At 42.1% G+C, this 116,060-nt stretch overlaps 2 protein-coding genes across 2 annotated transcripts; both read left to right on the top strand.

Moving 5' to 3' along the window:
* Nucleotides 1–1,211: 1,211 nt before the first annotated feature.
* SUSD4 (sushi domain containing 4) lies at nt 1,212–68,994 on the top strand. The gene is made up of 8 exons (XM_056488625.1): nt 1,212–1,357; nt 39,690–39,902; nt 46,684–46,863; nt 50,187–50,375; nt 64,345–64,536; nt 65,054–65,198; nt 66,402–66,784; nt 67,940–68,994. Exons 1-8 carry the CDS (start codon nt 1,237–1,239, stop codon nt 67,966–67,968), a joined length of 1,452 nt encoding a protein of 483 aa, XP_056344600.1. The 5' UTR covers nt 1,212–1,236; the 3' UTR covers nt 67,969–68,994.
* Nucleotides 68,995–84,290: 15,296 nt separating this feature from the next.
* Nucleotides 84,291–95,161, top strand: TLR5 (toll like receptor 5). Its single transcript, XM_056488533.1, has 3 exons — nt 84,291–84,433; nt 88,378–88,487; nt 91,541–95,161. The coding sequence occupies exon 3, from the start codon at nt 91,545–91,547 to the stop codon at nt 94,131–94,133; it is 2,589 nt and encodes an 862-aa protein (XP_056344508.1). The 5' UTR covers nt 84,291–84,433; nt 88,378–88,487; nt 91,541–91,544; the 3' UTR covers nt 94,134–95,161.
* Nucleotides 95,162–116,060: the final 20,899 nt, after the last annotated feature.

The raw sequence follows: 116,060 nt of genomic DNA, 5'->3' as shown, positions 1-116,060 counted from the left end.
CCAAAATCTCTCCTGAAGTTTTAACTTGGAGGAGACAGCATCAGGTAGCTGAGACACTTGAAAAAAACTTCAGCTGTTCCGGTATTTGCTATTAACTTTGAAGCATCAGGATGTGCACACGCTGTTAGTATTATCCCATGTACCTTTGGTCTGTGCTTGTACTGAGCATAGGTATGTTTCATTACAAATGTGTCTTCCCTCGTCCCTGGTTTTGTTCCCATTGCTGTGTCCCAGGAGTGTGCCAAACACCTAAATGTGCTTAGCAGAGTCCTCTTCAGCTACCTCTGAGCAAGGGAAGAGATGCAACGCCCAGCAGCGGGCAAAGGGGCAATACCCCTAACAGCACACTGGGAAGGGCACCAAGAAACACAGAGCTGCCACAGCTGCTGGAGCCACGAGACCACGGCTGTGAATTTCACAGATTCACTAAATTTAGCTGGATGCTGATTCCCAGCAGCAAATTGCTCCAGCCGGCAGGCCCAGGCGTCCTGCCTTTCCCCAAAGGCAGCTGATGGGTGAGCGCGCTCAGGAATACTCCTTCCCACTCCCCAAAACTGTGAAAGACGCAGCGCTGCTAAAGCGCGTCTCCTATCCAGCGCTCTGCCTACGTGACGGAGCGCAGGGCGCTCCGAAGATGCTCCGCCAGAGCTGCGCACGGCGGAGCCCCGTTTGAGGCGGACACCGGCAGAAAGTACCGGGAGCGAAGCCGTGCCTCGCCCTCCGTGCCAGGCTGGGTGCCGGCGGCGCCCGGGCGGAGCGGCGGGGCCGTGCCCGCGGCTGCCATGCGTGCAGGGCGCGCCGGGGCTGCCCGCGCTCCCGCCGCGCTCGGCTCCCCGCGCCTCCCGCGCCCCGCTCCGCGCCGCGCCGCGCCGGGGCCGCCCGGGAGCGCGCTGCGGCTGCCGCTGCCCCGCTCGCAGGTAGGGCCGGCCGTGTGCGTGTGCGGCTCTGTGTGTGCGTGTGCGTGTGTGTGTGTGCGGGGGAGTGCGGGTGCGCTCCGCCCGGCCCCGGCGGGCTGCCGAGCCGCAGCGGCGCAGGCGGCGGCAGCGGCCGCGGAGGGACCGCCGGCGCGGCGGGGGTGCCCAGGTAGCGGCGGCGGGAGCGGCGGGAGCGGCGCGGGGACAGCGGCGGGAGCGCGTCCCGGGGCCGGCGGGGCCGGCGGAGCCCCGGGCAGCGGCGAGGCGGAGCGGCTGTGTCGTTGCAGGTGGCGGCGAACCGGATGCCTCTGGCGGGCAGAAGATGTGTCATGGGAAGCGGGCGAGCGGCGGCGGTGCCCTCCCGGCGGCGCGGCGGCGGGCGCTGGCCGCGGCGCTGTGGCTGCAGCTGGCGCTGAGCCTCGGCCCGGGGCTGGCGGCGGGCGGTGAGTGAGCCAGCGGCCCCGGCCCCGGCCCCGTCCCCTCCTCCGCCCGGCCCCGGCTCTCCCCGGCCGCCCCGGCCCGGGGGCAGCGGGGAAAGTTCCCCCCCTGCGCTCCCCGTCCCCTCCCGCGCAGCCTTTGGGACCCCCGGCCCCGACTAGGGAGCGCCGGCTCTAAGTACTGCTTCATTTTGAAACAGCGTAATTTTTTTTAATTTAAAGGGGGAAAAAAAAAAAAAAAAAAAAAAAAAAAAGCCTTGCCCGGCCGCGGTCCGCTCAGACATCTCTTGGATGACTCTCAGTGCGAAATCCCCGTGCAGCTGGGGAAGGCAGGAATTTGGGGAGGAAGCTGGCGATTCGGGTTTGCAAACGCAGCGTCCTTCAGCACTCTCCTAGTGGAGGAGCGACCCAGCCTCATTTAGCCTTTTTAATTTTAATTACCTTTTTAACGCTATCATTTAAATTATTGAGCCTGTGAGATATTTTCAGCAGGTACTTTTAATTACAAAATTGTTTTAAATTGGTTCCATAATTAGACTTGGATTACTGTAAAAGTCTTAAAGTAAACTGCTTTGCTGTAAAATGAACTTAACTGTGGTAATGAGAGCAGCTTCATATTCCTGCTCCAGCATGGTATTATATATTTGTGTTGGGGAAATAAGCCATTTTATGATTGAATCACATCACTAATGGCAGACAGAGCCCAATATAAAAATTGCTTGGGCTTCTTCTCCTGCCCGAGACTTATGCCAAGATTTTCTGACTTGAATGCCTAAGCCCCAACAGCTCCAGTCCAGATGTGTTTTCTGTCACTGAATATGGACTTAGAGGAATACATCTGAAGAGGACTTCAAAAGGTCATCTTGTCCATCCTCCTCCTGATGTGATTCAGTCCCAGTTTTCTCTCTGGAGATGATAATGCCATTTTCCAACAGAAATCCTGTGACTGCAAATGTGATTCCAGCTAAAAAAGCTTTTAAACTGTTGCAGTCACTACATATCCCTCTTTAGAAATCAATGGCTTTTTTTAAAAAAAATTATTTAATTGCAGCTGTGTAACCCTTGATTTCCTGGGCAGCTCATGTTTCAATGTGCCGGTGCTTTTCAGCCTGTCCTGTGCTTTTCTCAGGATTGGAGTTGTGCATGCTCCTGTCCTTCTCCAACCTCATTCTTATGGCTCCATTCATAAAAATGAAGCTGTTCCAAGGCCCCCTCCTCCCTGAGGCTCTGCATATCCCACAGTTTGATTGTCAGCACTTATTTAGCCGATTAGTGCAAGAGGTTCTTCAAAATACGGTTTATATCTCCCTCGAATGGAGTAGTTTTCGTAGCAGCCTGCAATAAATTGTTGGTGATTCTGATCGTTATTAACACTGCTGCCTTTCACCTCAGTAGTGCAACTAATTATGTATCAAATTTCACTTGTAAATCATTTTAGCATCTTTCAATAATTGGGTTTTTTTTTGGTCCAGCATCTAGGAGAAGGCAATGCACTGAACGATTGTGCATGGGCATAATCACCAGTGAAAAACATTCACTGCTGTTCTGATTATTGCCATTATTTTCCAGAGTGGTTGTGCTCAGAAGGTAGGCACTGTATAAATCCCAGCTGTAAATGTACAGTCCTTTCATGTGGTAGAATGTACGATTGTTGGGTTTCTTTCACCCTGAGTCATTCGAGTGGTAAAAATAATGAGCTTTGTAATTAGAACAGAGGGCTGTGAATTAGCATCCCTCCTATTTTGGGCTCTGTTGTATCTGTGAGCAAGCTCACTGTGCTTACGTAGCTTGCTGTGTTTGCTGTGAGGGCTCAGCTTTTGGCTCCCCAGCCTGTGATCCAGTTTGGAACTTGTAAGCAGCTGTTGACCAAAGTTGTGATTTCCTGGGACCTTTGAAAATTTTGTTTCTGTAGGACTGTCATTTTATGGATTTGTGTATTTAGACACAAGGCACGTGGCATTACTGACTGGTTTGGAAAATGTAGCTGCAGTCTCTTTCTATCTTCTCATTATCTGTTAAATAAGGATAATCATACTTCTCTCAGAGATTTGAAAAGAGCTTTGATGACATTTAATGAAAATACTATGGAGGTGGAAAGAATTTGTTTCAAAAGCTTTAGAAAAACAGCACTGACAATATGCTGAAATAAAAACTACCTCACATATTAAAACATTAAAATGAATAATTTAGGGTTATTTTTTCTAGAAAGCAATCCATTGCTTATATTTTGGATCCCATTTACAGCTTCTTCCCTTCCTTGGCTGATACCAGGATTTGTCTCCTGTAATAATCCTGTCATGACTTGTGTGACTCCTTTTATTTTATATCTGACTAAGCTCTATTGATTGTCACGTTCTACCATTTCACCCCAAATCAATACTACTTATAACTCTTTTTTTTCTTGTCAATAACCCTACAGAGAATAACTTTGTTTATTACACTTTGACTTTCTCAAAAGTGAATCTAGCGAAAAAATTTGCTGTAGAAGTGAACTCAAATGAGCAAACCTTTCAGCTATCAATATCCCTCATTCGTCCCTGATGTATTTAAAACTCTGCTGATACCAAGGATAAAGTATATCTCTCATACTTCAGCCTGTGGCTTTCATTTAATCATTTTTGTTTACAGAATTGCAGAATCCTTTAGGTTGGAAAAGACCTTTGAGAATATCGAGCCCAAGTGCTCACCCAGCACTGCCAAACCCTCCACTAAACCGTGGCACCAAGTGCCACATCTACACATCTTTTAAATAGCCCAGGGGTGCCTAACTCAACCACATCCCTGGGTAGCCTGTTCCAATGCTTGATAACCCTTTTGGTGAAGACATTTTTCCAAATATCCAATCTAAACTTCCGCTGGTGCAACTTGAGGCCATTTCCTCCTGTCCTTTTCTTGTCACCTGGGAGAGGAGACTGTCCCTAACCTGGCTATCCCCTTCTTTCAGGGGGCTGTAGAGTGATAAGGGTCCCCTCAGCCTCCTTTTCTCCAGGCTGAGCCTCCCCAGCTCCCTCAGCTGCTCCTCATCAGGAGGGACAAAAAAAGAGAGAAAGCAGGAGCAGGCTGGCAAGGCTGGGATGAGGAAAAATGAGTAGTGGATGTAGCTGAAGACAACTCACTCTGGAGTTTTAAGGTATTACACAGAGTTTGTTGTGAAAACTGTTGTATGGAGATAATAGCTGTAACCATAAATCTTTAAATATATTTCAAATTCCTGCAACTGTATTAAAATAGGGGAGGATGACAAAATCTAAAAGGAGAGGGATAAAAAAGTACAATAAGCTTCTGTTTTTGAGGTTTGTTATGTGGTCCCTTACCCAGATGTGACTTGGGCACGTGTCTGCTTTGTTGTCACGGCTCAGCTGGGTGAACTCTGTTCTTCTGCAGGGCCCAGTGGGGAGCACAGATGTGCAGCACACATCTCCATAGGCTTGGGGAGGGCCATGAGCTTGTCTTGCCTCCTGCCCTCAGCAGGGTCAGCATTCTGGCTGTCTTCCATGGCCTCTTTCATCTCTCTGAGGCTCCACTGCACGCTCCAGTTCCTCCAAAGCCTGGATGGCTCCAGTTTATCTGAACTTTTCCTGAGTTTTTGTCATATTCTCTGGACTGCTGGTCATTCAGACCATGAGCTTGCTCTCATGGAACCACTTCCCTGTGGAATGTGCCCCACTGGCATTGAACAGAGCTGAGGAATATCCTGTGCCTTGGAGCTCTGCTCCTGCTCAGACATCCTGGGTTCCTTTGTTGACATTATAGGGTGATGCTGGGTTATATTCAGCTTCTGGCTCCCTGTACCTCCCAGGGAAAAAGAAATGCTTTTTTTGGCATTGTAGTCACTTTGTGGTGTTTCCCTGGTTCGTGTTCTGCAGGCAACATCCCTGCACATCAGTAGTGCTTTTAAGCTGGGAAGTACATCCTGCATGATGGCAAAGAAATCTGGCATGTTGTGAAACCTTCAAATGTACTGAATTTTAGTGATTCCATGAAGAATAGTGGTGAGCTTCTTTCTCTAGACCAAGGCTGAGCTGTTACTGCATTGCATTGGATTGAAATTTTGGTAATGCTGTGGTTATGGTAGCTAACCATTGACTTTGGATGTAGTGGCCATCAAAAACAATTCCCTCAGGTTTTTGAGGATGGTGGACTTGTTTGCCTGGGGTAATACAAGATTTTGATGTGTGCTGATGATGCAGGCCTGTGACAGGGCTGACTTTTTGGGTAACCTGCAGTTGTTCCTGGTAAAAAAAGCCAGACAGAGATTTGCTGGAACTGCCTTACATGTGATTTGGGGATTATAAAGAAGGTTTTCTGAAAACTCTGAAAGTTTTCTGATACCCTCTCACTAAGTCTGTAGTTAATGTATTTCAGCCTCAAGTTCCCTGCATGTTTGATGAAACCATCAGTTATTCTGCAGGATTGTTTTTAACCTCCAGCTTACTGGGGAAGCTCAGTGTCTTGGAAGGAAAAGATTTTCCCACCGTGGCAGGATCTCAGTCCCAGTGTGCTTCATGCAGCCCCTGCTCTCAGCATTTAAGCTCCATTCCAGTGCTGCTCTGATTGCAGCTGGCAAGGCCAGGGACATCAGAGGGTGGCAGCTCATCATTTGTCTTGGTGGCACATCCATCTGCCTCCAGCCTTGAGAGAGGTGGGCATATTTGATAGATTACTCTTGAATCTCTTCTTAGCACTCTGCAAGAAGGAGCTTTGTCACTGATGTGCTGTGCCTTGTGGAGACCGAGGTTAACTTCTCTGCTTTGCTCCTTTACTCCCAGGATTGCAATAGAGTATCTTTGATCTTTCTATTAGGGATGATTACAACTTTAGGAGAATTAATTAATTATGCTTTGCTTGATTTTCTCATCTGTAAAGCAGATAAGTGATGTGTTTTGTGGGCGTGTTACGAGGGAGTTCGAGAACCTCCCAAAGAAAATGTTACCAGAATGAGAAGTAGGAATTCTAGCAAAGTATAAAATGAGTTTTATCAAAGTAGAAGGTTCTTTACTATTTATGATTTTTGTTGTTGGTATTTGTGGGATTTAATAATTAAATATTCTTACCAGAATTAGAAAAATGCTGCATTTTTAAACTTTTACAGATTCTTGCAGATTTTTTTCTACAGCATTGATCATATACTCAACTTTTTTTTTCAGATATTGTCTAACTGTTTACAATTAATTTATTTTTATAACAAAATACACATTATTAGAAGCAGGAAACCTTGCACTTGTGCTGTGCATTTTCATGAGGTTTTAGGCAGGAAAAGGACAACAAAGTGTGGCCTGATTTCATATTTGCTGTGTGCTGGTGCAAATGTGATTGAAGGCTGGGCTACTCTTACTGGTGAGCAATTCTTAGTCAGAAAATGAGCTCGAGGGATAAAGTGGTGTAGTGTGTACAATTTGATTCACTAAGTGGAAAAATTTGCTTTGCTAACATATTAAGGGACTGAAAGGACAAGGATCCTACCAAATTCAGCAATTTAACTGTGAAACTGGCATTCCTCACTTGGTTTTAGTTTCCTCAGCTACTTCCTTTGAGGTGGCACAAGCAGACCTACCTACTTTTGTTGGACATATCTCATTAAACCCATAATTTGACAAATATTCTTGCTTGTGGTAGCTTAATAGTAACAACAGTAATAAAAATGTGACTTTTTTTTTTTTCATATAGCTCTTCTCATCCATGGAGTTTAAAGCACTTTATAAAGGAACATAAGTTTTATTATGCTCCTTTGTAGATGGAGAAATGACTGGAGAAAGATTAAATGTCTTGGAGACACATTTCACGTCAGAAACAGATGTTGGCATATACAAGGAAGAGACCCTTTGGATCTTCATCCGGCACTTTCTTCTGTAAATAGAATTTAGGGAAATTCCTAATCCACATTTTTATGATATGGTCTCTATAACAGGATTTTTTAGCTGTAACTATCTTCTAATTGAGATGAGCAGCTGATTTCCTATTCACTCAAATTGCTACTTAAGCAAATCACAGAGAGTTTTTCCAAGTGTGGTTTATTTGCCTGACTCCTTCATGTCTAAGATAGCAAATGGCATTTTTCCAGACATCAAAAACATCTTCAAAATAACAACCAAAAAAAAGTGTTATGAGTTAGGGTAGAGCCCTGAAAAATGGTATTTTGCAGGTTTCCCATGGTGTAAAGCCCAGATGAACAGGAAGGGCATTTCTGCCTTGCTCAGTCATGTGGTTTATGAGCACAGTTTGCATGAAAGGGCAACATTAGAGAAGTACTGCATGTGTTTTAAATTAATTCTAATATACTTGAACAGTTAGAAAGGAGATCATTTCAGCTCCATGAGGGCTGTGGCATGAGTGCCATTGCCTTGTACTGCCTGTCCTGCTTTAGAAATCAGTGGATGTGCAATATGCTCCCATAAAAATATGGGTTTAGCTTACAAATGTTTGCCCATGAAAACATGAGATGTAATGCAGAGGACACAGAAGGATGAAACAGGTCTGGTCTCTTGATCCTGCACATGGTGAAGCATGGCTAAGGGTGCAGCAGAGTTTCTGTGTAAAGCCAAATTCTGCAACTAGAAATTTTACAAAATCTGGGAAAAAAAACCTGGAAACTGAAAAGAGGAAACAGCTTACAATAGACTGAGGAAAAAAATAGGTTGTGTTACTAAGGGTTAGATTATGTAGAAGTTGGGTTATCAAGGGTATCATGAGACAATATCCTAAAAATACACTTTCTTGTACACTGCTAAAGAAAAAAAAGGGATATGGCATGCACATGAATCACAGGAATCATTGTATCACTGGTCTCCGAGACCGAGAGAACACACTAAAAAGGAGAGGTTGTCTTTGAAAATGCAAAGCCTTCAGATCTTTTCTGGTACTGCAGAAAGGCAGCAGAACTCATAGCTGTTTATCTGCCAGGAGGCTGGAGAAACACCATACAGATTCAAGAGACAAGGTGCCACACATGCTGGGAGGGAGGAGAAGATGCTCAGGAAGAGCAGCCTGTAAACATGAGGTCCTTTCTCACTTCTGTCATTAGCACCAGTGAGTGTGTACAGTAAAAAACTATGGAAGAGAAGTTTCATTTCCATCTCTCAAGGCATGGGACAGCACACTTGAGAGCAGAGTCATAGGAATAAGACTGGAAAAGAGTTCAGAAGTGCCTGTAAATTTTTCTCTTGCCCAGGGCACGGGAGTCACACATTTACCTCTGGCTTGTTACCATTTGAGACTTTAGGTTGGAAACTCCACTTTCTATCCAGATGATTCATTCTCTAACCTTTATAAATGTTTTTGTCAAGTCTAACTCAAATTGTCATTGCTGTAACATTGGACTCTGAGGATTTCCATCTCTAGTGTGGGATTCCCAAGTGTTACTTCCTCCACTGTGCTGCTTGTCGGTGCCAATCCATCAGTGCTGTGTCTTGGGCATCCTGACTGCTGCTGTCACTTTCCTGGGTCAGGCTGGAAGAATGCAGACTGCCCCAGAAAAGAGCCTTTCAAAAGTTATGGGTTAATTAACAGCCCGGGAGCTGAAGTTTAGCTGGAGCTGCCCAATGTTCATGTGCTGCTGCCAGCACAGAGGGAGCTGTGGTGATTCTCAGTGGTAGAACTTCCATTTTTCTGGTCAAGCAAAGGTCACAGCTAAGTTTGTGCTTAGCACAAGATCAGATATTTTACCAGCAGCTGTCAGAAAGGGCAGCTTTACCTTGCTCTTTCTGGGGGGCTTGCAAGGATTTTCCAAAGTCACAATTGGAAAGCATCAGGAATAAATCTCAGAGCCCTCCCATAAAAGATGCTTATTTACAGTCTGTTCTCCTTGGGGATATTAGACCAACTCTTTGTACTTGATCATGATGTAAACAGTATGGTTATTGCCACAGTAAATTGCACCCAAGTGAATTTATATTTTACTTCTGCAGGCTGAGTGAAGTTGTATATACTGAACAGCCCTGTGGTAATAGATTAGATTCACACAAAAGCCAGTCAATAGCTTAAGACTTCCATGTGTGTTTGCAAATAAACAATTTTAACTGGAATTTTGATAAGCAGCTGCTTAACAGCTGTCACCCCCAGTGCCTGGGTTCCCATTTCCAGTGAAATGGTTGCTGTTTGTGGGTATCCAGAAAGATTTTGTCATTCAGGAATGGCAGGGGGAGAGGTGGGGATATTGGAAAGTGCCTGGGGAGGAGCTGCTTGGCTAGGCTAAAATGGAATTTAGGTTTAGAGCAGCACTAAGAGCTGAATTAGCACAAGGAGATCTGTGGTGATGTGGGGACTGAAGTCAACAGCACTACTTGCTTGGGTAAATCTTTTAACTGTAAGAATTTCATGGCATATAATGGGTATTTTAATGTATTTCTAATACTCTGTGGAAGCCTACCACACTATTGCTGTGTTTGTGTAAGAATGATTTGTATTCTGAAGGCAATGGGTACTTATGAAACAGAGAGGCATTTTTCTGTATCTCTCCACTTAGTTGACATTTTTAGAGATATTTTGTACACATCATCTTACTCAGAGAAAACACAAATGATCCACTTAGAACTGAAAATAAATAATAAATAATTTGGTCTCCTGTAAATTGGACTTCTAAAATAGCTTGATTGCAATTACCAGCTTTGCAGTAATCTTGAAGGAATTAAGATAAAATGGTGTTATCATGAGCAATAGTAAAAATGAAAATACACAGACATTTGTCTTGATCTTGTAAAAGTGCAGAACATTCTTCTCTCCTCTGAAGGGGGACCATGAGCCCCCAAAAGGACAGTCACAGCCATTCTGGGGGAGCACCAAGCTGCTGCAGCCACAATCCTGGGTCCTGCTCTATCCCTCCTTGGGGTCAGAGATAATCATCCTGGGCAGTTCTTTCCATTGCTAGCTCATAACATCACATGCTCTTTTCTCTGCACTCCTGGTTCTCTTCTCCAAGGCCTGAGGTTCTTCTGTGGGGCCAGGGAAGAAGCATGGAGGATACAGACTCTTTAGACATAATTCCAGGTGAATACCACCTGTACTTACATGGGTCAGCTGGAGGGTGTGACATGGCTGGGACAGCACATTTGAAAACTCCTCCTCTGCGTGGTGGGATTCAGATCCCAGCAAGCAAGGCTGTTGTTTCAGCCTTGCCCCCTTCTCTTCTGACACTCAGAAATGTTTGCCCAGATGGAAGAATCCACCTTTGAAGTCTAGCAGAGCCCTTCCCTGCTGGCAGCCTGTGCATCATCTGTCACTGCTGCCCTTATCCAGTGTGTGTATCTCAGAGACCAGCACAAGAAAGGTACAGCCTGGGACTGATTTGGTCAAGAGTAAGCTGGTCTGTATGGGCTGGGATATTTTAGTTCATAGGGAAAATCCCAGTGAAATATTCACCAGATAAAATACATGAATGGCTGCACAATGTGTGTAGATGAAGCCCAACTCCATTATCCCTGTGATCTCTTGGAAATTAGGTCATGATGGGACACACCTCTGCACAGTGGCTGTAAGAGATGCCAGAGGAAGAATGTCCTGGTTTGGAGTACAGGTGTCTGCCAATAAAGGCAGAAGCTTCTCTTTGAAATGGAGAATGTAAACCCCCTCCCTCCAAATTATTATTATAATTTTGAAATTAAGGGGCTCCCAGGCAAAGATATGGGAATTAGGAATAACAGTTCTTTACTAGGAAAATGAAAATACAAATACAGTATTACAAAGAAACCCAAAACACTGACAGAGTCAGAATACAACCTGACACCCTGTCAGTCAGTCAGGGTGTTGGTAACAGTCCCATTAAATGGTGGCTGCATCCTCCTGCAGTGGCAGATGTGGTTCAGCTGAAGCAGTGCTCCTGTAGAAGGTGCAGTTTTCCTCTGAAGGTCCAGTGATGATGTGGAAAGGTCTGGCTTTCCTCTGGAATCCAGTGGAAAAAGCTGCTTTGGTGTACAAAATCTCAGGTTTTATCTAGGTAGGAAAGGTTTGGTTCCTCCCCCTGGCTGGAGCATCTCCCAGTGGGATGATGTAATTTTATCAGTCACACAGTGGGACTGAATGGGCCAGTAGCAGATGATATCTTCCTGGAGGGGGGATGGGCTGTGGAAAAGATAAAGATGATTGCCCCAGCTGGTTTGAAGATGGCCCATTAGCAGATGGTATGTGCCATGGAGATAAGGAATCACTGCCCCACCTGGCTTCAACAGATGGTGATAGAATAGACATTTCTGGCCACATTCTGTGCTGCAACCCAAGAAAAAGAAATTGCAGGAAGGAACATCTGTATATAAAGGAGGGGTATCTATGTGTCTTTGTGTGCAGCCATGCACTAATGCACTTGACATGCCCCTCATTAATCTCATGGATAGGTGGATGGGTAGGGAGGAAGATAAATAGAGAGACATATGCATATATGCTGAATAAGAGTAAGAAATAAAAAAAACCAAAATGTACAACCCAGGAATGAAATGGCAAAAAATATATTCTCATTGACAGTCTCTCCAAGGTTCTTATGCTGGTTCTTAGCATTTACAACGTTGCTTTTTACACTGAAAAATGGATGAGCGCTGCCTCTAATGCTTCTGTTTAGGTGCAAGAGTGATGCTGGATTCATGTGAGGGATGGAGAGCGGGATAGTGTTGGGTATATTTAGATTCTATTTCATTTTTATTTCATATTCAGCAGCGTTACAGATGGACTTCATTCCTCATTTCCAAGAGAAATCCATCAGATAAATTGCGTTCGCTGCGGGGAGAGGAATTTTGTCAAGACCAAGATGAGAGATCCCTTTCTGCAGTAGCCTTGATGCACTAGGAGGTGTGTTTCCTAGATGCTACTAATAAATGCATTTTTTAACCCTGGGTTCTGCATGTTGAAGAGTTTTCTTGGTTCTTCCAAGAGGCTGTCTGAGAAACCTTGTACTTAGAGCAGGTAGATCTGTGCTGCTCAGGAAGTCAGTATGTCAGCCAGGAGTGAAAAAAGAGTATTTTCAACTTTTTTTTTAGAATGGTAATGTTATTAGAATATTAATAAATGTGAAGGGGCACTCATTTGGAGTAGCTCAGAATTATGTCGACTAGAGATTTGCTGCAGTGCATTAGTATCACAGGTAAATGATTCATGACATTTGCCATCCTGGCCTGCTTAAAGCTGTGATTTCAAAATGCAGACTTTCAGGGAAAACAGTTACAAATCTGGTCTGATTTTTATATATTTTATAAATCTGATCTGATAATTATCTTTTTCCAAAGGAACAATGTAGCAGCTGCCAGCTGCAACTCTGTAGTCATTTTAGCATTTGCTGTTTATGATCCCTTTTTGCCATACTTAATGTCAGTTTAATTCTTTGGTTGTTTTATTGGGGAGGGAAAAGTCCTTTGGAAGTGCATATATATCTATAGTGTCAGAAAAAATAATTTCCATATGCTGATATTTTCTGTCCTTGCAGTCAAGTAATCCTGTTATCATAAAATCTCCTCTGAAGTATAAACCCAAGGCAGAGCAGGGAGCTGCAGCAGAGTTTTGGGAGCCAGTGGGACTGGCAGCTTACTGTGAATGTTAACATGAGACTGCTGTTTGCTAGCTTGGAAATCCATTTGCCAGTTTTTCCCTGATCTGAACGTGTTTGGAAATAGGATGATGCAGGGATTTTCCTACTCATCAGCTTTCCATTTCTGCTGTGAATTTCCTGTCTTGCTCCCAGGCAGTCATTCAGGCCATGGGGACTCACAGCAGCACAGCCAAATTTCCTACAAGAGCAAACCTGGATCCTGTGTATTGCCTCCTACACTTGACCTTGGGAATGAAGGAGGTAGGGGTGAGAGGAGTTTATATGAGATGGAGAGATTTGACCTCATGAAACAGTTCTAAAACGATGCCCCCCTCATTTTACAAGCAGGGATGAGGAAAATCTGCTTTTCCTACAACACAAGACAATACTGGTCCTTCTGGTTGGATGTACAGCCTCTCCTTTCAGTGTCTGAACACCACTCATTCTTTCTCCCTCACATCCTTGTCAGCCCATACTTATCTCTTCCTCTGACTTATTTTTAAAAGCACTTACCTGAAAATAAAATGAGCAGGTGGACTAGTGCCTTTTCTGGGAGATTCTCTGGGAAGCTACAAGGCAATTAAGAGAATGTTGGGGTTTTTTTTTGTAATTTGGCTCCCATTCAGCCTTCTCCAGATCATCTGGTCTCTGTGCTGTCTAGATCAACTAGCTTTTAAAAAAATGTCTTCAGGCACACTTTTTAACCATTTGCCTTGATCAGAAATACAAAGGAAGAGTCAGAAAAACAAGGCAGGGATGTGCTAGATGGGGGAAAAAAGGCAGTCAAGGGATGTATTGTTCAGAGCTTTATGTAAAGCTTCCTTTTTCTTCCTAGCTGTAATTGTAGTTTCACTCTTGACTCTCTTATTGAACTTGGCTGCATTAATTTGGTTTGTTCTTGTCTATTTTAGTTTTGGAAGCAGGGGCTGGTCAGTGTCCAGTCCTGAGTGTTCCTCACTATAAATTCAGATGATCTGTGGTAGGGAGACAATGATTCTGTACATCCAAGCCTAATGGCCTGAATTTGTAAAGCTAAATGGTAAAACTGCTACTGGCATGACTCACTATTATTTTTAGCTCTGAAGAGGAGACAGTGGAGCAAAGGTTCATCTTTCCATACCAGCAGTGCCTTTTGTTGAACAATCTGATATTGCTGAGAGGTTTAATGTTCATCTTTCTGTTTTTAACCAGGTTTCTGCAATATGCCAAGCATTCTGTTTGGCTTCTATTCATGATAGGCTCATTCCTTGAAAGAATGGCTCTCTGCTCATCTGGTACTGCACAGGGCCCTTGCACAGGACAGAGACTTTGCTACTTGAATTGTTGCTGGAAACAGCCAAAGTAGAAAATGGGACTGATTTAACTGAAACAGCAACACAAAAGTCTGTGGATTTGGTTTTGTGCTATTTAAAGTATAAATATTTTCTCCATTTTCCTTCAGAGTGCTATTATTTATATTTAAAGAATGATTTTCTTTGGTGAGACCTTTGGTGGCACTGGTATAATAAAGGAAAAGTCACATTTTCCCATGGAATAACTGATCCAGATTCAGTTTGGAAAAGTGTACTGATTTCTGAAAGCTTTTTCTCCTAATCTCATGGAGAGCTGCAAAGCCTAGCAAGCTGCCTGGCCTCTGCTCCTGCCAGGGTTACCTGGGGAATACCTGGTCATTAAAATCCTCTGTTGCACCCAAGCACTTCCAGTTTCTACCACTGAATTTCTAAGTAAAAGTGAGTGGTGATACTGTCAGATTTGAAGGAAAAAAAAAACATGTTTACACCTTAAAAAAAGCAGTGAAGTGACTTTGGAGTTTAAGAACTGCTTTAGAATTAGATTAAGACTGAAATAAGCTTGAAATCCCTGAATTTTCAGTGGAACCAAAGGTCTGAGCTGCTGTGAAGGTACAGGGCAGAGCAGAGAGGTGCTATAGCCTTTGGGACACTTGCTAAGACTGTCACCAAAGCAAAAACCTGCATTCAGATGACTGAATAGTGGGGTTTAGGACATAGTTTGTGCCTCATAATGGTGATGCAGCATGCTTGATAAGAAGATTACTGGTTTTATGGTGAGTTGAAAAAAAAAAAAAAAATCATTTTAAGAAACTGCACATACAGCAACCTTTTAATGGAAAAAACCCACCTTACCAGGATATAAATCTAATTTGAATTATCTCTTAAGGGGGACATATGATGGTGAATGTCAACTGAGTGATGCTAGTATGTTCTCTGTGGTCTGCTCCATATGGAAGACCTATCTGAGCCAAAAAGGGAAATAAGGGCAGAGAATAAGGAGCACAGGAAGAAGAATGTGCCTTGCATTATCAGGGGATTGCACATTTAGATAAAGTAAGACACAGACATTTTGTCAAAGAAGTTGGGTTTGTGAGTTTAAAGCTTGCTCTAGGCAGTTTAACTCAGCCAGCACATCCAACAGCTGATAACCCAAAGTGACACTGACCTTGGCTGACTTACAGGGCAAGACTTGCACAGGGATGAACCATTTCTTGATCAGTTGCTCAAGTGTATGAGACCCAGTGCAGCATTCCTTCAGGATTGATTATGGATGTTTGTTCTATCCCAGAACAAACATACTGATTGCAGATAGTGGAAGTAGAAGTGTCTCTGTATATCTGAGCTCTTTCCTCTCAATTTTATTACTGGGTTTGTCTCCTCTTGCCTTCTTGACTCATCTGTTTCCAAAGCTGCAGTGCACAGAGTAGGAAGTAGTGGTTTTGTTCAGTAACTGTACAGTCAGGATTTTGGGCCAGATTGTCTTTTTTCTGGCCTTATTGCCTTCATGACCCTGGTGTGTGGACACACAATTCCAACAGCACAGGTAGTTTCCAGGTGTCCTAAGTGGCTTTGGGGCTGTCAGTGCTCAGAGACACACTGGAGGCAACTTAGCCACAACGTCACTATTTTTAATCCACCCTCTGTGTACTGAATCACTGCACCTCCTGCTAAATCTGTCAGGGTCTGTGGGTGGTAAATGCTGCTAGGATGTAATTCCTTTTGCTTGTGAGGAGCTACCCAGACTCAGGAAATAAAATGCCATGGTGGGAACAGAGCTCAGCTGTACTCTCCCCATGCTCATTGTAGTGATTTCTGTACAGCAGAATTGGGCAGATTTGGAGTCATTGCCCTTTCCTGGAAGGTCATAATTTGTGGCCCAGTGGACAGAGCCTGTTGTTTTCTTGGGCTAACTGATTGCTGTCAATGCAAAAAATCCCACAGATATTCTTATTTTCAGCTTAATATATTAAAATGCCTGTGATAGAAAAAAAAACCCCAATAAACCAGAAAACCCAGCCCCAGAAATGTTGTGTGATATCTCTGGGAAAGTGACAGCTGAAGGGTCCCTCCTGGGTCTCTTGCTGAGTGACCTGCTGGGTTCAGAGATGCTCTTGCACATTCTGCTCTGCCCACCTGTTCTCCCTGCTTCCTCAGATCCCCTGAGCAGATAGAAGCACAGCTCAGAAGATTTCTTTTCTCTCTGCTCTTCAGAGAGAAGAACTTGTGTCAACTGCAATACACTATTTGGATGCAAAAAGCCCTGAGCTGGCAGGTAGAAAAACTCCAGACAGTATCCCTGATGTGTGTGAGTTGCCCAAAGTCCCCTTGGTTTAGCAGTGGTCGCTGAATGACAGACCTGGCATTTTTGGAAAGCTGTGTTTCTTGTTTACTTTCCTCTCTGTCAGAGGCATTTAAATGAAGGATATAATACTGTGGTGAGAAATGGCTTCATTTATACCATTTTCTTTACCAGCATGGCCTTTAAGTCAGTAACATGTTGTAAGGCTCTTTGTGAGCTAAATCTCTGCTGACAGCACATGATTGATTCAGTTTTGCAGATGGGACAGATTTCTGTGTTGTGTCTCAACCTGTCTTATGATCAGTTGCACACAGACCCAGCCACTGACAGCCCAGAAATGTTAATGTGGGTGAATGCTCACACATATGCTTTACACGTATGTGAACACCCACTCCTTTATGCATTGCTGGGGGAAAAAATATACTTGGACACAAGGATCTGTTCTTTATACATGGGGAATACAGGATGCAAAATTATGCAGCCAGAAATAGGAGCAGGGGGTTGAAATGTCAGCTTGTAAAAAAAAAAAAAAAAAAAAAAAAAAGGAAAATTAATATTGAATGGCTGTATATTCAGGAGGGCTGAGCATGACAGGGATTTGTACTTGATCACCAGCACTTCTTCCTTCCATAGGTCAGCACTTGTTAGCTCCAAATCTGGAGCTCCTTTCACCTGGAAGCCTTCCCTTACCATACTATTGTGGGATACCTGTCTGTCCCACAGCCCTGGGCCACTTGACACTAATTCCCAGTAATTGCTGTCAATGTTGAGAAGGAAAAGCTGGGACTGAGTCAGCAAAGAAAGGGAATTGTTCTGCTGTCCCTGGAAGTTTTACATTTAGCACCAGTTGTCACACAAGGCTGCTGTGGCCTCCCCTGTGTGTTTTCTGGGTGTTGCCTGGTTTAGTGAAGACCACAGGAGTTCTGCATCAGAAGTAAAATGTCACAATCAAGTAGAGAAATTCAGTTTCCAAATTTCATATAGTGAATGATATCAGTTAGGATTATACTTCTAGACATACATTGAAAGCATTTGGAAATATAAAATTTAGCTCATTTTTCCATTTTTTTACCTTAGTGCCAATTTAGAAATTGATATTTCTGTTCAATAGACTTCAGCTGTAGCAGGCTGATGCCTGCACAGCAGAACTTTTCTGCCCTACTTGATCCTGTAACTTAAAAAACTCAGCAAGGGAGACCCTGTGTCTCTCTGAAGGCTGGATTATGACTCCAGTTTATTTGCACAAATGATGGCTTGGATTTCTTTTATATTTCAGAGTTTGTCCTCTAAGCATTTGTTTTCCCATTTAATGAAAAATCTTTGCCTGGGGCTGAGCCCTGACACATGAGGTGGCATTTCAAGATCAAATTTTATTAATGTAAAAAAAAAAAAAGACCCATGGGAGACCAGATTTAATTGAAGGGCTTCATTTTCAGAGGTGATTTATCCCAAATTTCTAGTGAGAGTCCATGGAAGTTGTGATTTTTGTACCATTTTTTGAAACTGGATCCTGACCTAAGACACCTCAATCATATGGCACCATTAATGAGGAAGGACTCCTGGCCACTGTACTGAAATCTCTTTAAAATGTGACCATCTGCCCAGTGTTCTGCAAAGGCAGGAAATACTAATTACAGAATGTTCTGACATCTCTGGACTTGTAACACAGCTGAAGCTGACCCAGTATATTCACAAGATTAAATTGATGTATGTTGAAAACTGCACAGCTCAGTAACACTCTGTTTTCTGAACTGCTTTACCTTTGTCTAAGTATATTAGAAAAAAGGAATATATTTTTAAAAAGCATTCAGTTCAAATTTGCATGAAAACGGTGCTGTTGCTACAGCATTCATTATGAACTGTTACATAAATAATCTGCTTTTAAACAGCCTCTAAATACCTATTTATGCAATGTAGCAGTTGAAAAGCTAGTATGTATTTTAGGACTGACAGTAGCTTACTGTGTTCAGCATCTTTGGCTTGTACAGCAGAACATTTTTCACTTAACAACATATTTGAAAAACCAAAGCAAATACCAAGCGACATGCTGTGCACACACACACTGGATTTAAATATAAAGTTCAAGTCACATAATGAGTCAGCTGCAAGCAGGAAAATATTAAATCTGACTTTTTTTAAGTAGATGTGCTCCTGTGCTTAAATGTTCTAAAGGTTATTTGTCAATAGATAATGCTGTATGGGTTGAATGACCTGAGCTGAAAAGGTTTCTGAATGGATAAATGCTAAGAACTGGAATTGCACAGTCTGATCCCTTAGCCAAGCCCATGAGAGGGCTCCTCTTCAGCCATGCTGTTCAGTTCTGCTTTATTCTGTCTGCACAACTGCTCACAGACCTGCTGCCTGCTTAACAAGGCAGCACTGCCTGCCCTTTGAATAGCAGGGGCTCTTAGGGATGTCTCCCTGCTCTTGAATTCAGCTTCTGACTCTGGATTGGGAACCTCTCCACGGCCTCTGGGTGAGGACATGTGTCCCCTGCTACCAAAACTGTGCTCTGTGAGTGGTTTCACCTCATGCTAGACCATTAATGAATCTTGCTCCAAACATCAAGCTTAACAGCAAAATTGCAGGTTTTTAGTAGGCAGTGAAATAATCTTGACATTGCTCCAGGCTTGTATTTATGGGATTTTTATGCAATGTGCTTCTGGAATCGAGTGGAATATTGTATTCTGCCTACTCATTCTTCTGTTCTTCATGTAAATATATACTCAAGTGTTTGCTGGAGGGAGTGATTTTTTAAATCAAACAGGTTAAATTTATTTAAGCACACATCTTCTATGCGCTTCACCCGAGCAGGTGACAGTTCCTGAGATTGATTATTCAGGATGAACACCTCTCCTTATTCATGAATATGTCTTCTGCATGTGCAGGAGGGCTCTTGTCCCATTCTGAAGTGCTCACCACTTCTTCTCACAGATGCTGTCCCTGCTTAGCCCTCACCATGTGAATTCTCCAGGGGGAATTCTGCCTGTGCCTCCAGGTACCCCTGGAACCAGTGCAGGATGTGTCTTGCTCTCAGGTTTGTATTGCCACACCAAGCAGCTGCTGTGTGAAATGAAGGCAGTGCCCATCCCTGGTCTGCCCCAGAGTTGCTGATCCACTGTGATTCCACTGCATGAGGGACTTACTGTCAGGAGCAGCTGAGATGTCCCTGTGCACCTTGGTTCCCTGGGATACAGTGGTGGGAATCCTGCTAATTCCCTGTCTAAAAGGTGAGTTTGTTTTGGGAGTGCAAAGCTGTGGCTTTATATTTGAAATCTGGAGGAAGAAGTAGCTGAAGTAATTGTTAGTAAATTGTGTTTCTATTCAATTTTTTAATGAATGTATGATTTTTTTTCAGGGATATATTAGCAGTGCCAAGTGGGAAGACTCCTTGGGCGAAAGATCTGACTACTTAGAAATTAAAATGCTGCAGAATAGATATAATATCTAGAAGATGATAGTTTTATCCTTTGGGCATGTGTCTGTGTAGGCTGAAGAAATTAGTGGAGCTGGTCTCCTACCTCAGTTTCCTTAATGCCCTGCACGTGTTTTATACAACATTTTGGTTTTATAAGCAATCATGCACATGTGGTTTCTGATTGCTCTTTCTCAGGCTCTGGGAGTTCTGACTTGTATAATGGGTCTGGAGTTATAAAGATTTAAATAGTGAAATATGTTAAATAAATAATATCTTTCTTTAGAATCATCCTCAAACTGGAATGCTCTTGAAGGCTAGCACTTTCTAAATCACTGTCTTCTCAATCTCCTGAAAGGAGGATGTGATCACTTGTGGCTTACAGTCTGTCCTTGCACTGGGTACAGTCCTTTGAGATGCAGAGGCCATAGGTAATCAATCCTGCATTCATTTTTCAACAAAAGAGTTAATCTGACTGTTAGTAGAATTTTGCATTCAGTAGAATTTTTGAGATAGAATTGCAGAAATATTGTGAACCATGCACTTACACTCTCACATTTTTAACCTGTTTGCCCTTGTGCATCTGTCTGATATGTGCAGATGTCTAAGGCTGGAGCTTTCTGTGGAAAAAAAGGTCAGAAAAGGAAACACTGACCATATATATTCCCCCTTTCCTCTGCAGTGCATGAAGCAAGAGTGCAACATGGCAAAATTTTTATTGGTGCTCTTCCCATTTATTCTCACTGGGAAAATTCCTGTAGAATCATGAGCTATTGTGATGTGAGCCTTTTGTTTCATTCTGCTAATAGTAAGTTTTGAGATCACATTCATATTCCATAGGTGAGATCTCAGCAGAAGAGGTGGAGTTCTGCCACCCTTTGTCACTGCATCTGTCGTATTGCAGGTCTTGTCTTTGGAACCTTGATCCTGAGAACACTGCTGTGGCCATGAAGGGGCAATTTCAGGAGAGGGTGCAACCTGCTCACTGCATGATTTGGAAGATGAGTTTGATTTTGGCTGCTGGCATACTGGGTCATTGGGAATGTGCTCTTCCTGCCCTTAGTTATCAACTCTGTAGCTTCCATCTGCTGCCATGTATAGTGGGATGGGATAGTTGATCCAGAAGATCCAGAGGTGATCCAGAGAAAGATGTAGTGTGCTTTGGTCATGTCTTCAAGTCATGGAAGAAGCCTCTAACCATGGAAGGAGGTTTTATAGTTACAGAAGCCACGTGGATATTGAATTAAGAATCCAGAAGATACTTTGGACTGCAACAGGCTACTGACCACTTGCCTTTGATTGGAAGCAGTCTTCATGATGTAGCAAATTGTGTAGGGTATTTTCCTTTTCAAGGATTTGCCTTTTCCTTGGCCTGACCTGGGAATTGAGATGACACAGAAAAAGTTCATCTCTGTGTTTGAAATGATGGATGTGGAAGGTTGAAGATGAGTTATGTTTCATAGGAGGCATAAAACTGATGTTCAGGGGTGTTTATCTTTTTTTGTTGTACAGGAGAGAGAGGAATCCTATCAGACTACACCAAGGAGATGTTTTCAAAGCAGAAGACTGTAGCTGTCTGTTCTGGTCCTATGTGAATATCTGAGAGGAGTGTTTTAAGTCAGGGTAGCTGCAAGCTGAGCACTCCACTTTAAGTCTCATGTTTGACTCATCAACACTTCACAGTTGGCTGTAACAAATTCCACTGCCTGGTCTAGTCTAAAGGATCTCTTTTTTTTTTCTTTGCCATTTGTGCATCAACATTCAAGTCTGGTGTTATGCAGAAACACATTTTAAAGGGTAGTTAATTTTCAAATGAACTTTACAAATGTTATTAGTCAGTCTGGGGCTGAGCAGACAGCAAGCAGCTTGGGGTCCTGGTGGACCAGAAGCTGACCATGAGCCAGCAGTGTGCCCTTGCAGCAAAGGCAGACAGCAGCATCCTGGGCTGAGAGAGGCACTGGAGCTTGTTTCCTGTGAGGAGAGGCCAGGAGAGCTGAGGCTGTTCAGCCTGGAGGTGAGGAAGCTCAGGGAAGCTCTTACTGATGTGTAAAAATAACCTGGATGGGGAGGATGAAGAAGATGGAGCCAGGATTTCCATTTTCAATTGTGCACAGTGGCAGCACGGGAGGTTTCCTCTGAACATCTGGAAGCAGTTTTTCATTGTGGGGGTGACCAAGCACTGGTTTCCCAGAGAGGTGGGGGAGTGTCCATCTGAGGAGATATCCAAAGCCTTACTGGACATTGGACACTGGACACAGCCCACTCCATCTCTCCCTGGTTGAGCTGGGACTGTGCACCAGATGATCAGCAGGTCCCTTCCAGCCTCAGCAGTTCTGTGATGCATCACATATCAACACACATCACAGGAAACCTCTCTGTCCATCAGTCCTGTCAGAGAAACAGGAAGTGTGGGACACACACTCCACTATACAGACATTGTAAAATTATGGAATGGCTGAATGTGTTGTGCAGGTCATGGACAAAGTACATGGAATTATGGCAAGTTGGGTGTGAGGCTGTGGTACTCAGCACAAAGAAGCAGATGAAGATCTCAGACTTCCTACTTGAAATTTTAAGTGTATCCAGCAAGATTTGTATACACACATGAGGACATTTTTGCTCATGTTCCAGAGCCTGGCTAATTACAGCCTGGAAATATGGCCTAAGAAAGACTTAATTTTGGCCACATGTAGCTACCCTTTTTACCCCTTTCATATCTTTTCTAGCTTAAGTCCAGATAAATGGAGCACTGAGTCAGGGTGAAACGATTTGGCAACCCTTTCAAACACAGAGTTAAAGATCTGTATTGCAATGTAAGTGAAATGACAGAAAATTAAAACTGCAGAGACATCAGGCACGGCAGTGCTGTTGTGGTTTGCTGTCACTGTTACTACCCTTGCTATTGCTGTTCTGAGGGACATAGTTGTTTTTAGCATAGCCTGCCTACCTTCCCCAGCTGAAATTAGGAAGTTTGTTGGACTGGTGTCTTGATGAACACACAACATGACCGTATGCTGCCTTGGCTCAAGTAGGACCGACCTGCTAAGGCACAGCTCAGTGTCCTTGTGCTGCTGCTTCCATGGTAGGAACAGATGGCATAGCAGGAGTGTTCCCAGCTTGGTTAAAACAAGATGCAGGAGGTCAAATGAGCTGGCTTTAATTGGAATATGCTGGCTATTACAGTTAGGTGTTGTCTAGCAATCAGTCCTAGATGTAATTCTCCATTGCACAGATTATACCAAACATATCTCAGATATGGCAAGCACATACCACACAGAAATTAAGGTTTTTAGAAGTTGCAAAGTGACTTGTTTCACAGACATACGTGCATTTTGAGACATCTCTTCCCATATTTGATTCTGAATGTGTGGATATGTTTTTGTTGTGTAGCAATGAAATGACTGCTCTGTTGGCAGCATCTCATAGTTGGTTACATAAAAGCCATGATGGCCTTGAATCTGGACAGAGGGATGAAGAATGTTGTATTTTCAGCCCATGATTCAGTGACCTTAGTTCAGCAGTGACAAGAAATTCCTGCCATCTAAGTGGATAGTTAAATGAACTCACACATGTAAAATGGATTTTCTGGTTGCTCAGATGTCTGTATCCCACATGGTCTCCTCATGACCCTTCACAGTCTCATCAGAGGTGCCAGTTTGGGATGAGATTGTGGAAGCTGAACTGTGCTTGATTGTAGAATTTAACTCCTTGGGGTCAGAGAATGCTGCTTGGACAATGGGAGAAATTTGCAATCACCCTCTACTAAGGGTTCTGTTATTCTATTTCATAGTATCTGTGCCAGAAGAAAGATAATTTTTACACTTTTTAGACTATATTCAGTGATGTTTGCTCACTGGTTTTTGGCCTTGTGTGTATGTTATTAGAGGTGGGCTAATTTATGGTGGCCTGTGATTGCTTGTTGTACTCATTCCTGAAACTGGGGAGGGAAAATGAACAGATCTGCAAAGGGATTTTACCTCATTTTCTCCTTGATTGCTTTAGCATTAGATTGATCTACATTCTCTTCTTTGCTCTGGCATGCATTCCTTGGCCTCTTAATTTTCAGGATAAGATGTAAATAGTTACTCACTGATCCACATGTATGTGCAAAGGTGAAAGAGGTCAATGAAGAGTCTAATGATGAGAGGGAGAGGAAAAGTGCTTTTGAAAATATGTTTCTAGTTTGATTAGATTTGGCCCTGGTTTGAAATGTAAAATCTTTGCAAGCTTACAGCTTCTGTAACGAGGTTAGGTTATATTCCCAATCAATTCTATCATCTGGCCAGCACTCCATTAAGCAGGCATTTTCTAGTTCATAACTGCAGGAGAGAGAATACAGCAGACTTTGTGAGGAAGGCCTTGTGTGACTGCAAGATGCTCTGTTGTTTTATAATTATCTTAATTGGTCTAGTAAAATATATTTCTTTCCCTGACAAATGTTGCCTTGATGTATCCTGGAGGCAATCACAGCTACAGCAGCATTACTGCTGCTCTGAGAGTCACAGCTGAGCATGTCAGTGGGAGTCAAAGTAAAAGGTGCAATAGAAATGTTATGAATTATTATTAAGATACAGGAGAAAGCTCTGCAGGGAAGGACTGGAACATCTTGGGAAATGGTCTGCAGTCAGCCAGCTGGGAAGGCTGAAGACAGAATGCTAATAGAAATGTTGTTTTTAAAAATCACCATGACACCAACGTTTATATCAAGTGCCTTGTGCTGGAGCTGCTTATATAACTGAGATTATATTAGGTGTGATGAACAGATGTGTAGTTGAGAGGGGATGTGCTGTGCTGGGGAAGGTGCAGTTGGCAGCCAGGCTTGTAGCTAAAGCTGCTTCAGTTGGAATCCTTGTTTTCAGTGCCTTGTAACTTTGTACTGAAGAATTCAAATGAAATAATCTGTTACTGTTTTTTTCCTCTTGTTTAATAGCTTTGGATTTCAGGAAATATTAGGACAAGATTTTTTAAATACCTTGTTGTGCCCACTGTGTTTGCTGTGCACAGTTATTTTGGATATGAGAATGAAAGAGAGCTTTGACTGCTCAGTGTTACTGGTGAGGGTTCCAGTAGCATATTTGTGTCAGTTTTGGGAAAGAAAAGGCCAGAACTGAGTCCCCTAGCATGCAGAGAAGCATCTTGAAGCAGTATGGTAAGTGCCATACATCAGAGAAATCAGTCTGGTATTTCCCTGCCAGTATTTTCCTCCATTAGTAGGAAGAGAAAGGGAAGTGTCACAGTTCCAGACCAAACCGAAGCATAAGCTTTTGTAGTTGTGAAGTAAAGCCCCTCTGGCAAAATTTCTTGGTTAGAAGGATGATGGTTAAGAAATACCAACATAAAAAGTCTTTGTATGGTGAGTATCTTCAAAAAAATGACATAAGGAATTCAGAAGTAGTTCAGGGACCAGAACAAATGATGAATATTTCACTAAATGTACTGTTGAAGATACTAGTTGCAAACATACTGTATCCTCTTCTTATCCTTTAAGCAAAATATGCTTTAAGGCAGATTTCTTCTGAAGAGCCATGGCAGGAATAGGATATAAAGCACAGATGCCACTCTGTAGAAGTGTACTTTTAATATTGCCTAGTTTTGTGGCATTTTGAAGGTCAGCTGTCTAGGAAACATGATATGGTTATGCAAGATGTCTTTTCTGGAGAGCTCTGGTTTCATCCCCCTTCTTGCCAGGGCAGTGACATATATAAAACCTGTGTTCATGCAGACATCACACAGAGGAAAATAAGCAGCATGTTTTCTTTTTCAAAATCCATCAAAAAGTTTATGTCTAGATAATTAAAATTTGGTGCTATTCTACTACCCCTCTGTATTTATATATTAATATCTCCTTGCAAAGGGCTGGCTCTCTTGAGTAGCCTGAATTGCTTCTGCTGCAGCTCACCAGGACTGAAGAGTTGCTGCATTTTTAGATTAAGCAGGTGTTAATCAAAGTTGTTTTCATCCCAGTCAGATTTTTTGTCCTTCCTCTTAATACTTTCCATATTGAAAGGAGGCAGTTACGCCATAAATTACATCTTTTCACAAAACTTTACACTGAAATAGAATTTGGTCTTAAGGCAAAGTCACTGCTTCTTGGAATTCAATTTCTCAACTATAATTATTTTCATTAATTTCTTTGTCACTGTCAATAGCTTTTTCTTCACTACAAAGACATCAGAGGCTCCCTCTCGTGGTTGAGTTAATTTCATTTGGATTTTGTTGTTTTTTCTTTTTTAAAAAAAGCTGGAAGAGGCAGATCATCTCCCAAACCAAAACAAAAAGTAGTAGTAGTAATAATGATAATAATAATTGTTGTACAGAAGCAGCAATGTAGATGCACAGTGAAGAGGGAAAAGGGGATTTCTTGCAGGCAAAGCTGAAGCAGATTTGCAGCACAATATGAGCTTTAACACATTTGTACACCGTTGCTAATGAACAGGTACTCAGACAGGAACAGGATTCATATTTCTACTGGGTGAAAATTAGACCTGTTATCTCACTTAGAGTGGGGAACTGCTTTGATTTTTGACTTTTTTTTAATGGAATTGTAATGCACGGAGGTTTTTTGAAATGACGATGGGGCCCGTTGCGCTCAAAAGTGCATCGCTCAACTCCCATTAGTAATTTATTTTGTGTTTATTTTCCTCACAGGCTTCCCAAGCATATGTAGAATAATTCAGCACTTGGGTTCTGCTGTTTGTTAGGAATCCATCTGGTAAACAGTGTGGCTGCAGGAAGCTGAATTTCATCTCATGGGCAAAGAGAGTTCCCAGGCTGCTGCTGCAGCTCAGCTGCCACCCACTCCCTGTGCAAGGGGGAAGGGACAGACACCAGCTCCAGGCAGCCTCTGCCAGCCCTGGAACTGACCCTGACCCTCCCAGCTGCCAAAGCAAGGACTGCTTTTTAAGTGGGACTCTTCCCTTTTGTGCACCAGGAGTTTGTGCTACCCAGTACATTCACTTTCTGTAGAGCCTGAACAAGCTGTGCTCCCTCCTTGTCCCCTTTCACTCTAAAAGCTGCCCACAAACACAGCAGCCATAATCTACAGCTAAAGCCCTTTAAATGGCCCAATGGATTGTAAAACTGGCAAATTTTCCATGAAAGTTTGATGGAGCTTACACAACAGAAAAACACAACCAAAGTGCAGAGAAGCTCGTGGGTTATAACTGGGTTTTTATACAGTTGTGACTCTCATGAGGATTTCACAGTTTCTCTGGAGTCTGTGATGGTAGATGAGACAGCTTAAAACACTTCAGAACTTTTCTTCCCAAAGAGAAAATGTATCATACAATGTCATTACCAAAAAGAATATAACTCTTTTTAATAAAGGGTTTTGTAAGGTGACACCCAGCAGAGCCACAGAAGAAAGTTAAGTAAGGATAGAGGAAATATGGAAACAAAGGGGTATTTTTGTTCTCAGGAGGACTGTAAGATGGGTAATGATGAAGAGAAAAGGGTCAACATGATGTGGTGGTCAGGGAGCTGGTGCAGGAACCATATCAGTATTCTTTTTCACCAGCAATATCAACAACCAAGCTCAGGGTTTTATTGTGAAACTGGTTTTGAGTTATTGGATGCAAAAAACACCCATGTATTTCAAAGACAATAGTCTTGCCTAATCCAGCAAGGCCCCCATGAATTTTGCAAGAATTGGGTGGTGTGACATTGGCACAGGCTGCCCTGGGAAGCTGTGGGTGCCCCATCCCTGGGAGTGTTCAAGGCCAGATTGGAGGAGGCTCTAAACAACCTGCTCCAGTGGAAGGGTATCCCTGATACAGGGGCTGGAACTAGATTGTCTTTAAAATTCCTTCCAACCCAAACCATTTTATGATTTGATAATATCCAACCTTCCTAAAATCTCTGGTCTCAAACAAGGTTCAAGATATTGTCAGATCATGTACAAAAATAAATCTTTCAAGGTGGTCAGAAAGTGGAAGTGGGAGTATATTTAGTCATGCTCAGCTCACTTTTAGCCATTGTGTTGGATGACACATTGGACTGGGCACTGACTGACTGGAGCTTGGCTTTCTGCTCACCCACCAGCCTGTACAGTTTATGACCTCTGTTTGTCTCAGTGCCCCTCATGGACACTGGCAATCTGTAAGTCTGTCTTCATCACAAGGTGATCTGCAGCCTGGTTTAGGAGTGGAAAAGTCATGTGTGATCCTTAGTTAGGACTGGCATGCTGTAGTCACCACAGCTGCTGGAAGGCCATGCCTGCTTAATCAGCTGCTCAACTAACTCAGTTATTCAGAGAATGTTTGTTGAAAGAGGTGGTAAATGTAAAGTGTAGATATAATAATTAGGAAGAACAAGATTGTATAAATAACCCAACTGCTCTTGCAAGCCAGGAGGCTTGATGTGCTGCTCCTGTCAGGGAGACTGCAATTCAGCAAAGGCTGGAAGGGAGGGCTGGGAAAGCTGTGCACAGAAAGAAATGGTTGAGCCAAATATTTTGTAAAAACAAAGTAAGATTTGAAGAGAGAGACCCTGAATTAAATCAGGCAACCTATTATGTGTGTGGCTGGAGTCTGGTGTAAGGAAGGAGCCAGACTCCTGCATTTATTTAACTCTGCTTACTATATAATTCAGGGTAGTGAGGTGAACTAAGGATGAAGCATTAGCTTCAGCATAGAATTTTTTATTCTGATCACTGGAGCCTAAAGTTATTAAAAGAACAAACACAATTATGATATCCTAGGGGATTGGCACACATATAAATCTGGAAATGCTGCCTGTTCCTTGCAAAGCATATGTATGGATCTGTGTGCTGCCTGCTCTTGATTTTAACTAGCTCTGCTGCAGCTGTTGCTCTGAAAAGAACCATCTAGCACTCTGGGGAAAGAGAGGCTGCAGAAATCCTCAAATGAATGCCTATTAAGAAAAATAAGTTTTAAATAAATTGCTTGTGTATATGGTTAAAACTCCTGTCCCTTGAATAAGAACAAAGAACTATCACTCTCCTAGCTCTAGACCTTTCTTAGTTCTTAGTTAATCAACTTACAGTACCATAACAATTTAATAACAGCTTATTCTTCCTCTGTTTCTTCAAAATGATGAGAACCTATTTTCATGAAAGGTAGGGATGTGAATGCTTTCTGAAGAACAAAAGCCCATAATCTTTAAATTTAACTAGCATATGTGATTTTCAGATTGGCTTTTATGAAAATATTTTGAGCATCAGGTAGCTCAGCAATACCTATTATCTGTGCACAAGAATACCCTAACTCTCAATCTTTCAGCTGACTAATAGTGATGCATATATGTTATATAAATTGTACAAGACTTTATCTGACAGTCTCAACTTCAGTGTTGTCAATGCCAAGTACATTACACAGTCTGTAGGTTTTAGAGGTGTCATCAGAAAAAGAATGGATCAGGTTTTTCTGGTCCAGAAGGATGGGCCATTAACCCAGGAGGATCTCACAGTGTCTTACCAGCCTCCAGAGCTGTCCTGTGAGGCACTGCCCATCTCTGCTGCCTGTGGCTGAGAGTCTCTCCCTCTCTTCCCTCTTGTCCCTCTCCAATTCCATGTTTTTCCTCTTAGGAACCCTATTGAGCTGCATCTCCTCCTCTCTGACCTGCTAGTGGTGTCACCATCCAAACAGCTGTCACCTTCCAGGCTGATGTATTTTTTATGTCCCTACATCCCAGTTCTGTACCTTTGCCAAGTCTCTCCTGCTGTTCCTGCTCCAGTTCCTTTGGTTTCTCTTCTGTCCTCAGCTTCCTCCTCTTCTGCCTGAGTTTGCTGCCATAGGACTGAAATGCAGCAACTTCCAGTATTTCCCTGAAACACTCTGTAGTATTCTCAGATTAAAGGGGGGAAAAAAAGGAAAGCCCCAGGATGTATCAGGCACTTGGTTCTCTCCCCTCAAAAATTTGAGATTTTAGAGTTGTTTTAAGGTAGTGAGGTTAAAAATCTTGGAGCTATGATATAAAATAAAACATAGCTGTATTAAAAGAAAGGTTGTGTCAGAATAATCTGTTAATCTCTGGAGAAAACAGATGGTTTCCCGAGGATGGAAAATATAGCAGACATTGTCCAACTTGACTTTTGTAAACTGCCACTAGGGAAAGCATTTGTGAAGATTTGGAATCATGGAAGAATTGGAGAATTGATAGAAAGCTGACTAGAGGGTAAACAGACTGCATTGAAAGGGGAAGTTCTGGACTTAAGGGGACTTTGTACACCAGTGATCCTTTTGTGATACCACAAAAATTGAGTATGCCAGTGGAATTTGTCATTGACATTTTTCTGGAATATTTTTAAGGGGGTTAAACATGGTGGCTGTGTAGTTGGACAGCATTTTAATTACAGATGTTTCCATCTTGGTCACTGGCTCTTGTGTGACTTTGCTCTGAGTTGCTTGTTCTGATGCTGTGAGCAGCCTCCCTGTCTGCTGGGAGCTCCTTGGAAGGACTCTCTGAGGAAAATGGGCACACAAGGATTAAGGGTAACACAATTATGAATCAAAAACAAAGGGAAGAAAATGTGTCTGCTTCATCTTAACCTCCCACTGATTTTTCCAGTCTTGTCAGTATGGACAGAATAGCTCACAGGACAGAGCACTTTGAATGAGTAATTTAAGTTAAAAGTGTTTGGAAATGATGACAATACTCCATTATCAGTGCTCATCCAGACTCCTGCTGTCTTTCTATACAGTTTTGGGGTTTATCACATACTTGGAAAACAGCAAGATGATTATGATCCATTTTTCTTCAGAAAATGCATTCTCATGAAGAGAAACAGAGTAAAACCTGTGTTTTGTGCTAACAGTACTAGCAGAGCACAGAAGCATACAGGAGCTTTTCAATATAGAAAGAAAATCAGTTCTCCTTGGGTACAGATTAGGACCAAAATCAATAAGGGTATTTTTTCTTCCCAGTGGATATTATCTGCTTGCTTTCTGAAAGCTTTACTTGAGTAGAAATGCTTTGCAGGATGATCTGAAGCAAATGTGGAAGGTGCAATGCCAGTCCTCATGTGGGAAATACCTGGTGAGCCCACAAGGCCACCTTGTTTTCCTTTGCATCTCCTGGACCTGTAGGTAAATAAAATCCCAACTGTGCTAGGCTAAGCAAATAAGTATCAGCAAGTAAAATATGCACAGAGGAAAAGATGAGTAAGAAATAGATGGCTGTGATGAGGTCCCCATTTATGAGGAAAGGCTGTGGTTTCATGGGTAGGTGCATATAGGGAAAAATCACTGCAGGGCATAAGAGTGCCCAGAAGCATCAGAGGACTGGGATAAGGAATCAGTGCAAAAGCTGGAAACAGTGTCTGTCTGCTCTTCTGTTTTAGTATGTACCAGCTTTTTCAATCCCCTTCTCTAGTGTGCACTTCATTTAAAAGTTTAATATTACAATATTCCACATTAATCCTGATTGTCCCCATATCCAGCTCTGCCTGGTCTTGGGAAAGTATAAAATCGATTTATACAGCACAGCTGAAAAGCAAAAAAATTGTTGGATTACCATACTCTGGTATACAATAAAAATATAGTGTTATCTAGGGAAGCCTGTAGCTGATGAGAGCATAAATATCAACCCCCCAACTCATACCCCTGAGTATCTGACTCCTGCATCTTATAGAAACAAGGATCTCTGCTGAATAGTGTGACATTTCATCACTTTGGATTTGCTGTGATGAATAATATTATATGCTATTGGTCTAGGAGAAGTATTACTATAGTAACTAGCTCATGATTCATTTTTTATGGTTTTTTTTGCTATATTTCCTAAGGGTTGCCTGTCTAGACTAAGATTGTTTAAACCAACTCATGGTAATTAATTTTTTCCAGAGTGCTATAAATATGGGACAGATAAACAACAATACTTAGATACTGCTTTTTTGAAAAACACAGCAGGCCCATTGCATTCTTGAAATTATGGGAATACTGTTTTATTTTATTTGTCACATTTTTATTAGTAGCTTTCTGTGTTGTTATTAATCCAGTTTAGTGACCTAAGGCTGGATTCCCTCATTGACAGTATTGCAACTCTAATGAAATCCTTAGGCAGCTAATATATAAAATGTTACATCTGAGGATGAAAACAGAAATGGGGTTGGTTGGTTTAAATCCAAGTAATGAGCTCACTTATTCATTTAAATCAGTAAAAAGAAAATCTTGGCATAAGTGGTGTACTAATACTTTATATTCTGGATTTGTACATGTTTAATTCCTTATGATGATGCTTAAGGGTCACCAGTCCACAAGCACACATTGGCAAATATCACCTTTATTACAGTGCCTTATCAGCAGAATGAATAGGAGGATGTGCTAGGTATTTGCCCATTTACTGAAGCATATAGAGAGCTTAGCCTGCATTTACTGCATTCTTGTTTTTATTATGGTAAAAGGTGGTGCTTGATTATTTTTTAAAACTGGGTTGTTTCAAAAATCAGTCATCCTTGTCAAACCACATTTAGAGTTTTTTATAGATAGAGATTAGAATAAGTAAATTAAATAGAAACTAGAATGAATAAAATAAAAATTAGAATTCATAGATGTTCAAGGTTCTGATAAGAAATGTGGAACTACCAATTCCAAGAAGAACCATTTTAAAGTAGTCTAAATTACCTTAAGGATAATAAATATGCACACAGAAAAGCTTATCTAAGCACATTTTGTATTTTAAATTAACTTAGAAACATGAAATATTATTGGAAATTAAAGAAGTCATTTATTCTCACATGCTTCTTTTTCACAGAATAGGAAAAAACCTCTCTGTTCTTACACTTTTTAAAATTTCTGATTGAGTTTGCAGCTTGAATAGAATTAGTCATTAAACTGAACTAGCTGAATAAATGGAGATTCAGAAAATATTCACCTTCTATTTGCAGAAAGCTGACCAAACTTTGTCTTCAGGTTTTGATTATTTCTGCCTAATACTTGATTTGAGCTCACCCCAGTCTAGACCTCAGAGTACCAGCTGAATAATTTTCAAGGGCTTTGTTGGAAAAATAAATATCCAGTTTAAAAATTTAGGAGCTGGGATGAGGTTGTGGGATTTATTGTGTGGCAAATTGGCTTTTATTCACCCTGAATCATATCCCAGGAGAGCCATGGTAACTTTCTGCAACAAAAACACAGAAGTGAGTTCTGTCAGCAGAACCAGCAGCAAATTTGCTTTCTGTCTTTTGTTTTTCATTTAAGTGATGGCAAGTTCAGGGGATCACAGAGCAGCATATGACATTTCATAAGGGTTCATAAATTATGCAGTCAGACTTGTTGGATTACAAAAGCCTGGGAGTAACAAGTGCTTCTTGCATTATAAATGAAATGGATTATTTACAAAGATGACATAGCTATATTAATTGTGAGAAGTTGTGATTAAAGGGATAGGCCTGTGCTGTTTAAGATGGTAATTAGAAGAAACTCTTTTTCCAGAAGAAACAAATGAATCTTTTTAGTTTGCTGTGGGTTTACTGGAGTGCTTTGCTGATTGTATTCTGAACTGCCTTCCTTCTCCAGAAATTTGTTGTGTTTTTTCCTCCTGTATTAGCCTAATGTCAAGGCAATAAAAGAATCCTGCATCAAGGTTCACATCCAAAATTAAAACTGGTGATGGTGTCCATGGGTAGGAAATTCAGCTTGTAGTGTGCTGTATGCACTGGCCAGGCTGTGCTGTCAGCTGTGAGCGTTAATGGGAATTGGAGGCATGACCCCTGAAATAAAGATGCTGCTATTACATCTGCAGCCAGCCATGCAGGGCCCAGGAACCTGCCCTGCTGACACTGCAGCTTGTGCTTCTTTCTCCCTGGTGGTATTCCCAGGCAGTAGCAGTTCCTGGGTGGTTCCTAGAAAACCCATTTTGTCCTCTGAGGATGCTTTATCCTGCTTGTGGCTCCTCACTTTCCTTCCCCTGTACCCACTCTGGAGGGAGCAGCAATTCTTGGGCTTTCCAGGGAGATGCCAGCTTGTTTTAGCACAGAAATGCCCAGGGACTTGTCATACCTGAGTAGGGATTTCAAGGTTGAGCTGATCATCACCCTGAGGAGCATCTCTGAGTGACTGCCCCTTCCCCAGGGCTCACTGAGAGGAGGAGAAGGGAGGTGCTGAGCAGGATTTGGGAGCACAGCAGGATTTGGGAGCACAGCAGGATTTGGGAGCACAGCAGGATTTGAGGAGAGTGCAAGGGCAGGTGATGGGCTGGCTGATGGTGGGCTGTGGTGAAGGAGGATAGAGAACACAGATGGGAGGGGAGTTGTGGGAGAACTTGAAAGATCAGAAAAGTGAGGAATTGCAAATGAGTCAACCTTTCAGCCTTTTGAATGACCAATTGCCTCTCTTGGAGTCTCTGCCCTTCATGGAGGACTTGCATGTTCATTTTTACTGCAGGTGGGTCAGTTTGGTGCTTATGAGATGCATTACACACTGATTTTCTTTTTTCTGCTATGATGCTCTTGTGTTATAAGAGGGATAAAGAAGCTTAATGGTGTTCTTGATTTGGTATATCAGCTTGTGACTTAAGCATAATACCTGCCCTTGGAGGTTTTTTTGTTCTTCTGTTTCTCCTACAAAGTAATTTGAACTTCTCAGGTACTTCCAGTGGCTTGTTAGGCTGCCCTGGGTGTGAGGAGGGATATCCAGCCCTGCTGGGAGCTGGGAGCGTGCTCTGCAAGGAGAGCAAGGCAGGCTGTGATTCACATCTTAAACAGGGCAGGGTTTTACAAAGCTGCTGGAGTCTCAGGGAAGCTTAAGTGCTAGTGACCCTTCAGGGATTAAGGAGAGTTTGGATTTTAGGAGGCATTTCGCTAATGAAATCATAGCTTTGTAATTAAATTTCACTTCTAGATGCTAATCGAAGCACATCCTTCCTTTTCTCGCTCCTGGGGTACATGGATAGTTCAATTAACATCATCAACAGCAAGGAGGCATAAACAGCCAGAGGCACAGAGCTCTGTGCCTGCATGGCTTTCACAGGAACTGGGCAGAAACTCCTAAAGGGATGAAAACAACTTTTCCTTTGTACAAGACAGCAAGCCCTTGGCATGCTTGCACTCGTGGCCCTTTTGTTTTAGTCCCAGAATGGCTTTTGAGTGAGAGCTGGCCTGAGATAACCTGCTCCTGCAGTGTTTACAGACTCCTAAAATGTGCATGCAGGCAATCTGGTCCTGCCACAGCCTGTGAAGCCTCTGCCTCCCTCTGCTTCTGGTGGAGACAGATTTAGTGAACCCAAAGGCAGGTGCTGATGCACAAGAAGCCCATTCTCCATCCTGCTGAAGACTAACACTGAAAATACTATCTTGAATATTATTGCACATTACATGTCACTTCTCATTCACTGGGTGTATGAAATGAGAGTGATGCCTCTGTTTAAGAGTGAGTGCAGCCAGTTCTGAGCTCACATGCATCATCAGTGTGTCAGTGAAATGTTTTATAGCAGCTCTAGAGGCAAAGAAGTCCATCAAATCTAGATTAGAAATCACCTTGCCAGCACCATGAATTTACAAGGAGCTGTAAGATATGGAGGGAGGGAAGAGGGAAACAAGGAAAACAAAACATGAAACTGAGAAAAAGAAACAGAAAAACAGATATATGGGATGAACTGAGGGATTCTTCCTCCTGCCTTTTTTTAGGCATGTCTGAAGCTCAGTTGTGGCTATCATGATTTCTTGTCATCTCACATATGTAATTTTCCCCTGGAGTCCAACATTTCAGGCTTTTCATGGGGGATGAAATGAATCATTTTATGTTTGAGAATGTACAATGCAGAATTCTAGGAGAAATCTGATCAAGTTATTTCCAATAGTTCATTTTATACCCCAAGGAGGGCATTGCTTATTTTTCAATCTTACCATTAATTTTACATTATTTTACCTGACTGACAATTGCAAGCAATTTAGGTAAAGTAAGCTCCCATATAATCTGCTTGAGGGTTATCCAAATTAAGAGCATTGCTATTTTCTGTTTGGCCCAACAGTAGAAATGTGATAAATTGGAAAATACCAAACCCAAAATACACTTTGTATCAACTGCATGCTTTGTTGGTGATGATGACCTTATGTGCTTAATTAACCTTGCCAAAAAGACATTATTGTCCATATTTTACACAGTATCCCTTAAAGATACTGTGATACAGAAAGTCTGCAGTTTGGACCAAATATTAACCTATTTTGATGACTGAAATAGTCAGTTCCAGCAGTAATTGTGTAGTCTTTACTTCAGGGATTTAAAGTCATTCCATAGCATCCCATAAAGTTGCTGCTAATGATGTAGTATTGATTATGATGGCTGCTGGCCTCACTAAATTTTTACTGTATAGGTAACATGAAAGTTTACTACTTTATTTAACAGGTGTGTTGTATAATTTTTATTAGTAGGTGGTGATGGTGATTTCCCCTTCCCTCCTTTTAACCATGAGAAAAAGTCCAGTAATCTTCTTTTCCCCAGTGACTCATTGAAGGGTTTGTCAAGAAACACTGTAGTTTTAAGTTGCTTTTTATCTTATTAGGTACACCTTTTTTCCTGAAGGATAAGAGCTTTTTATTATAGCCAAAAGATTGGCTTTTTTTTCCCAAGGACTTATATTGTGGCTCTGGCTGAGAAGTTTTTTGGCTTTTTTCATCAGGTTCTAAAGGGATCAGAGCATAAGATGTCTATAGCATCTCATCCATTAATGTAGGATTACTCCTACCACTAGAAAGTTACTGTATCACAGCTTGGAGTAGCTGCTCTTAAATTCATAGTTTTGAAAAAGAAAAGAAAACAAAGATTGTGAGGAAAAAAAAGTACCAAGATGTATCTCATTGAAGACATGCATTTACAAATTTTTGATAGGGTGGAGCTTAACCAGATGAAATTACATGGAAAGGGTTATTATGTAAAGGGTCCAAGTTTGCTATCATTAAGAAGAACAGGAAGATGGCAATTCTCAGAGATGTTTGAGCACTAATGTTCTTGAATAAAATTTTATACTTAAATTGAAAAAGACTGATGGACTAAAAAAGCTGAATGAAACATCAGGACAGCTCTTGTGCAAGAGAGGAGCAGCCCTGGTGAAAATCAGATCAGTTCCTGGCTTCTCTGGGTGGTGTCAATTGTCCCTTTGAGCACCTGCAGTGCCTGCTGTGCCCTGGAGATCTCAGCTGCACAGGGGCAGCCTCTCCACACCTTCCTCACACCTATCCTTCCTCCTTCCAGCCAAACCCAGCCCTGGCTTCCCTGCTTTCTGCCTGGATCATCCACACCTTCATAAAGAAGCTTGGCTTCTTCCACTGATTCCAGATGGATTTTGATTTGTCTACTGTTGCTATTTATGGACCAAAAAAGGGTTTAGGGTTTTGTTTGCTTTGCCTTCATGGCTTCAGCATGAGATGGTTCCATGTTGTGTGGGCAGTCTGCCTAACTGGCTCTTCCCTGAGGCTGATCCTGTGCCTAGTCCATGTGTCATCCCTTATGCAGTAGCTGAGTATCAGCTGGCCACTGGCTCTGCAGAAACTAGAGGGTGCCTAATCCCATTTTCCACTCGTGTTCCAGCTTCTACTTGGGAATTCCCCTTGGGGATGGATTTGTCTGCTCACTAGCTGCACTGGAGGAAAAGAACCTGAGACACCAACACCCTGCAAAAGGATCCCTAGGAGCAATGGAAAACTTTGCTTGTGGAGGGTCACCAGAAAAGTGGCAGTAGGGTCATGGAATTAGCCTGCACCAGGGAAGAAAACATTCTTGCCTTCCATGTCTGGTTTTCTGCTGACCAGCACAAAATCTCTAACTTTGCATATTTGACTTAATGAAAACTGAGAAATGAGTTTGCCTCATTTTTTTTTCTTTACCAGGCAAACTGTGTGTGACCTCAGCACCTTTCCTTTTCCTGTGTGGTTGCAGAGGCAAAGTAGTAGGCAGTAGTGTACTACCAGGCAGTAGGCAGTAGTGTACTTTTCCCTGATGTAGCTAGTCAGAAAGGACACATATCTCAAGGTGGTTATAATATTCCTTGCCTGACTGCAAATTCTGAGATTACTGAAGTAACAAAATTGATCTAAATGTCATGTTATCCCTTGGTTTAATGGGAAATAATTAAGATCTTCGCTGACATTATTAAAGGATGTGGGCTTGCTGTCTGAAGCATAAGAAGCTTCTTTTTAATCTCCAGTAAAAATGGACAGCCTTTCTCTGCTAATAAGTATTGCCTACAGCGTGTAGTCCCGTGGTCATAATGACTGTGCTTCTCCTTGTTCATCCCATTGGCAAATGACAGAGTCTGGGGTGGTTTGCACTGCAAGACTTGGGCTGTGTGGTGGATGAGCAGGCGTGGGGGGAATTCAGGGATGTGTTTGACTTGGTCACTGCACTGACCCTCCAGTTCCCAGGATGAACTGTGCTGGGTGGAGAAGCTGCACAGGAGCAGCTGCTCTGCTGCCCTTGTGCTGTTTCAGCCAGGAGAGGAGGTGCTGGGGAAGTGGAGAAGGGAGGTCCAGGGGTGTTGGAGCACTGCAGAGGGGCACAGGCTGGCTGCTGGTCATGGAATTCCAGCTGGGCTCTGTCCATCATGTCACCTCGTGGGAATTGTAGCCTGGTTGGGGAGTTCAGTGCAGGACCTGGAAATCAGGGATGCCCTGGTGACCCCCCCGTGTGCCCTGCCTGCTCACAGGAGCAGTGATGAGCACAGGACACTGTGCCTTGGTGTGGATCTCCTGCTCCTGCACTAGCAGCTGTCAGCCAGGGGACTGAGCAGAGACATTCAGTGCTGGAATGCAAGAGCTCTTCATCACCTCCAGTGCTCTCCATTTGGCTGCCACAGCATCACAACGAGCCCTTGGCAGAGGGAATGATTTAGCCTCGGGAAACGGAGATTTATTTCAGAAAGTCCTTTACTGTAATATCTTCCTTCTCTCTGACTGCACCGTGGAGGCACCTCATTCTTATCATGCAGGAAGTAGCTGAGGCTCTCTGATACTATTCTTTTAAAATCAAAACATTAAAACTACCATGCAATGATTTTCACATTTTCCAGGCATCCCTCCCGCCGGCATTAATTGCCCCCCTGCTGTTCCTGTTCCAAAGCCATTTTCTCTTTCTGTATGCAGCCCTTGTTCAGTGCTGCACTAAACCTTTGCTGCTTTGCAGTAAAAAAAGCTTCCACTTATGCAAATGGCATTGAAATGAGTTTGATAAAATGATAAACAGTCACATTTATTGATTGCAACTGTTGGGGTTCAGTTTGCTATTTTACAGTCAATTTTGGACAGGTAAAGGACTTTACAAACACCCTCCTGGTGTCAATGAAGTAATACAGCACTCCTGTAACAGTGTTTGGAAAGTGTGGTAGGGCCACCAAGCCAAAGGGATAAGGGAGTGGGGGTCATATTCACCCAGTGTCACAGTGTCCCTTTCCCCTGGCAGACCTCCCTCCCATCTCAAAATCTCCCTGCACTTAGCAGTTCTCCTATTTCAATTACTGTGTCTTTGGATGGCAGTTAACTTTCATGCCCCTTTATTTCCTCTCCCTCTCTGCTTCTGACACATTATTATTCTTACCAGTGACTGCACGAGACCTCCAAAATCCCACAGTCCCCAGAAGTAATTACAGATACATTACTGAGCAATCCCCACTGGTGGGCTGGGTCAAGTGCTTTATTTTTATCCAGGGCAGCTCCCGAGGAGTGTGGTTGACTTTTGCCTCCCCAGTAGTGCAAGAAGAGACACTTCTGCCACCTGAGCATTTCAGCTGTAGCTGGGGGTGGGTCCTGTCCCAGCTCTGGAGTACCTGGTACCCAGGTACTGCCAGTATGGAAGGTGCAGGGTCCTCGTGGAGATAATGGATAGAGACAGAAAAAGCATGAGGGGCAACTGGGCACGGCTGGACTGTATGTTTGTCTGTCCCAGGGTTTGATGAGCTGCAGGCGTGTGCTGATCCTGGAGCTCCTGAGCACGGCTACAGGACGCCCAGCGCCGGCGTCTTCTTTGAGAGCGTGGTGGTCCGCTTCCACTGCCAGGAGGGATACAGGCTCAATGGCACTTCCAAAAAACTCTGTGTGAGACACTTCAATGGCTCCCTGAGCTGGAAACCCGCTGAGAAACCTGTGTGCCTACAAGAAGGTAAGTCAGTTTTCTTCAAGCTGTTCCCCAGTCAGTTCTTCTCCCTTGTCCATGTGCCAGGTCTGTGTGTCTCTGGGCAAAACACAACAGGCTGGTGTCCATTTCACTGTGTCTTATTGGATGCATACTTCAATTTTCCATCCATGATCCTCGTTTGTCAGTGAAATCTGTACCATGAGAGGCTGTGTGGGTTGAAAGGGACATAAAGAAATGTGAAAACAGAATTTAACCTCCCCTTTTAAGTAGTTACAAATCGATTCAGAGAGGAAAAACCTCCATTGTAAGTTAACTGTAACTATTTATTGAAGCTGCCCACTTAATATTCCTTTCTGCAATATTTTACTAGGAAAATACAATCAATTTCCAGTGCTATTACTCCTGCTAATCAGGAATTTTAAACAATAGTATTTTATGATACACATAGACTGCAACAGTTTAAAGTCAGAGTAGAAGTTTACTCTGAGATGATTCATGGCATAAACCAATTTATTTTTATTGTATATTTGAAATTGTATTTGGTTTTAAATACTTAGGATGTTACATCCTAAATAAGACCTCTAGGTCTTAGAGGCAGGATCAATGTGCATTTCATAACTGTAAATTTTGGCCAAAGTACAACCAAGCAGCACAAATTATTTATTTCAACAAGTATATTAAAGATATAACCTGTCCATGTTGTTGATTTATTTTTGGTCAACAGATCTATTAAAGTCAACAGACATGAGAAGTGTTAGTTAAAACATTTTAGTGTTCTGACTTCTCCACTGAAGACATTAGCCATTGCCTCATTGTCTTCATGCTGGAGCCAGATATATTCTACTTCAGGTTACCTTTCACCATTTAAAATCAAATAAATACATGGACTTTATTCAGAGGTAGTTGAAGACTTATGTGGCTCACTGAAACACTTACTCTGCATAGGGTCATACATCACTTAGCCTTTATAAAAACTGCAGGGACTTGTTTGTGCTCCTGGGGACATGGGTGTGAGAATCCTGTGCCAGGACAGGGATGTGCTACCACAGGGACAAGCAGGGCCTGGGAAGAACAAGCTCAGGAGGTGCATGTGAAGGGAACAACCCTAAACAGTGGCCAGTGTGGAAGTGGTGCAGGAGATATTGGAGAGAGTAGCCAGGGGCAGCTCGTAAGGAGTGCATGGGCTTTCAGGCAGCTGGCCTGTTGGCAGGAGAAATTTTGGTAAAATATGTTCTCCTGGACATGTGTGAGGCCATGGGCTACAGAGCCATGAGAGCAGTGAGCTGTCCCATGGGGTGACAGCTGATGTCTAGAAATAAAGGCAAAGGGGTGCCAATAGCACCTCATCATGTGGCCACATGGGTCAGCTTCAAAGAAACAACCTGATGCCTTTAAAAATAACAGTGTATGAAAATCGTGCCCTCTTCTGTGACAGCCACTTTTCATAAATGACCTTGTCTCTCATCTCATGGTTATTTAAGAAAAAATACATATAGAGTGACAGCAGCCTCTTTCTAAACTAGCTATTGGAACTACCAGAAAAAGCTTTAATGCTTGGAAATTCTGTTTCCTTAAGCACAGCAGGGAGCTTGGAATGTTGATGTGCATCTTTGAAATGTTGCCTGTATCATCCACTGCAGTTGTTAAAATAAGCATTAATGTGTTTTATTAAATATTCAAACCTCTTCCCAGGTCTTCCTGCCTAATATAAATCTGTGGAGGAAGTTTCTGATCACAATACCATCAACAACAAAACTGCCACTGATGTCAGTGTGATCAACACTTGGGCCAGGTGTTTTCAAAAAACAAAAAAATTGGAAGATGAGAATGTGATGGATGATGTGACAACAGTTGCTTTAGAGATAATAATTACTTTCCAGTACAGAATGCGTAAAAAAGATTGCTAGCCAATGCTCTGATCAAGCAAAGCACTTAAGCTGGAGCATAACTGTAATTATGTGATTAGTCCTGTTAAAGTTCTGTGCTCAAAATTAGGCAGATGCAAAAATGCTTCTTATTATTTGGACAAAGAGTAGGACCCTGATTTAGGATTTAGTGAAGCAAGTGCTTAAGTACTTCCCTGATTAACATTATAATAATACCTCAGGTATTAGATTACGGCATTAATTCTTCTTTCCAATGCAGGATAGCACCACTGATTCAGAAGAAATACTAAGCAAAGGCTCTGTGGCAGTCCATGAGACCTAAGCATTTTTTAGCATTAAAAAAGTGATTTTTTAGACTGATCCTTTTGCACACTGGGAGCAGAATGTTGAGAGAGGGCCATGGTGGGGAGGTGGGCAGTGTAGGGACGTGGCACATCTGGAGACCAGTTAAGAGAGAATTACAACAGGGTTTGTGATACTCAGCAATCTAATGACATACATAAAAGACTTCACTGCAGAAATTCTGTAATGATATATAGAAAGAAATTTGAAATTTCTAGCAGCTGCTGGAGAAGGGAGAACCTAATGTTTTCCCATTCATCATTACCTATCACAAGGTGAAATCAACTTTATGCAGCATTTCCCATTTACAGCAGGGGCTGGCTGCTCTGTGGGCTGTGATATGCTCTACACGCCTCTCATCCCAGCATATATAAATGTCAGGCAGTGCCAGCTGAGCTTGAGCAGTAAAAACACTCCCTACTTTGGAGTTCATTTATTCTCAGGAGTTTGGATTCAGTGAAAGATAATTTTATGTCTGTATGTTATGTACGTTTAATTGTTGTTATGTGTTTACTAGGACAATCTCTAATCACAAATGGATGCTATTTACCAAAGGAAGCAAAGCAACCTGTTTCAGAATGTAATTGATTTTAGAACTAATACGTTTGCCTGGAGCTCTTCACCCAATCAATTTGATTTTATAGGTCTGTCATTTCTTGTTAAGAGGCAGGAGATTTTAAGTGTCAGGACAAGAATGAAGTTGCTTGACTTGGTGCCCAATAAATATTCTGTCAAAAATCTGTATGCTTAGAGTTATGTTCTTATGTTGATCTACAGCATGTTGTGACTGTACCTTTCATCAGCTCTAATACAGTTATGCACATAAATACCAAACCTCTGAGGTAGGAATTTTGTATTTACTGTTTAAGAGCAGTATGTCATGTTGTTCACACTTTAATCTAATCTTCTCCCACTGTGATAATGTGGCTGCTAAGGCTGTTGCCCTAGTTGGAACAAATGCTAGCTCTTTCCTATGAGATTGAATCTAAATTTACAGTCTGAATGGAGATGGCAAATGAAGCAAGGAGCTGTGCCCTCTTCTCCCTGTGCTTCTTCAGGCATACACCTTGGAGATGTTCTCAGTGCCTCATTCTCCCACTGGCAGGGATGATAAACCTGCAGTGAAAGTAGTGGACTAGTATATGGTTTGGCTACAGCTTTCCTGTAGGGCATTTAGCCCTCCATTTGCTTTGCTTTTGTCCCTGAGTCTGTGAGATGACAGAAATATTTTTATATCCCCATCTCTTATCTGTCTTGCCCAGTGTTTGCTGATTCTTAAGCCTGGTTATGAGCACTCTGTGTTATTTGTAACCAGGTCACAGCTCAATGGCCACAGATCTTAGGCAAAGTCTCTCTGCATTGTTGTAATACAAGCAAAGACAATAAAGAGAAAGTGTTATTTAATATGCACTAAAATACTGTGTGTGCCATACACAGAACAATCCTAATAACACAGCACTGTGGGTTTAACACTAGTGAAAAAAAACCAAGAGGCAATATTGCTCTTAAATGTTTACTTTTAAGAGCACTGGGTGTAGATGAGCTGTCCCTGCATCAAACCAATTCTTCATGATATTCCTTTCATCCTCCCTCTCTGTTTCTCTCTGTTCCAGCCTGCCAGTAGTGTGGCTGGATGTAGTCAAGGCTAATTCAGAGACTGGTCCACAGTGAGATACACAGTGCACCAGACCTCTGCATTTGAATTTACACATAGATAGTAAACAAAATAATACCAGAGCAGGAATTGGGACACTGTTCTTCAATTGTAGACACTCTTACAGTGTTGGAAAGGTTTTGGCCAAGATCCAGCAGTACTCCCAAGTAAATCCTACAATCACCTTCTTGGATTAGCATGGGCCAGGGACCATTTTTGGATGGTAAGGGCTGCCTCTACCCCACTTCTTTCTGCCCCTGCAAGATAAGAAATGTGTCCTTTTGGCTGGCCCATTTTAATACTCACTCAGGAGATACAAGCAGATCATGTAAAACTGCCAGGAAGGAGTGTAAGTCGTAGCCTTTGCTGTTCGAGGCTGGTTAAAGACTGTATATTCCCTTAAATGGTTTAGCAGCTTCCACAGATTTACTGAGAAGGACTTAGAATAAAGTAGTTTATTTTCTAGGACAGGACATTTTAAAATTCAGACACTTCCTTCTAGCTTTTCCAAGCAGAACTGGTGCCAGCTAATCCAGTTGTTTGTGGAGAGGTGGCTACTGCAGTTTATGCCTGACTAAGTGCTAAACAATGTGAATTCAGCCAGTGGGAAAGCATTTGCTTGCAAGGCATCAGGAAAAAGAGCTGTAATATTGTGGTCCATTGGTCTGGCATTGAGCTGGGGCTTGTAATAAGCCTGTTATCAAAGTCAGCCAGGATGTGGCAGGTGGAGATCTGCAGTGAACAACTTATCACTGTTCTCTGCCAACATCTACCCAGTTAAAATCATCCCATCTACAGCTGCTCCTTGGAATAATGGGAATGGGGTCACTGTGATAGCTCATTGTTACAGAATCAATTTCCCCCATTTGAAAGTGAAATCTCATGTGTTACTGGGCTGTGTGTACACACACCTCCTTTGTTTGTATAGCAACAGAAAGATGTTGTAGCAAGAGAGGAGCTGTTCGCTGACGTTATCTTCTGCCGTCCATCTCCAGCCTCCTGCTGTGTGGCTGCCAAGCAGGTTCTCCATCTCTCTCATCCCATCCTCGTGGGGTGCCCAGGACAGCATCTATGGCTTAGTGTAAGGCATTTCTCCTGGGGCATCCTGATGCCTTAAGATGCCTGCTGTCTTCTCTGCTGATCAGCTTTACAGAGAGAGACAGAACTGTTCCATCTTTGAAAGTAATGTCTGCACCCTCGCTGGTGTACTTTGCAACCTCCAGTTAGGGCATGGATCCTCACTTATAAATGAATAAACTCTAAGAAAACTTCTTGCTGCAGTTTCTCAGCCTGCCTGGCAGGCTGCCAGCCCTTCCTGCTACCAGCAGCAGGAGCCACCTGCAGCAGCTGCCAAGAAGCTAAAAAGTAAGAAGAGAAATGGAAGAATTTTAAACTAATGGTGTGCTCAGGCCCATACCAAAAAGATAGCTAAGTAAAGTGTATTTTAGAAACATCATCCCTGGGATGGGAAGGTACAAAGTGTGTTTTAAGGGGGAGAAGCAACACTGTCCCCCTTCAGGTTAGTAAAATTTAGTGATGGAGTCTCAGACACCCCCTAGTTTGCCTAACTAAATAAAAACATTATGCAATACATTTGCCCTTAGTAGTTTGTGAGTGCTGTGCTGAATGACAGTTTATCTTCCTTCTGCTTGTGCTTTTAAACAAACAAGCTATCACTATCACTTTGCTTAGTGCATACTAACAATTAATTCCTAAATGCAAATTTAGCTTTGCCTCTTCCTCTTTAGAAAGAATTACCCATGAAAATGGAAGAAACTTTCTCTTCTATGCAAGTATCAAGGGATTTTTTTTCTTGATAAATACAGTATTCCTAAATTAATATAACTGTCTCTCATGGTAGAAGTGTTGGGGGAATAAAACAGCATAACACAGGCTTACAATATTTTTTCTGTCTTTCTTCTGTTTGAAATACTTCTTGGGTTTGGATGCCTTGAAACTTTTATTACCAGCTCTGTCATGGATTCACTGCTGGCAGACAAACAAAATTTCCCTCCCCATATTTAATCTTTCCCCGTCTTCTGTTTCATCTCACTTTGCCTTTGTGATGAGGATGAACTTTGAGTCACCCAGACTATTCCCTCATACCCTCTTGGCTTGTTTCTCAATTATTCAGTATTACTAGGGGATTTTTCCCCTGTGTCCACTTTCTACATCTTTCAGTGTTCTGAGTTTCATGCTGTATTTTGGTGTCTTTGGCACTGGTACCCAGAGTGAGATATGTGACTGATGCACAGTGTCTCAGACAGGTACTAGATCCCATCCCTGTATATCACTTCACTTCTTTAAAGTCTTCTACAAGCACTCAAGATGCTGCTCAGGACCCTAAAAATCATGTCCTCTAAAGGCATATGAATGCAGGCACACAAAACCATCTGGTTTAAAACACAATCAAGGAGATTAAACTGAAGGCATTCTCATAATGAACTCTGTGGAATGGAGCTGGGTAAACTCTGGTTAATGTACCTGATTTTCATCTGTCTCTCTGCTAAAACTGCAGCTTTTCTGTGTTCCTCGTGCCATATCTGTATTTTATCTTTTCTTTCATCCTGTCCTTAGTGCTGTCAGAGTCTGCCTTCTCATGGAACCTTGAATTTGGGGTGTAATTTGCACACATGATGGAGGGCCAGAATTAACCGCAGTCTCCCTAAAGCCTCCTAACTTTGTTGGTTTTTAAAAGGCTGAGGGAATGATCCATTATTGCAGCACCTCAGCTTCTCCTGCCATGTTATAGACTTTGTAAAATTGTGGTTTACTAGGGAAAGGGCACTTTCACTGAAATGCATGTATTTTCCAAACAGTTTAAGCAAACTTATATAGATTGCTAACTTCTGTTTTAGAGCTTGATTACTGAATAGCTAGCCATGTTTTTTTAATGAAGTTACTATTTCTTTTTCTCATGAAGTCACAGATTGCCTTGTTCCACATGTTGAAGATGCAGAGGTTCATAACAAGACTTACAGGACTGGCGATAAGTTAATAATCAGCTGTCATGAAGGATTCCAGATCCGTTACCCTGACTTAGACAACATGGTTTCCATATGTCAAGACGATGGAACATGGGATAATCTACCCATATGTCAAGGTTTAGTACTCCAGCACATCCTGTTTTATAGCTCATGCATCTTGTGATAGTTTGCCAATATTTTTTTCCTACGGTTGTAAGAATGTCAGTGATCTGATAAGCTCCACAGTGCAGTGTTTGAGTAGTGCTGCTGCTAAGATTTTTTTGATTTCTCTTCCCCTTTGCTCGCTGCAGGAAAGATGTTGCTTCTTGAACATTCCCATGCTTATAATACTCCTATAAATACTGCTTTTTTGTTTGCAAAGCTCAACTCTGACACAGATACACTGCATCAAAAAGTAAAAAACAACCAAGGTAATCAGTCAGAAGTCCTGATAGGTATCTTGCATTTTTTCACCAATTAATTTGTGGGAAAATTTAAGCTTCTAACTGCACTCTATCTTCCTTTACCTTGTGCAGAAGGCAGGGGTAGAGGAGAGAAGCTGGAGCCTGTTCTGTCAGAGTTTTCAGCAGAGCTGTTGATTAGATTCACAGTCCATTAAACTGACTGAAAATTCAAGGTGTGCTCAGGGATGATTTTGGCCAGAAAAGCCATTAGCCGTAGAACTAGAAACATCAACAGCATGGGATCCCAGCTCAGCTTAGACTGTGAGAAATGGCTGGGGGTAAGCCAGCTTTAGTGAATGGAAGTTCAATAACCCTGGGCTCCCTTTCCCTTCACATTTCTAATAAGCACATCTGAGTACCACTGACTCTGTTTTAACCAGCTCACGTCTTGGTAACAAGCTTGGCCCACTGAACAGCAGCCAGAGATTTTAACAGAGGAGCAGACTGGGCTAATCCCAACTTTCCTCAAACCCATCTGTCGCCTCCTAGAGCTAACATTTCTCTGCAGGCACTGAATTACACTGTCACATCAATTTGCAGAGTCAGGGCAGGCAGGCATGGGAGCTGGGACACTTGGAAGGAGCAATAGTGCATCAGACTGTCCCCCAAGATCTTGCCTTTGACTGTGGCAGAAACTCAGGCATATTACCAGGCTAGCTCAGCATTTTTATCTGGCCTCACAGCAAAGGGGAGGTTTTGCAAAACCATGGCAAAGAGGATGCCAGTTTTGGGGTTTCTTATCAGAGATGGCATCACCTGTGGCAGTATGAAGTGTACAGCCCCTTTCTGTGGGGATGCACCTCACATCTAATTTAGGTAAATTTAGGCTCTTGCAGTAGGGAGAGATGAATGCTTAAAAGTTTGATTTGCAGATGCTGTATTTGCCAAAGATACAGGTGCAAACTTCGTGGCAGACAATATTTACTGAGTGAGCAGAAGTACCCCAAATACCCCTTAGCTTGTTACTTCTGTTACTGTGCTTATACTGTGAAACACAATCAATTGCTCCTACTCAACAGTCAATATTAACAGCTTTTCAAAAGAAAAGCAGCAGTAATAAAGGTTAAGAAATCAATTGCACAAGACCCAATTGCTGTGATTACCTGACAGGCAGAGAATAGGAAACTCAGATTCAAGACCCTGCCATATTTTGCCAAATTCCATAAAGTTATTGCAGAATTCTATAATTTTCTTTTTGCCATGGCAGGCACTGGGAAGATCAAAGCCACTTGCCTACTTTCTCTAGGTAGGCTGTCAGTTACATTTCTACATGCCTCTCATTACAACAGGCAGGGAAGTTTTATGATGCTCAGATGCCTTTTTTTCCTGCCAGAGCTCTGGGGAAGGATTGTAGAGTGCATAAGAATCTAGCCTCCATGTTTCCATGAGATATTAATATTAATTACTGGTCTGGAATGATGTTACTTAGCCAAAAAATGTCAAAATGAAATTTTTCAAGCAGCTTGGCTTGTTTGGAGACCTAGGAATTTTCACAAACACTTGGCTGTCATACAAATTCAAATAAATCTCTGTTCTGCATGACCAGGAACATAATGATCATTAATATTCTGAGCCAGCAGGACCAAATTTTCCCTAATACAGTTCAGAAAAGAGTAAGTTTGGTCTTGCTTGGGCAGTCTGTGTTCTTTCTGTCCCACTGGGGGCTGCTTATGTCGTTCTGCTTGATGGGCTGCTCAGTTTGCAGGAATTAGTGTGTTGTGTGTGAGGCATTTTTGATCAGGGTAGAAGCAGCAGCCAGCAGATAGGATGCTTGAAGCTTTATTTGGGCAGGGACACAACCAGCTGCTTAAACAGCTATCAGAATTGTTGCTCTAGTGGTACAGCATGCTGCAAAAAGCTTTTAAGCTTTTTCTTTAATTTTCTTTTGGGTTTGTTCCTCTCCCTCAAAAGACCTTTGCAAGGAAATGGCTGCTTGAAACACTGCTGAGGCTTTCTGTTTTAAATGCCAGTATCTTACAAGTTCTCAGACTGATTTCTGTTTCCTCCTCTAGCTTAAAATCATGGGAGTCCTATGAACATCCTTCACAAATTCCTAGTATTGGCAAGAGAACTATTTATGGACTGCCATAATGCAGCTTCCATTAGTCACATAATTCTAAAATATAATTTTTCATTCCATGATTGCTAGTCATCTTTTCTCCACATAATTGCAAATTAAAAAGTTAAACAGTACCAAGTATTACCCAGAGGGTCATTTCTAGGGCCATGAGGAATGGCATGTAACAAAGTCATGCCATCTGTTAATTCACTGCTCTTTGTTGCCCCAAATTTGGTTGGTGACCATTTAACTGTCACTGCTCAGTACCAGCCTGATACAAATCCCTCAGGAATAATTCCAGATGTAGAACTGGAACATAGTCTCTGATTCTGATTACATTTACAATTTCTGATGATAACAGGTACCTTAACTTTTTGATAACCTAGTCTGAGACCTCGCTCAATGTTTATCATGGGACTGCTCCTAGGGAGTCATGTCCCTTTAGACTTTCTCAGACTAGAATTTCAGTCATTAATTCTGCCTGCAAATCTTTTCCAGTTGTGTGCACTTTGTCACAGGAGTGGTTTTAATATTGAAGACGGTTTACATGCCTGTCATTTTTAGGAGGAGGACTAAAACTCACCGTTTATATAAATGACAATCTTTATCTATAAAAGATTCTACCTCAAAAAGAAATTGCCATCTGCTGAAAGGGTGAATGTTTGTTAAACAAAATGCTGTCAGTTTTGGAAAACCTTTCCTGGATTTGTTGGGAGTGAAGCCCACGCTAGCAAAGCGTGTGGGCTAAACAACAAAAGGGTTTGAAACAGGAAAATGAGGCAGATATATCTGAGGGAGATCATGCAGACTTGCCATTCATAGTGGAGAGGATGAAAAATATCACACTCCTCAATTTAGAAACTGTAACTGAGATGTGTGAAGATGACTGAGATAAGCACTTGATAATAAAAGAAACTTCCCTCTTCTTAATTTGCAGGTTGCCTGAGGCCATTGGTTCTTCCTCATAGTTACATTAACATATCTGAGTTCGGGGCCTCCTTCCCTGTAGGAACAGTGGTGTATTATCAGTGCTTTCCTGGATATAAACTAGAAGGGCCAGAAATCCTTGAGTGCATGTATAACCTTATCTGGTCAGATAGCCCACCTAGGTGCCTTGACGTGGAAGGTAAATGTCTTACTGTTTGTTTATCTTTCCAGTTTGCAAGACCTGCATGCTCTCTGTGATTTTAACCCAGGGCTGCAGCCATGGCTCACTCTGGGTGATGTTTCTGCTGGCTGTGCAGAGCCTGTGTGGGTTCTGCAGTGTGCAGCCTGCTGTGCTTCCCTGCACCTTTGGCTCTCAGTGCTCCCCAGGCAGTGTTTGCTCTCACAGTGTCCCAAGTGCAAGAGGGAAAGCTCCTAATGCTTGCTTTGCCTTTAAAACATGAACTCCCTGCTGCCTTTCTGATCAAAACACTGAAGAAGTGACATAACTCGCCTTCCTGTGCAGATGGTCAGAGCTCCTACACACAGGGACAGATTTCCATGGTCAGCTAAAAAGCACCCCACAGAAACTCCTGGTTTGGGCTGTGCCAGCTGCAGTCATTACTCAGCACCACAGGGTAATACAGTGTTGTAGTGTTAACCTGAAAGAAGGATTGACAGCTAAAACGACTGAGCTACCTTATTGATGAGGAACATAAAAACCATTCAGGGTGAAACAAGCAGATCCTTCCAAGCCAGAGGGAATAACCTGTGACTAGAGCTGGGATGGATGGTGTTTTAGTCCATTTGTGTTTGCATCCCAGACATTTAGAACAGTGATACCGGATGGATTGCTCCATACATTATGAAAACTGCATGAAATACCCTCCTCCATCTTCACATCTTGACTGAAACATCCCAGGGAGTCATGAGAATCCTAATACATCCTCTGCATTTAATTCTTCTAAAAGAACTATACTTTTTGTTCTATTTCAAGCCTTTAAGGAAGCTCTCTATATGTAGAATTCAGCTAAAAGCAATTATAGGAATTCATATGTGATGTTTATGTCACTGAACTAAGCATTCTGGAAGTGCAAACATTTGCCAAAAGCATCAACAAAGTGATAAACTGCACAAAAACAATTGAATTATCCTTATTTTTAGCTGACAATTCAAGTTCCAGAATTCAAAAATGCTTTTGCGATTTTGGAATGACAAAACAAGATGATTTTTTTTTTGCTTATTTATTTAGCTCACCATGAAAGATTAATCCTCAATCAGCTCTGTGTAAGCCATTTTTGGAAGGCTTGTTTGTTGTTGTTTATAGCATGAAAAACACATTAAAAAATCAGAAGGGCCCTGTTAGGCTTAATCCACATAATAGAACTGATTTGGTAAAAGTGACACTGCTTTAGTTAGAAAGATAAGAGCATGAAACTCTGGTGTGTGAAGCAGAAAAAGTTGTGTCTTACTTGACACAGGTGAGCATCCCAGCTGCTATCAAAATACCTCATGTGCTCATTGTTTCTTGCTGGTATTATAAAGTCAGAGAGAGGCTCTTTTTCTTGATAATTTAAAACATGAGGCAAGAACTTCTGCCCTGACAGTTCTACATTTTAAATCTCACATCAAAAGTTATCATCCTCACTCAATGATGATGATCTGTGATGGGGGCATCAGTGTGTGCCAGATGCTGGGCCAAGCCATCAAGGAGGCTTCCTGAGTTCTGATTTTGATTCTGCCTCCCTTTGAATCACTTTCTTACTGCTCTCTTTAAATGCCAAAACTTTCCATGGTGGTTTCATATGGGCATCCCCTCAGTGCATTCCTTAAGTGAACCACAGGAGACCAAACCTGGAGCACAACGCTTGCAAGAGCTGGTTCTGCTCATCTTTGGGGGAGCAGGGAGAGCTTCCAGCAGCACTGAAAGGTCACTCCTGACAGCTCCCCTTGTCAGCTCTGCTGTAGGGCTGCTTCAGCAAGTGTGCAGTGATCTTCAAAATCAATCCAGATAGGGTAAATCAACTCGAGATGCCCTTGTTTGAAAGAGCTTGTTCAAGTGATTTATGCAAGGAGTGCCAATCTCCAGGAATCTTGTTACAATCCACTACCCTTAATTAGTGGACAAAATCCCTTTCCTGCATATTTTTTTATTCTCCACCTTGCATTCCAATGCCAAGCTCATTTTTCAGTGTTCCTTTTATGTGTGCAGTGTAATCTTGCCAAGCAGTATTTTTCGCAGAGGAAATCTGCAAATAACAAATTAATTCCATTAATTTTTTTCCATGTTCAATTAAAAATGTATTGTAGTGATATTTCCTGCTCAGTATTTTAATATGGTAATGATTAAGAGCAAATGACTGCTAGGAAGCTGTAGCAAACCATTTGAGAGCTTTTATTCTCCTATAAACAATGCTGCTTACAGCTTCCTAATTTAGATGTATGTTCTTGTTGAAGCCTCCACAGAAAGGATTTCCTAAATTTGTTTGTAGTCACAAAAGTACTGTACATCAACGTGGTGAATTATTTTCCTTTTTGTTATGGCAAATAAATTCTGAAAGAAGGGTTTGTAGCTCTATTTAAGGAGAAGGTCACACCAGGGACTGCACAGCTCCTATTGCACATCAGGCTTTCTAATGCTTCCCAGCCTTACCCTCAGTATTGGTGAGCACAGAGCTTCCACCAGCTTGGGTGAGAGACTAGTTTTTGCTGATAGGAAAGGAAGTTTTCTTTCTGATAAGTGAAATCAGTGCTGCTTTAGTCAGAGCAGAGCATAGAAACTGTCACCTGGCACTGAAGTGCAGCCAGCAGTGCAGAGCTGAGCAGCGACTGCTCAGAACCAGCTGTTTGCATCTGGCCAGGGCAGTGCTTGTGGCTCTGGCAAAAAAAGGATGCCTCTAGCTCAGATTGCCAAGTGTTTGCTGGTATGAGATCCTCTTCTTAAATGCTTGTACCTTTGCCAGATTTAAAACATTTGGATTGATTTTTGAGTGTCTGCTTCAAGCTGAATCATTTGGGTGGCTTCAGTTGAAATGGTTGAGTGATATCAGAGAAGGGCAGTAAAGGAAATGGTGTTGCTTTACCAGTTCTGGAAAATTTTACAGTCATTTAGAGGATAAGATGAAGCATCTTCACACTGAATTTTCTTCTTCTTTAACTTCCTTAATTTCCCTTTTTTCTAGTGGACTTGCACAATTATGCAGAAACTTCTAAAACCTTCTTTTGTACTGAAACTCAATAGACACTTCCAAGAAAATTGAGGGAAAATGGGCTTTGGGTTTTTAAATATAACTTTAAAATTACCAATTTGGGGTTAATTATCCATCTGTAGAAACTGATGTAAGTTAGTGATTGCCTTCTGTAAAGTCTGGTATGCAAGACATGGGTGCAGAATTAATGAGTGAAGAATACCACATGGAGTATAAATATTAATTATAAAATAAATCAAACAGCTTCCAAAAACATCAGAGCAGAACCAGCACTTGAAAACTTACCTGTATGGAACTCTGTGAAATGAAACATTTAAAACTAGGAAATGTTTATGATATGGTACTTTAAAGTGAATTAAGATATTACACAGGATTTTGAGGGAAAAAAGGGAAAAACAACAACCCAGAAAAAATCCCTGAACCCAAGAAACCCCAAACCAAACTGAAAAAAAACTCGTGGCCATGAGTACTTTGGGAACGTGATCTGTATAGGATTACATTCCTTGCCATCTGGAGTCTGTATTTAATTTTTCATGCCCTCTGGAAATCTTCCAAGGAGATGTAAGGAATAGTTCTTATAAAGAACTGGGTGAGGAGTGGCAAGGGAAGCACATAAAAAGAGGAAGGGCTAGGACAGTTTGATTATAGTGCCAGAAAATAAAGCAGTTGTATGGATAGTGTCATTGGGAATTCCCAGATTTGTGTTTAAGAGTAAAAGGGAAAACAGGTTGATTCAATTTGCAAACAGTAGACATGATCCTGTTATCTAGAATGTCTTGTTTCAGCATCATCCCAGCTGAACAGAAAAGCTGGTCTTGCAAGAAATCAAATATATTGCAATATCAAAACTTCATTCGGCTTTCTGGGACCAGCAGATTCTCTAGCTGAGGTTAAATTTGAAAGAATGTAAATAAGAAAATTTCAAAGTTTTGTAGGTAGATTGAAAATTAAAATGAAACAATCATGAGTAATAGACTTTGAAAGGGAGATCCAATAAACAGAAGAGAGTAAAAACACAGAAAAAACCTGAAGGTATTTCCAAACTGGAATATAAAATCACTTCATTGTGAAGGCAGATGAAAAGATACAAAGCTAAGCAACCATAAAGGTACTGTCAGGATTCTGAAAATTATAGAAACTGTGCAAGAAAGGTAGGAGAAGGAAGGAATTAAGAAATTTTACAATAAAGCCAGAAGTGCAAGGGAACCCAACCCCCCTTACCTGGGCAACAGGAGATTTCTGAGAATAAAAAGGAGTTAGTCAGATGAAAATCAAAACCAACAAAGTATGCTGCAGAGAAAAAAATACTCTGGAAAGAAAGGTAAGAATACAGAATAGAGCTTTAAAATTTTTCTTCTCATGAGCCTGGGAATAGACACAGAGAGAGGGGTTGACTTAGCAGCCAGAAAGTAAAGGATATGACAGAAGAGGGTGATATTACAGATTAAATGCCACAGCCTTGTAATAGTTCAAAACAAAATAGCTGAAACTTTACAGATCTACATTCTTCCATAACAATTCCTAATGTCACAAACAGTGATTGACACTGAGCTGTCTATCTGATAAACCAGGCACTTAAAATCTTTTAAATTCTTGAAGGAACATAGAGCAACACTGAGAAAAAAAGGATAGAAGTCAGCCTGTAATCAGTTATGTTCAGGAGACAGGATGAAGTAAGCAATCCTAAGCCTGAGATGTTATACATTGGGACAAATGGACTTCTCTCTGTGTTTCTCTGCTGACTTTGAGAAGGCTTTAGATAAATTCCAACATGACAGCCTGATTTATCCTCAGAGATGGTAATGTTGATGCAGCACATCTCCAACAGATACAAGTCCTGTAGAGGGAGCAGAGGGCAGCAATACAAGCAAGTTATGAGACACTGTGATATTGAGAAATTAAGTGAGGTAGATACCAGGATTCAGTTTTAGGTTTGCACCTACTCAGTTTGCAGGCAGGAGGGAGAATAAATTAAATATTGCTCAACAGCCAAAGAGGTCATCCAGGTTAACTGAGTTAATGTTAACATAGGATGTATTGATAGCCTGGTTTTTAATAGCTCTGACTACAGTGGTATTTCACTGCCTACAGCAAAATGTGTGACTCAGGAACTACAACCAGCAGTAAATGCTCAAATAGCAGCAGACAACCATATATCCAAGGACCTTTACTAGGGCAACACCTTTATGTCAGTGACACCTTTAGCCTGATACCTGAGGGATGAAATAGACAGTGTGTCACCCTGGGGGTGCTTGTCATGGAAGGCAAGTGTGATGAAGAAGTTTAAGAGTATATTTTTCTTTAGAAAAAGTCATTCAATAATTCAGCTTGTTTCTGCACTGTAGACAGATGACTCATTCATCACCCAGGAGTGAGAAATTATATGCATCCATGTATGAGTGTGGAAGGTGAACACTTTGAGTATCTGGATTTTTGTGCTGCTGGAAAATGCTGAACTTGATCTGTTACCCACAGCTGAAGAGGTGTGGAAAGGAATTGAATTCAGAAGGAGCTCAGAGGCATGAAATGCTAGACAGAGAAGTGAAATTATGCTGCTAAATAGTATTCCAATCTCTTGACTCCAGCAGCTGTATTGCAAAGTGAAACATGAAGAAAAATAGTCCAAATCCAAGACAGAATGGATATGCAACAAAGTGGGCTTTCTGCAGCTCTTGTTGTGAGGGATGGAGGGTTTGGAGAACAAGCTCCAAGTTGAGGACATTGAAGAACATAATTAGCATTATATTCCTAAGTGACTGCTCCTTTTTTGCATTGCAGAAAGCTTCTTTGATTTTGGTTGGGATTGAAATAGATGCCTTCTTCAGTGCTTATTGTTTTTCAAGAAAGCAACAGAATAACATGTTGTAATCTTGTCTTTGGTATTGCTTGTTGCACAGGACTGCCAGAATAAATAATTGTTTTACACCTGCTCTATCACCTCTATACCTTTTAGAAACTCCTTAGCATTTCCAGAAAGAGCAGACATCCCAACTTGTTCATGGAGCCATAATTCCTACCCTGGAGTTTCATATTACCTGCCAGATACATGTAGTGTTTTATCCATAGTGCTTTAAATATACTGTGGGTTAGGTGGGGGAAAACTGACAAAAATTCTTCCTGAGGGCTATTTTATAATGTTACTCTCTAACTGTATCTGACAAGGCTGCTTGGAAGGGAAAATAACACATTGCCTACCTTGAAATCAAACTTTTCTGTGCTTTATGGACATGTTCATTAAATTTGGCCACACAGTGTATTCACAGAACATCTTCCACAGATGGAGGGAAGTGTAGCTATGGATTCTGTGCATCAGGAAGTCCACTCACTTATTCACTTGTTCATTTCCAGAGATAAAACCCAATATTTAAAGGGTGGCACTTTCACCAGTCTGTGTAGGCAGGCACTTGTGAACTGAACATAAATGACAGAAACCAACACTCCTCCATGCCTTCCTGGTCTTGGAAGATGGTTTGTGAAATTACACTGCTAAGATCATCTGCTGGCTTTCCTCCCCACTCTTTTTTTTTTTTTTTTTTTTCCTTGTAGCTCTCCATTGGGAATGGACCTTGTGCTTTTTCCTTCCTTATGTGGTATAGCTTGATTTCCTCAGCCTTCAGCTAAGCCCTGGATTACATCTTGGCCATTCTAGTATTCTGTGTCTCCATCAGTCCCTGATGACTGGTGTAGGTAATCACACACAAGCTCAAGGGATTCTTTCTTATAACAATGAAGAAAAAGCAATGCTAAAAAGGGGGATTAAAGTAACATAAAAACCCACTGATACATCCAGCCTTCAGTGAGCACTGGCTTTTTCAGACATTGCTGACAGGAGCCTTTGGCTGCCTGGTTTTCTTAGCCAGCTTTCTGACTGCTCTCTGTCTCCCTCCACCTCCATGGTACTCCTAAGCACTTTGACCTTTTACAGTCCTCAGGTTATCCTGGTATGCTTTAGTTTGCTAATTTGAGATTTTTCAGTTAATGCACTAATTATTGTGGTGGGTTTAGCATTGGTTAAATGGTTAGTGCACTTACTCAAATTTATTATTCATATTTTCTTGGGAGATAGGATTAGGAGGAGGAGCAAAATAGGTTCAAACTGTCAAATACCTAAACCTTGATTTATTTTGGAATTTTCTAATTCCTTCCTGAAAAGTGTCTGTGTAGTCCCCAGCATCTGCATCTCAGAGTCCTGAAAAGACCATTGCTGATCATAAAGCCATTCACTCATGAGGGAAGGAAGAAACAAAACTGGAAGTAAGTGATGAAGAAAGCCAAAATTATCTGCTGTAAATGAGACCAAAGTGCTCCAACCACTCACATGTAAATAATGAATATAAATATTTCCTTAAATATAATTGCAAGCCATTTGCTAAAAGAAGTCCTAGCTCTCTATCTGCAAATTTGTCATCAATTTTTTGTAGTTTAAATGAAACTTTCACTGTTTAACTTATAATTTATAGGAAAAAGATCACTTGGGGTATGCTTCATCTTGTATTTGCTGAGAAATGCATTTGAAACTAAAGACTTCAGCATTGATATCAATGTTTCACAGGATACTGTGCTGGGAAGGGCAGAGTTGTTGAGGTTGAGTGTGAATTTGGCATGATGATTCTGTAGGAGCTCAGCTGACTGGAACTGCAAAACCTGCTGGGTAATTTGCAGTTCCAGGAAGGAACTGTGTACCATAAGTGACTGTAAAACACTGGCTGTTTCCATTTTGGAATCAGTTAATATTAAGTTATGATTAAAATATGTTTGAAACTAGTTTTATACTGTTTCATGCAATTCTCAGCATGATGTTCATCAAAGCTAGACCAGAGAAGCAGCCTTTCTTTAAAAACTTAATTATTCATATAATTTAACATTCTGTAGAAGGTGAGAAGTTCTTCTCACTCTGTGCACATTGACAGTCTTACCTCACTGTCAAAGCAGGATCAGAATTTCCCAGGGGTGATTTTCTAGGGGTACAGCCAGCAGCCTGCATCCAGGAGACCTGCAGTATGTTCCTGGCTGCTTGAGCATTGACTTGCTCAGTGGTTGAGAAGAAATTACTTACCTGTTAGGTGTCTTTTCAGTAGAAAACATCTAATTGGCATGGTGAAGGTTAAGTAATCAGGAAAGGTCAAGATTGAAAAGAATTTGTATACTATTGTAAGAATACAATATTATTAATAATTCTTGCTCTAGGCTTTCAAGAAATAAATTCTCTGGCAACTTGAGAGTCCAAAGTGAGTGTCTTGTATCTTCATTACTTTACATCTTCAGTCAGGCTTAAGTAGGATTTACTTTATATATGAGGGCTCAGTTGTTTCCACCAAGCTTTCTATTCTGTTATTACTCTTGGTGCTGTTGTTTTGCTGTGGGAATGAGTAATCAGATAAGTTCCTGAAAGCATGGCATCACTTTCAGAACACAACTTCTGTGGCCTCCAAGTTTGTTCCAGTACAGCTGTAATAGGCAGCAAGTCTCCCTTCACAGTGCCAGCAGCATTTGTTCTAGGAATGCTCCAATAGGGTATTGTTAAGTGGATGTTCACAATAAATGAAAATTTACTCCAGTAATGCTTCCTGTTCTGCTTACATTCCTGAAGAGTGCATTTTAAAAAGTCATATTAGGCAGACATTCTTAGAATGAGATGATTTGACAGGGCTTATTTTAAAGCAACTGGATTTGTTATTTCCTTCCTTTTACAAAGCTCTAAATTTCTTCTTCAAGCTTTTGATTGTATATAAGTGCTTAAGTACAGTAGTTTTTCCTCCATCCTACTTAGAATACTGGACATTTTAATGGGAATTTTTGTTTTGCTATTTTAGAATTAAAATACATTGGGTTTTGTACATTCTGTAAATTGAAATTTAAGTATAGAATAGAAAAATCCCTTTTTTGGTATTCAAAGTGCAGAATTAATTTCCTCAGGCTCTGTACTGTGCAGTGCACGTGTGATTCATTTATTGGTAATACCTGTGGAAATGGACAGGTCTGTCAGGTGAGCTGGACAGGAATTTTTATGAATATGAAAGAAAAATGGCTGATGATGATGTTTTATTTTTGTTTTATTCTGAAGGCTTGAAGGGTGATGACACTGAGGGAACCAAGAAACCAAGTTTATTAGCACAGTGCTCATAAAGAAGCAGGAAAAAGAACAAACATAATCTTCATCTTCTATGTTTCTGTAAAAAATATAATTTTCAGATCTTGCATCCCTAAGCATGTGCTTGTATGGAGGCAGTGTATGGAAAAGGATCTCTCCTTAGACCCCAGAAACCAACCAGTAAAGCTTCAGGTGGGGACCTGGCCACCCTGGATGGGAAGGGTCAGACCTGCTGGGAGATACACAGCTGTGGTCTCTTGGAGACAGCTTGAATTGGTTGGGATGCAGTAGCCAGGTGACAGGTGTCCAGATTCCTGATGATTCCTGTCCTGATGTGTACAAAAATGACAAGTGAGGGTCAGGAGAAACTCTTGTTCTCTTCCAGTTTGTGAGCAGAGCAGACAGTGTCTCCCCCTCTCAGGTGGTTCTCTGAGGCACACCAGCATTTTCCTGCACAGTGGAACTGGCAGGTTTTTATCTGTGTCTTTCTCATCTCAGAGTTTCATCTTATATGTTCTCACTCTTTGCATAATGAGCAGATATTCACAATGTGTTTGGAAGAAGTGTTATTCTTTATAAGGTGCAAATGTCTCTAATCCTCTCCATCCCTGTGTAAAACAGAAATGGCTGGCCTTACACTGGGGTTTTCTGCTAACCCAGATAACCAAGAGATTAATATCCTTCACAAAAGGTGAGCTAGTAGCTTGAGACAAATAATCACAGGTGGAAAATAAGCTGGCATGTTCCTACCCCTTATTTTTTTAATATGTAAGTGTCCTGTACTTCAAGACATTTTTATTTTTAGTTTTTGGCTCACATAAAAAATGCTGGGCAAAACCTGAGTGATTTACCACCACCAAGGTTAAAACCACTAGCCTTTGAACATTGACTAAAAAGTGGGTTTTGAGCAGTGTAAATATCTGTAGCTCCACTGTTATCTCTCTACCAGTGGCTTTTAAAAAGTCATGCAATGTCTTTAGCTGCACCATTGATGTTAACTGAGAATATGCTAATGCCAAAGAATCTTCCCTCCCTCCTCCAATTCCAGTGTCAGCGTTGCAGAATTACTGCAGCATCCTCCAGGCAGAGTTTAAAAAGCTTCTTGACCATAATGGGTAGGAAAAATCACTGGGTGAACGTCATTAATTCCTCCAGTGCCCTCAGCCTGTCCTCCCTCCCCTGGCCCTGCTCCAAGGGATGCAGCTCTGCAGGGGCTGTGATGGAGAGGACACTCCATGGGGCAGACCAGCCCTTGCCTCTGCTCCAGGCCCCTGTGTCACACTGCTGGTAACACAAGGCCCAGCTCCCCAGGTTTCACTCTTCTTGATAGTGTTAGTCCTTCATTAAAATCAGCCAGAGCAGAAAGCTGATATCAGAGGAGAGCCCTCAGCTCTCCAGCAGCTCCTAGGAGCAGGCAGGGAACTCCACTAAATCGAATCAGGAATTCTTCACTTCAACTTCCTTGAGTAACAGGACTCTTGAGCATCCAGCAAGGGATTTGTTTGCCATATAAACACAATTGCTCTTTCTTTTTGATGAATGATTCAACTTTTCAGCTGAGAATGCTGAGCTATAAAGTTCCTGTAAATCCCTTTACAGTCTGTGGCCAATTGCTGTACAAAGACAGATCCAGAGACCTGGGATCATCTGCTGCTGAACCACCAGCAGACACTGTTTAAATTATGTCTGTCCCTCTGCCAAGCTCCAAAGTTAGGGACACAGGCATGTGGTCTTTTAATGCTGGTCGTCAGAAAATACTACTGGATTATCCATGCTGGATGCTGTAATTAGAGCATTAAAGTCTCCAAAGCCTTATAAAGTGAAGATGCTGAAAGCTACTGGTAGTAAAGGTTTAGTATCATATTTAAGAATAGCACTTAGGGCTTTTTTTGATCTGTGAGAACCTTCTGAAGTAGAATTCCCTTGTTTCTATGATGATTGTGCATACTGCTCTTGGTTTTGGTAGTGAAAATGTACTTGTCAGATATGCTTTTATTGTAATCAGTTTATGGCTATTTTTATTCTGTGAGTTTGATGCATTTGCCTGAAGTCCATGGCCTGTAATTTCCAAATACAATTAGGGTTCATCACTGGGAATGATAGAATTTTAACTTTCCTAAAAAACTTCAGTTTTGTCACCTAAATTTACCTCCGTATTTGATCTGACACTTTCCTTTAATCCTTTATCTGGCATAAATATGGGTTCAGACCCTATAATATGACCAGCTCTGCATTAAAAAAATTCTGTCCAAAGTGCCAAGACAGTTCAGCATCCCTCCAGACTTTCATAATCTTTCTTTTCCACAATCAAAACCAAGGCCACTTGCTGGCTATCCTTCCACTGGCTTTAAAGGATCTTGGACCAGGATGACCATGGGAATAAAGGGAGTTGAGAAAAGGACTGAGTGTATGACTAACTGCCCAGAGCTCAAAGTGAGTTCATTTAGGGTTGTTTGTGATGTATCTTTGACTTGATTTGTGAAAAGAGGCTTTGAACCTGAATGCTACAGACTGCACGTGGGGGCCAGTTTGCCCATGGAAGTGTTAAAGGGATCCTGAAACTGGTTGAACATAAAGTTCATGGGAGGTGGTAGGTGATACTCTGAGTTAGAATCCCTCATTCCTGCAGTCCAGTTGACATAAGAATGAAGAGTTATTTCAGCTGAGCTAAAAGCCCTCAGATCCAAACCTGTTCCATTGCATCTGTTGGTTCCCAGTGTTTCATGCAGGAGCTGTTGGCAGCTGTGACCCCATAAACCTCGATTGGTTGATGACTAATACTTGGCAGGGCAATAAAAAATTGTTTGCATGAATTTCCAGGCAGCACCAATACACAATCATTTCCCTTGAAATATGGATGTGTCCCTGGAAGGGATGGCACTCTTCTCAGTACTGGGGACATATCCAACACAAAGAGTGATACTGTGGTTTTTGGGTGTTACAAAACACACCTCCATCTGTAAACAGAGTGACATCTCCATACCTGGGTTATCCCCACAGTGTATAGCTTTAAATCTGCCTGGGAATGTGTCATTCCTGAGCTGACCCACATTGCTGGGATGCCAGCTTTGAGGGATTTTTCTATTCAGCAGGCTGCTTTGGCTCTCAATGACATTAAGAGGTTAGGGATGATGTAGCAGCTACATTGCTGGAGGGCAAAATTAGTTTCTCTGAGTGTTGCTCTTTGTGATAAGGTGTTCTCTAGTTTCTCATTGCTAGAAAGGTTGTGGGCATCTACACATCTCTTGCACAGTGCCAGAGCTTGGCAAAATTCAGTTGCAGAGGAGCTTAAATTGTTCTTTTCCTTTGTTCTCATGCTCTAAGCATAGGTAATAAAAACATCTCAGGTTTCCTTATGGTAGGCTAGGATTGTGGCTTTCACTGATCATTTTCTTTTTAATACAAGAATTATTAATAGGTTCTTTCCTACTATTTCAGTCTGACAACCTCGTCCTCATCTTAAGAAAATTGTTTTCAATCTTGAGTTGACTTCCCAATAAAGTATTCCTCTTTCTTGTTGGCCCAGAGACTTTGGAAAGTGTGCAGAGCATTGAGGATGTGAATTTTTATGTGAATTACTTACTCTGATTTCAAGTTATTATTAAACCTTGCCAGTGAAAATGCAAACAAAACTGTGTCTCCAGAGGATGGGGAATAGACACTGCTGCACATTGTAATCAGCCTCTCTTGAAGATTCATTTAATATCTTGTGTATTTTTTTATGAAATGCATTATTCATGTAACAAGATTCACAGGGAGAAGCAGCTGAATTGTAATTTCTGGGAAGATTCTTCTTCCAAGAGATGTCATTTTCATTATTTAAATCAATGCAGTAGGTCTTGCCTGCATGAGAGAGGCATGAAGTGAAGGGAAGGGCCTGTAGATGGGGCACTGAGCCAGCTGGGAGCTGCCTCTGAAGGGAAATAAAAGCAGCCAGCCAGTGACTGAAGCCCCTTTTGGGTCAGTATGCAGTCATTTGAAACATCATTACACCTTGTAGGGGTTTTTTTGCCCTGTGCTAAAAGAACTTAAGAAAACAGTAATCAATCAACACTTACACAGTGGAAAAGTTTCCTCTCTTGTAAAAATACTGCTTGTGAGCTGCTTTCCCCACTGCTGTTTTCCCGAGTGTTCCCTCAGTTCTCCATGGAGTTCATCTGTCTGGGCTGTCGTTCCAGGGCCTACAGGAAAAGTCCCACATGTTTATATTGCAATTCTCTCTTATTTACCTAACCCTAAGTAAACCACTCTACTTAATTAACATGGGCTCAGCCTCTGCTATATTTAAGACCACACTCCACCAGTGGTCCCACTGAGATCAGTTGGGCTGTTCAGAAATAACAAAACACAAATACCAGTGGACTTTAAGCTCAATTTAATAAAATTACAGTGATACAGACTGCATGCTTAAGCAACACTAGGTGCTTTGCATCTCTTGCTGCACTGATGATGGCAAACTTATTTTTAAAAGGAATTTAGGTAGTGCATATAACCATTTAATTATGTTAATGAAACAAAAAATAGCATGTTACAGCTGAATTATACATGCTTCATGAAAAGCATGTTTGTCCTTGTTTTGACTGTCCCACTCCATCCCCATGCTGCCACCTGATGGGCACGTGTCCCCTTTTGTCTTCCTCTCCTCCCACAAAGGATTGGAAGCTTCCCAGATCCCATCTCAGTGACCCCCTGGCATGTGCACCCCTCCACTGGCGTGGATGGGCACTGGTGCCACTGAGACATCCCAGAACCGCAGGGAGCTGAGGGGGAGCCTGGAGTGTGCCTGCTGCATTTTGACACTCTGAAGCTGCCCAGTGGCAGCTTGCTGGCATTGATGTCTTTCTCCTTTTCTCTTTGTTTGCTTGCCCAAGTTTGTCCACTACCTCCAATGGTGAGTCATGGAGACTACATCTGCCACCCGCGGCCGTGCGAGCGCTACAACCACGGGACGGTGGTGGAGTTCTACTGTGACCCTGGCTACACCCTCACCAACGACTACAAGTACATCACCTGCCAGTATGGAGAGTGGTTCCCCTCCTACCAAGTGTACTGTGTCAAAACAGGTGAAGGATAGTCCTATCCTGATAGTCCTGTCTTTTTACAGCTCCTCATTTTGGAGCAGATCTGTAGGTTGGTAGTGCCTGGTGAGCTTCAGATGTTTCATGGTTAAGTGGTGAGCATCTGTTTTAAGATGCTCCTGTTTTCAAACTGATTTTCAAGAGTCTTAGGTTTTGAAGAAGGCTAAATAGAATGCATTCCCAAGATCCTGAATGAGTCTAAACCATTTTGATCATTAACCTCTTAAATTGTGTTTATCAACATCTGGATATTTTTATATGTGTTCAAGCTAAGGTCATGATTGCATGTATATAAAAGACCAGTCAAGGGGAAACAGCAAGATCCAGCCTCTGTGACAGCTTAACGTTAAGACTGCTTTTGGTCCATGGCAAAGGGTTTATGTGTGTTTTTGCAAGTTGCATATAAAAGTTGTCTGGTCCTAACTAGCACTTCTGAGTAGTGTTGAATATAAAATAACAATGGGAATATACAAACAACTCTTGTATTGTCTTTCTGTTACAGAACAAACCTGGCCAAATACACAGGAGACCCTCCTGACTACATGGAAAATAGTGGCATTTACTGCTACCAGCGTTTTATTAGTACTGCTACTGGTTATTTTAGCCAGGATGTTCCAGACCAAATTTAAGACACATTTCCTTCCACGGTTTGTACTGGTTTCTTTCTTATTTTGAAGGTTGAGGGCCCTGATTCAGTTTTCACACTCAGCACTCCTTGCTGGAGAGATGGAACAGCTCATGAGCTGACCAGATATTTGGTTCTGCTCTGAGCAGAAGTCCCTGAACCACTGGTGTGGAAGGGCACACCCAAAAACCTGCAGTAGTCCTTCATGCAGCTAAAAGGCAAAATTTGCCAGATTCACTCTGGGAGTAATTACTGCTCTTCTATTGAGAGCTGCTGCTTCTGCCTGTAAAAATAGCTGACAATACTTTTAAATACTCATTTTCAGGTGCTGGGGGAATTAATTTTTTAACTACTGTAGACTTAGTAAGTTTTAAAAAAGAATATAGTTTTTCTCTATGGACAAATTTATATTATGGCTTTTCTTTACCTTCATTAGTGTAATTTTCATCACAATTCATAAACATTGCCTGCATCTTCCTTTATTTCCATAAAATATCACAGAGCTGGGAGCATTTGTCATTGATTGTCATAGTGCTCTTCATGAGGAAGGCCTATAGCTGGACTTGTCTAGTTTACTAAAATGGCTTTCAGTCCTCTCCTTTTCAGAGACTTTTCATGTCTTAAAGGTACCTGGGACCAATTCCCTCCTGCCTGGACTATACTGTATTTAACAGGCTACTAAGCAGATACTTTAGGGTTTAATGGATCTTTCCAACTGATAGAAATGTTTTGCTGGAAAAAGAGAGCAGCTTAATACTGGTTAAGGAAGCCTCCATCCTTTGAAAGCAAGGCTTGAAGGAGGCCACAAGCCTTGTCATCCAGCAGTAGTGCCCATTTACTTGGGCTGTAAACACTTTTGTGCTCTAGCACGCGTTTTGCCAGGGGTTCAGACACTTTTGCCTGATGAACTACATTTGTGATCTTATATCTATGATACCTACTGTGCACAGCACAGGAAATGGTGCTCCTTTTATCTTCCACATACTTGTTTACCTTCCCTTCTTGGAACTCTTCTTCCTGTTACTGGTTTCATTTATTCCGATTGTATAAGATCCCACTTGTCAACCCAAACATAGTTTGGCAAACATTTCTGGGAATGTTAATGGCCCTGTAGCCTCATTTGGCATGACTAGGAAGTGCTGTGTTTACTGAAGTTCAGCAGCTGCTCCGAGCTGCTGCTGACTCGCTCCTGCTCTCTGCGATAACCTTTCTGTGTTTGACGTAGAGGGACCCAGGAGGGCTCCATGGGCGACCCCGACTTCGTGGTGGTGGATGGTGTTCCTGTCATGCTGCCTTCCTACGATGAAGCTGTCAGCAGTGGCTTGAATGCCCTGGCACCCAGATACTCAGCTGCCACAGACCAGGGGCATATTTTGCAGACAGAAGATCAGAACCCTCCTGCTTACCCCGGTCCCAGGATTCCAGACACGCAGCCCAGTGAATTTGAGACCTGTGACAGTAGGTCAGGTTCCTCTGAACTGCTCCAGAGTTTGTACCCATCCCTGACGTGCCAAGCAGCAGCACTTCCCGGCTCAGATCGGACTGACGTATCCCACAGCCCCGAGGGGGATGCTGCATCCACGAGTCCCCGGATCGATATCACAGATGGTGAGTCTTGCATAGGGGCAGTAGGTGAGTCCAGGGACAGGGGACATCATTTGTTTGTGCTGGCAGAGCAGGAATTCACCCAGCTGACTTGCTTGTACTTTATCCATCTTGCTCGTACTTTCTACACCTTTATTTGGAACTTTTTAAAAATCATAAAACTTAATGGTTATAGAATTTCATGTCTGTGATAGGTCCTTGCTAGCTGTGGTACATGTTGTTTGAATGCCAGGCCAGAAAGGGATGTAGCAAACACAGTGTACAGCAGTAAAGCCAACCCTCATCTTGCCTGTGCTGGTCTGTTCACCTGCTCCTCAACTCCTACGTTCACTGCTCCCCCACATACCCTGGCTTTCCCAGCAAATAGCAGGGTTTTCTCCTTGAAAGAGAAAATAAATAATATTTTCATACTGGGCCAAAACTAGCAGCCTTTATTAACAAACTCATCTTGTTTGTGCATCCAGCAAAATGTTCCTTCCATCTGAAACATGTGAGCCTTAAGCCATGGACATGGAGGTCACAGCATGAGGAGAATGTGCCTACAGGTCCATGTGCCAGGAGAGAGCTTGCCATTTTTATTGCCTGCCTTTAAATTGAACATAAGCATGTACTGACAGGATTTCATGGAGTTCTGATTGGTGCTGCTCAGCATGTTAAGGAAACTAGATGGCTTTCCTTGGAGAAATTTAGAGGGAGAGGCTCAATCCCACTTTCCATTGCCACTGAGCTGAAGCCCAGTGTCCTAAATTCAGTGTGGGTGAAGGTCTGAGTGGAGAGAGTCTTCTTCAGAGAGGTTTGGATAGTTTTACTGGTATCACAAGGGGAACAGGACACCCAGGAGGAGAGGAAGAAATTATGGGGCTACCAGTTAAAGTCCTTGCCATCTCTGAATGCTGCTTCAGTGGTTAATGTAGTAGCAAGGATGTTTGCATTTGGGTTTTGTGGTCCTAAGTTTTTGGAGAAAAACTGTGTAGTTTCAGTTATTTTTATAGAGGTGTCAGAGTCTGAGTGGGTCTAGAATTGGCAATATCCCATGTCTTGTTCAGATACTTGCAATGTCCATTTCTGGTTTTTGTAGAATTGGTAACAATAACACACTGCAATAGCGAAAAGGGAAATTGCAATCAGCTGCCAATGCTATTTCTTTGTTTCTCCTAGAGATTCCTTTGATGGATGAAGACCCTTAGCCTGCACTGAGTCGTGTCTTCGCCACATTGCACTGTTGGGTGACATGAATCATGAGGATTCAGAGATAGAAAAGACTCTCTGTGGATTTGGGGAGGGTGTTTTCCTACTTATCAATCTTCCACGTGATGATGTCACCAGGTTGGGTGTATGTCTAATCCACAGCAGGGATATCAGCATTTGGAACAGCAGCAGTTTTATGAATGAATCCTGGGGATTTGATGAGAGCAGATGTAGAAAAAGAACTGTGGCTTTTTAGAAATGAAATGTATATCTGCATCGCAGAAAGTCATATGGCTCTGTAAGAAATGCTATTGGATTTTGATACTAACTGCCTCACAAAAGCATGTCAAAATATGTAAATTTGCTTATAAAGACTGCTTTAAATGATCTATGGACCTCTAGTTTATGAAGAATCCTTTCAAGTTTAAAAAATATCAGTACTGAAACACACAAAAAAGAGGAAAGATCCTCTTTGGCTTTCCTATGATAACAAGGAAGTTTTTGATTTAGTTGTTGGTGATTTTGCTTCAGACCATGTCTGCAGAAAAATATAACAGAAATGATGGGATTCATATATACTTTGATGTACAATAGCAAATATATGAAAAATATATATATATATTTAAAAACTCTTAAAGAGAAAGAAAAAGAAAGACTCTCAGGTCACATAATGATCTGGAGATTTTTTTTAAAGGTAAGGCAGAATTTATATCATAGACAATATTCAAAGTAAAGTATCAATATTTCTATTTATGCAAGACTTCTGTGACTACACTGCATTTGATAAATCCTGCTGTAATATGAGAGACCTAGAAGATGTTAAAATTATTAAATACATGCTTAAGAAATGTCGAACTGCTGTGCTTCAACCTTTCTTAAGCTCTTAAATATATATATATATATATGAGAGTAATCTACAGTCATAGCCCAGAGCACTGCCTTGTCCCTGTACATTGTGGTAGTATTCTGAGCCATTATTGTAGAATACTTTTTAAAAAATATACAATAAAGCTGAGTTTTAGTTCTTTTGACTTATCTGACTATTGTGTAGTTGGCCTTTTTTTCCCTTCCTCATTTCTTTCACCAGCTCTTACCCGAAGGTAGGAGACAGCAGAGCACCTGTCCTGTGGCATTTTCAGCTTTACATCCATTATCCAGCTGGAAACAGAGAGAGTGGCTTTGGTTAAGCAGAGCACATGTACATCAGGGGCACAGCTTCTGCAGATGCAGTGTGGGGGTTTTGTTAAAGGTTTTCTCTGCTCTGCAGGCTGTGCCTGTATGAGGGGCTCACTCCGTGGTGTTACAGGCTGTTTGTTCTTTGTCAGGAAAATTCCTGGCTGTTTCATGTAATTACTGAAATCCAAGCAGATTTTCTTGTCTTATTTTTGGTATTGTGCAGATTAAACATCTTAAACTGGCAGTGTTTGGAGGAATAACTTACTGTGTATTAATGACAGAGATTGCCATGATGTGGGCTAATCCAAACCAAAGGGGAAAAAAACGACTGAGTTCCGATTTTATGTTCAAAGTAAATTAATAATATATCTATGGCCATAAATAGTGGATCACCACAAGCTGCTCTGTTATTTTTTCATGATTGTTTAATGATTTATTTGTATTGTGGTAGCATTTAGTGGCCCTACTCATGAGTCAGGCTAGTGGAATAATAGATGTGCTGCAACCATTCAAGAAAAGAGTTTATTAGCATCCTGTCAGCAACTGTGCATGACAGCAAGAAGCAAAAGCAGACCAAAAACTGTGGTGAGCAGAAGTAATTCTGCCAATTATCCTACGGTAAGATTGATGAAAACGGCGACTGGTAAATGAGACATATTCCATATTATCCTCCATTCTTGCTTATGCAATATTTGTATTTTTCTTCTCCTGAGTCATCTCAGTTGCAGCTGTATGTTCAGGTTTATACCAGAGTTGTATCTATCAGGTGTTTGTACTTTCTTGGCTACCCCTTCCTTTTTAGATCTCAAGTTTTTCAGAGGTATTTGCATGACCAACTGACACTCGGAATTATTGCTCCAGCAAACAAGAGTCCTGCAAAACCAGCCCTGAACTGAAGCACACCCCAAGCCTCCAGTCAGTTATGTGATTTCAGCTTCATAATGCCATTGAAAAGTATTGAATTTAGTTTAAATGCCTTATAAAATATTATAAAATCCATCTTTGCTGGTCTTTTAGCGGCTCGTGAAATTTCATTCCTTATTAAATTTTTTTGCTTCCATTTATTAATTTCTGTTATGAAAGCTTCTTGATTTATATTTGGAGCTCTGAGGTTTTAGAGATTTACACTGCTGTGTGAATTGTATTGCAGTAATTTCATTAAGGGAGCCAGACAGGGTAACTTAAGAAATGTAAATTTATGACTTACCAGACCATTTTTATTTTAAGAAGTGCAGAACTGCAAATACACCAGGAAACAAGAATGTATTAATTTTGCTTGATAGCCTTTTGATAGCACTGTGCTACATACAGCTTGTAAAGTGAAGAGAGTTTTACCATTTTTTGCTTATGTTGGATAAAACTTCCTGAAAGACTGTTTTGGGGGGGGGATTATTTGTGTGGTGGAGTTTGGGGGTTTTGCATGCTTGAATATTTGGGGGGAAAGAGAGGTTTTTTCCTCATGCTATTCTTTTTTCCACATAGTGCATGAATTCTCGTGAGAGGACTGCCTGCCTCTGGATCCGCACCTGTGTCCCAACCCACAAGGTGACAGCCTGGGCTGGGGCTGTCCCAGGTGCCTGGACACCCTGCAGAACTCCACTGCTCCCTGGCCTAGGACCTCAGGATGTTTTCAGAGCCTCAAGAGACAAGAGGGCTGCTGTGATCATGGCAGGATGTTCACTGTGTGAAGGAGACCAGATGGGAGGAAGGGCACATCTTATGCAGATCATAAGCTGTTTTCCCTTGGGCCAGCTGGATGTGAATTAAAACAGATCCAGGAAAGCCCTTGTTGGTGAGGGGAGAAGCAGCACGTTAGTGAAGATGGGCAGCCCATGTGCCTTCAGCAGAGAGAAAAAGGGTGTGTACTGAGAACTCCAGGAAAGAAAAACAACAACTGGCTTCACCCTGCCAATATTTCCAAAAATGAGAAAAGAGGAGCAGAAGTGAGCAATGTGTCAGTCTCCAACACTGACTTATGAACTGGGGCTTGACCTGCAGAGTGCTGGGTGAAGGGTGGAGATCCAAGGTCTCACAGGAGCTCTGCAGGGAGTGAATCACAACACGAGCATGAGTCAACAGAACCTGGCTGCTGTGAGAATGTTAAATGTCAACACAGCAGTGTTTACACAGAGCTGTAACTTATAAAATGCATGAAGCAACCCTTCAGCTGCACTCAGTGCTAGTAAGGCCTCAGCTAAAGCAGGATGTCAAATGTTGAGCAATTTTTTTCCTCTTCAAGGGAAACATGGTGTAGCTGGACAGCAGCCAAGCAGAGAGAATCAAGCAGAGAGAATTGGAAGAACCTGTCCTATCCTCACAGGTCACAGATTATGTAACATTCAATGTGAACAATAGAAGACCAAAGAGAACATAGAAATTCAGTTTTCTCTAAGAAGCATATTTTGCAAAGAAGAAGGAATTTATCCATACAAGTAGGACAAGAATAATAGACTTAATTGAAGCTTGAGAGAATTAGGTTAGATATTAGGAAAAACATTCTAGTCACAGGGATGGCTACTAGGAGAGAGAGATGGTCTGAAGAAGCTGTAAAAACCTCTGAGTTTTTTATAGAATTTTAAAAATAAATGGAGGCCAGGAAAATACTGGGGGAGATGCACAATGTGAGTTTTAGGGCCCCGCCTCATTCTGTCTCTGCATGATTTCCAGCTTGTGAGAACTAAACTTGGCTGATGCTCAGTTTTGCCCACACACTAATCCCAAACTTATGGTACTGGGCACACTGGTCAGTGCTCATCAAAACCACAGCCAGAAACACTCTCTGTTCCACCAACAGAAGCTTTCATGTAGCGTGGGCTGAACTCCAATAAAATCCTGTGAATTAAACCCTGTTGCATTGAAGTGACATTGATTTCAAAATTTTGTTCTGTGACAAATCCAAACTTGGGATTTTCTGGTCTTCATGTCTGTCTTAGGCAGCTGAATGAATGCAGCCCCTCTAATACTCCCTGTGCATTAGGTGAAGTAAATCCTCTCTTGGCAATTATCTGAAGACACCTATTGAGTCCAATGAGAAACAGCAGCTCAGGCAACTGGAGCATAGGGCCCATTGTCATGTATATGCAAAACTTGCTTCCCATGCCCAAAAGCTGTTTGTTCCTCCCTGCTCTGTGCTGTGGATGGTAGCTCAGCTTAGCACATGAGCTGTCAGATGGGGAGCAGCACAGGTGAGAGAAGCACATCTCAGGCTCCTGTTCTTGACCTCCTGTGGATGCCCAGGCATGACTTGGGGACAGAAAGAATTACAAAGCAAGTAAACACCTGCCCCAAACCCAGGGGGATCTCCCATAGGCGAGGACACATCCAGCCCCTTTGACACAGTTCCCAAAGGAATTGTACTGCACTGGAGGGGCAGCCCTGTGGTGGAGGGGAGACAGGCCCTGCTTTGCCTGTCACTCTCCCAGGCCAAGGTGTGCAGCCAGGAGAGACAGACAAATCCTTCTCTCCCTATATAATGTACATAACTCACTCCATGCATTCAGATTTCTCTCCTCACTGCTGTTACAATAGTGGCACACAGCCTGTTCTTCCAGCCCTGTATTTCCCAGGACAGGAAGATAGGTTATTTAACAGCAACAGAAAGGGCTGAGATTGAATTATCTTCTGTCTAGGTGTCAGAGCAGACTTTTAATAATTCACAGAGACCCCATAAAGAAATTGGATGGATGAGGCTGACTTGGATTCAAGGCAACTTTCCTCAGCAAGGCAGAGGGGCTGCCCTGCAGGGCAGGGGCAGCTGCTATGTGAGGACATTTTACAACCCAGGAAAAATTCATTCACCTTCTAAATTATATTAAGCAGAAACTTGGAGAAGGAAAAAAAAGATTTAAATTTTAATAAAGTCCAGGGGACATGAATAAATTCCCCATGCTCTCCAGTAAGAACAGAAGGTGCTGTTTGTTTAGTACAACTGATTCAAAAGAAAGTCAAGAGGCAAGCTCAAGCTTCCAAGTTTTGGGGCTCCAGCAGCTCTTTTCCTTCACCTCTGCATTTCTGTCAGCAGACTGGTTCCACTTGCAGTAAGTGCCTTGGTTTTCATTTGGATTCACTTTTTCCACTTTGTGTGTTTGCCTCCATTTCTCTTCTGCTTATCCTATTCACTCAGGATTTTTTTGGTAACTAATACTGTTGTTCCAGTTTCATTTTGCCACCCCAGTCATGCTGGGAAGCAAAACAGGCTGGTTAATTGCAGTGCAGTACCCAGCAGGATACTTTCCTTCCTGTATAAGAGGGAAATTTGCCTCTTATTTGCCTTGCTCATTTAAGTTCTCAGCAGAGAGAACAAGAAGGGACATGGAGCTCCTCACTCTGCTGGCAAATTGTCCATGAAAATGGTTAGAGAGGGGCACTGAGGGGAGCCCACATTGCTCCATGAGTGCTGTGTCAATGCCTCAGTCCCAGGACCATCAGCTCACAAGCTTTCATCAGCCCAGTATTCACAGGTGCATGTGAATGCTCCTATAAAAACACAGTAGCCAAGGGTCTTAAGGATCTGCTAATATTTTAGGGTGTTGTTAAGGCAAGACCTTTTAAAGACCCACTCCTTTCTGAAACTGGTGAGCTCACATCTTCAGAAAATTGGCACTGACATGGTCCAGTTAGGAAGCACAGGGTGCACTGCAGGTCACTTCATCTGCCTGCTTCCTGGTGCTCTAGTATGAATTTCTTATCCCCTGGATAGCTGCTTGAACTAAAGAGTTTCCAATTGCTGATTTGTCAAGTTCACATATTTTCTTTTTTCTTCTTCTTTTTTTTTAACCTAATGAGGCTGAATTTATTTTTAACGTTCCTTATTACCATCCACTTCTGACTTCCATCCATCTACTGCTGAGTACATGCTGCTCTTGCCAAAGCAAGTGTCTTTGAGCAGCTCAGTGAGCCCCTGGAACTGTACTGCCCTGCAGGGGATCACATTTGCCACCGTTGTCCCTTCTATTAATTCCATGGCAGCACATGCTGCTCGCCTGCCTTGCTCAGTGCTCTCATGCTAATAACTGTGCAACCAGTTGTTATTTCTTTCATAACCATTACCATAGCTGCCTGTTGTTAATAATTCAGGGTTAATTACTTAAAAGTTTAGCAGAACGATTTAGCTTCACTTAGCCTGTTCATTGATGAGGACTATAAATGTCTGCAGTCTATCACTGATAGAGCCATTACTGGAGCTCAGTATAATTGGCTTTTACTGAAGTGCTGCAGCAAAAATGAGAGTTAGTCCAACTGGCAAAAGGAGCTGTCTGCTTGTACAGCTCCTGCTTGGTTTCCCATTGGATTTTGGGCAACCACTTGGGAAGAGAAGTTCCACAGGAACTTAGCAGGTTTTCTTATATGTCCATTCACATTGCAGCAGTGTGCAGCACAGACAGAGCTGCAGAAGTGCTGAAGCTTGGCATTAAAAAAGACATCATGACAGCTGTAAAGTGTCCAGCTTCTCAATTAGGCTTAGGGTGCTGGGCTGATCTGTCACAAATACATCTTAGTGGGGATAGGCACACCTACAACAAGGCTTAGATGATAGTGTTCTCTTTGGTTTGTGGGAAAAGTGGGAGGAAAAATCACCAAGAAGAAGCATCATTAAAGATAATGATGCCTCTTCAGTCAGTTTTCTCTGGTCTGGGAGGCTCCTGCTCCCTGAATTTCTGAATCTAGGAGCTGTTACAGACAGAAGGCTCTGGATATACACACTGCTGTCAGTTTCCAGTGAAATGAATGAGAACTGGGACCCCTTTCAGTAACGAGCTCTTTCTGACCGAGCAGTCAGGGGTCCCCATCTGATCCCCAGAAGCAGAAGGAAAGCCACGTGCTGCATTGCAAGGGAAGGCAGAGTTTATCATCACACTTCTTTAGAGCAAAACTGGACTCTGGAAAATCTACCCAGACTTCTGATTTTGCTTGCATTTTTACATTATTTACATCATTTGCAGTGACTTGAGGCTGACTGGGTGCATTGTGGTACTGTGGATTCATTTGAGTCTTCACAACACAGGGCAGTGCAATAGATCATCAACAGCCTTTGGCTGCTCTAGGCAAAGACAAGCAAGTGAAACTAAGACAGTTTCCCTTTAGATACTTATAAATCCAGAATAGCACTGCCTTCACCTTTGGATGCCCAAGTCTCCTAAATATACCTACATATTTTCATATTAAATTATGGGCAAGAATGTGATGAATTGTCCCGTGACCTTCAGTTTCATCATTGAGGCTGTGTCACCAAACCACATTTTATGTCACTAGGAGACAGCAGACGTAAATCAAATATCTTCTTCCTCTAGAATATATAAAAAGAGAGGAAATGAAATGAGAATTCAAGGAATGACATGAAATGAAAAGACAGGAAAGGAAATAGAATAAAATGAAATGAAATTAAAAAAAAAAAAGCCTTAGGAGCAGTTAATTGTTGAAATGGACTGGAATGAACTGCAGTGCAGTGGAATGAACTGAAACTTACTGAAATGATACTCCTTGAAATATCGAGATTTCATTTCATGAAAGGAAATGAAATGAGAAATCAAGGCATGAAGTGAAATGAAAACACAGGAAAGGTAATAGAATTAAAATAATTTGGAAAAAAATTGTGAAATGAAGTAAAAATTGATGGAATGGAATGGAATGGAATGGAATGGAATGGAATGGAATGGAATGGAATGGAATGGAATGGAATGGAATGGACCTTGCTGAAATGGTACTCCTTGAAATCTCGAGATTTCATTTCATCAAAGGAAATTAAATGAGAAATCAAGGAATGAATTGAAATGAAAAGACAGAAAAGGAAAAAGAATGAAATGTAATGAAATGCAAATAAAAGATAGAAAATGGTGAAATTATGTGAAAACAATGAAATAGAATGGAATGGAATGAAGTGCAGTGAAATGAACCAAACCTTATTGAAATTATACTCATTGAGATCTTGAGATTTTATTTCAATGAAAATGAAAATGAAATGAGAAATCAACAAATGAAGCATAATGGATAGAAAGGGAAGGAAATACAATTAAATGAAATTATATTTAATTGATATATAAAATTCAGAAAGAAATTGAAAGCAATGAAATGGAATAGAATGAAATGAAGTGCAGTGAAATTGTATTGGTTTAGCATTGCCTGGTTTTGGTAGCTGATGGGACTACAGGAGTTGCTTCTGTGAGAGGTTGATTGAAGCTTCTTCCATGTTTAGCAGACCCAGTTCTTGTGACTCCAAAGGTGGACAAGCCACTGGTCAAGGCTGAGCCAATTAGAAATGATTGCAAATCCTCTTAAATTTTTGCCTCAGCAGTATTCAGCACTTTGATCAGATCTTTGTATCAGGATGTCTATCAGGCCTGGCTCTGTGAGGCAGTGAATATTTTCAACTCCCATCAATTCCAAAGTGAGTATCACTGAAAACTAAACAAATGTTTTTTTTATAAATAAAGAAATAAATCAAGCTTAGGAGTAGCCACATTGTTGTGTTGTCCCCATGCATTTATTTTTCTCTTCAGATTAGTCATGCACTTGTAGAACAGGAAGTTCACAATAGAGAAGCCAAATCTCATGTTCATAATTTGGACCCTGGAAAGAAATCCAGCCTGTAAAGCAGAAAAATAATAGCCCAAGATTACACTGAAATCTCAACACTTAGTGCAAGATGTGTTCATAAGTGCTTTTCCTAGGAAGCAACAGCCTCTGCCCTGCAATTACATATTTAAGCTCTGTGGAAAAGGTTTGTTTACTGAGTGAGAAAGGCACAAATCCCAGGTTGCTGGTCAGAAAGAGTCCTATGTAATCATTAAGATGTCAACAATACAACAGTTCAAAGACCTCTGACATTTGACGAATATTTTTCTCTTTTACAGAGTGAAGAGAATTTGGACCTTAAAAGGAAAGTGAGCTGAGGCTTTGATTAGCAGAGCCACAGAAAAATAAATGAAGAATGACTGTGGAGAGCCATAAGTATATGCTGAAAACTTACAGGGAAACTGCTGCCAAGCAGGTTGTGATACATTTTAAATTCCAAATGAAGATGGATTTGCATGTGCAGATGCCAAACACAACTGTTTCTACATAACTTGAAGAAGGTAGGAAATGCAAGAAACCCTCAAAAGCACAAATTTGTAATAACTGGAAATGGTCATAGAGAATTGATTCTGATCTCTTAAAAACAACAGCTGTTCACTGCTGAAAGCCATTTCTGGATTTGCACCATCTACATTAGGTCAAAAGAGGCACAAGTTCACTCTGTTTAGCCCATCTGTACTGGGCCTTGTCCCACACAGCCCCATCTGTACTGGAGCACTGGCCACAAAAGCCAGGAGCGAAGGTGAGCAGGCACCAGATTTTCTCAAATGTACAAAGAAAACAATATCAGCAATGGGTGGGGTTACTTAAAATGGCAAGCATGCTCTTTTCAGGAAAATATTACTTGTGAGGTGATGGTTGCTTCACAGGCAGTGAGTCACAGAAGCTTCTTGGCATCTGCAGCATCTCTCTTTTCTTTAGGCAGTGACATTCCATGGCAGGAACAGGTGTAGATAAGAGCAGTGTTTTAGGGCTTTTGCTGATAGCACAAAATGAACAGAAACTGCTGTCACATCAAAAGAGGCAGAAAATGGAAGAGGCCATACAAAAAGTGAAACACATTTCATGCCTGAAAGGTTCGACTTTCAGGTGAGAATGAAGCCAGAAGTGATGTGACATCCCACTCCAAGCACTTTCTCCAGTTACTCCTGGCTGGTAGGTGCTGTCAACATAAGATCAGGAGTGCAAAGCACCACTTAGGGGAGTTTGGCTGAACCAAGCACTGGGTGAGGTGGAAGGAACTGCAGAGCAACTGCTGTATTTTCCTACTCTGCATTCATGTGGTTCCCTGCTGTGGATGGGCTATGGGCTCTGCTGGCCACTGGGAAGCACAGCCTTCAGCACAGCTCTCTGGTGGGCAGGTCCTGCTTGTCTGCACCACTCTGGGGCCTCCTGGACATAGGAACCAGAGGCTGCCACCCAGCTTGGGAATTCATGGGTCACCCAGCAGTCCTCCCTCACAAAGAGAAGATTATTTCCACCTGCTTCTTGGTAAAAATGTGATCAAGTATTGAGACTTCAGGTTATTATTTTAATGCCTGCAGGACTCTTGCCATGTGGAAAAAAAAAATAGTGAAAGACTTCTCCAGGATGCCACATGCTTTGCTACTAAACCATTCTTAAAAGAATAACATTCTGGGAGTGGAAGAAATGCTGCAGCAGTTTTACACCCTCCTCATCCGCTGTGATTTTGAGTGGCACAAACTCAAACTCACGTGTCATTTTTACATTTGGAGAAGTGGCCAGGATGGAGCAAGCCATCCTGGCTGAGTATGCTGCTGTTAACTGACATGTGTCTTGAGTGCCACAGGAGCCACAAGGATAACAAGGCTGTTGTGGATGTGCTGGCTTTTAAATCCCAGCTGTGTGCACAGCCCTGGCAAATTGTCAGCATGTGGAGTTTTCAGTTTCGTGGGACATTTCTTCTGGTGCTACCAGTGGATTTTGCTTTACCTTCATCCCCCCTTTTTGTTAACACTGCAGAAACTTGTCTTGAGGCTCTCTCCTGTCTCTCCCAATCCCATGTGCACTGTTGATTCCCAGGAGGTTTCCGTGGCAGAACCTGAGTTTGCACAAGTACACTCACATGCCAGACAACTGGGTAGCATGAAAGCTGTCACAGGTCATTTTGCTACAGCCCCAATGTTTGAAAGGTATTTAGGTTACAGTAAAAGCAGATTCCAGCTCCAGCCAGCCTGTTTTTGCAGGATACAGGGAACAGCTGGCTGGTGGATGTTGTCTGAACAAAGGTCTCCTTCTACTCTGAGTGGCCTCGGGGGGCAGCTGCTGCTGCTGCTGTGTCTGGCCCAAAACAGGGATTTACCCTGCACAGCTGTAGAGGTCAGACAATCCAGGGCTGTATTTGATCCATAATAAACTGTGGGAGTACATTTTTCTCCTACAACCTACTCAGATCTGGGAGAGAAGCAAAGTGAGCTGAGCTGGTTCCTCCATCACTACCCTTTTGCATACTTTTACCTTGGGTTTAAGAATCTAAAACAGGGTAAGCACAGCTCTGAGAGTTTTTTTTTGCCAAGATCTGACCATGTTCAACAGAAAAACTTGGATTTCAGTGTGTGCTAAAATGAAAATATCATTATTTTCAAGCTAAAATGTAATATATCAAATTATTCTTATGTTGAGATAGATAGAGCACTTTATTCAATTGATCAAGCTTTGCTCTGTCACCCTTTAGAACTTGCTCTTCTCTTTGCTCAAATTAACACAGTCATATTTGTAACTGAAGTCAGTGGTAGCCAAGGCTCTAAAGGCAGATAAATGCAAAAACCTGCCTCTCCAAAGTCTTTAGTCTCACTAAGAAAAAAGCTCACAGAAGGAGATTGAGATCAAAATCAATACTACCTAACCCAGGAAAAAACTAATTTGCAGAAGTTAATTTTGGATTCTTCTATATACATAAAGAGGGAATAATTAAGTTTGTACATGTAGAATTTTATCTTTTCTTATTCTCTCCATTATGTGGACAAACTATTGAGTTCACTGCTTTTGATAAAAATCTTTCTAGAATACTTTAATTATTCCCAAAATGTTTTTCCCCCATGTCCTTTTTTTTTTTTTTTTTTTAATTAGATGTTTATTAAATGAGATCATAGATTTTCCTATGTTAGTTGTGAAACCCATATGGGAAAAAATCAAATCATTCTTGGCATTTATTATGATAATTTTAACTGGGACTCATAAGGTAAAGGAACTTAATGGCATTTCCTATGCAAGATCTGAGAATGTGCACCTCCAGAAATAATGACCTTATTACAGTGTTGATCTTGTGTGGGTGGAAGCCTGCTTTAGAAGGAGCCTGGGGAAAATGCTCATGTATTTCACCTGCCTATTGTACATTATAGGTGAGCTCAGAGTACTATAAGATCCCCATTTGGTGTCTTACATGTAAGAAATGGGTAATTTAATGCATTAATCACTGGAGTGCAATTACAGGCCTTAATTTAGAAGGTATTAGTCACTCGCCATAGATAACCTTCTGTGGTTATTAAAATTTCATAGGCTGAGTACATTACAACTGGCAAATGTCATTTGCACAAGCAGCACACACAAGGGGCTGATTTTGGCTGGAAGCACTTTTTTTTTTCCCTGTATTAAATCCACTCCATTAAATACAGGAGAGAGCACCTGTTTGGGTCTTATTTCAATAAAGACTATATCCTGGCTGCATTTTAAGGAGGCTTATAAAGAATGCATGTTATTCATGTATTAACATGTTTAAATGGGGTGGGATACACTGGAAATGTTATGAGCACATCAATGGATGACACCATGGCAATAAACAGCCTATTAACCTGTTGTAGTCTTTATCAAAATGTGAGACAAATAACTATAAAACCTGTTCCAGCATTTGCTGATCTATTATAAATGAACCTTCATAGATGCTATTTTCTTGAAATTAGTAACATGCTTAAAATTAGGTCTATCAGTGCTTAATTTCAAGAAGCTGCATAAATCTAGGAGACAGGAAAATTCTGTAAGAAATTGTTCCTGGGTTTTGGTGTTTTCCCGTGCATATTGGAGAGGAAATCTTTATCCCCTCCATCCTAATCCCTTTTGGTGCCTGCTAGGTGTCTAGCTCACTGTGTGTATGTGACTTGCATAAGACAAGGGAGGAGCAAGAAACATGTCTGTGCTTAACAGAGGCACCTTGGCAGGGAGACAACTTTTGTTTTTGTTTCCATCATTTCTTTCAAATGAACAGCATGAGGGGGCTGTGTAGGTGTGCCTTTTGTGGTCAAAATATAACATGCAGGACATGCTCATCTGCATCATTTAGAATTGCATTATTTCCTCTGTGCTAGAAGGCACTGAAAGATGTCAGCACACTGCTACAGAAAATACAGCTGCATTAACAAACCACTTAGCTGTTTCTTTTCTCTCTGAGAGAGAGAGCAACCACAGTAGCTGAATATTTTGGTATCTTTATTATAGAATCCTGTGATTTATGCATGTGAAGCCTGGAGATTTTTAATAACTGGATCAAAAATACTTAATCCAGAAACTAGTCTTCAGTCGTAATTATGGTGTGCAAGCATTCTTCAATCATCCAATCATCCAATGCACCAACCCTAAAAAAGTTCCAGGCTGGATTTAAACCATAACTTAGTAAGAACTTTTGCAAAGAAACACATGTATAAATTCATGACCATTTGTTAGCAGCAGGTGACTGTACAACAAGCAGCAGTGAATACATTGCTTCCATGCTGAAATCTACATTATGTATTAAACAAAAAGGTTCTCAAAAACTATAGCCATGAAAAGATAACAGTACTACTTACCTGCTGCTTCAGCCCCTTCTGAAGTTTTCACAAACTGGAACGGCCTTCACTGGCACCTAAAATGTCACAGCATTTCAGACCTTGTTTTAGTAAGGCCAATATGAAATATCTCAGCCTTTTAGGGACATGGGCAAACAGCTGGAGGCCCAGGCTGACAGGACCTACAAAAACTGAGGTGCTTCCCACCTGCAATAACAGGATTATAAGTGAAGTATCTACATCAGACAGATGTTTGTGGCCTGTGAACTGGGGGCAAGCATGGCAAATCATGATGTTCTTATTGTCATCACATAAAAAGAGGTGCTGTGGTGGTAGACTCAGTAGAAAAGATATTTACTACAGGCTTACTATCTTTTCCTATGATTTACAGCTAAGAGTAATCCTGAAAATATTCAGAACTTAAAGTAGCCAGTTTCCTCTATTCAATTATAAAAGGGAGAAGCAGGACCAAAAAGAAAATAAGTTATATTTTTAAGCATAAGTATCACAACCATTTCCTCACACTGTAAATTTGCACAAAACAATTTGCTTCCAGATACTTCTCTAACATCCCATGGGTCCTCGAAGAATTGTATACGACTTTTCCTACATTTAACTTTCTACAATTCTCTGTGTTTTGTTTAAACACACTATTCCAAATTTGGCAAAATTACTTGCCTTCAAGGTCCCATTTTCTGTGGCCTTAGGACTGTTTCAGTACCAGATCTGTCTCTTGATTTAATGTAAATATAATATATCCCAGGCATCAGAGAGGTTGTGCATTAATACAATTTCATGTTATCAGTTACTAATCCTGTTTTTTCAATTCACTTCATTCCCTGATTTCAAGATTTCAGTGAGTACAGTTTTTGCAAGATTCTATCCTTTTCTCTGCACCATGTTTCATCCCAACCCATGCCATTGGTGCTTTCAAAAGGGACCTAGGCAGGTGGCTCCCTTTCCCTCTGTTAGCCACTCAGGCTCAGGAAGGGGCTGTCAGAGATGCTTTAAAGAAAGCTCTAGGGTGCTTCATTCAGGCAAGGTAAGCAGTCTGGGTTGCAGTCATCCTCCTGGTTGTGAGGTTTTTGTTGGTTTTGGGGTGTTTGTTTGTTTTTTCCCAGCAATGGTCTCTAAACAATTAAAAGCTGTAGCTAGTAAAAGTGTACCAACCAAAACAGGATATGTCTGTCCAGACCCTTCCTGTAAGGATTGTTTGAGGCTGTGAGTAGTACCAGGGGACAGTGCAAAAGACACGTGGGTGTGGTGTGAACAATCTCCTCTGTCTGGTGGCAAGCTTAAGGAGAAAGGAGAAAGACTAAGGAGTATTAGGGAAAGTGAAAGGGAAGTAGGCTGGTGGAGTGGAGGATCACCTGCTCACAATTATCTTGGGTTGGATTAAGTGCAGATCAGAGTCAGCTGTACTGGAGGTAAGAGACAGATGTGCTGGCTCTTTCCACCTAAAAAAAGACCAGAAGAAACAGCTCAAGCATCAAGCAAACACAAAATTTCACATTTCTTAGACTGAGATGAGTCAATCTGATCATCTCCTGTAGAATAAAATGCAGCAAAGCCCATAAAAGCTTCCTCCTGTGCTCTGGCTGCACCCCCTCAGTCTGGTTTTCCTTGGCCTGACCCTTTCCCACGGAATCATTAATAGTTTGGGTTGCAAGGGACCGTGAAGATCATCCAGTTCCAAGCCCCTGCCATGGACAGGGACACCTTCCACAGGACCAGGTTGCTCAGAGCCCCATCCAACCTGACCATGAACATTCCAGGGATGGGGCATCCACAGCCTCTTTGAGAAACCTGTTCCAGTGCCTCACCACCCTGACAGTGAAGAATATCTTCCAACACCTAATCCAGATCTAATCTAATTCTGTCAGATTAAAGCCATTCACCCTTGTCCTTTCGCTGCATGCCTTTGTAAAAATTCCTTCTCCTGCCCTCTTGTGGGCACCCTTCAGGTACTGGAAGGTGCTCTAAGATATCCCTGGAGCCTTTTCCAGGCTGAACAACTCCAGCTGTCTCAGCCTGTGCTCATAGGAGAGATGCTCCAGCCCCCTCAGAATCTTCGTGCCCTCCTCTGGACCTGCTCCAACACTTTACTTCCCTCTTTTATTGGGACCCTAGAGCTCGGTATGCACCAGCCGATGTTTGAAAGCTGGGCAGGATTTCCATTCTGCTGGGGAATTTACCTTCCAGTGCCTCTTCACTGGTGATTCTACCGTTAAGGTATTTTTTTTTCCTCCCTCCATGTCCACATAATCACCACTTCCTTGTGCACCTTAGGGGTAAGGTGCGGCCCCCAGCGCTCTGGCGCTGCCCTCTGTTTGCTCCCGCCCTGCGTGAGGGAGCAGCCCGGCTGCACAGCTCAGCTCCACAGCCCGGCTCCGGAGCTTGGCTCCACAGCCCGGCTGCACAGCTCAGCTCCACAGCCCGGCTGCACAGCCCGGCTCCACAGCTCAGCTCCACAGCCCGGCTCCGGAGCTTGGCTCCACAGCCCGGCTGCACAGCTCGGCTCCACAGCCCGGCTGCACAGCCCGGCTCCACAGCCCAGCTCCGGAGCTTGGCTCCACAGCTCAGCTCCGCCGCCTGATTCCATAGCTCAGCTCCGCAGCTCAAGCTCCACAGCTCGCTCCCGCCTTGCGTGAGGGAGCAGCCCGTCTCCACTGCCCGACTCCACAGCTCAGCTCCGCAGCTCGGCTCCAGAGACGGCTCCACAGCCCGGCTGCACAGCCCGGCTCCAGAGACGGCTCCACAGCCCGGCTCTGGAGCTCGGCTCCACAGCTCGCTCCCGCCCTGCGTGAGGGAGCAGCCCGGCTCCGCAGCCCGGCTCCGCAGCTGGTTCCCGCTCTTCGTGGGGCGGCGCTCGCCCCGCCGGATCCGCGGCTCGCTCATTCCCGGCAGGTGGAGGAGGCTGTCCCGCTCCGGCCGGCCGGTGTGTATGCGGGAACAAGGCGGGGATCAAGGCGGCCCTTCCCGGCCGCGTTGCTGTGCGGTGGCGCCGGGACTCGGGGCCGGGGGAGAGCGGCATCCGTCCCTGCTCGGGTCCCTCACAGCCCACGGCTCTCCAAAGGTCGCTCTTCACCCTCCCTTCCCACCCTCGAGCCCCTCTTTCCGCTGTCCCTCTAAGCCGCCGAGAAATAAGGTTCTCCACCCTGACGAGAATGTTTTGGCAGCAGGGTTGCACTTCGCTTTTTTCAAAACACTTGTGACTTAGGACTCACTCCCCCCCGAGGCGGACAAGGATTTCTACACTCCTTTTTTTGGGGTAGGAGGTAGATCTGTGGGGTACAAAGCCCCTAAGAGGCACAGAGGCGTTGGAGGTGGGACTTGGTGAGACTTGCTTTGAAGAGCCCAGTCTGTGGGATTGCAGCAGTCCCACCCTGGACCTCACTGCTCGAGAACCTGAGCACGAAGTGTTTTGTTTTTGCAGTGCCCAGGGCTGCATGGCAGAGGTGTTAGGTAGGCAGGCTTCTGTCTCAGACCTAGCATAAAACACGGCAGAGTTGTAAAATGGGGCAGTGAATTGTTGCTGTGTTTCCTTAATTCCGTGGTTTGCCGCTGGGAGCGTTCACCCAGGTCATGGGTTCATCAGATCTCTGCCCGCGGCTGAATGAGACATGTGCCTTCCTCTAAACAGGCAACAGGCTGGTTTTGGCTTCCTCTGGCTTCCTTGTGAAGCTTGTGTTATGCAAGAGCTTTCAGAAGCTGAGAAAGGTGGTGAAAGACAGGAACCAGAGGGCAGGTCACAGGGGACCTCCACAGTGCTCTCTAAGGATGGTTTCTGGGTTGGACACATGCATGATCAGAATATGGAAGCAGCCCAGAACAGATCTTCTCCCTTCCCTCCCCTGACCCCATATAAAGCATGCCCCAACCCCTCATTAGGCTGAAACATGTATTTGATTTAGGGAATCTTGAACATTATTCTCTCAGTTGGAAGAGCTGTAATGGAAGAGGAGAGTGCCTCCTGTCCAAAATAAGCAATGCTTCCACAGTTAGTGGGTATGAGTGTGAAAAAAGGGTTTGGTGTTACATTGTGAAGAAAATAGAGCTGACTGTAGCTGTTTTACTTGGCAAATTATTGTGCTAAATAAAGACATAGCTGGCTTTCTATCTGGAAGGAGCTGGGTTGTGAGAGAATTTGAAATATAACCTGCCTGGGGATTTCTGTTTTGGCAGTTCCTTGGTGTCTGACTGCAGGTCTTTATGGATTCAGAAATCAGGTGCATGTTTTTCTAGATGTGCTGCATGGAGTGTGTAATTCAGCCTCCTGCTCCCACTCTAAATGCAGCTTAGCCTGTGTGACAGCTGTTTTTCCTGGTTGGGTTGGGTCTATGGGGTGTAAGGATAAATGGTAGATAAGCAATTGCTCTGGGATCTCTGTGCAGGTGAGCCCTGGGATGCTCCTGCCAAGCTGGGAGTTGATGGAAGAGTTCCCTCACCAAGAGCCTCCCACAGGAATGGTTTCAGGAGGGCTACCAGCTACTTTTCTACCTTCTTCACTTGATAGTACAGAGTTTTGTCAGCCATACTAGTGAATGAAGTGTTCACATTTTTCTCTACCACCAAGAGCAAGCTCAAATTCATTCAGATCTAAAGCCTATTTCAAATAAATTCAAACATCTCAATTCCAGGAAAGTCTGGAGCAGGTCTCTATATTCATCTAAAAGCTGGGCAGATTTTATCTCTCTTTGTATTATATTTATGGTCCTTTTGTCACTGGACATTTGCAGCTTGTTATCCTTTGGTTGTTTTTTAAAATTGCATGTGCAAAAAAAAAATATTTGCAAAAGCAAGCATCTCTTATAATTTGTTCCATTTGGCTCCACACATTCAGGAATCTGTTTCCATACTCTTTTAATAGTTTTTTTAATAAATAGTGTGCCCAGATTTGGTCCCAGAAGTGCAGGAGTGATAACCATGCCATTCCCTTTTGGCTGGTTCCTCATCTTTGCTGACTTCAGGCTACCAAACCATTACCACTGTTTTATGCCTGACAGCTGTTTCACAGCCATGACAGCACTGATGAGCTTTATAAGAAGGCAAGAACTTTATAAAGAACTCTACAGAGCTCTGCTCATGCCCCCAGGATCTACAGTGTGAATGCTGCTTTTCCATTTTGTCAAGAATTCACTGCTTCCTGAAGAATTTCTGTCTCATCTGTGAAAGCTGGCTTCCTGTAACTTAAAAACTTGACTGGCATTCCTAAGACTCCTTTCCTATTATCACTTTGATCTTTTCCAGGTGAGAGCTTAAATCCTGGCTGCTTCTAATTATCCTGCAAGCACAAAAAAAGAACATTGTGTCCCTGGGCTAAATCCACTTTGTGAAAAACACAGTCCAAAGTTATAGCAAAGAGGGAAGGGAAACTAAGAGGAAGGAAACTTTTTCTTTCCCAGGGTGGCTTCTAGTGAGAACAGGCAGTTCTCACATGACAGCTTTCAAAGAACAAGGAAAACATGGGCTCAAGATGTGAGGTAGGAATACCTGAGTGGCAACTGTGACTGCACACAGGTGGTTTGTGCAGCTTTGAATGAGTGTCACTGCTGGAAAACAACATTAGCAAAAACTTTGGAAAAACATAAAAGCCCCACTGAAGGGAAAACTCCCAAACTTCCAAATGAATCTTTGCTGTCATCACTGAAGCCCTGTTCCCTTAGGACCTGAAAGCCTGGTTGTTGGTCCTGTTCTGAGGCCCAGCTGAGGCTCTTTCTGCTTTCCTGATGTCCTGTGACATGCAGGCAGAGCTGGGCTGGCTCATGGACCAGTGTCCAGTGCTGGGGCCTTGCTGGAGCAAACCCAGCTGGCTGCTGGGCAGGGAGAGGAGCAGGCTGGCCCTGCTCAGCAGTGCTAGAGGCTAAAAACAGCTGAGCTAGGGCCAAAAGCTGAGGTCTGGGGCTAGAGCACTCTCTCTACCTATCCAATTTACTCCTGTCCTCCACAGAATAGCCCACAGCCTGTTTAATCTTTATTTTCAAGTTTATTTTTCTATCCTTCTGGGGACTGCTGTCTTGTAAAGAACTGTTACACTATAATTAGTGGAATCACATCTGTCTTTGTGTATTTGTATCTCATCATATGATCTGATGGGATATCAAAACAAACAAATAAATACAAACAGGAAGTAGAGCATTACACCCAAACCTTAGTGGCTTTTATGGTCCTTCTGCTCTGTCAGGTTGTTAAATGCTTATTGCCTTATGCTTTTCTCCATCAATGATAGGAACTGTCACAGTGCTCAATTACCTTGTAAGATGCTTCCTGATTTTAAGAGGAAATATGCTATATTTTATTTAAGCATCCTGGCAACTTAAGGGAGGGGCTGAGGGGGTGGGATGGGGCACAATAATTAATCATCTGATGAAGGAAATAGTTTCTTCTTTAGATCTTAATTGGCTAGAGGGGCCCTGTGACAAAGAGTTTGTTTACACTGCACAACTTTTTATGAGCACAGATGCATATATTATGATGGCCTAAAGCCCAGGTGAAAGCTTGGAGCTTTATTTTTGTTTCAGTAAGCAGATTTGATCTAATCAGATAACAGCTGTGATACAAATTTTCAAAATAGCCTTTATCTGACCAATCCAAGAACAAAGGCTTACTCTTTTTTATGGCCTAAATAGATAATACAAACACCTTGTCAGTGGGCCTTCTAAGAAAAAGGATGCTCTTTGGTTTTTTTATTTCTGAGAAATTTTACCAAGAACCAAATACAAATAGTCCTTCACTGTCAGTGAATATCACCAGCATCTGGGAAAGATAATCATAATTTTTGCCATGAGTGAGGAAAATATAAGTGATACTAGGGCATCAGACAATGATATTTTGTTCTGTACTTTCTCCAAGAAGAAGGAATGATTTCTCATTTCCCTACAGAATTGTGACCCGGGAATATAAAGAGAAGACTGCACGAGAGAGACTCCTTTGGATGGTTGGAAGGTGCCCAAGATCTGAAGAAGAAGATTGAGACTCATTTGTCTATTCAGGTGAATTCTTACGAGGTTTAGGCTGCAATTGCACAGCAACTTTTCCAGTGAATTTTTGTTGGGGGTGTGGAAAGGGGGGCAAGTGCTTTCTAAATCTCCATGAGAGAGCTGCTATTCTGGCATGAATAACAAAAAGAGACAGTCTGAGCTCTTCTTTCAGCTTTGCTCTAGGCCCTGCTTACTGACAGGGTCTCTGGGGGCAAACACATCTGTGCTGAGATAGACAGGCACTGCTACAGCATCCACTCTCAGTACTGCCAGTTCCCATCCTCTCTTGCTGTGGTTTGAATCCAGGTTAGCAAAATCAGCTTTTAAAACAATGAGTACCATAAGGAAGGTTAGTTCCAGATGACTCCTAAGCCTTCCCACTTTTCCCCTTCCTTTTACTGCTGACCCTTTCCAACATCAGTGCAGTAGAAGGAAACAAAAATCTCACATGCTGGGCTCTGGTTCTCTGAACTTCAATGCTCCAATTTTCAATAATGAAAATTTTCAGTAATTGTCAGGACAAGAGGATATAGACTCAAGCTCCACCAGGGAGGTTCAGGAAGAATTTTTTCACTGAAAGGGTGTTTAAACACTGGAAGAGGCAGCCCAGGGAGATAGTGGAGTCACCATCTCTGGAAGTATTCAAGAAAGAACTTGGCAATTATGCTACAGTTTAATTGGCATGGTGGTGTTTGGTCAAAGGTTGGACTCAGTGACCTTGGTGGTTTTTTTCAACCTTAAAGATTCCATGACTCTGTGATTCTGAATAACCTACAATATTTTGTAGTCACAACAAACATTGTATAGTTTACTGCTTACAAAGTCTCCTTTCAAGGTGACAGGTCTAGGCTAGGTCAAAAAGAGGTTAGTGAGTGCAGTTATTTTTTAGTACTTGGAATTATTCCTCATAGAAGAAGTTAATATTTCTTCATGGTTTTTTTAAAGTACAGTACACAGGCAACAGTGCACAGCCTTTATGACTAATAAATTGCTTTGTTCTTTACTATGCTCAATAAAGGAGAATTTTGATACTCACTGCCTGCAATTTGATTTCCTTTGCAGCACATGCTAAATTTCTTACTGAGACAAAACATGAATGAAGTTTGAATGCCAGGACTTCAGAAATCAACTCTTATTGTATATCCCTAATCTCTTTTACTTTCAAGGATCAGAGCTTGTCTCAAGTACATGAGATTGTCTTAAAAATGACAGGATCACTGTTTTAAGTTGTGAGCTATGTGAGTTTCCCACTTAGTGTTTGAGCCTCTAGGGTGAAAATTTGCAGACTCACTCAAGCAGTCAAAGCTGCTGCAAGTTAAGGTTTTAATATAATCAGATGGCTTGGAGAACATCACCAAAAATGTTTGATACAGTGGGATCATACCAGGTATGAGACTGGATTGTACTGTAGTATCCTTGTACTTTCTGTGGAGCAGATAGTCTCTAAAAACTGGCTGGATCTTTCCTTCGGTAATTGCAGTGGGAACATCATAGTGGCTTCTACTGACATACTTTCTGATTTCCCAGGAATGCCATTGTATGGCAGCAATAAGCATAATTTAAATTTAATTTAATAGTGCTATAATCTGCATAGAGGTTTTTACTTGTCCTTTAAAGAGGGAGGCGTGCTCAAATCACAACAGTAATCATTCAAAGCCCCACTTTTTTGATCTCTGAAGTAGATCTACTTTGCAGACATTAGATGGCTGCTGGGGGTTTGGTTCTACAAGAATTCACACTTACCAATCTTTAAGCAGATTGTGCTGGAGGACACAAAAATTCATCCATTGGGTCATCATTTCATTTCAATAAATGCTTGGCTAGAAGCAGAAGCAGATGGTTGCAATCTTAGTTAGAAGGTTGGAAGTTATTTTAATCTACACCACACAAAATACCACTTTAGGGCTAATAATTTGCTCTGTTCTTTACCATGCTCAACGAATAGACCTTCCTTGCTTTGAAGAGGTTTTTGTCTCAGATAAAAAGGGTGACAAGCAGACAGATGGCATAATGCAAGGAAAATAAAGAATGGGAATAAATGGATTCATTAGCAAGCTGCATACATTGCTCTGTGTGCCTGTCTTGGTTTAGGGCAAATGTGGGAGGAAACTTTTGATGGGATCCCTCTAGAAAGCAAACTCAAACAGACCTTTTCCCTACCAGTTCAGGAGACATAAGTTTCCTCCGAGAAAAGTGGAAAAAACCTGTTTATTTAACAAGCAAATTATTCACAAACATGAGAAAATGAATAATATTAAACAATGGAACCTTCCATTGTTTTGAAGAGATGGCAAATTTAGAGAGAGTTTTTTTTGTGGGGTGTAGCTTGGCTCATTCAGTGTCTTCTCAGTCCTTAACAGAAAAAGGAGAGCCACAGTTTTTGTATAACTTAGGAATTTACAGTTTGGGAAATGTAGTTTTTCATAAAACATGAAATCTTGCAGCACAATTTCAGGCTACTGCTTTTTTGTTCTTTTTGCAGGGGGAGTTGTGGGGGTTTTTTTTGTTTTTTGTTTGTTGTTTTTTGTTGTTATTTTTGTTGTTGTTCTATCACTGTTAGTCTTGTTCCTGCCTATACTTTCAAAACTAATTTCAGCTATTTCCAGTTTCCAGAACAATTTCACATTGTCAGGTTAATCTGAAGGAAATAGAGGCGTTTGCCTGCTCTGTTGAGATGTCTGAGTGGCTGCACTTTACTTGAACAACACAAACTCTTTTAGTCTTTTTGGAAAGACTAATTAAGGAGTTAAGCTAATATACCAATATTACCAGTTCTGTGGTGCAGATTAAGTAGCTAGGCCAAGATTTTTACTCTTACCTGGCGGGGTTTTAAAGAACGTAATGGAGACTTACTTATTAGGTCCTCACATCTTTTTGGGATGCATGTTCTGAGCAAACAGCCTATCAGGTTATGCTTGTCAGACTTCAGAGAAATGATAAATCCCAAATCACAAGCCACTTTTAGGGTGACATTAGTCCTCTATTCTACAGGTGTTAGAAATATGCTCTGAAACTCACTGCACAGACAGCCAACTGCAGAACTAATTCTTACTATTGTCTCATAGGTTTATGATGTTGTGTCACCAGCTCCTACTTGTCTTTGGCCTGTCACTAGCTAGCGGGGTATGTGCATCTAGAAGTTGCTACTCAGAAAACAAAGTCTCCATATATTTTTACTGCAACCTCAGAGATGTTCCAAAGGATGTGCCAAAGGATACAGTGAAGCTTTTCCTGACTTTCAACTATATCAGACAAGTGACTGAGACTTCGTTTCCACTGCTGGAGCACTTGTTCCTGTTGGAAATGGGAGCACAGCTTGTCTTTCCTGTTACCATAGGAAAAGGAGCGTTCAGGAACCTGCCAAATCTTCGTATCTTAGACTTGGGAAACAATAAGATTCTTCAACTGGATCTTGATGCTTTTGTGGGCTTGCCAAGTGTGACTGTCCTCCGTCTGTTTAACAACAGCCTTGGAGATTCCATCCTGGGAGACCGTTACTTGCAAGATTTGAGGTCATTGGAAGAACTGGATCTTGCATACAATGAAATCACAAAACTTCACCCCCATCCCTTATTTTATAATCTAACAGCCTTGAAAAGTGTGAACCTGAAATTAAACAAGATATCCAGCTTTTGTCAAATCAATCTTACCAGCTTCCAAGGAAAACACTTTTCATTTTTTAACCTTGATTCTAATCCTTTGTACAAGACAGAAGATGTGGCCTGGGCCAAGTGCCCCAATCCTTTCAAAAATATTACATTTCACACACTAGACCTTAGTAGCAATGGCTGGAGCACAGAGAAGGTCCAGTATTTCTGTACAGCCATTAAAGGAACTCAAATAAACTCATTACAATTTAGCCCTCATATAATGGGTTCAGGATTTGGCTTTGATAACTTAAAAAATCCAGATGATTCTACTTTTGCAGGACTAGGAAGAAGTAATCTTAGGTCCTTTGATATTTCAAAGGGTTTCATTTTCTCTCTCAATCCCTTAGTCTTTCAAAGTCTTGGTAACTTGGAATCACTGAACCTTTTCAAAAACAAGATAAATCAAATCCAAAGGCAAGCATTTTTTGGCTTGGGCAACCTAAAAATTCTCAATCTCTCAAGTAACCTTTTGGGTGAATTGTATGATCATACTTTTGAGGGTCTACGTAGTGTAGTGTATATTGATTTACAGCAAAATCATATTGGGGCAATGGGTGACAAATCATTCAAGCAACTAGTAAACCTGAAAATAATTGATCTCCGAGATAATGCCATTAAAAGACTCCCTTCCTTTCCACATGTGACCCTTGCCTTTTTAGGTGACAATAAGCTAATGTCTGTAGCTGACAGAAGACTAACTGCAACACACCTTGATTTAGAAAGAAATTGGTTGGAAGACCTAGGTGACCTGTATATTCTTTTCCAAATTCGAGATCTGCAGTATGTCTTCTTAAAACAGAACCGGTTCTCTTACTGTAGGAAAAGTGCTAATGTTATAGAAAACAGTCAGTTAATATTCATAGACCTAGGTGAAAATATGTTACAACTGGTGTGGGAGAGAGATTTATGTTTGGATGTGTTTGGGGCATTGCCCAAACTTCAGATTCTATATCTGAATAACAACTACCTTAGTGCTCTTCCACAGGAGATTTTTAGAGGTCTAACATCTCTTAAAGTACTTAACCTGGCTTCCAACCTGTTGTCTCATCTTTCTCCTGGGCTTTTCCCACAAAGCCTAACAGGCCTTAACTTATCTGGAAACCAGCTGTTTTCCCCTGAGCCTGAAGTCTTTATGACTTTGAGTATTCTGGATATAACACATAATAGTTTTGTCTGTGACTGTGCTTTAAAGAGCCTGCTGGTGTGGCTGAACGAAACCAATGTAACCCTGGCTGGCTCCCAGTCTGACATGTACTGTGTGTACCCCCCTGCCTTTGCAGGGGTACCCCTGTCACTTCTGACATATGATGACTGTGATGAAGATGAACTCCAGGAGGCACTCAGACTCTCACTATCCATCATCTCCTCTGTCATTTGTCTCATGTTTCTGGTGGCAGTCATCATTTTTACTCGCTGCCGGGGGACTTGTTTCATCTGGTATAAAACCATCACCAAAAGACTGATAGACAACCAGCCACAGGTAGCAGATAAAAGTGAATACAAATATGATGCTTATCTGTGCTACAGCAAAAATGACTTTGAATGGGTCCAGAATTCTTTGCTAAAGCATCTGGATTCGCAGTATTTTGATAAAAACAGATTTACCTTGTGTTTTGAGGAAAGAGATTTCTTGCCTGGGGAAGAACATATCAACAATATTCGTGATGCCATTTGGAACAGCAGGAAAACAATTTGCATTGTGACCAGGCAGTTTCTCAAAGATGGGTGGTGTGTGGAAGCCTTTAATTTTGCCCAGAGCAGGTACTTCTGTGATCTGAAGGATGTCCTCATTATGGTAGTGGTTGGGTCACTTTCTCAGTATCAACTGAAGAAACACAAACCAATTCGAAACTTCTTACAAAGGAGTCAGTACTTGCGGTGGCCTGAAGATTATCAAGATGTAGATTGGTTTTTAGATAACCTTTCTTGCCAAATACTGAAGGAAAACAAAGTGCAAAGGAAAAGCAGTGGTATAGAGCTGCCGCCTATAGCGACTGTCTCACGTTGACTGTATGAGCTCCTGGCAAATATCCCATTTCCAACTGTGCCATGGCAGGAATAAACAGAAGCTGGCTTCATCTTGCCTTGAAAAGACATGCAGAATGATAACTGTTTCAGTATAAATCCTTCAGAACACAGAGACAAAGCTACCAGCAGATTTATGAAAGTGCAATTGTTTTTATGGACTAAAACGTGCATTTTCGGAAGAATTGAATGAATTGGAGATGCTTCACATTTTGGATGCATCTTCAGGCACTTTAGTCCTGACTTTTGGAGTACTGCTTAATGGTTTGTTTCAGCTAGAGAAGGATGGTTGTTTTTTCAAAGAGAGCCCACGGTACTGTCCAGAAGTGACAAAAGTGCTCTCAGGCACTGCCAAGCCTGATCGCTGTGGTTCCTGGACTACTTAATCCTGTGCTTGCTGCACTGTAAATTTTCATGTTCTGTTTCACAGTACAATCATTGTTTCCTTTATTCTTTGTATTGGTGTAACACAGATTTCATTTGGTTATTTTCTTCTCAATTAACCTCAGCTCAGCTGGAGCATAGAAACTTTAGACTCCATTCATGCCTTTCCCCTCCACCAACTTCTGTGCTTGGTGATCAAACTACAGTTGTTGGTCTACATCATTTGCTACTTGTTCAGCTTTTTCACTTGACCTGCCTCCTGCCCTCCAGAGAGGAATTGGTTTTCCATTTGGATCTAAGCAGGCTTGAGCTTGGAAAGGGAAAAAGAAACTACCTCAGCAGCTGTGCAGGCTGTACCCTGGTGACAGGGCTTTTGCATTCTGGGAGTGGGAAATACACTTGTACTTTGTAATTGTCCTGTGCAATTTGGGTTGTCCTCAGCACACCCTTTGTCTCTGATCAATTCTAAGGTGTTTTCTTGCTTCTATTGAAATGTTTTTCTAGAGGCATTAATGCCTGGCTCTCTCTTACTTCTCTAATTATTTTACCACTGTCTGCTCAGGTGTGTGTCTTCAAGGGGTTGTTTAGGGTCATTTTAATAAAAGTCTGACTCAATGTTCACTGTTACAGAGCCTCTACCTATTATTTCAATGGTGACATACTCCTTGAGTGTACTGTTCACCTCTGTTTGTGCATTTATTCAGCAAAAGCTTACAGAAATAATTTCGGTGTGATCTCAGTGAAATTTTTTGCAGTAGTGAGGAAGCAGGAATGGGAGGTTTTATAAGTTGTCTGCCTCAACCTTAGCTGCAAGCAAATAACATAATCTTTACTCTTTTGATAGAGATGAAAGAATGTAATCCACTTTGTGTGAATGCTCATTGGAATATAGATGTGGCTGATCTAATTTACTCTCAGCACAGTATACACGATTTCTATTGATAAAATTACTACAGCAAAATATCTCTTCCTTCTCAATAAGTGCAGTCAGTCAGGAAGGCAGAAAGGGCTAAACCTTGGAATACTTTCCAGGGACATGGGGTTGCAGATGAAAGGAGGGATTGACTGTGCTGGTGGAGCCCTGGGTGTCGCTGTTGGCTCAGGTAACAGCCCGGCTTTCCTCAGCCCCTCCTGTCTCCTGCCACTGCAGCTGCTGGCAGGAGGGGAAAATCCTGCTGCAAGGAGAGGGCTGGGAAAGCACCAGCAGCTTTGGCTTCCCAGAGCCCCCCATGAGCTGTCAGAAAAGCCACCATGGGCATTTCAGCTCTCTGGACTTCTTACATGTCTCTAAAAATGTCCAAATCTTTCTCCTTTGTCCCGTCAACCACTGCAGATATTTACAGGCATCCTTTAAATGCAGAGGCTATACCAAGGAGAATTTCCATAAAACCCACTGGCACATAGCCAGAGCAGGAATGAATCTGTACAATGAAGATCATCTGCAGATCCAGGTGCTTAGCCTGTGGATCTGTGCCTGGTGTAAGAGTTGGGGACTTAAAAGCACCCTTAAGAAATTATATTTGAATGAGTATCACAAAATATTTTGGTCAAGTGTTAATTTAGAGCCCTTTCCACTTAGGACCTTACTGTATATTTACGAAATACTCTTGTCACTTCAGATACTTAAAACTTTCTCCTGCTAACCTGTGTATGCAGGATTGACAAGTAGATACAGGAGGTGGCTTAAACCAAGTGGAGATGGCTTTTCCATTCCATCTGAAAAGCTTCTGTCTATTTTATGCTTATGCCACTGTTGGGGGGGGGCTACATAACGTTTGCATTTATTTCAGGCTTTGGAAAGATCTGACTTTTTATATGGAGGTTTTGATAAAACCCTTGGATGAAATTTCATCGTCTGCCTCTGTTGTTAAAAACCAATTTCAAAACTTAAAGAGATCACACCTGTGCTGGAAGCAGATGGGAAAACCTCTTCCACAGAGGCAGCTTAGAAATGTAGAATTAGTCCAGCCTCCCTCTTGAAAATCCTATTGCAAGGAGTCTACAAAAAGCATTTACAAAGTATTTTTGGAGAACATGCTACTGAACCATTCCTGGCTGTGGAATGCTTTGCAGGAAAATGAATAACTGCAGTGTCAAATTTTAAAGAGATTCAAAATAACTTTGTTTTTTTACTCTTTGTGGAACCATTCCAAGCCTGAGACTCTCAGAACACATATAGTTGGTACAGCCTGTCCTATATGATGAAAAATTGCCTTCAAATTGATCATAGGACCCTGATCATCACCTCTGTAGAGTCAGCTATCTTAAATGACAAAGCCTGGGGAATTGTTGAGAAAGGGCTTTTGCTGACTTTATACTCCTCTGCTCAGCAGGAACCACAAAAGCATCCTGTACAAAAATGGAGAATGACTATGCTTGATTAATTCAGGCCATAAATTGAGCCTCAACCTCATAACTATTGATCGGATTTCCTTCAGGCTCACCGGGAACATAACTGCTCTATCAGAATTTTATGGCTCCTTAGTTAAGGATACTCTCATCATTTTTACTCACCTTCCTCAGTAAAAAACATTAACTTGTTGGAGAGGGTCCAGAATAGGGCGTGAAGTGTGGCACTGGCTCTAAAGAAAGCTATTAAGATGGAAGCTGGTGAATTTATTTGCAGTAGCAGCACAGGGGAGGACAGTGAGTCAGTGCCCCGGGGTATCAGCTCAGATATTCAATAGCAAAGCCCAGTCCTACCATTGCAACAGTGACATCTAGGCAGCCTCTCAGAGTCCAAGGATTGCATGGGCTCCTCCTTGAAATCCAGGCACTCAAGACCAGAATCCAGATTCTACAAACATATCCCTATGGAAACTAACAGAAGCAAGCAATTATATGACCACATATTATTTCACATTTTACATTATTATTACTACTTCCCACACAGTGAAATCAGGCATCCTCTCCCACCTGACATTCCTAGAATTCTCAGTGAAGTCCAATCCTACTTGTTAATCCCAATCAGAGAGACTGTTCCACATGCTGCTAGAGTACCATGTTGTTAATTAACAAGGTGATAGATTTACTACTGACAGTTAGTATCCAGCACTGCTCCCACCCCAATGCCTGTGTGAAGAACACGAGCATAGATAAGACTACAAAGAGCTCTATCTCAAGAGGGACACTCCTGCATGTATTGCCCAGAAACACTCTGCCTTTAATTTTCTTGTGCCACATCATTAATTCAGCTCATTTGCTGACTTCTGGGTCTTTGTTCAGCATGACAGCTCTCCTTCTCCCTGCCAGTGACCATCTGCATTTCAGATCATTGGACACCACTTCTTGATTTCTTGTGCTGCCCATTATTTTACAATGGCTTTAACATGTTCTCCTCTTGCTGGAGCTGCAGTCCAGTTAAATCACAAAGCAAGGCCATACCTGGGAAAATACAGATGGAGAGCAGGACACAACTGAATGGCAGGAGTGAGTGGTTGCAAATGGAGCTGAAGCTTCAGATGCCAATCTCTGGAAAAGCACAAAGTTGGGAAAGGTGCACACTTTGGTTCCATGAAGCAAGCAAGGACAGACAAGGAACAAGATATGTCTTTAGGTTCTGACTCTACAAACATGAGCAAGCATAATGCCCTAATGTAGCAAGAAGATCCACCTGGAAATGGCCCAAGAAAATACTGGTGGAGTTTCTTTACACTTATACAGTAATGCCAGCAGTAAGCAGGCAGTTTTGTAAATTAAGGCTTCCAAAATCAGAGATTGGTGTGAAAAAACCCCAAGGAATAGAAAACAATTATAAATGTCTGGTATTTGACCCTGTAAGACCACACACTTTCTACATGATCAAAAGATGGTAGATATTCATACAGTCTGTAAATACAAGACCCAAGAAATTGCCCAAGTATTTCAGGACTTCTGCTTAGCTGTGAAGAACATCTAAATTAGTCAGGCCTGGAATAAAGAACTTTAGGAAGATGATGCACCATTGCACCATTCATGCAAGGTGTTTCAGTAGCTGCTGTTAAATAGGATCAGCAAGACTACAGCCTTGACTGAAATGAAATAACATGAAGGAGAAGTGACAATATGAGCACTTCCCACACAGACAGACTGACATCAGCAGCCCTCACAAGGCCTCTCCTGGTGGTCATTCCATTGGGCTGCCTGTCAGACTCTGGGAAGGTATGAAACACTTTTGGAATGCCAAACAGCTTGTTCTGCCCTTGGTACAAGCACTTTTTCATACTCAGCTTTCAGCTGCCTGTTTTCTGATTTCTGCCTCCCAAAGATGAGCTGAATGTCTCAGTCTTCAGTGTCACTGTGCTGCTCCTGGCAACTCCACACACCCCTGGAACAGAGCTGCAGTGCTGCTCCACCAGTATTTCCCTTAACCAAACAAAAATTGCAAAAGCAAAGTTTAGGGGGTGAGATTTACCCAAAAGGCCATGTCAGCACTGGCTTGAGCCAGAGAACACTGTATGCCAAGCAGGTACCTAAAGTTTTAAATTCAGCCTGGCATCACATCTAGAAATTACTGTTGGGCCAAGCCAACTGCCTACATGATTCCTCCTCTCTTACAGATTGACAGGAGGCTTCTCTTCCCTCTCTAACCTTAACTTTGTTTTCCATATTTTGTATATACACTGCAGTGAGCGCCAAAAATAAGTCTACATTTCCTTTCCCAATATGCAAAAGTCAAAATGTAGGTATGACATGAGTTATTTCATAGTGCAAAGATTATCTATTCATAGCAGACTCTGTTTGTTTCAGACATGTGGTTTTCCTTCCTTTTAGATAGTCTATTGTTTGTCTTTTTCATTTGTATTAAAAATAAAATCTTTGAGAACTGCAAGCAAGAGAGAGGAAAAAAAATATATATTTCTTCTGAAACTAACAATTCTCCAAACAGGAAGGTTAGCTTTTTCCTGTTTAGACATTATGTTCAAAGAGAGGAAGTTGGGATTTTCAATGATAATAATAATTACATGGTATGTAAACATCAGTAAGTATCAAAGAAGACTTCACTCTTTATTTAGTGTGTCCCAAATGCTGTTTAGAGTATTTTTACCAGTTCACCAGTCTCTTGCAAAGCTGGATTTATGAGCAGTCATTGTGCTGGGTCGATCACCATATACAAGATTCCACAGTGTAAGAAGTCAGGCTGCCTCAAGCCTGCATGGAGGGCAGTGAAAGATAGGAGTGGAGCAAATGGGGAATCCTCCTGCAAAACAACAGTTTGAGATATCAGATTTGCAGATTTGGGGGAGAGTGTTGGATCAGAATTATACCTGCCAGGCTGTTCATGCTTCCAGCTAAAGCTGAGTACTTCAAGTCGTGAGGTCTATTGACACTGTTCCTAAAAATTGGATTGGCAATGTAATTTCAGCATTGAGATCAGGTGCAGTATCAAAACACATATTTGGCATATGTGGGACTTTGTAGCAGTAAACCTAGAAGAGTTTTATGAAGATGAGTGCATGTTATTTTCTCCTCTTTAAAGATGGAGGAATTGAGGCAGAGAGAATCAAGTTATGTTCCTTTGGGCACTGGCAGCACTGGGAAGAGAGCTCAGGCTTGTCAGAGCTCTTAGATCTGTTTGCTTGCTTTAGCAGGAGTTTTACAATGGGCATTTTTGTTACCATCCAACTAAAGTCTTCTGTTTATCAGCAGAACTGATTGACAGTGTAAGGCCTCCACTTAATGGCTACCAGTCTGCCCAGGGTCAGAACTGGTTTTACTGGGAGGAGAAGGCAGCTCAAGAGTCATTGAGCATCACCAGATTGATCTGAGCTTGTTCAGGATGGGAGCAAGAACCCACTGGGCATTTCACTGGGAGATGCTAACACCTTTCAGCTACTCACATGGTCTAGTATTTCTGATGAGGGCTTGCAAATTAAGAATGATAGGAAAAACCATGAAAAACATATGACCCAAATAAGGACACTGTCCTCATGAAGATGGACCTGTGGGAAAGTCAGCAGTGGAGTGGGGAGAATAGGGAGAAGGCAATATAATTTGAAATGCATGAACTCTATTTTGAGAACTCTCAGATGCTAAGATTCATCAGTAATCATGAAAAATCTTTGAAATGGGCCATTTGGCTATGTTGCCTCAAAACAATGAACCCTAAGGATGTAATGTCAATAAGAAAAAAAAAAGGTGAAACAATAAATTGCACAGAGCACAAGAAATGAACAAAACTATACTATAACCTCCTTTTATCCAAAGATCTGGTGTTCTGGAATTTATTCACTTCAGCTCATCAGAAAGGAAAACCCCAGGCCCATACACCCAGCTTTTCCTTTGGGATGGTGAGAAATGCCAGGGTGAATCAATTACTTTGTAAAAGAGTGCTAGCACCTGCATCCCTCCTGACATAAACATTCAGCACTCCCAAAAAGCAGGCCATGAATTTCTCACTCTCTTCCTAGGGAGAACAGCCTTCAAGCTGCATTCCAACTGCCTGTTGGAAGCAATCTTGCAGTTTTCAGTGTCAGCTGCCTTAATTTCAAGCTTTAACTGCTTTTCAACTCTTTTCTTCAACCTCCCTTATTCTGCACCATCAAGCATGCCTGCACCATCTTTTGTTATAAATAGATTTGCAGCCACCCAGGAAAAGCCCATCCTGTGCTGCAAGGGAGAACTGAGGCAGCTGACAAGTGCCATGAATGTCTGTGTGATTAAACAGAAGTTAGGAAAGATCTGCAAACCATTTACCCACGTAGATCCACCATACTCTACCAGGGGTTTAGAGAAAAGCCAGGGTTAATCACAGCCCTTCCTCTGAAGTCTGAGCTGCACTTTTCCTGCCAGAGGCAAGACCTTTAATGAAGATGCACATCAGTCTTCAGCTGCAGCCAGTGGTGCCCTTGACAGACCTCATGGCACAAGGGAAATTACAGGCTGGTGTGGAACAAAGAGAAATTCAGAACACACTTCACCTTTGCCACATCCCTTGACACCCTTCAGGGACACATCCAGCAAGAGGAAAAATGCAGGTTGTTGGTTAGTACAAAGCCAGTGGTATTTCACTCCATTCTGTCTTTACAATTCTTTATCAGGAGCAATTTTGGAATGTGACTTGATGGAGAACAGACCAGAGCTGGGAATGACAGAGCACGGTTAGTTTAAATAAAGAAGGAATTTCTTCCTTTTTGTTCCTAAACTTGAGACTTTCTTTAGAAAAGCCCTGTTTTCCATTTTTGTGCAATTCTCCTTGCTGATGATGGAAACAAATCACTCAAGACAGAGGTTAAGAAAGATCTTTAGTCTGATTTGAAAGAGCTGAAGAACCCAGAGAAGCAGAACTACCAACAACAGCTGCAGGAAAATGATATCTGAAGCCAACAGAAGTTTTCAGTGTGAATAAAGAGGAGCTGCACTACTACAGAGAGCACTGTCCCTGTCAACTCACTGTCTATTCATATTGTAGATGACCAAATGGAAGATAAAGAATGGTAGACAAATTTGACTTTTAAAAAACCTTGTGCAAATAGCTCTCTCTGTGCCTCACTTTTTCATCTTTTTTTTGTGAGAAGACAGGAGATGCCCTGTGTGATGAGGGTGCTGTAATTGTAAAGATATTAAATCTGAAAGACAATTAAACAACATGCTCATGAAGCAATGTTAACACAGAAGACAGATAAGAGCTTAGGCTTTTTAAACTTAACTCCTCTTAAGAGATGAATCCATAGGCTTATCCTGTGGAAGTACACTGGGACTTGTCTTCACACCCAGGAGAACTTACACTAAGGACAGACATTATTTCAGTTTTTTTGCTAAAACTGGAAAATCTTTCCTATTTAGCATGACTTCTGAAAAGAAAATAATGTAGTTCACTAGAAAGTGGCAACCCACTCCCCCTGGGTGTTCTTCCTTTCGAGTATTTGCTCATACTTCTGTGGTCGTTTTTGCTAACAGTGTCCTTTTCATCAGTGTTCTTCTCTGAAGAGACTCATTCATAATATTCTCATTTGGGTACACACACATTCGCCCCCTTGGCACTTCAGAAATCCACACTTCCATTCATACCCCAGCACACACATCAGAGGGCTGTTTAAAAAGCCCCAGGAAGTTTGCTCAGACATGCTATTTTAGGAGACCTGGACTGGGTCTTGGAATTTTACAGTATTTAGAGGATTTGGCACCATGGCTGTTTCCACAGCAGCCACGTGTGTGTGCCATCAGAACACAGAGTGCCTCGTGAGGGAGCAGTGAGCTACCTGCAAGCTGGGCAATAAAGGAAGGCCTATAAAATGCTTAAGAGTGGCTCTAGTAAAGGATCTGGGGAAGACTGACCCAGTCAGCCAAGAGCCTGACCCCAAAGAGAGAGGCAGGCCAGGCTGCAGGTGCCCAACCACAGAGCACAGGCAGGGGACACATCCCTGCCCTGCCAGGAGGAAGGGCACACAGGAAAGTTTGTCCTGGCTGTAACACAGTTTGGAGTTAGCTGAAGGGACAGAACTGAACTGCCTTGCTCATGTCACAGCACTATGGTGCACACAGCTACAAAGCCTGACATCTCTGCACAGCTCCACTAAACCAACACGTGTGTTACAGTCCTAAAACCACTGGGAGATAAAAGAGGTGCCCAGCTGTATCAAGCCTGAGGAAAAAAACAGTAACTGCAGTTTTCCACAGAGCTCCAACACACTTGGGAGCTGCTGGAGGCACCTTTTTAGTCCATCCTGCTGATCCTGTGGGGAGGAGGCAGCAGTGGCACTCCACAAGCTTGATCCTTCCCATCCAGCAGGGAGCCTGGGACACCTGCACAGACACCACTGACTGACCTCAGAGAGCTGCACCAGGGACAGTCTCATCAATAAACAATCATTTCTGCCACTCAAGTTACTCTCCTTGCAGGGTCCAAGATTTAGGAAGGGTCCACGACTCAGCTCAGGTTTGCATGTACACAGTATTTCCCTTAGGGAAAAGGCCTGATGCTATAAATCAGGGGTCATCAGGAATATCTGGAGAAAAAAATATTTTACAAAGTAGGTTGCTGCAGGTAATCATTATGGCTGGGCTGTTCCACCTTCTCAATTTTCAGAGAAATTTATTTCTCAGCTGTCTGTTCTCCCATGGGAGCAGGACATTTCTCCAGAAACTGGCTTATGCCTCACATTCATGAGACAGAGCAATGGGTGATGAACTTCACTGAACAGACCTGCATCAACAGCAGCACAACAGCAGCTCTTCTCAGCAGAGCCTCACCTTTTCTACTGCCATGCTGTAGACTTCCCAGAATTCTGGCCTCAGAATCCAGGGTCTTTAACTCAATAATTCACTGCTCCCTGACCTTGGTTTTACCCCTCTGAAGGAGAAGCTTAGCAGAAGACACTCTGAAGGGGTACACTCGTACTTCACAAGCAGCAGCTTTTCTCCCAGTGACCCTTTGGTAGCCCTTGCTGAGGTTGGAGGTCTCCCCACATCCTGTTGTCTGTTTCACTGACATGACAAAGCAGCACATCCTGCCTAAACCTGTGAACCTGAGGCCAGACCTCATCTTGAGAGCTGCAGGATACAAACATTAATAATGCCTGATCATCCACCCCAATGTGTTTGGTGCCTTAGTCACTGAAATGTGGCCTTGCAAAATTCTGTTCTGGAATGTGCATCTGGAGCCAGAATCTTCACTTAGAGCTGCTACACCCCCAAAACACCCTCCACAGCAAAACCAGCACAGATTTCAGACAGGAGCTGCTGGGTTTATTCTGACTTCCTGCAAAGACTAGAGATGTATCGAGCCTCAGTTTTCAAAGTAGCATCTGGGATCAATGCAAACCTTTGTCACAAGGGGCTCAAGGTGCAGGGCTCAGGCTGCCTCCCACCGAGATCCAGCAGCTGCATACATCCCTGACAGACTGATAGCTGTTTACACAGCAGTAAATATTTTCTTACCCCATCTATTTTTACTTCCGTGTCACTTCAGAATTATTTATGTTTTTATTTTAAATCAAAGATACCAAGAAGGCTATATAATTCTGTGTGTTATTTCACAGTTTGATAGAGAAAACATGACCTAGAAGGGTAAGAGTCTGAGAAGTGAGATGTGATTACTTTAGCAGAAAGATTAATTAAATAAAATTCCTCAGGATCTAATCCCTCCTGCCCAGCTCCCACTTGGCTTTTGTGACCACTCTGCATGTTTCAGTCTACCCACTGTGAAGTCATTGAATGGGATAAAGGTTGCATACCCACTGACTTTGAGGAGGATGGGAAAAGCATCTTTTTCCAGACTTAGGAGAAATAAATGCAATCAGTAAGCTGGTTACTGGTTAATGGATATTCATGAGTCACCTGAGATGTGAACCTAAGAAATATGTGGATGGTTGTAAGCTACATGAAAAGGGAAGGGTAAGTCTTACACAATTATGTTGTGGTAAAAAGAGAACCAGTGACCACAAGTCAGAAGATAACAAAAGGGCTTGAAAATCAGAGAAAACTAGAGGAATACAAAAAGTGCAGAGAAAAACAAATAGACCTTTTGCATTTTAAGCAATCTAAGCTCTGACCCTGCTTCATCAATAGAAAGATACCCAGGGAGTTCCACAGATATTTTAGGGATTTTTTTTAAATGCATTTTTACTACATCTTGAGTAGATTAATCCTGCAGCAAGAAGTAAAATTTTTTGTTTTCCAAAATCTTAGCCCTTCTTGAGAAAGTTTTAAAAACAGTATTAGATCTTGATGGGGCAAATCAGATGATCTCAGAGCTGGGCAGCTCACAGCATCCAAAACTGTCAAGATTATTCTTCTGCAGATGTGGCCTTAAGGATTTTTAAAATATACAGCTGTCTATGGATTCCACATCTACAAAGGAAAAAATTACAGAAAGGGACTCCCACAGTGACTCACAACTCAAATCTCCCTTACAAAAAAGATGTCTCTATCCCTTCCCAAAACGTGAGTCACAATTCTCTGATAAGGGACAGAAATCTGCCCTCTATTTCCCAGAAAATGGTGTTTTTAACACAGCAGTATCTAATGATGAAGGAATTGCAAGGCCTCTTGGAGAAACAAAAAGGGCTGCTACACCCAGCTTCCAAGCAAATTGCATGACCCCTGGAGAGAAGACATCCTTGTGGATGAATGTGGGATGGGAAAACAAAGATATAAGGAGTGGTCTTGATGAGGCAACATCTCTGTGTTTTCCCCATGACAATAATGCAGTTCCAAATTTGGCAACAGAAGCTTATATATATGTATTTTAAATATTTTCCAGGTTTGGATGCCTCCAGGAACTTCTTCAAAAGTTGTCTTGACAATCAGGCACTTCTGTTTCACAAATCAGAGTCTCAAGCACACAGGAAAATCAACTACCCAGGAACTGCTCTCAGCAGGAGCCCTGAGCAACATCTGCCCTGGTACATTACCTTCCCCGTTAGCCTCCTGGAATCAGGTTTGACTTTGCAAAAAGGAGTGTTCAGGTACCCTTGTCAGCTCCAGAGGCAGGAGACAGGAATGGCACTTTAATGATCCACTTAAAAGTAATGAAACAGCCATTTATCCTAATTGGAGGAACACTAATTATATCAGAAAGTGGCACACTCTTAGATGGCAGAGTGCAAATGCTATCTAATCAAACTTAATGAATAGGTAAAGTGTCCTGACAGAGCATCTGTGCATCACTCATGCATTCCTGCAAACAGAAAAATTAGCCTGTAGGGAGCTGATCTGGAACTGGAGGTTTTAAAATGGAAAGTTAATTATAGTGGTTGGATACACATTATTTATCTAAAGACACGTTTGCACATGAGCCTCGAGGGATTTTTCCTTTTGAAAGAAATGAGAGTGGCTGGAACATGAGGGTACATCCAGTGTGGAAGGCCTGTCATGGTTACTGGGAACATGTGAGGCACTCCTTTCTATCCATGGGATAGGAGGAGGAGGCTCAGGACAGCCTTTGAGTAAAGACAGCACTGCTGGCAAGTCCCAGGGGTGAATCTTATGCTGAAGTGTCTTTGTTTTCTCTCTAATTGGCTCTCAGCAAGCAGAAGAGAAAGGCCTTTGGCAATTCCTGCTGCCAATTCCAGGGTCTTCCCAGCCTGACAGGCTGGAGGGCAGCAGAAGCAGAGTGTACAGCCCTGGGCTGGCACCAAGAACCTCACAAATCCTTCATCCTCCATCCTTTGGGACAGCAGTGGGGCCACTTAAACCAGGCACTGAATGACAGACACCTCATTTGCTCTTCATCAGCCAGGAGAAGGGTGGCTGGGATGCAAGGGCTGGGAAGGGACATGAATCAAGGACCAGGGAAGAGGTCCTGGAGAGCACACTGGAGACCAGCACTCCTGGAAGAGGAGATTATTGTTGCAAAGGGAGCACAGGGGTCTTGCCTTCAGTGGTCACAGAGGATGCATTTCTATGAAGTGAGCTGGGCTTTCTATGAGCTGTTCATTGATGGCATCTCAACAGCTATGGAAAAAAAAAAAACCACAATAAAATCTTTGACACCTTTTAAAAAAAACCTCTAATGAGGAATAGCAGTGAATTGACAAAGTTGAAACCTCTGCCAATGAAAGGAAGTAATCAGAATTTGCTCCTGTGACAAGGTATACAATGTTAAAGTCAGAAAACATTTACCCTCAAGCCACATTAGTCAGAGCCTTAAAATATTAGTAGAATTGCTGCAAACAGCACTGGGTTTATACACTGAAGATGCCAAGTAAACACACAAGCCTTGACCAAACAAGTACTGCACTGACAGCTCATCTGGAAAAATGAAAAAAAAGGCCATGAGGGATGTAATAAAACTCCAAGCAAAATGTGCTCCCAGCCTAAAAAACAAAACAAAACTCAACAACTCAGGATAAAAAGACATTCACAGCCTCTGAATGCTTATTGAGATTAGACATAAAAGCCTCTTCAATTTATCTTGAGTTGTGCTTTCCTCTTAATGTCAAAGGGTACCCTGCTGCTTAGGAAGATGTTTATACCCTCTCATGGGAAGCCAGAGGCTTCAGATAAGGGAGTGTCTTTGGAAGAAGAGAGCTTTAAAGGTTTGGGCAGATAGCCTTTATTATCAGCTAACCCTCTATTGGGCTGCTGAGATTCCTGTTTGATTTGGCTGCAGTCTCTAGCCTCAAGTTCCTGCCCCAGCTTTTAAAATAGAACAAGATCTCCCTGCAGCTGAAAAAGGGTGAAGGGTGGAATGTGTAAATAGCAATTAAAGCAAAAATCTTGTTTTCAAAAAACCCTCCCCTAAAAGACATTCTGTGCTCTTCCCCCGTGGCCAGGGCTGACAAAACCAAGCGTGGTCCACAAAGCAGCCCAAGTGAAATGTGACTTGCCCAGCTATTTCAAACTGCAGATGACAACACAAGCCTGACATCACTCTTTCTTGGTCTCATGATCAGAGGCAGCTCAGCCAAAAGGACAGGCTCCTTGACTGGGGTTCAAGAGTGCTGGGGGCTGGCCTGGCTTCCCCAGCAGCCTGCTAGGTGATCACATTGGGGCATCTCTGCTGCTTCAACTTTCTGAACTATTTTTGAGTTAGAAGTTCTGCATTAGGTATTAAATGGGGTATAAATTCTTACAGTCAGTGGGGTATGTTCCATATAGAATGATAAGACTACCTAGAAAAATAAAATAGCTAAGCAAACCAAACTTGGATTGGGGAATAAGAGCCTCCCCCCCCCCCATATTCCTTTCTTCTCATCATGGAATAGACTCCTCTGAGTGTGCTCAGACCCCATTTACTGCTCATGTTTTGTGACCTTCCCTCACCTGTTTCTCAGTTTTTCACTTTACTCCTATAAATCATGACTTCCTTGTCTCTCAGCATTTCAATCAATACATAAAATGTCAGATGAGATAACTGGTGCTCTCTCAATGCACATTAATGTAATTTCATAATGTGATTTCACTTTTCAGAGAAAGAATCAGAAAAGCTATTATTGGAACAGGAAGAACCAGGTAATCGATAAAGGGCACTTTAAAGGCAAAGTTCTCAGAGTTTTGAGTGAAATATTTGGCTTTGGATTACACACAGTGGCTTCTGTGACTTCCACTTCACCTGCACATGCTACAAACCAAAAGTTGTTCCAAAAGCTAAGCACATCTGTAACTGACCTTGGACAAAGCATCCACTGGGATATCAAAGAATCACGGGATGCTTAATGCCAGTGCCTTGAGCGGTCTGGCCATGGAAGTTTTTCAGCATCTATGATAACTTTTTATATAGCATTATTACCATGTGCTATATAAAATTTATACAAGATTTATATATCACGTGGAAGTCATCACAATCAGCCCATTGTTTTCTGTCTCATTTCCAAGCACTATCTGACATGTGGGATGTATCTAAGATGAAGGAACCCCAAGCATGACAACCCTGTACAGAGCTCTTGAAGAGCTGCCAAATCTGAAGTGTGAAACAGAATCAGCTACAAAACTTTGGGGAATAATTAAAGAATTAACACAGGAGGGGGGAAAAACAAACAACAAACCCTCAAAAATTCAGGCTGTTGTTTTCAATCTGTGCTTCCAAAAAGGACAAATCCAAGATACAGACAAAACCCAATCTCTGTCCTGCTGGCTCTGGAAGCAGAGCTGTGCAATAATGAGATGAAATTCTGCTCATGTGTCTGCACATTTTCTCTCTGTGTTTTCATGGCTGTATCATCCCACTGATATTTTTCATTTGGGATTCTAGGGAAGGGGGTCCAGTAACCAGGCAGTCCCTTCCAGGAGCAGATTAGGAATGTCTGGGTGAACTGTTCACAATTCATGCCATGTAACAGCAGCCTGCAGTTCCTGAGTCCTTTGTAAACTTCCCTCTTTTCCCTGAAGGATCAGCATTATCCTCCCCCCACTGCTCAGACCTGGGAGCACAGAGAAATTGAACAGTGCAAGTCATTGGAAAAGCCAGAGTCTGGGCTGTAATCACACTCCCTATGTTTCTTGCTTTAACCACCATGTGGACCATCCAAAATCCTTTGAAAGAAAAATAAAATAATTCCATTTTTGCTCAGCTGCGTCATCGAACTCAGTTTTTGCCCAAGAAGTGGTTGGACATTCTGGATACCTCAGAAGGAAATACAACAACTTTCTGTGATTGCAATTTCACTGCACAGTCTTGATGACCAGTCTTGTTTCAACTTGTAAAAGCTTTTGCTTCATAGGGAGGGAGGTTTGGTCAAGATTGAAAAAAGTCATTGCATTGTTATAACAGTTATAACACCCTTAATTTCCAAGTGAAAATATCCAAGGAAATATGCCAAGGAAAATATCATAAACAGGTTTTGTGTGAAACATGGAAATAAGCAAAGAAACAGAACTAAGTAATACTGGGATCTACTCATTTGAGATGGGAAGGAAACTGCAAATTAGGGAATGCAGCAAGGGAAACTGGCACAACACTGTTCAGACATCTTGATGAGAATCAAAACTGCCCCAAAAAAGTCACTGAAACCAGAGTGATCTCAGATATCTTTTAGCACTGATAAACTGTGTGGATGCCAGCACCTGGATAAAGCAGCTTTTCCTAAGAGAAAAAAGGAAAGAAAGCAAAGGATTTGGGAGATCCAGGCATCTCCACATAGAAAGATTGCCAATATGGGAAAAAGAAGAAAGAAATGCCTTTTTTTTTCCCCCCCCCATATCCTCTGGTGCTAAAATTGCCAGGAACCCAGACTTCACTGGAGCTGGAGTTCCTCTGTAGTTTCTGCTTGCAGGGACTCATGCTGCCAAGCATCAGACACACATGGCAGAGCTGAGGAGCCTGGGCAGTTTTAATTGTTCCCTGGAAAAGTGTGGAAGGAGACTTCACCTTGAGGTGACAGAGAAAAACCAGACCGCTGGGACACTGCTACACAGAGACACCTTACTGCCACTGAGTGCCTTAAAGCAGAGAAGGTTGTGTGGGCAATTTGACACAGGCATACCTGACATTCTTCCCAAATTGGAGTGAAAAGACCAGCCTGTGATTTATAAAAGAGGAGACAGAGCTGCACAAAGGCCAGGGGCGGGAAAGAGATCAAAGTCTTAAACATAACAAGCTTTTCTTATCAGGATGAGGTGCTTTTTTCATTTCAGAAAACATTTAAAATATTAGTTTCCAGCAAAAATCCTATATTCAGAATCATCTTCTGAAAGAAAGATGAACCTTGGATTAAAGAAGCTTCAGTTTTCTTGGTTTGTTTTCTTTTTTTTTTTTTTTTTTGTTTGATTGATTGATTTCCTTTATCTCTTTTCCTCTTCTTTCACTTTTTCAGTGGCAAAATGGACTTAGAGAGATAAAGAGAAAATGTCAAGCAGCTACAAAGAAATGTGGACATTTTATGTATAAATGCTGGTAAAATATTTTGAACTAATAAGGTGTTTATGCTGTATGTAAAGGCCTTCAAAATTGAAACATTTTTAAACATAATTTTTCTATTCTTACCACTTTACAAGCCCTGTAATAACACTCTGAGTCATACAAAGCATTTCTGACATTTCAAAATTGTCCAAACTGCACTTGAATAAAATCATAGCAATAACATTTGAAACAAATAATAATCCTGGAGGTCCAAGTCCCTGGATTCAGGTATCACTCAGCATCAGTTTGAAAACAAAGAGCATAACATGATTGTTTATTTCTTATTTTCTTTCCAGCTTCTCTTTAAAAAAATTACATTTAGGGGGGTTTAGGGGGGTACTGTTTGTTATTCCTGAATGCCCCACACTGAATGGCAAGCAGAACAAAACATTTGCTGCTGCCAATCCACAGCCAGACACAGCTCTAGACAGCAATTTCCAGAGTTGATAAACAGAGTTTATTTTAATTAAGGGGGTATCTTTCTTGTATTTGTGTTTTTCTTTAGAGTTTTCCAGTTCAACCACGTTCGGAGGTTTTCCCTCAAAGATCAAGACTCCCAAATATTGCATTTTCTGACAACCCCACTCACTCCAGGCCTGTGACTCTGTTAATTCTCTCCAGGCTGCTGGAAAGACAAGGCAGGGCAGCAGTCAGTCAGAAAGACACTCTTATTTTCATCTCTCACACAGCTGATATCTGAGAAGAACATCTCAGTGAGGCCCTAAGGGCAACAAGGACTTTGATTTATTCCAGAAACTGCTTTCTTAGACAAGTTGCTCTCTTGGCAAAATTTAGAACAAATTCTTGAACTGTAAAGGCCTGGGGAAGGTTTTGACTTCCTGCTTTACTTGGAGAAATATTGTTTGCTCTATATTTTGTGTGACCCTCTCAGCCCCCCAGCAACAGCATTTCCTGATGGCACATCAATCTGTTGCCTGCATTGTTCAGAATATCAATAACTATTATGAAAGCACAAGATTGAAGAATTATTTCAAACCCTCATTAGCTTCATTACCAGCAAGAAAAGGAAACTAGGGCAGGAAAACCCTGCAATTACTCTTGTGGATTCCTAGTAACATCAGTCTCACCATGTCAGTACAGTGTCTTCCTGGTTTTTCTTCTCCCTTCTGCTTGGATTTCCTCAGGCAGGGAACAAAAGCTGGATTAGACATTAGTAGGAATAAGAATGGTATCTAATGTTACACTGGCTAATGAAAAGTGGCCAAAGGTATTGACTGTCATGCTTCAAGGGGATAAACTGGTGGCCAGTCATAGAAAAAGAGCTTCCCCACCCTCACCCATACAACACTTCAATGTGATTCCAGTGGGAGCACAATCAGCAATTAAACCTTTCTTGAAACAGCCACACCTGGGAGCAGAGGACTCACTCACCCCTTCTGTACCTACAGCAGTGAAAACCAGGCAGAGCAGCAATCCAGCCTGAGATAATGAAGGAATTTTCCCTTTCCACTTGAAATGGCTGTGCTGCAATTCCTGCCAGTGCAGCAGTGGGTGCCTGTGAAGGCACTCCAGCTCCTGTGCAGCATCTTGTCTGCACATCCACCAGGGCCCATGTCACAGCTCTACACACTCTGCTTAACTCCCCTTGTTCCAATCCCTGGTCCTGCAAGGTCAGGCTGCCTTCATAAAGTCTGGCAGTTCTTCCTAACTCAACTCTTTAAAGGCTCCTACCCACCAGGACAGCACACTCAGGCAAATCTACAGCTCAGGCTCTGCATGTGCCCCTTTTATTCTTTCAGTCAATATTGGATACACCTCTGAGCAGCCACTTCTGTCTCTGCTTTATTTACCAGGCAGAAGAAGGATTTCTCTGGCTGCCAGTGCTATAGATTAAACCCATTATCTGAGAATTAGGCTTGCCTTTTTATTTCATGCATGGTTTTTAATAACTACAATCATGCAATCGCAGTGGAGATGTAATTTATGGGATGCTGCCTTCTCCTGGAGCTCTGCAAATTCTGAATCAGGAGTGGCTAACAGGAATATTAGTCACCTAGCTCTCCCTAATTCTTTCATCTATTCCTCTCTGAATAACCTTTCCTTCCAGAGCTGACCTTATATTTGTCTGTAAATCATGGAACATCCACAAAAGGCTGCAGAAGCAATACAGGACTAAAAATGCTGGACAGCCAAACCACCTGCCTTGCTTTGGTGTTCTTTTCACTACTGCCCTATCTTTAATATTGCAGAAATTAAGCAGATCCATCTAGAGCCTTCTTTCTTAGAAAGCTGGGAGTGAAAGACTGTGATTTTAGAAACTAATGTAAACCTGAGCTTTCTCAAGTAAAGTATGCTGATGTGTCTCAATGCTTCAGCTGGCCTAAGCACTGTGAGTAAACACTGTAAGAACAAGATTTTTTAAAATTACTTTTTAAAAAAATTCTCAACTTTTATGACCAGATCTAACATTTAAAGAAATCCAGGATTTGCCTGCTTATTTAGCTTTTATTTTTATACACAGAGTTACATATGTGTATATAATGATAGAACTTTACCAGAAAAGCTATTTTCCATTTAATTTCTCCTCACAGGAAAGGACAGCACTAAATTCTAAAGTCAGAGAGGTTTTGTTCAAAATCTAAATCAAATTATGGCTCTGACATAAAACTACAGAGGTTTGCAAGAAAACTGCTCATTCCTAAGAACAAGAGGAGATCACCTGTATTTCCTGGCATCTGTATTTACACACTGGAAGATTCTGAACTGGAAATCCAGTGCTTCAGTTTACAAAGAGCCCAAAAAGTTTTTTAATAAGACGCACATTGCACACAGAGCAGCACTAGCAGCTGTCCTGGGTGAGTGCTGTCTGATGCCATGGATAAACCCCACACCTTTTCCTGTCAAAAACTACACACAAACAATTGGGAACAATAGATGGGGCAACTGAATCAAACTTTCCCAAGCCAGCACATGTTGAGGGCTGAATGTTGGGAGGAAGATAGTGGATTTGAAGCATCAACACAGGAAAGACAAGAGACAAGAGCTGGGCTCAGAGCCAGGGGCTACCAAAACCATTGATTCAACCCTGTCCTGACACAGGTAACCAGTTACCCTGGAAAGGAGATGCTCTGTCCTTAAAAGGCAATTCCCAAAGACCATTGCTTAGGATGATTTCCCACAGAAGCTAACATTGGCTTATGGTTTAATTTCCACAGCACAGAGATACCTGTGGGAGCTGAGTGCTGAAGGCAGGATAAATAAACCAGTCCCAGCTGGACTCCTTTGGTAGCTAAGGGGAGCAGAGCACATATCTCAGGTAAGGCTGTCTGCCTATTCATTTGTCTGGTCAAGCAGAAAGATTTATGGAATCCCCTTTGCCATATTGCAGCCTCATAGAAGATAGAATTATGCACCTGTTCCACCTTTACACCTTTCCAATGTCATCCCAGTTTCAGGTCTCAATCTGCTTGTCTGGGAATTAACCAGAAAGAGCCTATGCAATGTTAGCACAAAAAAAAAAAAAAAAAAAAAAAGACACTGCAACCTCTGAAAACCTTCAGAGGGTGATGTTCCAAGTTGTGTATAATTTGCTGCTCCTGAATTAGGATCTTGGGTCCTCTTTTTCTGTGGGAAAAGACACACATGCTTCAGAAAGTTGCACCTGGATTGGTTGTCTGCAGAAGGCAAGGGGGATACATCTCATGTTACTATTCCACAGGCTGTAGCTTCCTGTCCCACATTTAGTTTGAAGTATTTTGCAGTGAGAACAGAGGGATTTCAGGCAGCACAGCACAGCCCAGGATGCACATCCTTTTCCTTATGTCAGCAATCAGCTCTAGGTGCTGCATCCACACCCAGGCTGGAGCTCCAAGATCTCCCTTCACTAATTCACTGTAGGGCAACATTTGGTAGCTATGAGTCAAATTTTCCATTCAGATCATCAGCTGCAAATCAGCCACTGTTCTACAGGGAAGGGATGGAAGGACTAAGCCTTTTGACACAGTTTTTGTCTTTCCCATCTCCCCTCCTGCTGTAGGAGAGGTTGCAAACAAGAGTTGCATCTCGTTCCATACACTGAAACGTGACTTCAGACCCTCTGAAGCAAAAACAAACCAGCCTGAGAGCTGTGACCACTTTGAGGAAATCTATATCCAGCCAGGCACATGTAAATGTAAAAACATGAAGAGGCCCTGGCTTCCTCAGTCTGGATTTCCTAAGGAAGGGTGGATCCATTTCCAGATAGCATGGGCTTGGGTGGAGGGAAGGGGGAAGACACCAGCAGCAACATCTGACACGAATCTTTGTTCTTCTGATCTTCAAGTGCAACGTGAAACCAGAGCAAGTGCAGAAACTGAAAACTCCAGCAGGGTTTGACACCAATCAGGTTTTTCAGGATACACTATTTTAGTGTGTAGAGAGAGACAGCAAATGTGAGATGTCAGGACAATTTCTGAGATCAGAAGACACAAGATGTTTAAATTCACAGCCCTTACATTTATCATCCACCTCAGGAGCTCACTGCAGCCCTGCTCTTCTCCCAGAGCCCAGGAGGAGAGAAGGTGACCATGCAAACAACAGCTCCCTTTGGGGCACTGAAATAAATGTGCAGCTCTTCTCCCCTTAGCAAGGAGCTCCAACAAGGCTGCACACCTTGCTGAGAGCAGCAAAGACTCTTCCTCAGTGGGGCTCTGCAGGCAGCAGCAACTGCAGGGATTTGGGAATGGGAGCACCAGGAGGGAGCTGCCCAGAGGAAGGGGAGTACCTTGCAGGGTAACACAATGGCAATGGACAAAAGGCAAATTTAGACCTAGTATTGGATGGATAAATTGCTGAGAGCTCTAATCCTCAGGGATTGCAGAGGGCACAGCACCTGCTCTGCTGCTTCAGATCCAGCCCTCCCTCTGCTCAAAGCACTAGGAGAGATGTAATAGTGGAGAGATATAACAGAAATTATCAATTTCTGTGTCTGGAAACACTTAAAAAGCAGGCATACACTGGCATAAGTGCAGCCCCTGGGAACTGGTTGAGCCCTTGCAGTATCACAACCAGCTCTTGTCCTTCAGGATGCAAGTCCAGGTGCTTTGAATCATCTGTGCACCCAGGCCTAGCCTTCAAATTCATTATTTTAAAGGCCTCATGAAATAAAATCATAAAGTACTAAAACTGATAAATTAAATCAGAGCTTATGTGCCTCTACTGGCCTTGCCCATTTATAAAAATACTGAAGTAATAATAACATTAAACATCAGTTACAATAATAGAAGTTTATGCCAGGCATGTTATTCTAGCTTTTATGTATTTAAA

This window comes from Oenanthe melanoleuca, chromosome 3 (assembly GCF_029582105.1).
Source record: "Oenanthe melanoleuca isolate GR-GAL-2019-014 chromosome 3, OMel1.0, whole genome shotgun sequence".
NCBI classification, from domain to species: domain Eukaryota; kingdom Metazoa; phylum Chordata; class Aves; order Passeriformes; family Muscicapidae; genus Oenanthe; species Oenanthe melanoleuca.
This window is presented reverse-complemented; position numbering and strand designations above follow the sequence as displayed.

Coding starts and splice junctions, on each gene's coding strand:
- SUSD4 (XM_056488625.1), top strand. CDS start 1,237: ATGTGTCATGGGAAGCGGGCGAGCGGCGGCGGTGCCCTCCCGGCGGCG. Junction 1,358..39,689: donor CCCGGGGCTGGCGGCGGGCG/GTGAGTGAGCCA, acceptor TGTCTGTCCCAG/GGTTTGATGAGCTGCAGGCG. Junction 46,864..50,186: donor TAATCTACCCATATGTCAAG/GTTTAGTACTCC, acceptor CTTAATTTGCAG/GTTGCCTGAGGCCATTGGTT.
- TLR5 (XM_056488533.1), top strand. CDS start 91,545: ATGATGTTGTGTCACCAGCTCCTACTTGTCTTTGGCCTGTCACTAGCT.